Here is a 130,253-nt window from a genome sequence, read left to right as displayed (position 1 = left end):
GGGTCCGGGGGGGGGAGAGCGGGATAGAGCAAACCCCGGGGTCCGGGGGGGGGGAGCGGGAGGGATAGAGCGGACGCCGGGGGGGGGGGGTGGACAGCGGGATAGAGCGGACGTCGGGGTCCGGTGGGGGGGGAGAGCGGGATAGAGCGGACGCCGGGGTCTGGGTGGGGGGGGGAGAGCGGGATAGAGCGGACGCCGGGTCCGCGGGAGGGGGGGGGAGAGCGGACAGAGCGGCGGACGCCGGGGGGGAAGGGGAGAGAGCGGACGCCGGGTCCGCGGGGGGGGGGGGAGTTGGATAGAGCGGACGCCGGGGTCCGGGGGGGGGAGAGCGGGATAGAGCAAACCCCGGGGTCCGGGGGGGGGGGAGCGGGAGGGATAGAGCGGACGCCGGGGGGGGGGGTGGACAGCGGGATAGAGCGGACGTCGGGGTCCGGTGGGGGGGGAGAGCGGGATAGAGCGGACGCCGGGGTCTGGGTGGGGGGGGGAGAGCGGGATAGAGCGGACGCCGGGTCCGCGGGAGGGGGGGGGAGAGCGGACAGAGCGGCGGACGCCGGGGGGGAAGGGGAGAGAGCGGACGCCGGGTCCGCGGGGGGGGGGGGAGTTGGATAGAGCGGACGCCGGGGTCCGGGGGGGGGGGGAGAGCGGGATAGAGCGAACCCCGGGGTCCGGGGGGGGGGGAGCGGGAGGGATAGAGCGGACGCCGGGGGGGGGGGTGGACAGCGGGATAGAGCGGACGCCGGGGTCCGGTGGGGGGGGAGAGCGGGATAGAGCGGACGCCGGGGTCTGGGTGGGGGGGGGGGAGCGGGATAGAGCGGACGCCGGGTCCGCGGGAGGGGGGGGGAGAGCGGACAGAGCGGCGGACGCCGGGGGGGAAGGGGAGAGAGCGGACGCCGGGTCCGCGGGGGGGGGGGGGAGTTGGATAGAGCGGACGCCGGGGTCCGGGGGGGGGGGGAGAGCGGGATAGAGCGAACCCCGGGGGGGGGGGAGCGGGAGGGATAGAGCGGACGCCGGGGGGGGGGGGTGGACAGCGGGATAGAGCGGACGCCGGGGTCCGGTGGGGGGGGGGGGGGATCTGGTGGATGCCGGGTCCGGGGGGGAGAGCGGGATAGAGCGGACGTAGGGTCCGGGGGAAGAGCGGATCTGGTGAACGCCGACTCCTGGGTTCAGTAACACTTTTAGCAGTTTTTGTACTTGTAAAAGCTGTGCCATTTGCACCATATTGATATATTTAGGTATTTGTTGCTGTGAGGACATGTTGGAATGTTTAACCCACCCATTTGCCTGTAACTGCTGTAATGTGTTTTCTTGTGTTGTGGGGGTGCGTGGCAGATGTTCTGTCATGATCTTCTACTTTGGGGGATGTCTTTTTCTCGCTGGGAACCCTGATATCTGTCATGAATAAATACGTTTATATCCAATTGCGGGGGAGGGGGAGGAGGCACAGTGACTCTTATGCTCGTTTGAAGTTTGACTTTAAGCTGTTGCCATCATGCGACTCTAATTATTGTTACAGGAAAGCGGAGGAACTTCTGCGCCTGTCGCAGTTAAAGTGCTCAGGACTCTCGGCCGTGTCTACAGCGACAAGTAGTGCGGTCATGTGTCTCCAGCTCGCAGCTGCGTCACTGAATCACCCTGTGGACAAGGTGAGAGCTCAGTATGCCAAACTTCAGGCTGCCCGATTGCCAGCAGATGTCCAGTGTGATTTAGTCATTTTCCATACATGGGGAAGTTGTGCAAGTTTTCAGGATTTCCTTTCCCTGCACAGGTCCTTTAAATTCCCAAGACTTGGTCTATTGGGTGTGTACTTGAGGGTTGAGTTTGGGAACCACTACTGTATGGGCATGGTCTACCGGGAGCAACACCTACCAAGGCCTTTTGTGGTAGATGCTTAGGCCTCCAATTCTGTCCACCTTGGGTTTTACCCCCGGGACTGTGGCTGGCTTGGAGTAGTGGAATTGGATATCCTGGACGATTTAGGAATCCTACCCCCCTCCATTTTTCTCTCTGTTGTCTTTACTACCCTGAAGTTTTCTTCCTTCTCAACCTTAGGAAGGACAACCATGCCCACAAGTTTAGTAGGACTGTTCCGTCTTGTATGACATGGCCAGTTTGCTCTTGCTTGGGTGTGACTTCGTAGACCAGTAGAAGAGATGGCTCACTGTGCTACGGTCCATTCATTAGGTCCATTGGGGGGGGGGGTCTGGTGGTGGCGGCTCTATCCATGTATGAGGACTGAGCTTCACCTGGTTTACTTTTCATACGATTGTTCTGGTTTGTCTGTTATGTTCTACTGTATGCCTTCAGTTCCTTAATATTAATTGAGCAGGGAGTCTGAGCGTGTTCTTCATGGTCTGTGAGTCTTGCGTTCTTCTGGGGTTTGGGGCCCACACTCGTGCTATCATGGAGGTTTTCTGAAAATTGTTACCATTTAACGAAATCGTTCTTTTCCAAAGAAATTTCCTAAAAATTGTATGAAATAGTATGACCATTTTAGATGGTAATATCAGTGGGGCATAATGAAGTAAATATAGCAGTTGGGGGTTTAAGTATTTAACCATCAGTACATTGATTGTAAGAGATCTATATAGATAGATATATAAATATCATGGTTTGTGGACTCTACAACTTTCCTGCAGACTAAATAACACATTAATTTGGGGTATTTGCACCAAAGAAGTGTAGCTGAGTAAATTTTGATCTAATATTATGAAATGTTATTTATTTTCAAAATTTTATAACAAATGAAGAAAAGCGTTTTTTTGTTTTTTTTTTTCAAAAGTTTCAAGAGGTTGAACTCCGTAGTGATTAAATCTCGCCAAAAGAAAGCTCTGTTTGTGTGAAAAAAATGATACAATTTTTTTTTATGGGTACGGTGTTGCATGACCGCACAATTGTCATTCAAAGTGCCACAGTGCTGAAAGCTGACAATTGGCCTGGACAGGAAGGGGGTAAAAGTGCCGGTATTGAAGGGGTTAAATTAAGCCTCATCCATAACAGACAATACACGTCTATTCCATGCTCTAGTTTCCTAAGCCATTCTATCAAGGGAGAAATATTAAGGAGATTATACATAGATTTCTGCTAATATGTATATCATATTAAAGTGAAATTCCACTCTCTCAATCAACGTTGATTTATATTGAATCCTTATGCTGCTAACATTAGTAGATAGATGGGAAAGTATAACTTATTTGTTTTACACTTTTTTTATATTTACTTCAGTTACTTCCTGGTTTCCATGCCTAGGCAAATGATGTCATACATCCTTGCTGTCTTTAGCAGGGGAGGGTTCTCAGCTCAGCCTATGCCTGAGCTTAAGGGCAGATGGATTTCATGAAGTAAGATACATTATTTGCCCTTACTCAAGATGGCCACTACCAGAAATGCCAGGGGGGTGTTTTTCAAAATGATTTCTCAGCAAAATAAAGCATGGAGACATGGATGGATGGGGGAGTTTTCATGGAATGTTAAAGAAATGAAACAATGGCATTTTTGGTTTGCGGTGCTCACAAGCAGTGCAGTTCCACCATTCTAAAGCCGTTCTAGAGCCAACCTTTTTCTCCTTAACTGTTACCATCCGCTTAGGATCTGCTGTTTAGTGTTTAGTATAAAACCCTTTTCGTTTTTCAGGACTATGTGGTGCGGCTGTCTGGACTCAACAAGAAGGTCTATCAGAACTGTCTCAAGTCCTTTGAGTGTTTGCTTGGTGTGGATAACAAAATGGGCATCAGAGACCTGGCCGTACAACATGGCTGCATGGAGGCGGTGAATGTGGCATCCAAAATACTCAACAGGTCAGAAGGAAATTGGATTTGTACTGTTGTGTCTGTGTAGCTTCAGGCCTCTGCAGACATCAGAACATTCACTCAAGCCGGCCATTTTTCTGGTTGGTGAGCATTGTCATGTTTATAGGCCCTTCCATGACTCTTGTTTAGTCTCCTCTGGAGGAACTTAATTGGCTGCATTTCTCCAGCCAGTCACATTAGTCCCCCCCCAAAACCGCTCCAGTGCTTCTCCTTTCTATTCTGTAGGCCAAACGGGTTAAAGTGGAATTCCAGACTAGAACTAACTACGCTTAAACCTGCTCCCACCCAACTTCTAACACTTATACCAGTGGTCTCCAAACTGTGGCCGTGGGGCCGGATGTGGCCCTTTGCTGGCCTGTATCCAACCCCGGGACCACATGCTGCCCTTTGCTGGCCCCTGTCCGGCCCCGGGGGGCGCAAGTGGCCCCCTTACTAGCCTTTATCCGGCCCTTGGGGCACTAATTCTCCCTCTGAGAAGACATTATTCTGCCAACTGATACCAACAAAATAGGTCACCATTTCTCCCACTGACACCAATACTGGGACAGTATTCCTCCCAATGATACCAGTGAGAGGGCACTAATACTCCCTCCAATACTGAATGTGATATTTACTACCACTGATGCCAGTAAAATATCCACTCTTGCTGGCCACAGTCCGGCCCCCCTAAAGTCTGAAAGACCATAAACGGGCCCTTTGTTTAAAAGCTTGGAGACCCCTGACCTATACAAACTATCCTGTAGAAGGAAGATATATATATTTACCTATCCTCAGGGTGCTCCAGTCCGGTCACGTGATCGGTTCCCTGTGGCTGGCTTCAAGGGGGGAGGAGTGTAAAGTGAGTGGCCCTGCACATACCTGCAGCCGCTCCTAGGCCTTGATCCATTAACCACTTGACTCCAACCTCACACAAATATATGTGGCCCACTGCACTGGGCTTTTGCCATGGAGCCACATATTTGCATATCGTTCATTGTGCCCGGAGCACGTTGCACCGCCAGCACAGAGACCTGGGGTCTTACCATGAGCCCTGAGTCCCATACTAACGATCGGAACCCAGAACGCCCGATTCTGGGTCACATGATGGCTGTGATGGCCTATGATTGGCTATCACAGTGAGCAGTCACTGTGAAGCCCGCCCCTGTGTTTTCTCTCTGAATTTACCCATCTTTTCACTTCACTCCATTTTCCTGATTGTAGTAATTGTTGTCCAAATTCTCACGTTAATTGGATTACATTTGCTCTGTTGTAGATATGAAGCCACGCTGCCCCAGGCTCAGCAAGGAGACCTCGATTTATCCAAACCTTTGTTTATCACTGCCGCTCTGTACTCTGCTTGCAGGTAGGAAGTTTTAGATGGGTAAGGGGGGGGGGCATTCTCGTTTCCTGAAATTTGTAGAATGTGTTTGAACTCTCGCAGTGAAAATATTTTGGGCAGACTTCAGGGAAGCCACCCTTTACCTATGGGGAAGCCACCCTTCTCCTGTGGGAGAATCGTTTGGGGAAGCCACCCTTCTCCTGTGGGAGAATCGTTTGGGGAAGCCACCCTTCTCCTGTAGGAGAATCGTTTGGGGAAGCCACCCTTCTCCTGTAGGAGAATCGTTTGGGGAAGCCACCCTTCTCCTGTAGGAGAATCGTTTGGGGAAGCCACCCTTCTCCTGTAGGAGAATCGTTTGGGGAAGCCACCCTTCTCCTGTAGGAGAATCGTTTGGGGAAGCCACCCTTCTCCTGTAGGAGAATCGTTTGGGGAAGCCACCCTTCTCCTGTAGGAGAATCGTTTGGGGAAGCCACCCTTCTCCTGTAGGAGAATCGTTTGGGGAAGCCACCCTTCTCCTGTAGGAGAATCGTTTGGGGAAGCCACCCTTCTCCTGTAGGAGAATCGTTTGGGGAAGCCACCCTTCTCCTGTAGGAGAATCGTTTGGGGAAGCCACCCTTCTCCTGTAGGAGAATCGTTTGGGGAAGCCACCCTTCTCCTGTAGGAGAATCGTTTGGGGAAGCCACCCTTCTCCTGTAGGAGAATCGTTTGGGGAAGCCACCCTTCTCCTGTAGGAGAATCGTTTGGGGAAGCCACCCTTCTCCTGTAGGAGAATCGTTTGGGGAAGCCACCCTTCTCCTGTAGGAGAATCGTTTGGGGAAGCCACCCTTCTCCTGTAGGAGAATCGTTTGGGGAAGCCACCCTTCTCCTGTAGGAGAATCGTTTGGGGAAGCCACCCTTCTCCTGTAGGAGAATCGTTTGGGGAAGCCACCCTTCTCCTGTAGGAGAATCGTTTGGGGAAGCCACCCTTCTCCTGTAGGAGAATCGTTTGGGGAAGCCACCCTTCTCCTGTAGGAGAATCGTTTGGGGAAGCCACCCTTCTCCTGTAGGAGAATCGTTTGGGGAAGCCACCCTTCTCCTGTAGGAGAATCGTTTGGGGAAGCCACCCTTCTCCTGTAGGAGAATCGTTTGGGGAAGCCACCCTTCTCCTGTAGGAGAATCGTTTGGGGAAGCCACCCTTCTCCTGTAGGAGAATCGTTTGGGGAAGCCACCCTTCTCCTGTAGGAGAATCGTTTGGGGAAGCCACCCTTCTCCTGTAGGAGAATCGTTTGGGGAAGCCACCCTTCTCCTGTAGGAGAATCGTTTGGGGAAGCCACCCTTCTCCTGTAGGAGAATCGTTTGGGGAAGCCACCCTTCTCCTGTAGGAGAATCGTTTGGGGAAGCCACCCTTCTCCTGTAGGAGAATCGTTTGGGGAAGCCACCCTTCTCCTGTAGGAGAATCGTTTGGGGAAGCCACCCTTCTCCTGTAGGAGAATCGTTTGGGGAAGCCACCCTTCTCCTGTAGGAGAATCGTTTGGGGAAGCCACCCTTCTCCTGTAGGAGAATCGTTTGGGGAAGCCACCCTTCTCCTGTAGGAGAATCGTTTGGGGAAGCCACCCTTCTCCTGTAGGAGAATCGTTTGGGGAAGCCACCCTTCTGTAGGAGAATCGTTTGGGGAAGCCACCCTTCTCCTGTAGGAGAATCGTTTGGGGAAGCCACCCTTCTCCTGTAGGAGAATCGTTTGGGGAAGCCACCCTTCTCCTGTAGGAGAATCGTTTGGGGAAGCCACCCTTCTCCTGTAGGAGAATCGTTTGGGGAAGCCACCCTTCTCCTGTAGGAGAATCGTTTGGGGAAGCCACCCTTCTCCTGTAGGAGAATCGTTTGGGGAAGCCACCCTTCTCCTGTAGGAGAATCGTTTGGGGAAGCCACCCTTCTCCTGTAGGAGAATCGTTTGGGGAAGCCACCCTTCTCCTGTAGGAGAATCGTTTGGGGAAGCCACCCTTCTCCTGTAGGAGAATCGTTTGGGGAAGCCACCCTTCTCCTGTAGGAGAATCGTTTGGGGAAGCCACCCTTCTCCTGTAGGAGAATCGTTTGGGGAAGCCACCCTTCTCCTGTAGGAGAATCGTTTGGGGAAGCCACCCTTCTCCTGTAGGAGAATCGTTTGGGGAAGCCACCCTTCTCCTGTAGGAGAATCGTTTGGGGAAGCCACCCTTCTCCTGTAGGAGAATCGTTTGGGGAAGCCACCCTTCTCCTGTAGGAGAATCGTTTGGGGAAGCCACCCTTCTCCTGTAGGAGAATCGTTTGGGGAAGCCACCCTTCTCCTGTAGGAGAATCGTTTGGGGAAGCCACCCTTCTCCTGTAGGAGAATCGTTTGGGGAAGCCACCCTTCTCCTGTAGGAGAATCGTTTGGGGAAGCCACCCTTCTCCTGTAGGAGAATCGTTTGGGGAAGCCACCCTTCTCCTGTAGGAGAATCGTTTGGGGAAGCCACCCTTCTCCTGTAGGAGAATCGTTTGGGGAAGCCACCCTTCTCCTGTAGGAGAATCGTTTGGGGAAGCCACCCTTCTCCTGTAGGAGAATCGTTTGGGGAAGCCACCCTTCTCCTGTAGGAGAATCGTTTGGGGAAGCCACCCTTCTCCTGTAGGAGAATCGTTTGGGGAAGCCACCCTTCTCCTGTAGGAGAATCGTTTGGGGAAGCCACCCTTCTCCTGTAGGAGAATCGTTTGGGGAAGCCACCCTTCTCCTGTAGGAGAATCGTTTGGGGAAGCCACCCTTCTCCTGTAGGAGAATCGTTTGGGGAAGCCACCCTTCTCCTGTAGGAGAATCGTTTGGGGAAGCCACCCTTCTCCTGTAGGAGAATCGTTTGGGGAAGCCACCCTTCTCCTGTAGGAGAATCGTTTGGGGAAGCCACCCTTCTCCTGTAGGAGAATCGTTTGGGGAAGCCACCCTTCTCCTGTAGGAGAATCGTTTGGGGAAGCCACCCTTCTCCTGTAGGAGAATCGTTTGGGGAAGCCACCCTTCTCCTGTAGGAGAATCGTTTGGGGAAGCCACCCTTCTCCTGTAGGAGAATCGTTTGGGGAAGCCACCCTTCTCCTGTAGGAGAATCGTTTGGGGAAGCCACCCTTCTCCTGTAGGAGAATCGTTTGGGGAAGCCACCCTTCTCCTGTAGGAGAATCGTTTGGGGAAGCCACCCTTCTCCTGTAGGAGAATCGTTTGGGGAAGCCACCCTTCTCCTGTAGGAGAATCGTTTGGGGAAGCCACCCTTCTCCTGTAGGAGAATCGTTTGGGGAAGCCACCCTTCTCCTGTAGGAGAATCGTTTGGGGAAGCCACCCTTCTCCTGTAGGAGAATCGTTTGGGGAAGCCACCCTTCTCCTGTAGGAGAATCGTTTGGGGAAGCCACCCTTCTCCTGTAGGAGAATCGTTTGGGGAAGCCACCCTTCTCCTGTAGGAGAATCGTTTGGGGAAGCCACCCTTCTCCTGTAGGAGAATCGTTTGGGGAAGCCACCCTTCTCCTGTAGGAGAATCGTTTGGGGAAGCCACCCTTCTCCTGTAGGAGAATCGTTTGGGGAAGCCACCCTTCTCCTGTAGGAGAATCGTTTGGGGAAGCCACCCTTCTCCTGTAGGAGAATCGTTTGGGGAAGCCACCCTTCTCCTGTAGGAGAATCGTTTGGGGAAGCCACCCTTCTCCTGTAGGAGAATCGTTTGGGGAAGCCACCCTTCTCCTGTAGGAGAATCGTTTGGGGAAGCCACCCTTCTCCTGTAGGAGAATCGTTTGGGGAAGCCACCCTTCTCCTGTAGGAGAATCGTTTGGGGAAGCCACCCTTCTCCTGTAGGAGAATCGTTTGGGGAAGCCACCCTTCTCCTGTAGGAGAATCGTTTGGGGAAGCCACCCTTCTCCTGTAGGAGAATCGTTTGGGGAAGCCACCCTTCTCCTGTAGGAGAATCGTTTGGGGAAGCCACCCTTCTCCTGTAGGAGAATCGTTTGGGGAAGCCACCCTTCTCCTGTAGGAGAATCGTTTGGGGAAGCCACCCTTCTCCTGTAGGAGAATCGTTTGGGGAAGCCACCCTTCTCCTGTAGGAGAATCGTTTGGGGAAGCCACCCTTCTCCTGTAGGAGAATCGTTTGGGGAAGCCACCCTTCTCCTGTAGGAGAATCGTTTGGGGAAGCCACCCTTCTCCTGTAGGAGAATCGTTTGGGGAAGCCACCCTTCTCCTGTAGGAGAATCGTTTGGGGAAGCCACCCTTCTCCTGTAGGAGAATCGTTTGGGGAAGCCACCCTTCTCCTGTAGGAGAATCGTTTGGGGAAGCCACCCTTCTCCTGTAGGAGAATCGTTTGGGGAAGCCACCCTTCTCCTGTAGGAGAATCGTTTGGGGAAGCCACCCTTCTCCTGTAGGAGAATCGTTTGGGGAAGCCACCCTTCTCCTGTAGGAGAATCGTTTGGGGAAGCCACCCTTCTCCTGTAGGAGAATCGTTTGGGGAAGCCACCCTTCTCCTGTAGGAGAATCGTTTGGGGAAGCCACCCTTCTCCTGTAGGAGAATCGTTTGGGGAAGCCACCCTTCTCCTGTAGGAGAATCGTTTGGGGAAGCCACCCTTCTCCTGTAGGAGAATCGTTTGGGGAAGCCACCCTTCTCCTGTAGGAGAATCGTTTGGGGAAGCCACCCTTCTCCTGTAGGAGAATCGTTTGGGGAAGCCACCCTTCTCCTGTAGGAGAATCGTTTGGGGAAGCCACCCTTCTCCTGTAGGAGAATCGTTTGGGGAAGCCACCCTTCTCCTGTAGGAGAATCGTTTGGGGAAGCCACCCTTCTCCTGTAGGAGAATCGTTTGGGGAAGCCACCCTTCTCCTGTAGGAGAATCGTTTGGGGAAGCCACCCTTCTCCTGTAGGAGAATCATTTTAAAGTAAGCTTTTTCCCCACTGAATGTTTTATAAAATACTGGCATTCCTTTTATTGCATGGTAAATTTTTGATGAACTAACCTTTTAAGGGCTCTCCAGTGGCTAAATGGTTAGCACTTCTGCCTGGCAATACTAGGTTTGTTGGTTCCAATCCCAGCCTCGGCACCACCTGCCTTGAGTTTGCATTTTCTCCCCGTGGCTGGGATTGGAACCAACGAACCTAGTACTGCCAGGCGGAAGTGCTAACCATTTAGCCACTGGAGAGCCCTTAAAGGGTTAGTTCATCCGGAGGAAACCCACGCAGGCACGTTATTAAAATTATCAGGCAAATGCATTGCACTTACGTTTAAAATCAATGTCCGCATATAACTCATCAAACCAGAAACTGCGCACCAGCGTGCGCTCCACCAACCGTAAGCGACATCACCACTGCTCAATTCTTTTGATGTGTTTTGCCCCTCCTACTGGGCGTCCTCAGAAGGAGTTGGAAAAAGTTGCAATAAAAAGCTGCGTTGATGAATTGAGAGCGGTGCATAGTCACTGTGCTAATCTCTTCCGGACTGCACCGCAGCGGATGGTGTGAACATACTCTTTAAGATTTGCAGCATGAGTGGACCTTTTGATTTATTTGTCATATCAATTGGGTACAGTCTTATTTACTGCCTTTTGCTTTATAACCTGAGGTGTCTGAAGTTAAAAGTGGAAAAGAACAAATTACTCGCTACCTCGGGTGTGAAGAAAGGAATATTTGAGCGTCTCTGCGTTCAGTTGGAGAAAATCGGATCACAGATCTGTCGTAAGTCCTCCACAGTAATTTAAAGAGTCTAAAGAAACTTAAAATGTGAAACTGATATCGTGAAACAGAATATTCTCCAAGGGATTGGCCCTAGTGCACTTACCGTTCCCCCCCCCCCCAATACAGTTTTATGTAGAAACCCACATCTAATCCAGCGAAGGGAAATGATTCCAGCTGCAATGCATTGTGACCGCTGCCTCCACAACTAAAGGTAGCAGTTGGGGGGGTGATAATGGCACAGATCTAGTTTTTAAATGTTGCCTCATTTGATGCTCATTAAATATCACAATCTCAATAAAAAGAATTTTAAAATGATTCTAAGGGAAAAATGTTTATTAAAAATAAAAATGGTATTGCACAGAGCAACTCCAATCCTTCTCTTCTCGGGTCCCCTTCTGGCGCTCTTGGCCCCTCAGGGTGCCCCCATAGCAAGCGGTTTGCTGTGGGGACACTTGTGTGTGCTCACTCCTGAGCCAGTTCTGTGTGTCCATTGACAGGGCATGGTTCAGCCCCCGCTCCTTCCTTACTGGCTGTGACTCCTGTCTTGAAGGAAGAGAGATTTGGCTCAGGTAAGTATAAGGAGGGTGCATTACATTATGGCGGAGAACCCTCTGCCTTTTTTAGAAGCACTAAAAAAAATAAAAATTGTTGAAATGGCTAAAAAAAAAATTGATTACGGGGTGAAGTTCACCTTTAGCCTCCTAGCACTACTTTATAATCTGTACATACTACAGCGGAGCTTTCAGAAAGCTTGAGCTTTATAAATACATCAAAGTGTTTCCCTTCAGTCTGTCCTTTAAGGTGACGGGTTGTCTTTTTTTTTTTTTGACCTATAAATGTCTCCAATCACATGATCTGTTTTTCTCCAATTCAGAGGAAACCACCGCCATCACACAGCAGCTGCGGAAAAAGCCGAAGACTCTTCTGGAATGTATAGAACAGAACCAGAGTAAGATTTATCTCCGAGGGCGGGTGAAACCTGGGCAATATTAGCAATTAAAGACAAATTGGGCATAAACTGTTGAATACATAAATGAAACGAATTTAGTGTTTAAAATGCCAAGGGACCCCTTTTTTTTTTTTTTTTTTTTTTTTTTTTTTTTTTTACTGGCAACTTTGTGATTTACAAACCTTTTTCACATTGCACAGCCAGACAGCTTACACTTTTAGCTCCTGATTAAAGATGAAGTTTAATCTGCTTATATATTGCCTGTACTTCTACTTCTTTCCTCCCTCATAAATGTGCTAATACTGTTTTTAAAGAAGTGTAGCCAAGGCTCTTCTGGCTGTACTTATGTGGATCACAGGAGTGCCGTTCGTTCTGCACTCCTGTGACCCATTTTCAGCTGACAGCGGGCTGAAGCCCATTGTCTGCTGCCGTCACTCAGCCGGACCAGGTTGGGGAAATATCCCGACTTCAAAGTCGGGATCCACCCCATATCTGGAGCAGCACCTGGCTCAGCCTCTCACCCCCAACCCACAGCCTAGCGCTCCAGTGAGTGCGGGGGAAGGCAGAGCAGACAGTGGTGACTGACAGTCACCATTCTCTGCTCAGAGCGGCTTTGAGAACTGGGCGGTCATGTGATCGCTGAGTTCTCTCCCTTAGAGCTGGCGAGGGGACAGATGTAGCACCGGACTGATGCTGCATCCACCTGGGTAAGTATAATGGGGGGGGGGGGGATTAAAATAGAAACCCATGCTTCTCTTTTCAATCCTTTCCATTTTCATTCCATGCTTTTAGACCTAGTGATGTCATCACTGGGTCTCTGCTTCTCTGCAATGCAGACGGATCATGACTGGTGGGAGGGTGCTGTACATAGTTTCCTGAAAACATCACAGCACCTTGCCTATCAAGAGTACTCATCCCTGATGCAAGCAGCGGGCTGACTCTTTAAGCAAATATCAACATGCCTTGGTGAGGGGGGGGGGGGTGGTATCAGTCTGGGGGAGTTGGTGTTCAGGCATTTTTTTTATTTTTTTTTAGAGGTCTGTACTGCATTTTACAGTGTGTCATTTGCATTCCTCTAGACAGTGAGGTATTTTTGGTGGATATGGTGATGTATGGGGCTTATCCATGAGAGGCTGACATTTAAGCCCGTGGATGAGTATTACATATCTGTAGCAAGATATATTATACCATCCAATTAGTTTTGTCCATGGGGTTCCTCCATTTCCTTTACAGATTATATATTCAAGCTGATAGGCTTATGATCAAACTACAGTGCCTCTGTATGCCGTCACTTCATCTAAAACGGTATGGTATTTGGTCGGGTGTTAACCAATTGGATGTAAGGTAAATAAATGCAATGGTATCCAGTCATATTGTTGTGCGCAGTACATTCCACTCCAGTAGGCGTTAATTAAAGCTGAGCATACATTTTATATATATATATTTGAATAAAAGTTATATTTTAGATTCATCAATTGGCCAATTCATCAATGGGGAAATGCACCCTCGTCCAGTATAGATTTTTTTTTTTTTTTTCCGAAAAGACCCTGGATGTCTCGCCTGTTATCAAGTGAAGCTTATGGCGCACAGATTGTACTGCATTTGTAAACTGACATTTTGCACGTCAATTTCGGGTCATTAACAGGACAGGGAGATCAGCGAACGTCCGTTCGCTGATCTCTCCTTTTCCCCTCTACCCAGCAGCACCCACCATACTAGTCCCAGATCTGCCGATGGACACGTGGAAAACGTGGTGTATGAAAGCGCTCCCGGGGTGGCTGCACTGCACAAACTGCTTCCATCTGACAGCCAATAGTAATCTTGGAAGATTTGCAGACAATCCCGGTGGTAGTAAATGGATGAAGCACAAGATATCCTCACTGTATCTTTAATTCCTGATAGTGTGACTATACGACTTCTTTCTCTGGATGACCTTCCCTTCATTTTCATAGCTTGCTTCTCTCTGCTTGTCTGCACAGATTCAGAGGAGGAAGAGGAGGAGATCCCACGCAAACAAGCACGCTCCGAGCCAGAAAACAAAGAGCGAGATTACGAGGAGTGGAAGAGGAAAATACTGCAAAATGCAGCAAAAGCGGCCAGTGGAGAATAACGCCAGGCAGATGGACGTTTTTGGGTTCATTCAGTAATACTGAGCAAAGAGCAGTGACACCCTGTCTAACCCATGACAGCCAATTGGCAGTCTTTTTAACAGGTTTTTTTTTTTTTTTATTAGCTACTGATTGGTTGCTTTGGGTCCCTTAGAAACATGTCACAAAGCATAATGTTCAAAATAAGCCACATGTGTTTTTAAAAAATCAAGTAGCCGTCTTCTCCGGAGGGATGGTCCTAGTGCCAAAGGAGGGGGCTTAAGCTGGCCATACACGTGTAGATTTTCAGGCGATGATATTCGTAAGAAAAGTCAATACACATTTGATGAATGAACGAATGTCGTTCGAAAATTTTCTTTTGCTTTTAAAATTCGATTTTAAAATGAATGTGATTTGTGAACGATAGCCACATACACTGGCCGAAAATTCGTCTGATAAGTTTTCCTTCCTGCCCCTTTAAATTCTTCCGTCACTGCTGCCGAAAACAAACATCGATTTGACCCCACTAAACTTTCTAACTCGCTAACTTCAGAGTGAAGTTAAAACTCCTGATCTGCGTTTTCAATTTAGACAATACTGAAATAACAAGTCTTGCATGACGACCAGGAAACTAGCATTTGGAGGAGGTGGGCAGCCCCCATGCTGCTGCTGCATAGGATTCCATTAAAGTGGTTGTAAAGGCTGAAGTTTTTGCATGAAGGTATAAAACCTTCTTTGTGCACCAGCCCCCCTAATACTCAAGCCCTCTCTCAATCCAGCACTCGACCTAGTAATGTGCACTGCAGTCTCGGGACTCCCTCTTCTTGGCTGAGACAGAAGCGGAAGCCATTGGCTCCCACTGCTGTCAATCACAGCCAATGAGAGAGGGGGCCGCGGTTCTGTGTATGAATGGACACACAGAGCAAGCGGGTACCCCCATAGCAAGCTGCTTGCTGTGGGGGGCACGCGGCAGGAGGGAGGGGCCAGGAGAGCCTGCTGGGGACCCGAAAAGAGGAGGTTCCAGGCTGCTCTGTGCAAAACAATTACATACAGCAGGTGACTATAACATGTTCTTCATTTTTTCTTAAAAAAAATTTAAAAAATCTTTTAAAAAGCCTTTAGAATCACTTAAGGTACAGGGACATTCATTTGTATTTGAACACTTTCTTCATATACATAATGTTAGCTATTAAAGGGTAAGTTCATTTACCTTTTTTAATTTTCGAGAAAAAGGTGAATTCTAAATATCCCGGGCACCTCTTTGGAGCCCGCTGGACCTAGTGGCTGTGATGCCCTGTGTTGGTGTAGCAGTTCATACATAGCTATACATAGCGTTTATCCATCATAGTGCACACAATGTCCATTGGTCATAGCTTCTCATTGGTCATTGTGGCCAAATTTACCAATGAGAAGCTATTCTGAGAAGCTATTCTGGGGACCCTTTACTGGGTGAAGCCTGAGATATGCTTTTTATTGGTCAGCACAGTCACGTGGCTGCCCTGACCAATGAGAGCTTGCCACTGCGAACATTGATATGTATTCTAAAGCTGCATATTGCAGAGTATGGTCCGGCAGCGCCAGGCATTACAGCTTCCATGTGCAGGGGTGGCTGGGATATTTGCAGTTCACCTTTTTTTTAATTTTTAAAAAAAATTAAAGATTAATTTGTCCTTTTTATATATAAAAAAAAAAGGCAGAGAGAGGAAAATGTATAATCTATTTCTTACCCTAAAGCATGTAGCATTTTTAATTGTTTTTATTTTTTCAGGAATCCTCATTTTGTAATACATTTAAAATAATTTGACTTGTCCCCCCTCCCCTACACCATATTTTTCTGAGCTTACACAGGACTCCCCACCACCATGTGACATCACTGAGCCAATCCTAAGACACCAGTGACATGCTATGGATGGATCAAAATTTGGCCGGTTCAACAGGGACTGCGTGACTTTTGATCCAGTATAGCCGTTCTTATTGCGAACGGGCTTGTTTGGAAAATTTGTGTTCTATCAGCGTATTCTGTCATTTTGAGGATTCCCCACTGTTGGTTACAATACCACAATGGGGAGGATTCCTCCATTCACTTCCCTTGTGTGGATGGGGGAATCTGTTCAGTTTTCTTTTTTTGATCAGTCTGCTGATTGATCGAGAGAAGCTGAGCCATGTACGACCAGCTCTACTCTGTACCTATATGTGATTAGGATCTCTCTGGTTCCAGCGGGGAAGCAAAGCATTTGGGGGAGATGAATTACCCTGCTGAGCAAAGCATAGGGTCTCTTATGAAGGTCAAAGCAGATGTTGCTAGGAATGGCTTTTTTTTTTTTTTTAAATCATTGCTGCTATTGTTTTAGTGTTGCGTTGTGTTTTACATAAATTTGTGTATATAAGAAATAAACATATTTAATTTGATTTTGAGTGGCACAGCTGTGTTATTGACCAATTTCAGCAGAACTCTAGGCAGGATGAATGCATTTTTTTTTTTGTTGTTTTTGTAGAATTATTGGCAATTTATCATTTTGGTTATAGTAAGGGAGGGTTATAACCGTCAGTTTTGTGTTTTTTTTTTTGTTTTTTTTTGTGTTTTTGGCATTTGCATCCCATTGTGGAGATTTACCTTCACTTGTCCCATAGCCAAACCGTAAGTGAAAGGAAATCCCTGGAAATTTTGGAATTCCTTGGGGCCCCCAAGTCACCAGAACTAGTTTCCCCATTGGAAGATTTCCCCTCTATTACTTTTCTGGGGACAACCCAAATTTTGGGGTTTTCTTTTACTTTCAGTTTGATGTTTATGGTAACCAGTAGAGTTGCATGGATGCAGTGTATTGTTGTTGTTTTTTTCTTTAATCAGCGCGTACAATCAGTAATACTTGTGCTTAAGTACTCGCTGATACCAACTACCGATACCTTTTCAGTGCAATATGAGCATGTGCAAAGTGAATGGCTTAAATCGCACTGCAATCTGCACCGCACTTGTGGGGAAACCTCAAATCACATGCAATTCTTTGCTGCGCGACTTGATCCCATACAAAATTAATGGATTTAAAGCGCACTGCAAAGGTACTGGATTCAAGAATTGGAGCGTTTGAAGGAGTACTTGTGCGCAATTGCTTAGTATCGGTAAACAGGACAAACTAAGAGGGTGAATCAGTCAGCGGTAAAAACCTAATAGGTGTTCTAGTCCCTATACATTCTATCCAAAACTTAAAAATAAAAAAAAAATGAAATTTTAGTTATACTTGAAGCATATTTTGATTGATGCGAAAGAAAAAATTAATTTAAACATGAAAACATGACCAGAAAGCTGGACTTGGCCTTTAGTGCTGGTGCACACTGGATGTGAAGCCAATTGATGCGATTTCACAGTGCGATTTTGTGTTTTGATGGGTGCTAATTGAATGCACTTTCTCAAGGGACTGGGCCTAGCTGAAGATATATAAAAAAAAAAAAATAAAAATTTACACCGCACCAGCACTGAACTCGCACAGGACCCTTTTTTTTTTTTTTAAACTAGATCAAAATCGCACTGCATAGATGTGAACGGCCTTCATAGAAAACAATGTATGGATAGATTTGAATCCATGGGGTAGGTTTACTAAGGGCAAATAGTCTGTGCAGGCCAAGTGCAGATTTTCTAGATCTGAGTGCAAGCAAAAAATGTTTTTATTTTCCTTGCATGTGATTGGGTATTCTTTGCAAAGTGAAGCTTTGCCTCATTTACTAAGCTCTGGAACAACTTCACAGTGTATGTGGGTGTGTGTGTATATATATATATATATATATATATAGAGAGAGAGAGAGAGGCAGCACAGTGGCTAAATGGTTAGCACTTCCGCCTAGCAGTACTAGAGTCGTTGGTTCGAATCCCAGCCACGGCACCACCTGCCTGGAGTTTGCATGTTCTCCCTGTGCCTGCGTGGATTTCCTCCAGGTACTCCGGTTTCCTCCCACACTCCAAAGACATGCTGGTAGGTTAATTGGATCCTGTCTAAATTGGACCTAGTATGAATGTAAAGTTAGGGACCTTAGATTGTACACCCCTTGAGGGTTAGGGACTGATGTGAATGTACAATATATATGTAAATTGGCGCTATATAAGTACCTGAAATATATATATATATAGAGAGAGAGATGGATAGAGATATCTCATACAGTGTCAGGTATCCTGAAACCTACAAGCAAGAAAGCATCTACTGCAAAGCATTTGCCAACTGTCTTGTGGTCACGTCACATTAAACACGGCTTAGCAAGACGAGAGACCCAGCGACAAGGAAAGTGCTGCCTGTAAAATGTCCCGCCTATTCTCATCCCAGGAAGCGTGCAAGTGCTTGACACAATGATCTGTTTTAAGAATCTCATTTCTCGCTTCGTATCACAGACCTTTCGCATGGTCTCGTCAGGGAAATTATCTATGACAGATAGCTCTGGTCAAACATTTTACTGAATCTCTTTTATTAAATTTACAAATGAAATCATTCAATCGCTAAAATCTGCCACAAAGTCACAATGCCCTGTTTATATTCATTGAGAAAGTTAAAAAAACACTGCAAAAAAGTCATAAAGAAATCACTAAATAGCTGTGATGGTTATAGCGGCTTAATGGCCGTGTCATGCCAATCGTTCATTTTTTAATAGAGCACTCATATCCTTCAAACATTGTGATCTGTGCGGTTGGAATTTATGATCTATAGTGGTTTAGTTGGTAACTTTTTTTTGATAGATATATTGCAAGATATTTTTTTTTGGTAGCAAATAGTTTTCCATAGGCAAGCAAAACCACTCCTTCAAACACTTTGGGGTCTATTTAATATATTTAATGTACCTGTACTAAAAGTAAAATGGAGTGTGAACACTTCGCATGATCGGATGGATAGTTACTGCATAAGGCTGTTAAGATTTTGACAGGCAACTCAATTTTGTGGTCGGGATCTTGTGGAATTAGGGGAAGGTGAGTGTATGTATACGTACACACGCACACTTATTTTTTTTAATATATATATATATATATATAGTGTGTGTGTGTGTGTGTGTATGTATATATGTGTGTATATATATATATATATATATACACACACACTATATATATATATATATATATATATATAAGATATGGGCCCTTCCACACTAATGTGTTCCCATTGACTCGAAATGGAAGGTGCCTTTTAGGTGTATATTGAAAAACTGCACCAAAGATACAGCATGCAGGACTTTTCCAAGCGCAGTACATCTCCAGTGTGAACAGTTACATATGATTTATTGGGGAATAGTTTTCATGCACTTTTGTTGCTTTGGAAAAACATGCAAAAGTGCACCAGTGGGAAAGAGGACTGAAACTTGCTGGGGGCAGCACAAATAGAAGTGTGACTATACCAGAGATTACACTTTAAAGCTATAAGCCAGCCATAGATGAGTAGAATTTCAAATGACAAATATTAGGAAACTTCTCAAAATATTCAAAAGATATTTTTTTTTTGCTTTTAACATTTGGTTTTGGAATGGATGGACTTTCATGGACATCCAAGTGAAAACCACATACACTGTTAGAAATTAAGTAGCTCAAATAATTTTCCATCCTGCTCCTTTGAATGTCCTTGTTACCACGCTTGAAAGCGAACATCGATTTGACCCACTGATTAGAAAAACAAACAAATTTTCTTAGAACATTCTTTTTCTAATATTTTTTGTTTGAAATTCTACCCATCTATGGCCAGCTTGACTCCAGGTTTCGTTTCACTTTCAATAGTTTCTTTGGGCAAGCTGGCCCAAATCTATATTTGCTTTTCTAATGTTCACTGGGATCAAATCAATGTTTATTTTGGACCGTAGCGGTAAGAAAATTTGAGGATGGAAATTTTTGTTGGGCTAAATTCTAATGCTGGATGTGGTTTGTTTTTGGGAGAATCATACCTATGGTAATGTGCCAGCTCTAGGCACAAAAGAAACCTGATTAATACACTTGGGATTCCATTCAACTAGCAGGTATGGATGAAAGTTTAAGGGCTTTAGAACAAAATACGTTAACTCAATGGGGGGGGGGGATTTACGAAACCTCAGAATCTGGTGCAGTTGTGCATAGTAACCAATCAGTTTCTAACTTCAGCTTGTTCAATTAAGGTTTGACAATAAAACCTGGAAGCTGATTGGTTACTATGTCCAGCTGCACCAGAGTCTGTACCAGTTTTAGTAAATCTCCCCCACTGATGGCAAGGGGGAATGCTCTGATCAACAATGTTTCAGAACTTCCGTACAATCGTTTAAAATTCTTTTGGTGCTTGGCCAGCTTTAGTCCATGCTACTTCCAAGATTCTTGTTTGGCTATGAGAGAGTGAAATGCCTTGAAATAACAGAGTATGGTGCAGAAATTACTGCTGCCTATTCACCAACCATCCAGTTCAACCTCAATAATAGAGCATGGATCAATTTTTATGTTCCAGGGATTGTGGGATCTTTGAGGAACAGCATGCAAACAAATTTTAAGAACAATACCAGACAAAGGGGGTAATCCTCTGTTACAATGTTTGTTTTTTTGGCTTTGGGTTTTTTTTTTTTTTTTGCTACAGCAATTTGCTCTCTGAAATGTAAGAAGTGTTCTGCAATTGTTGAGCTTCAAGATGCCTGCATAACCTTTATGCATTTGGGACCCCTATGGTGTTCCATGCACACATGGAACTAATCTAAAACTAAGCTCTAATAGGCCAGGCCTGCCTCACAGGTAAATGTTGGTTGGGGAGGTGCCATGTATCACCTTGAGAAAGTTGTAATAATCTGTTTTAGAGGGCAGGCAAGTGTTCAGACTTTATTTAATGGCTCCAGGCTGACTGGCACATAATTGAATTTCTTAGATTTGGGGCTTTTGAAAAAAACTAAAGCAAGCTCTTCTACTGATAAGTATTCTTGAAAGAGAACCTCTTGGAGGTTCTTGCCTCTTAAATGGCTCGCCTTAGAGCAGAGGTCTTTACTGTGACTCAAGATTCCCAAAACCTGAGGTGCAGGTCCTGGTTGCACTTTAGGACCGCCTCCTTCAACCGTGCACCAGAGCTGTTGCTCATTGCATTTGGTGGCCCATGGGTAGGTGCGAAAATAAATGGGCTAAAGTCATGACCAGGAAGCTATGGAAACTATTTCTGCCCTAAGCTTTGGGGATCCTGGAGGTGGCCGCTATAAGGATAAGGGGTGACCAATAGGCAGGGAAGGGAAAGTGGGCTAGAACCATGACTAGAAATTTGTGGACACTATTTCTGCCCTAAGTGTTGGGGATCCTGGAGGTGGTTGCTATAAGGATTAGCGGTCTTATGCTGGTGGACAATGAGAAGGTGGGCTAGAGCCATGACCTAGAAGCTGTGCACAATATATCTGCCCTACATTTTGGTGATCCTGGAGGTGGCTGCTATAAGGATTAGGGATCATGTGCTGGTGACCAACAGGCAGGGAAGCGAAGGTGGTCTAAAACCATGACCAGAAAGTTGTGGACACTATTTCTAACCTAACTTGTGGGAATATTAGAGACGGCTGCCCCAAAGATTAAGAGACATTTTTTGAAAATTTGGGGGGAGGGTGAGGGGGTAAGATCTCTACATAAAGTCCCTTGTAGCCTCCCTGGAGGTATTCCCGAGTGTAGCTCGGGGTAAAGTTTCACTACCAAAAGCGGTAACCCCCCCGAGCTACGCTTGGGCTTACCATGCAGTGCTGCTCCGGGATCTGTTCTTCACTTACCTTGTCCTGCGCTCCCACGAAGTCCCTCCTGCGGTGTCCCCGGCAATGTAATCCGGCGGGTGCCGGCTTCTGTCATCTAGGTTCCGTCCCCTGCGAGCGTCGGGATGTACGGGGGATGGAACTGGCGGGAAATTTGAAAATGACCAAAAATGGCATTCACTCAATACACTAAAATCACACAGTAATGTTTTACTATATCAAACCATTTCACATACATTTTGTCCCGAGTGCTTTGTCCGGCGCCCTGCCTGCTTTTTTACTGTTCTTTCTGCCTGGAAACTGAGAAACGTCCATGGCGTCCAAAAAGTGTCCCTTTAGGTCAAAAGCGGTTTTAGACCGGCTAGAGAACAGCGATAGTAAATCAGAACCACTTGCAGAATTGAGTGATAATGATTCGTGGGGGAAATTCCTCATCAGACACTGAAACCGATTTTGCGACTTTGCTCAGTGATGTGCAAACTTGGCGCTATATTTCACATTTCAGTGTTTTTGGTTTGATTATATTATTGAATTAAATTTATTATTATATTTTTTATGATTATTTATTAAATTATAATTTATGATTTCGTGTTTCAAATTTTATCATCCCCGGGATGTTTACTAGACTCTTGTTCGGACAGATTTCAGTGAGTTATTCCTAAAAATTACAGCCTACAATAAAAAAAATACATATTTCCATGCAAAAAAATGTACCGCTTTGAGCACAGAAATATGGACATAATCAGACCGCTAGGGAGGTTAAGAAGAGAGTGACAAGTGATAGAAGGTATACAGTACTTTTTAATTTAGCTTTCCACCAACTTTTATACAACTATTGAGCCCAAAAATAAAAACAATTTTTTTTTGTTAGGCATTTTATTTTTTTTCTTTATAGAAATACAGAATTCTCACTTTTACAACAATACCCCCCTTCTACCACCACCCCCCCCCCCCAGAAAAAAAAAAAACACACTAAACCAGCCTAGACACATGTTTAAAACCTGCTATCCTACAGTTTTAAGCATGCACCAAAATAAATGCACATTCCACCAAAAACCGATGCATAAAATTAGCCTCACTGCGTTTCATAAATTAAGACCTATTGTAACCCTGATTTTTGTGAATGATCTTGAGAGCAGTTGCAATGGTCTGTATGTAGTGATGATGCCTTGATAAGGAAGGGTTTTAGTTTCATAGCAAGCGCCTGTATTTGTGGTGCAAGATGGCTGCAGCTTTCACTGTTACCCAGTGTGCAGAGAGGGGCAGGGTGCCGCACAGTTATGCAATGTTAATTCCTTGGTGTCACCAGTGTGCGCCATTGTAAAAATATATATGAAAAAAAGTAATATGTCCAAAGGAGTTGCTTATAAAAATGCAGCTCATTTAATGCTCCAAGCAACTGTCTTTGCCTAGGCTTTGACAATGTCATTAGTCTGCTGCAGGCAGGAGAATGCATTTACCCAGTCTTCTCTCCCCAGTGATCAGACTGCAAGGGGTAAGGCTGCAGCAGAGGGGTGATCTGTGTTGGATGTTTATGAAAAATTACCATAGTTTCCGCTCCATAAGATGCACCTTACCATAAGACGCATCTAGGTTTTAGAGGAGGAAAAAAAAATATTCTGAAACAATGGACTGCAGATATAGTACAGGAGATGACCAGAGACTGCAGACGTTTGGGGAGTGGGTACCCGAATTTGACAGATACCCACTTCCGCTGCGATCGTTCTCCCCATAGTCTTCTTGGACACGTGACAGGCCCCAGAAGACTACGGGGCCATTCACAAAGTGCAGCGCCTCTCATGCATGCGCAGTGGGCACCCGGCTGTAAAGCCGCAAGCTGTCACAGCCGTGTGCCCACACTGAAGATGCCGGCGCCAGGGAGAGAAGATAGCTGGAGAAACCAGCGGTGATGAGGACACCGCTGGACTGAGGAATAGATAGGACCGAGAAGCCGATTCTGCTGCACAGAAGAGCCGAGCGGCCGGCCCAGTATTCTAACGCGACAGCAATGAGGGGAATACTGGGCTGGCTGCTCCATATGATACACAGACATTTCCCACCATTTTTTTTTGGGGGGGGGGGGGAGTGCGTCTTATGGAGCGAAAAATACAGTACATAGACAACAGACGTTATATGACTGTCATCTGAGCTGGAATCTCATTGCCCGTTCACATAAATGCGGATTGGATGTGGTCTGAACTGCATCCAATCCGCATGACATGTGAAATAACGTTGCTTCCACTGGTGCTTGTTCACATATGTCCGGCGTACCGGCGGTTTAGAAAGAGTCCTGTCTGATTTCTGAGCAGTGCGGTCAGGTTCAGGTGCGGATTACAGGCCATTGACTTCTATGGGAACTGTTTCTAAACCTGACGTGAACAGGATGAAATCTTGAGCTGATCCTGTATCAACTGGCTATGAAACTCAAGCTTCACTCTGCATCGGATATGCGTGAATCCACTCTTTGTCCTGGAAGTAGACCCTGTTGCTACCCAATCAAAGATGGCGAGCCAGAGAAAAACCAATAAAGCCATTTTCAGGAGGGATACTGTGATAAGCACATGCATCTACTTATCAAGTAAAAGTATATCTGATTCTAGGTCCACTTTATAGAAGGGAATAGCTCTATTTAATAATAAAGAAATATTACAATCAATGAATCACTAGTGGCAAATTATCTTTAAAGCCCAACTGCGTTCAAAATTGTATTTTAGTTTTGGACAGAGTTGGAAAGTGTTAGAGTTAACTGTACCCCTAATTGTGTGATAAAACATCTTTTATGCACAATGCCTTCTTCCCATTACATCTAGAGATAAGAATGTACCTTGTAAAATATAATAACACATTTCATCTACTGTAATTATCACTTCACTAAACCTGTAAAATGTTCATCGCAGTTGAGATATTCAATACGAGGTATGATGGTACGAATCTGAGGATCCAGAAGGCCGAAGGTGAAGATCTCTATCTACATTTGGTATAATATTTCCACAACCACCACATTCACACTGTGCCCCCAGGGAGTGGATATCGGTCATCATGTGACCCCTGTGTACATAGTGCAGTCCGTAGAGTTACTGGGCGGCCAGGCGGCTGTTGTGTACAGTCCGCGCACAAATGTAGTTCAGTCTTGTTCTAGGAGGGTTTGTGTGAATGCAGCTGGAACTTCCTGAGACGGTTGGCAGCCGTGACCACATAGAAATGTTTCTGCAGGGGAACATGGTGATAACGTTCATGATTTGTGAGTAGTAAGACTTGATGAACAAAATGCAACAAACATTGGTTGACTTATCTAATGAATCGGTCCACCCCAAAAGTATTCTTTGTACAAACTGGAACTTGGTGACCTGGGTAACTGTTGCCTAATGTCTCTTCAGAAATTTGGTATTGAAGCGATTCTAAAGGTTAATTTTTGGGGTGGGAAATAACAAACGTCTATACTGACCTACTGTGCGCAGTGGTTTTGCACAGAGCAGCCTGGATCCTCCTCTTCTTGGGTCCCCCGCAGGCTCTCCTGGCTCCTGCTGTCCGGTAGGTGCCCCCACAGCAAGCAGCTTGCTATGGGGGCACCCGCTGCTCCGTGTGTCCGTTTACACATGGAGCTGCGTCTTGGCCCTGCCCCTCTCATCAGCTGACTGGCTGTGATTGACAGCAGTGGGAGCCAATGGCTCCCGCTTGCTGTCTCAGCCAATGAGGCAGAGACCCGGGGCAACCAAGGCTGTCATTCACAATGCTAGATCGCAAAGAGACTCAAGAAAGTATTGAATATAGAATGCGTGAAGGTAAAAAACCTTCAGCCTTTACACCGCTTTGAGATCTCTCTGTTACAGTTCCTGGCTCTGGTTCCACCCATTCGCCATCAAATTCTGAATTTCCTCTTGCAATAACTTTCAATGTTAACCTAACCTGGCCTAAAAGTGTTGAAATGCAGATCCCTTGTGCTTGCAAGTACCTGTGCTAATTTTCAAATTGGTCCTAGTAGGACCCTATGCCTTCTCCCTGCCATTATGCTGTCAAGTGCTAGAGCTTCAGTGGGCAATAGAGGTTCTGGCATTTGGCAATGGATGGAGCTAAAACCCAAGAAATATATTTAGACTGTATGGCCAAAGAGGTGTAGACACCTGACCGTCATATGTCTATGTTGGACATCCCAGTACAATCTCGGCATTAATATGGAGTGCCCCTTCCCGTTGTGCCTACTGTAGCCTCTACTCTGCTAGGAAGGCTTTCCACAAATGTGCACATGGGAAGGTTTGCCCATTCACACAAAAAGGGAAGACCTAGCTCACAGCTGGTGTTCCAAGTGAGTTAGACCAAGGTTCAGTGTTCAGTGAGTTAGACCAAGGTTTGCACAGGCCACTTGAGCTCCTCCTCACCAAACTCCTCAAACCATGTCTTTATGGAGCTGCCATTGTGCACAAGAGCACCTTCATACTGGGGGCGTAATCCAAACTGTTCACATAAAGCAGGGGTGTTCAACCTTTTGACCTTCCTGGGGTGCAATGGAAGAAGAGGAATTGTCTTGGGTCACACATACAATACACTAAAAATATGGACAGCTGATAAACAGAAAGTCAGGTAGATCACAAGTTAATGATCACTGATATAGATAAATCACCCCTGTACCCAGCAATGCCAATGGCCCATCATCCACACCCATGACCTAGTATAGCTTATAGGATACACCTGTACCCAGCAATACCAATAACCCACCCCATGATCCTAGTATAGCCCACACATCACACCTGTACCCAAGTTAGCCCATATATCACCCCTATGTTTAGAAATGCCAATGGCCCATCACCCACACCAGTTATCCTAGTACAGCTCCTACATCAACCCCATGATCCTAGCACAGCCCACACGTCACCCCTGCACCTAGCAATGCCAAAGGCCCATCACCCAAACCTATGCTGCTAGTACAGCTCATACATTACCCAGCAACATGAATGGCCCATCCCAAGATCTTAGAGTACCCCCTAGATCTAGCCAGGTTTGTCCATGTTGGTTGCCACAGTGGCTATGCTTGGATGGCACCCCCAGGGTCACTCCAGACATGCCCAGGCCACACGCGTAACTCTTTTGGGCTGCATGTAGCCTGCAGCCCATGGGTTGGACACCCCTGCCATAACGTTTGAAAAGCACTATTGTCTAAAATGTCTTTGTATGCTGTAGTATTACCAGTACACTTCAGTGCAAACACCTGAACTCAATCATTTGAAGGAGTTTACACATACTGTTGGCCATAAAGGTAAGGTGTGATAGTCAGATGTGTACAAAGTGTGTCCATATGATCCATACAGTGTATACAATAGTGGAAAGTTGGACCATCAGATCTTCAATAAACACCTATGATCATTTCAGCCAAACCAGTAAGCTCGTGCAAATGCACACACCCCTCACTCCAGCCTTGTCTTGAAGAAATACCAGTAGGTTATCCATGAAATTTCCTTTTAAATAATATATTTCTCCCTCATCCAAAATCATTTGCTGTCTACAGAGATTATGGTGTGACCATAGATGTATAACTGTTACCTAAACCGATCAATATATCTGCAGGACTGGTTTTCAGTCATGTTTATGAGGTTCCTGTACTTGACAGGAAGATAAATTAGATACACGAGAGGTATGGAGGACTTACTTTCCATTTCTTTTGGGCCATGTATTTCTGAAGCATGATCTGTGACTTCAAGCGAACTTTGTATTTCTTGGCTTTTAGGGGCAAATTCGTAAGCCACTCATGCTTTAGGCATTGTCCGGCGCTCAGTCTACAGCTAGAGGTACAAAACAACAAAAACAACCAATAAAACATGAAGGTCAACAGTCACATGGTCTTGCTGTACACATTTGCTTCTTTATGCCCATGTTCCTTTCTCTGTACAGGAGAGTTCAACCTAAAAGTTCACTCACTAGCCACTGCGCTATTAACAAAAAAATGCAAAAAATTAAAAAAAAAAAGTTTCTTTGTTTCTATTATAACATTTTTCAAACAGGTAATTTTTCTTCTTCACTGATATGCTTTGATGAGGCAGCACTGATGGGCACTAATAGGCGGCACTGATAGGCAGCACTAATGGGAACTGATAGGCAGCACTGATAGGCAGCATTAATGAGGTGGCACTGATAGGCGGCACTAATGAGGTGTCACGGATAGGCGGCACTGATAGATAGCACTGATAGGTGGCACTGGCTGGCATCACTGCTGGGCACTGACTGGCATCACTGCTGGGCACTGACTGGCGGCACTGCTAGGCATTGACTGGCACAACTGCTGGGCACTGACTGGCACAACCGCTGGGCACTGACTGGCAGCACTGCTGGGCTGCACTGATGGGCACTCGTGGGTGGCACTTGTGGGCACAGGTGGGTGGCACTAGTGGGCACAGGTGGGTGGCACTAGTGGGCACAGGTGGGTGGGCACAGGTGGATGGCACTTCTGAGCACAGGTGTGTGGTATTGCTGGGCGGCACAGGTGGGCGCACTGCTGGGCACAGGTGGGCAGAACTGATGGGTGGCACTGCTGGGCACTGATCATCAGGGCACTGATGATCAGTGCCCTGATGATCGGCGCCAATCCCTGCTCTGACAACTGCCAGTTCTTGGCAGTACTTTCCTCATGCTCTGACAGCGTGAGGAAAGTGCAGCCGAGAACTGGCAATTGCATTTCCCGGTGATCAGCGTGTCATTGGACACGGCTGATCACGTGGTAAAAGGCCGCTGTGATTGGCCTTTTACCACATCACGTGATCAGCTGTGCCCGTAGGAAAGCGCATTCTGGGAGGATGTCATATGACGCCCTCCCAGAACTGGCCGGCCGCAGTGTAGCTGTCATTCGGCTATCTGCAGTCAGCAGGTGGTTAAAGAGACAATGGAGTGGATTTACTAAAACTGGAGCACTCAGAACCTGGTATTTGGTAGCCAATCAGCTTCTAGCTTCAGCTTGTTCAATTACACTATGACAATAAAACCTGGAATATGATTGGTTTCTATGCAGAACTGCAGCAAATTTTGTACCATGCAGTTTTAATAAATAAACCCCAAAGCCACTTTGCCCATATCTGCAGAGACCCAGTCTTCTAGGTATGAGAGAGCACATGTGATAATGCCCGGGCCTGAGCAACCCATCAGCAGGTCTGAACACTGCTGTGCGAATTGGGCGCATGATGTGACCCATGTCTAGATGCCAACACCAGAGCGGTGTAGAGGTAGTGCTGATCAGTAAGTATAGAAGCTTGCAGAGGTGGGCTATCTTGAGACACAATCACTTTGCCCGGATTGGACAGTGTCTTTCTAAAGTAAATCCTTGAAATAGCCTCAGGGGACCCCTGCTAAAAGTATTCCATCAAGGGTCTTTGGGAAGAAGGCCCCTTACATTGGTTGTCAGTGGAAAATTGCCCTCTTATAGGCGTGGTCAGAATGCCAACCTTACAGACAACTAAGGCCCCTTGCACATGGGGCCATCCAGCTGCTGTGTGTCCTTCCTGGTGTTTTAGTGAGCCTAGGAAAGACAGGTTCAGTGGCCAGCCCCACTGCCTGCAGGTTGTCAAAGTCTATGGCTGAATACAGGTCTTCTGTGTTCCATGCATTGGTCCCTGAATGCACAGGGCCCCAAACGCAGGTACCATTCAGTACAGCATTCAGCCCTGTTCAGCGGCTTTTGAGAAGCTACAGGCAGCAGGGCTAGACATTGCAAGTCATTATACACCAGATGTACATCAACTAGACACCGTGTGCAAGGTGCCTTAAAAGATCATGTCATGTAAAAGGAGTAACTTTGACAAGTGTCATTGGAGCCAGGATTATGCAGGAACCATCATATGGGAGCTCAATCATCTACAGCTCAAGGAACCCCTAGCTACCACTGGAGGAACCCATATGTTGCATGGAACCATGCTTGAGAATGGCTGCTCCAAAGCAACCCCATGACAGCCAGGGATGGTCATGTAATACAGCCATTTGGCTAAGAAGTTGATCATTTGAAATCTGCACTATACTGGAGTCCTACTGTAATGGAATCTCCTTCCTCCAGCTGTTATCTGTGGTAGGACATCCCTGCTTTGTAATGTCATTGAAGATGCTCTTTATATTTTATTACCTCTTTTCTTTGAGCAAAAGTCCTGAGATGAAGTCCTTGGCTTCTTCGGACACCTGATCGAATGCCTCCGAGTCAAAATCCCAGTTGCAGTTGACAATGTAGTTCATGGTCTCTGCGTCACTTTCTCCCAGAAATGGAGATAGACCGCTGAGCCTAACAAAGACAAAATTAGCAGAATTAAAGTAAAAACCTCTGCATCAGACAACCATGAGGTCTGCTGGAGAGAAACACAAAAGATTCATTTACCTACCACCCTCCCCACCTACACATACTCACCTTCCCTTTGCTGCTACAACATTCTTCGTTTGAAGGGATCAAGGGAGAAAGTCCTGGGTAAACCAAGTCAAGATTTAAAGCCAACATGGGGTAGAGACTGCTTTTCCTCCAACGTATGACATAAAAATATACCTAATGCATTAAGCACAGGTTCACTTTGGACTTCCATGGCCGAGCAGGTGCATCCAAGCCTTACATCACCAAGTGAAATGCAAATCATCATATGCCGTGGTGTAAAGCACGCCACCACTGGACTCTAGAGCAATGGAGATGTGTTCTCTGGAGTGACCAATCACACTTCTCTGTCTGGCAATCCGATAGACGTGCCTGCGTTTGGCAGTTGCCAGGAGAATGGTTTTTGCCTGACTGCATTGTGCCAAATGTAAAGTTTGGTGGAGGGGAGATTATGGTGTGGGGTTGTTTTCAGGGCTTAGGCTTGGCCCCCTAGTTCCAGTGAAGGGAACTCTTAAGGCCTCAGCATACCAAGACATTTTGGTCAATTTCATGCTCCCAACTTTGTGGGAAGAGTTTGAGGATGGCCCCTTCCTGTTCCAACATGACTGCGCACCGCACACACTGCACAAGTCAAGATTTAAAGCCAACACGGGGTAGAGACTGCCTTGCCACCAACGTATGACATAAATATATACCTAATGCTTTAAGCACAGGTTCACTTTGAACTTCATCCTTCGCATGATAAAACCCATTAACATGTTTGCATTGCAGCAACACATGAACATGCATTACCAAGTTGCAGTGCCATTCATTAAGAATGGCACCCCAGTGCTATAAGGCAACACACAGTTGTGTTAGAAAAAAAAGATCTCACATCCATTTTTTGGCACATTAGGGTGTGTTGGTAGTCCATTCATTTATATTATTATTATACAGGATTTATATAGCGCCAACAGTTTGCTCAGCACTTTACAATATAACGGGAGACAATACAGCAACAATACAAGAGGGATAGGAGGGCCCTGATCCTCAGAGCTTACATTTACATAGGCTGCCTTAATACAATGCATTTTCAGGACATAATGTGCCTTAATAATAATGTGCCATGGGCAGCACAGTGGCTAAATGGTTAGCACTTCCACCTGGCAGTACTAGGGTTGTTGGTTCGAATCCCAGCCACGGCACCTCTTGCCTGGAGTTTGCATGTTCTCCCTGTGCCTGCGTGGGTTTCCTCCGGGTACTCCAGTTTCCTCCCACACACAAAGACATGCTGGTAGGTTGGATCCTGTCTAAATTGGCCTTAGTATGTGTATGTATGAATGTGAGTTAGGGACCTTAGATTGTACGCCCCTTGAGGGTTAGGGACTGATGTGAATGTACTATATATATGTGAAGAGCTGCGTAAATTGACTGCGCTATATAAGTACCAGAAATAAATAATAAATAAATAATACACTACAGAGAAGTAAATAATCCCCTATTGTTTTAACCCTAACCCCTTATCAAAACCTTTAGGCCCCATTCACGTTAGGCGATTTGAAATCACAAGCAGAATCAATGCGATGCACATTTGGTCACCATTATATTAATGGCAGCCCAAACGAGGTGCAATTTTGCCATGAATCACGCAGGAAAACAAGCGGTTAAGAATCATACTAAGCTTGTTGCCCAAAAAGAAACAGGAACTACTTTTGGGCGACAATTGCACATAGGGCAGCCCATTGAAGTGGATGGGCTGCCCTATGTGAGACACGCATTTCGGCATGTCAATTCCGCTTGAAAAATAGTGAGCGGAACATTTGTTCCTGCTATGCGAGGTCTGAATGGGGCCTTGAACATATCCTTACTCTATAACCCTAAAGCTGATTGTTTTCACAGCAAAGATGTAACAGGATAAAAATTGTACTATCACACTGATAATGAATAAAAAACTTAGCAACAAACTTAGCAAAATAAGGAACTTATTCACTCATATCTGTAACTCCCTCCTCATTGGCCTACCTCATCGCAGGCTATCCCATCTTCAGTCTATCATGTATGCTGCTGCCAGACTCATCCACCTCAATAACCGTTCCGTATCCACCACCCCTCTCTGCCAATCCCTCCACTGGCTCCCAGTTGCCCAACAGATAAAATTCAAAACTCTGACAATGACATATAAAGCCATCCACAACACTGCCCCAACTTACATAACCGATCTTATCTCTAAATATCACCCAAACCGTACACTCCGCTCCTCGCAGGAACTCTTACTCTCTACCTCCCTTATCTCCTCCTCCTATGCTCGTCTCCAAGACTTCTCCAGGGCGTCTCCCATCCTCTGGAACTCCCTACCCCAATCTATCAGACTATCACCTACTCTACTTGCCTTTCGGCGATCACTGAAAACCTTTCTCTTCAGGGAAGCCTATCCCGCCCTCTGCTAATTCTGGAATCCTCTACTCTTCCAACCAGTCCATCCCCCACAGTGACTACCTACTGTACCATTCACCCCGCCCTCCTAGATTGTAAGCTCCAAGGAACAGGGCCCTCAAATCCCTCTTGTATTGAACTGTATTGTTACTGTATTGTCTCCCACTGTAATGTAAAGCGCTAAGAAAACCGTTGCCGCTATATAAATCCTATATACTAATAAAAATAATAATCAATGTAACAAATCTTCTGCACCTGGTTGCTCAGTAACAAATGTAGTGCAGCAAAAGCCCCAGATCCGCCGACCCACTGGGTAACTTACAGCATGTAGGTAATGACCCCCACACTCCACATATCGGTTGGGAAGGACACAAAGTCGTAATTCACCACTTCCGGGGCCAAAAACTCTGGTGTTCCAAAGTTCACCTTCAGCTTCTCTCTTGGCTTGTACCTGAAAAACCAGTGCAGGATATTAAAGTGACAAAAAATGATGTCCTTATCCTCCAAAAATAATCCATACACATCCACTACTTGTGCTCCATGCATACTAAAAATCCCATAGTCCATCTCAGGAGCAAACATGAGAGGGTGGCTACATCCCTACATACAGTGGGACATGGAGAACCAACACAGCCACTCTCTAACAGAAAGTCAGATCACAGTAGGGAAAAAAAAATTAAATTTGGAGATTAGTTGGAGGCTGAGAGCTATAGCATGAACTTTCTGAGTTAAGAATACATACCTGAATAGGAAAATAAATTAAGTGTGTAGAGTTTTTAGGAAAAAGACAACCAGCCAACATGTTTCCTTTTGTTTTGGATAAAAGGGGGAAGAAATATGTCTTACGTTTTTGTTGCTGTCAGTGCCCGTTAGGGAGCCCTCCCCTATCCTATAGAGACACAGAGTTGATATATATATGATGATTTCTGTAGGTCTTTAGCTGACACTCTGGGATTCTTCTTTACCTCATGCAGCATTCTGTGCTGTGCTCTTGCAGTCATTTTTACAGGACGTCCATGCCTAGGGAGAGTAGCAACAGTGCTAAACTTTCTCCATTTGTAGACAGTCTGTCTTACCGTGGACACGTGAACATCAAGGCTTTTGGAGATACTTTTGTAACCCTTTTCAGCTTCATGCAAGTCAACAATTCTTGATCGTGGGTCTTCTGAGAGCTCTTTTCTGCGAGGCATGGTTCACATCAGACAGTGATTCTTGAAACCAGTAAACCCAAAACAGGTATGTGTTTTTTAAGGGCAGGACAGCTGTCAGCAACACATCCAATATCATCACACTGATTGGAGTCAAGGTTGGCTCACTCCTGGCTCCAATTAGCTCTGGGAGAAGTCATTAAGCTAGGGCATCACATACTTTTTCCTCCCTGCACTGTGAATGTTTACATGTTATGTGCAATTAAACCATGGCAACATCTAATGTTTGTGTAGTATTATGTTCAGCAGACTGTGTTGTTCTATTGTTGTGACTTAGATGACGTTCAGAGCACATTTTATGCCCAAGTCATGCAAAACTGCACGTAATCCCAAGGGGTTCACATACTTTTTCTTGCAACTGTATACACACACACACACACACACACCGGCCACTTAATTAGGTACACCTTGCTAGTGCCAAGAAAATCTCCCCCAGACCATGACACCACCACCAGCCTGAACCGTTGATCCAAGGCAGGATGGATCCACGCTTTCATGTTGTTTGCACCAAATTCTGACCCTACCATCTGGATGTCGCAGAAACCAGTCTGCCCATTCTCCTCTGACATCAACAAGGCATTTTAGTCCACAAAACTGTTGCTCACTGGATATTTTCTCTTTTTCGGACCATTCTCTGTAAACCCTAGAGATGGTTGTACGTGAAAATCCAAGCAGATCAGCAGTTTTTGAAAAACTCAGACCAGCCCCTCTGGCACCAACAACCATGCTACATTCAAAGTCATTTAAACTTTGGAGGTATTTAAATATTGCTTTTGGGTTTTTTTTTGCTATTGTATTTGTTAATTTACCGGTACTACACATTTTATACATGGCCATGAAATTATACATTAGATGTATTAACTTATATAATTTTTAATTCTTTATAGCCCTCAGATTCATTTTATCTTTAGTTTTAGGGGTAAAGGTTACCTGAAATCTGAAATTTGCTGCCTTATCAACTGCTGGATTATGAGCGCTGTCTCCCAATTCCTGAGGCCACATAGCAGTCCAATAACAGATCAATATCTGGCGGTTTGCTTTCATTCAAAATTAAATATATGAAATCTCATCCTTGTCTCCTAGAACAGGAAGGTTCCTGGCGCATGATGAGTTGAGTATATAAAGAAGGGGTCAGAAAGTATAAGTAGCAGCGTCTATCTTTATATTAACTCCTTATATTCCTCTGCCCTGTGGACTGTAAAACATTCCCATATATCAGAGCTGTGCGTGTTTAAATCCCTGTTAACTATGATAAGAGACTGTTTACCTTCTTGCTAGTCCGAAATCAATAATCTTGATTTGGTTTCCAGTTCGACTGACGCACAAAATATTTTCAGGCTGAAAAAAAAAGGAATTTAGATTAATATCAACAATACATGTTACTTAGTTTTACCAAGTCTTTACTTTTTTTTTTTTTAATCAAAATAAGTCTTTAAAATGTAAAAGTCATAAAAAAAACTTCTTACAGAAAACATTTATTGGTGCGGATCTTGATTTAGAACTAAAGTCAAAAATTTTTTTTTCGTCATTTTGGATAGGGTTAGATTTTTTCGCCATTTGTGTCTGATTGGGGAGATTTAATCTCACTTCCTGTTCCATAGCCAAACAGGAAGTGAGAGGAAATCCCTCTAAAGTGAGAAGGTTCCGGTTGTCGCCAGAACTAGTGTCCGCTTTGGAAGATTTCCCCTCTGTTCCTGTTCTGGTGTAAACCAAAATTTGGGATTTTATTTCTCAATGATGATGGCAGAAAGCGGCACAGACAGCAATAAAAACTCGGCAGGGGGTCTTATCCCTCTCCATTCTATCCAAAGAGGAAGTCTTGTCTTTAGTTAGGACTCATGTACACTGCAGCTGATAAACTCACATTCAGGAGCTGTTCAGCAATTTTTTCAGCAGCCCCTGAACTCTCCCTAATGTTTTCCTATGTGTCCATTTAAACATCTTCGTTTACAGGCAGTTGAGTTTACAGTCATTTTTTTGAACACACCAAACTTGCGTTCAGCAGTCGATTTTATCAGCGTTTCAAATGCAAAACGCAGCAAATCGCGTTTATAAGCGTTTGCGTTTGAAATTGTTTTTTAATTCTTCCAGTTCCCGATGCTGTCCAGAGCCTTTTTTCGTCATGATAGGGAGAGAAGAAACGGCTCCAATAGTGTAAATCCAATAAAACATTTATTTAGAAGAAGGTAATAAACACCTTTGAGGGGCGGAGCCTGGCTATGGCGGCGTGAATGAGCACGGAGTGAGTGCTCTCTGCTACCCCTGCCTTACCTTGGATGCCTGAGGAGATGGAGACGCTGGGCCCGGGGATTTGCCCGCTGGTGACCGACGCTGGGCCGGGGATTTGCCCGCTGGTGAACCGGTCGGTGGGTGGCGATCCTGGCGGCATCGGAGAGGGAGTGAGCCGGGATGAGGAAGTTGGAGGTGGTGCGACCCAAGGAGAGAGGCTGCTGGGAGGACGAGGAGGAGGGTTGTGATCACACGACCTGCCGCAGAGGAGCTCTGGGAAGGGGAGAAAGCCGGCCGGCCGGGGCCCGAGGAAAGAGAGAGATGCCGATGCCTCTCCCCCCCAGTACTGTGTCTTAACCAGACAATGAGCCCCCAGCGCCCCTGGGAGAAGAAATATTAACCGATAGAGGACTGGGAAGCAAATTACAGGAGGAGAAGCCCACAGGAATCCCCCTGAAGAAAAAGAAGATCAAAGGCTTATGTCGGTGGCCCAAACTGACTCAAATAATCTCATTGGAGAGAACTACAAGGAGAGGGTGAGTGTGAACAGTTTGGAATGGTAAAGACTGTATAAAAATATATTGTCCATGGAAAGTTAAAGAGGATACGTAAAAGGGGGGGATTTCCTGGGAGAGTATGCAAGTGACTTAAATATGATAAGAAGATATAGAAAAGCCATAACTTGGAAAAACGGATAAAATAATAAAGAGGATTGAAATTTGACCACCAGGCCCAAGGTGTCTAGATTTTACTGTGGTTCCAGCTTTCGTAAGTGCGAATAAGGAGAAAAGGAGGAAAAGTAGAGCCTAGAAGATGAAAAATAAAAGCGTGAAATGTAGTGGGACAAAGGGGTCTCAGACAAGTACAATAAAAAAATATACGTCTCAAGGTAATATGACCCCAGAAAGGTCTCAAGTGATTGGGGAAAAAAGTGAACTGGAAATAAGCTTGGAAGATAGCCCTAAACCCTCAGTAGTAATACAACATAGCAACCAACAAACAAAGGAAAATTTGGAGATAAGAGAGTCAGATAAGGAGCTACAAGTCCCAAATAAGAAGGAGATGGCGGATATGTTTAAAAATTTAGAAAGAACGATAAAGCATGAACTGGTCAATATTCGGAGTGATTTGGGACAGATATTACTGAGGGTAGAGGAAACGGAGGAAAGAGTTAAAAACCACACCCATGACATTTCTGAATTGGAAAAGAGAACAATCGATATCAGGAAAGAACAAAAGAAACTACTCTATAAGATGGAGGTACAAGAAAATAGAGAGAGGAGAAACAATCTCAGAGTAAGAGGAGTGCCAGAGCTCATAAAGGGAGAAGAGATACGCAGCATAATATGTAGAATTATAAACTTTATATTGGATAAACCAGAAACAGAAGCGGTGAATCTTGAAGGTGCATATAGAGTAGGAAGAATGCAACAAAGAGGTGGAATAGAGAAATCAAGAGATATAATTGTCCAATTCCAGATAAGAGGTGATAGAGAAGAGATTTGGAAAAAGACAAAAGGAAAAGCAAATATTAAATATAAAGATATGGATATACAGATTTATGCGGATTTGACATCAGAGACAATATGGAGAAGGAGAACTTTGAAACCCCTATTAGAGCAAATGAGAAAGCAGAATGTGCACTATAGATGGGGTATACCAGAATCCTTAATCGGGTGGAAGAACGGAGTTACAGCTCACTTAAGATTCCCTGAAGACTTGAGAGACTTTTTTAAGAGACTCGATTTACAAATAGTGGAGATCCCAGGGTGGGAGGAGGAAAGGGGATTGTGAAGCTAGAAAAAAAAAAATAAAAGAAGAGTGGAATTTAGTTAGAAGGACATAAATAGGGGAGATTTGAAGGGTTTTTTTTTTTGGTTTTTTTTTTCTTCTCTCCCCCCCTCTCTCCTTCTCTTTATCAATATAGAAGGGTTTTTTTTTTTTTTTCTCCTTTCTTTTATAATATTCTTCTTCTGAGACTCTAGAACTTTGCTGGAACTTAATGAAATCTTAAAGATAGTCCAAGGGTATCCGGGGAGGGGGGGGGGAGGGCGCCGTGTATGGGTAGAGCTCAGCCCCTAGGTTTACATCTATGGAGGAGTGGGTCCCTCAAAAGATGAATAGGCAAATGGAAAGCCTAAATGGGGCGGGTTGGGAGGGTAGGAGGGAGGGGGGAGGGGTCGGGAGTTGGGTGGGAGGGAGGGAGGGGAGGAGGTATTGGGTCAATACTCTGCATGACAGAAGGGATAAAGAGGAAGAGGCAATCTGGAAGAGAGATGGAGTTAATTGGGAATGATGGAAGAAATACAGTTTATAACCTATAATGTGAATGGGCTGAGTTGTCCAGGGAAGAGATTTAGGTTGTTTAATGAGTTACATCATAGGGCGACGTCAGTGGTATTTTTACAGGAGATGCACTTTGAGATAGAGGCAAACGTGAAATTGAAATCCAAATACTACCCAACATGGTACTATGCAGATTCTCCAATTAAAAGAGCAAAAGGGGTTGCAATAGGTTTGGCAAAGAATATGACATTTGAGCTGGAGGATAGAAGAACCGACCCGGAGGGGAGGTTTTTATTCTTAAAAGGTAGACTTCAGGGGATTGAGTGTACTTTAGCCAATATATACTGCCCTAATAAAAACCCGGAGATGTATATGAAGGGTCTGTTGAAAAAATTAATGAAATTTAAAAAAGGGCGTTTGATAGTAGCTGGAGACCTAAATTTTTGTATGGACCCACAAAAGGATAATACCTCTTCTGTGCAAAGAGAGGGGAGTAGGTCTCTGAGAACTTTGAAAAAAGTGATGCATGAATATCAACTAGTGGACACCTGGAGAATAACGCATATGAAAGACAGAGACTATACCTTCTTCTCTAATGCACATGACATATACTCGAGATTAGATTACATCCTAATAGACCATCAACTTATAGATCATCTGGTTAAAATTGACATAGAGACAAGGACGTTCTCGGATCATGCTCCGGTCGTAATGAAAATGGGATGGGGAAGAAGGTGGACTGGAGGATTAGGGTGGAGGTTAAATGAGTTCTTCTTCTGGATGAGGAGGTAGTTCAGAAAATCGAGAAAGAGATTAAGGCATACTTTAAGGAGAACGAAACAGAGGAAGTATCGATAGCTACAGTCTGGGAAAGCCACAAGGTATTCATAAGAGGAATCTTGATTGCGGCAGGAGCAAGGAAGAAAAAGGAAAGAAGAGAGAGGGTCAGTGGGCTCTTAAAAGAAATATTGGACTTGGAGCAGATACATAAGAAGAAAATAACAAAAGATACGAGACAGAAGTTATTGGATAAAAAAGATGAGCTAGAGAGGTTGATGGATGAGGAGAAGAGAAGAGTATACAACAGGGTTTTGAACGAGAGATATAGATGGGGAGACAGACCAGGAAGATATCTAATGAGAGCTTTGAATAAAAAGAAAAATAGGAACTATATAGAAAAGATAAAAAGCTCAAAGGGGGAGTTGGTCCACTCAAATAAAGAGATTATTTAAGTGTTTACGGAGTACTATAAAAAGTTATATAATATTAGCCCACAAGGCCCTCTAAAAGAAGCTCAAGAGGGAATTAATGAAAAAAAGATGACATACTTAAAAAATGCGGGATTACCAAAACTAAGTGAAGCACAGTTGAACTCCCTAGACGCAGAAATTTCCCAGGAAGAAATTAAAATAGCATTAAAAAGCACAGGGGGGGGGGGAAGCCCAGGCCCGGATGGCTATACAGTTAAGTACTATAAGAAATTTAGTGAAGTACTGTTACCCAAGCTGGAGAAATATATGAATGCTCTGGGAGGTGGGATGGAAGTGAGGAGAGAATCCCTACAGGCCCATGTAGTACTTATTCACAAGGAGGGAAAAGATCCATCTCAGTGCTCCAGCTATAGACCTATCTCATTATTGAACACTGACACTAAACTGTATGCAAAGGTGTTAGCAAACAGGTTGAGGGATCTGATGCCTGAATGGATCCATGGAGACCAGGTGGGTTTTGTACCGGGGAGAGAAGGTAGAGATAACGGCTTGAGAACCCTGATGCTTATTCAGAAAAGTAGAAAAGGGAAAGCCCCGGTGGTGCTCTTGTCAATTGATGCAGAGAAGGCATTTGATAGAGTGGACTGGGGCTTTATGATGGACAACTTAAAAGTGCTGGGGATAGGTGATAGAATGCGAGAGTGGATAAGTAAATTATATAGGGAGCCTACTGCAATCATCACGGTAAATGGGGAGAGATCAGAACCCATTGGAATGTCTAATGGTACAAGACAGGGCTGTCCACTGTCCCCTCTGCTATATGTATTGTCACTCGAACCTCTGTTGTCAATAATAAGAAATAGTGGATCGGTAAAGGGAATTCAGATAGAATCCATAGAACATAGAGTAGCGGCCTTTGCGGACGACTTATTGTTCTATGTGGGGAATCCCCGAATAACTCTCCCAAATATAATGAAGATTCTGAAGGAGTACGGGGAACTATCAAATTTAAAAATTAATCCAACAAAAACAGAGATCCTGAATATTAATACATCAAAGAATGAAAAAGAAAAACTACAAAAAGAATTCCCCTTTATATGGAGAGAAAAAGAGATAAAATACCTAGGAATAAAACTCACTGCCTCATATAAGCATTTGTATAGATTAAACTATATCTCTTTGATAAATGAGATCAGGGAAGATCTAAAAAGACTAGAAGGAGGAAATCCATCCTGGATAGGACGTATAAACCTGGTCAAAATGGTAATTATGCCTAAAATACTGTATAGATTTCAAATGGTACCAATTAAAATTCCAGAAGCCTTCTTTAAGATAATGAAAAAAATGTTAACAAGATACATATGGAAGAATAAAAAACCTAGAATAGCATATGAAACATTGAGTAGGACTAAAGAGAAAGGGGGATTGGGTCTACCAGATGTCAAAAGATACTATAAAGCAGTGGTCTTAGCAAGCATATATGACTGGACATTTAACCATAAGGGGAAAAGTTGGGTAACAATTGAAAATGATCTTAGTGGTATTAGATTGAGTCAGATGATATGGGTTCCACCACAGTTCAGGGGAATTAAAGAAAGCACAAGTATTTACACTTTAAATGTTTTTAGGGTATGGGACAATTTACACAAAAACATGAAATGGGAATTTAATTCTATATTAATGCCTCTCACAAATACTGAGTACTTTCCCCCGGGAAAGAATAAGATATCAGGGATATGGTTTAGAAAGGAGGATACCCAACTGAGAGATGTTTTGGTGGAGGGGGAATTGAGAACACTTAAAGATTTAATAGAGAAGAAGGGAGATATTTTATTAGAATAGATGAGTGGAAATATCATCAATTGAAATGTTTTATTGGAAACCTACCGAAACCCCTGAGAATAAAACAGGAGTGGAATATGTTTGAAAGGTTGTTAGAGACACGAAGGGATGGGAAGCACGGTATTTCAAAAGTGTATAGAATACTCACCGAATTAGACACAAACACAAAGTTAATTTTTATTACAAAATGGGAAAGCGATATGGGAGTTGGGTTTGATGAAGATAGACAGAGAAAGATGTTTAGATTGATACACGACAATGTTAGTATGAGAGAGGTTGAGGTTAATTATAAGTGTGTGACACGATGGCACATCACACCGAGTGTAGAGCACAAGTTGAATGGGGAAAACTCAAATATGTGTTGGAGAGGATGTGGAGAGATAGGCACGGTGTTTCACATATGGTGGGAATGTCCGAAAATCCAGGCTTTTTGGAAGATAATAGTCAAATTGATTGAAGAAATAACTGAAATTGACATAGGGTTAGACCCAATGACGTGCCTCCTACACAATGTGGAGACACCTGTAAATAAATATAAAGATTCAGGTATTTGGTACTTCTTGAATGCGGCGAAAGGGTTGATACCCAAGTTTTGGAGGAAAGCTGAGGTACCGAAGGAGGAAGACTGGATTAATAGAGTAAACCAGATAGGTAGAATGGAAAGATCATACCATATGCAGGAAGATAGGATGAGAGTTTATTTTAGGAGATGGGAAAAGTGGGAAAGAGCAGGATTGAAAGAGAAATATAGGAAAATATGAACTAGGATGTTAGCAAAAAATTAATAAGCCTCAAGAGATTAGAATGGGCTAGAGTCTGCAGAGGGGGAGGAGGGGGGATGAGGGGCGGGAAGGGGGGATAGTGGGATGGGAAAGAAAAGAGTTTTTAGTAAGGGAAAGGTAGAAATGTTATAAATGTTTATTTGTATGAGAACTTTTTCCCCTTTTGGGGTTTTTGTATTAACATGAAAAATTTAATAAATATTTAAATAAAAAAAAAAATAGAAGAAGGTAATAAAAATTCACATAAAGATCTTGTATACAGGCATTCTAATGAAAGCGCCACCAAGCTCCGCTTTAACAAGGATTTCACCAAAAGCAGGAGCGCGCACGCGCAAGAACGTGACAGCTTCCAGCTTCATCCAACGCGTTTCGTCATAGATGACATTTCCAAGGGTACCCTTGAAAGAATCCAGGCCTTTTTCTGAGACTTCTTGTAACAAAGACCGCTCACTGCTGATCTCTCTCCTTGTACAGGGTGACTGGTCTTGTCTCCGCCCCCTCCTGTAGTTTTCTGTTTTGGGTGGCTATCTGCTGGGCACCTCCCACAACTCTGCTCTCTGCACAGGCTATGTACAGCACAACGATGATGTCACTGCAACTTTTACAAGGTTGTATTTGGGTTTGCAGAGCCATCTGGTGCAAGGATTTATGTCCTTCTTGGCTACTAAGGAATATATTTTATTGAAAGTTTTGAAAAATTTTAGGAGTTCAGCTTTAAAAATAAAAATGTATAAAATAAAACTGACAAAATTAAAAGTGGTTTGAAATCCCAGCTTTTTTTAAAAAAAGAAAGAAATCAAAGTCAAGGCAACAAAGAGGAATTAGGAATGTGTGAATTTTATACCATGTATTTCTATTTATGGATCCAAATGTTAAATTGCCAGATGGTGTCTATTTCTGAGAAAAAAAACAAAAATGCTGACAGAGGATGGGAGACAGCGATGATAATGGTGACAGCACATGAACAAAGTTTGTGAAGAGCTAAATTGCTGCCCAAAAGTTATGCCCTCACCTTCAGGTCTAGGTGGAGTATGTACTGCTGGTGCAAGTAATAAATCCCTTCGCAGATCTGTTTGGTGAACATTATGGCATCCAGTTCTGTCAGATGGTAGTTCTCATCTGTGATCCGGTCAAATAATTCTCCACCGTCCAAACTGAGAAAAACAAAATAAAATACAAATTAAAATTGTCAACATTTTTTCATCTTATTTATTCTTTGTTGCATCTTGGCCCCGCAAATCTCCTCCGCCCTCTTTGCAGCCACTTCATGTCTGCATGGCTACATAGCATTTCTAAGGGTGGGTTTCCTGATGGTGACAACAGTAAACCATGCCTAGGTAATGTGTTAAAGCGGAGCTCCACCCAAAATGGGAAGTTCCACTTTAAGCATTTGTCCGCAGCTCCCCATGAAGGATTGGCACCTTTGGGGATCGGGGGGAGCAGGTAGCTGAATTTGACAGGTACCCTCTCCCACTTCCGCTGCGATCGGAAGCGGAAGTTGTTCTCCCCCCCTCCCTCCTCAAAGTCTTCTGGGACACGTGACAGGTCCCAGAAAACTACGGGGCCATTCACAAAGTGCAGCGCTTCTCGTGCAGTGGGCACCCAACTGTGAAGCCGCAAACTGTCACAGCCGGGTGCCCACACTGAAGATGCCAACGCCTGGAATACAGGACGGCTGGTGAAAGCAGCCGTGGTGAGGATACTTCTGGACCGAGGGACAGGTAAGTGGCTGTATTTTAAAAGTCAGCAACTACAGTTTTTGTAGCTGCTGACTTTTTTTTTTTTTTTTCAGGTGGAACTCTGCTTTAAAATGGGCACTTGTATTCTCTATTACAAGCCCAAGTGACAACGCAGGAAAGCAACTTGGAGACAAGGGCACAGCATTGTCACCCTTTAACAGGAAGTGCCTGAACAAAGACCTTTATGGCTGGATCACCAGGGTTTATTTTATTGAAAGCTGCTGGTTTAAAAAGGTTAAAACTTACTTTTGAAATATTTTTAAAGCTTCTGTGAGATTATACAGAGAGGGTTTACAGCTACAGTGAAGGAAATGTGTATTTGCTCCCCGGCTGATTTTGAATGTTTGCCCACTCACAAAGAAATGATCAGTCTAAAAATCGAATGTTCGGTGTATTGTAACACTGAGAGACAGAATAGCAACAACAAATTCAAAAGAATTGCATGTCTAACAAATGATGACTGATTTGCATGTTCATGAGGGAAATAAGTATTTGATCCCCTATCATTCAGCAGGATTTCTGGCTCCCAGGTGTCTTTCATACAGGTAACAAGCTGAGATTAGAAGCAGTCTCTTAAAGGGAGTGCTGCTAATCTCATTGTGTTACCTGTATAAAAGACACCTGTCCACATGAGCAATCAAACCATCAGATTACAAACTCTCCACCATGGCAAAGACCAAAGAGCTGTCCAAGGAGGTCAGGGACAATATTGTAGACCTACACAAGGCTGGACTGGGCTACCAAACTATGGCCAAGCAGCTTGGTGAGAAGGTGACAACAGTTGGTGCAATCATTCGCAAATGGAAGAAACACAAAACAACTGTCAGTCTCCCTAGATCTGGTGCACCATGCAAGATCTCACCTCGTGGATTGTCAATGATCATGAGAACAGTGAAGAATCATCCCAGAACTACATGTGAGGATCTTGTCAATGATCTCCAGGCAGCTGGGACCACAGTCACCAAGAAAACAATTGGTAACACACTACACTGACAAGGACTGAAATCCTGCAGTGCCCGCAAGGTCCCTCTGCTCAAGAAAGCCCATGTCCAGGCCCGTCTGAAGTCTGCCACTGAACATCTGAATGATGCAGAGGAGGACTGGTTGAGTGTGTTGTGGTCAGATGAGACCAAAATCAATCTCTTTGGCATCAACTCAACTCGCCGTGTTTGGAGGAGGAGGAATGCTGCCTATGACCCCAAGAACACCATCCCAACTGTCAAACATGGTGGTGGACACATTGTGCTTTGGGAGTGTTTTTCTGCTAAGGGGACAGGACAACTGCACTTCATCAAAGGGACGATGAATGGGGCAATGTACTGTCAAATCTTGGGTGAGAACCTTCTTCCCTCAGCCAGGGCATTGAAAATGGGTCATGGATGGGTGTTCCAGCATGACAATGACCCAAAACACACGGCCAAGGCAACAAAGGAGTGGCTCAAGAATAAGCACATTAAGGTCCTGGAGTGGCCTAGCCAGTCTACAGACCATAATCCGATTGAAAATCTGTGGAGGGAGCTGAAAGTTCGAGTTGCCAAACGTCAGCCACCAGGGGGTGAAGGGCTCTCGGGGGCCTGGAGGTATTGAGAGGAGTTGAAGTGCACTGCAGGCCAATATGGGAGGTTGCGTGGCACTATGGGAGCTGGGAGCCACTGTGGGAGGTTAGAAGGTCAGCAGCTGGTTGAGGTCTGGAAGGAGGGAGATTGAGGGGCATTGTAGGGGCTGATGGCTTTCAGGGGACTAGGAGGCACTGCAGAGAGTTTAAGGGCACTGGGCACCAATATGAGAGGGTGCGTGGGACTATGGCAGTTGGGAGGCTGTGGGAGTTTAGGAGATCAGCAGTTGGCTGAAGGTCTGGAAATAGGAAGATTTAGGGGCATTGTGGGGGCTGAGGGCTCTCATGGGACCATGGGGTACTGAAGGGAGTTTAGGGGCACTGGGGGCAGAAGAGTGTTGTGGGTCATTGATAGGCCATGTGGGAGCAAAGGGCTCTCAGGGGCCTGGAGGTACTGTGGGGAGTTGAAGAGCACTGCAGGTCAATATGGGAGGGTGCATGGCACTATGGGAGCTGGGAGCCACTGTGGGAGGTTAGAAGGTCAGCAGCTGGTTGAGGTCTGGAAGGAGGGAGATTGAAGGGCATTGTGGGAGCTGATGGCTTTCAGGGGACTAGGAGGCACTGCAGAGAGTTTAGGAGCACTGGGGGCCAATATGACAGGGTACGTGGGACAATGGGAGTTGGGGGGCTGTGGAAGTTTAAGAGATCTACAGTTGGCTGAAGGTCTGGAAATAGGAAGGTTTAGGGGCATTGTGGGAGCTGAGGGCTCTCAGGAAACCTGAGGGCACAGTAGCGGGTTGCGTGGCACTGCAAGCCAATATAAGAGGTGTGGGTGACACTATGGGACCTGGGAGGCACTGTGGGAGGTAAGGGGATCAGTTGCTACTTGGAAGCCTCGGAGGAGGGAGACTCGGACCCAGCAGTGGGCCATGGCCGCCGGTTGAGAAAAACTGCTTTATCAAGACCTACAAAGAATGGGAGCTATCAGTCCTAATGCTGCAAAACGTGTCCAGACGCAGCAAAATGCAGCTAAACGCTAATGCGGAAAAACTCATGTTTTTAACACGACTTTATACAGCCAATGCTACTGGCGTTTTTAAAAGTGTGCATGAGGCCTGAATCTTGAAAAGTCTGTTGAGCCATGTTAGTAGACATGTGAACCCATACTGCTTGAAAAGTCCGCTTTACGATGTTTTGTGTCTGTTCATTGTGCTTTGTTAGAAATTGTATGAAAAATAAGAACCACTGGTGTAGGATGCATTCACACTTGAGCGTTTTGTAGCTTGAACCTCCAAGCTCCAAAAACACTCAAACTTAAAAAATCAATTGTTCCATAGGGTGCCTTTTCAGGTGATCAGGTGTGAACAGACACCATGGAGAACAATTGATTTTTTAAGTTCGAGTTTCAAGCTACAAAATGCTCAAGTGTGAATGCAACCTTAGGGTTCATGTATACTGAAGCTCCTAAACTGATGTTCAGGAGCTTTTCTGCGCTTTTTTCAGCAGCCCCTGAACTCTCCCTAATGTTTTCCTATGTGTCCATGTACACATCATCGTTTACAGTCATTTACAGGCAGTTGAGTTTACAGTAGTTTTTTTAAACGCACCAAACTTGCGTTCAGGAGTAGTTTTTATCAGCGTTTCAAGCACCAAATGCTTGTAAACGCAGTTGACTGTGTTTAGAAGCGTTTTTTAACTGTTCCATATCCAGATGCTGTCCAGAGCCTTTTTCCATCATCAGAAATGCATGCAAAGCATTTTCCATGTATTCAAATGGACCCGGTACACCAGCGCAGTCAGTTCCAGGTTTTGCGTGAAGGAAACAATGGTAGAACGCGCCGCATTATGCTCATGATGGGATCCATAGTGACTACAATCAGAAAAGACAGGTCATCTCCACACATACTTCTCTTTCTGCTTCTGCTCTCTCTATTTCTCACAAAATGTCTGAAATAGTTAAGTTTTTACTATTTTTCAGTGCATTCTGGGCATTTTGGAAGGTCTCCTGAAGTTATCTTTTAAAACGCTTCTGAATGCAAACGCGCATAAACTGATGTTTTTTGACCTACATTTTCCAGCAGTCAGTTTCCATCGTTCAGAAGAGTTTTCCAAACACCCCGTGTACATGAGCCCTAAAAGGATTTCCTATATGATGAATGGAAGCTTGCTTGGAGCATGAGAAGAACCCTCCACCGAGGTCTTGGGCAGCAACAATATATACACACCCTCCCCTCACCCAACACCATACATACTATTCCATGATCAAGGTCAAGTCATTTTTGCAGTCGAAGGCGTCATATAACTGGATCAGGTTCACATGGTTTAACTGGTTCATGACATTAATTTCATTCTTCACCTCGTCCTGGAAAGAAAAAAAGGGACAAATTACCATTTTATTGACATATCTATTCCCCCATACAAGGCGAGTAAATATACTGCTAATTATTCCCACTGCCTCACTAGACAACATCTCCATCCTGACAATTATGCGGGCCCGGTGCCCTTTTCTAGCCCTCCCATCTTGCCATCTAACAAGGATCTGACAGCGACTCCCACTGAGCGACTTATGAATATGCAGATTTACCCCACAGCCGTTTGACAGATCGGCCGCGCTGCGTCTCCACGCTAAAGGCCAGCTCTTCAGGAGGAGGCTGAGATCATACAGGACGGGTTCAAATATTGAAAACATATTAAAATATTGAAAACATATTAATGAGTTGTCTCGCCTCAGCCCAAGGCTACAGTAAAAATAACAATTCCTGTCCGTATTTTAAACCCATAAGTCGGTTCCTATACCAGAGCTGTTGTATAAAGAACTACGGCCTGTAGGGCCAAACCCAACCATGGAATTTTTATGTGAACTTTAACGTGTGAAAATCTTTTGAATTTGTTGTTCATTTCAAAATTTGTTTGCAATATTAGAATCTGTATTTTTCTTTAATATAGAAAAAAAATATTGTTGGGAGGGGAGTTGCAAGGGAAAATGTTGGGTGGGGATTAAACAGGGGCACCCTAGGGTTGGTGTCACCCGGTGCGGTAACACTTAGTGACACCCCCGCCAACGATCCCCGCAGAATGGTTCGGATCTGCGGATCAAGCATAACGGATTGGAGTCTGATCCATTATGCTCCCCAATCCGCAGATCCGATCCATCCTGCGGGGATCGTCGGCATGCCACCTATACGGGGTGACACCGGACCCGCTCCACAAAAAGGTAAGTTGTAAAGCAAGTCGACGATCTCCGCAGGATGGATCAGATCTGTGGACTGAGCATAATGGATCGGAGTCCGATTCATTATGCTCCCCAATCCGTAGATCCAATCCATCCTGCGGAGATCGTCGGCATGTAACCTATACAGGGTGACACCGGACCCGCTACACGAAAAGGTAAGTTGTAAAGCAAGCCAACGATCTCCGCAGGATGGATCGGATCTGCACATTGGGGAGCAGAATGGATCGGACTCTGATCCATCATGCTCAATCCGCAGATCCGATCCATCCAGCATGGATCGTCGGCTTGCTTTACAACTTACCTTTTCGTAGAGAGGGTCCGGTGTCACCCCATGCGGTAGGTGTCACCTGGTGAGGCCCGCACCTGCCTAGGGATGTCCCTGGAGTTAAATAAATAAGTGAAGCTCCAGGATGAGGGGGGGAAATTAAAATGGGAATTGGGCTTTAATGTATCTGGAACTGAATGTGGTAAAGGGATATTAAAAAACAAAAATTTTAAATATTGCACCTTATAAATCCTTACATGTGGTGGCTGCATTAGTTTTCTTTTTTTTTTTTTGCCAATATTTTTCCCCTGGTGATCTAGCCAGTAACACACTTCGTGACTTGGGGTGTCACCACTCAGGATGGAGGAACAACAGAGCCACCACTGGACAGCAGCATTGTCAGTCTGGGGAAAGGGTAGTGCTAGATGGACTAGCAGATTTAGATGCATTTGACTAACAAATTTCAGCTGAACTCCAGCTAACACTTTATAATCATTTACAGCAACTGTGTTTTTCTCCATTTGGGATGAAGATTTTACATAAATGAATAAAAGCTGACCATTGTAAGCAGGGCCATGGATAAGGGGGTATCACCAGTCCTCCTGTACGGAGCCCAGGCCAGCAGAGGAGCCCAGGTAACTAGGTGAATTTGATGCGGGCAGGGAAGATGATCAGCATGGGGGGGGGGGGGGGGCGATTACTGGAACCGATCCCCAGCAGCAGCTGAAGGCTGGTTTCTTCCGCTGTCCCTCCTGCTGGATTTCAGCTGCTGCAGAGAGAGCCATACAGGAGGATCAGTTCCAGTAATTGCCCCCTCCACCACCACACCCATCACCCTCCCTGTGCACCATACCTTTCCCCCCCACTGCCCAAGCCCTCCTGTGTGCACCCACCCCCGCATTGCTGCCAGCTTCCCTCCCACCGGCAGCTGCCAGCACACAACAGGATCCATCAGGATGGAGAGTGGGTGACGGGTACGGTAAATATGTCATATCTAACAGCCCCTTCCTTTCAATGAATGAATACAATGAGTGATCAGTACTGATCACTCACTGTGTTCATTCATAACTGAAGCATAGTAAACAGAGATTTTTTTTTGGGAGGGGGCCCTGTCAGGCTGGCTTTATGGGGCTCCATGGTTTCTAACAACAGCCCTGATTGTGAGCACAAAAAAGAGAGGAAGAGGCCCCTAAGTGCAGTATTGACAATTTATTAGTGAACAATAGATACATTGCACTTACAAGATACATATCTATTGTTCACTAATAAATTGTCAATACTGCACTTAGAGGCGCTTTCCTCTCTTTTTCATGTTTACTGCATTAGAGCCTTGCTTCCACTCTAAGAAGAGCTGCCTGAGTGTTACTGCTCCCATCCATCCATCCCTTATATCCATCTGGCACCTTTATCCTAAAGCCACAGAGGTGGGGCTCTAACAAGCGCCCTATATAATATACATCTCCTGATTGTAAGCACCACTGTCATTGGTAGATGGTTTGTCTCAACCCTCTAAGTGCCATTTTTGCCGGACAACTTGTCTTGTTAAAGGAAGTTGAAATTTAACAGACTTGCTGACTAGCTCACCAAGTGAAAATAAAGAAAAAAAAAACCTTAAAGCTATTCCCTATGGCGAATTTATTCCAGCCAGACGCAACTGCTCTACGGAATAGGCTTTTTGAGAGAGAATGTATTAACATCATATCACGTTTATCTGACAGGGGTTATGGTAGGGGTCTCATACAACCAGGGGCGTCCCTAGGGTTGGTGCCACCCGGTGCGGTAACACTTGGTGACACCCCCTCCAACGATCCCCGCAGAATGGATCGGATCTGTGGATTGAGCATAACAGATCGGACTCCGATCCATTATGCTCAATTCGCAGATCCGATCCATCCTGTGGGGATCGTCGCCTTGCTTTACAACTTACCTTTTCGTGGAGCAGGTCCGGTGTCAATAGAGTCATTAGAATCTATTGGTGAAGGCAAAAGACATTTTATGAAATATTAAATGTCGGGCAGCACAGTGGCTAAATGGTTAGCACTTCTACAGGGGCGGACTGACCATTTGGAAACTCAGGCACTGCTCGAGGGCCCGGGGTCAGTAGGGGGCCCTATGAGATGCCCCTGGTACCTTTTTCATAGGCTTTTTTGAGTTTGGGCAAGGACACAGGGGCCCCATGATCCCCTATTCCCATGAGTTGTCAGTCTGCCCCTGGTTGCATGCTCACGATCCCAGCAGGATGGATCGGATCTGCGGATTGAGCATAATGGATCAGAGGCCGATGCATTACGCTCCCCAATCCGTAAATCCGATCCATCCTGCTGGGATCGTCGGCTTTCTTTACAACTTACCTTTTTCTGGAGCGGGTCCAGTGTCACCCCGTATAGGTTGCATGTTGACGATCCCCGCAGGATGGATCGGATCTGCAGACTGGGGAGCATAATGGCTTGGACTCCGATCCATTATGCTCAATCTGCAGATCCGATCCATCCTGATCGTCAGCTTGCTTTACAACTTACCTTTTCGTGGAGCGGGTCCGGTGTCACCCCATGTGGAAGTTGTCACCCGGTGCGGCGCGCGCCCCCCGCACCTGCCTAGGGACACCACTGTATACAACGAGGCTTGAAGAGAGCTAGATCAAGGAATGGAAAAGGATCTTTTGATTGATATGGCAAAAGAAGAAATGTCATCGTGGTGAAAATGGTCCAGTTACTTTTGTCACCATTTTAGAATACCATCAAAATAATAAAAATGATTTATGAGAATCTACCTATCCTGTATGCAGATAGGTTTGTATACGGTGTTACAAAAAGATTGTCGTTTTTCGAGCCGACGAGTGCCTACTATTGGCACTCACCTGTCACCTAGTCTTTTTCTTTCTTCTCAACCCTCTAAGTGCCATTTTTGCCGGACAGCTTGTCTTGTTAAAGGAAGTTGAAAATTAACAGATTTACTGACTAGCTCACCAAGTGAAAATAAAGAAAAAAAGCTATTCCCTATGACCCCCTTTCCTTCGTCGGCTAGAAAAACGACAACCTTTTTGTAACACCATATACAAACTTATCTGCATACAGGATAGGTAGATTCTTTTAAATCATTTTTATTATTTTGATGGTATTCTTTGGAATAAGTGGTGACAAAAGTAACTGGACCATTATCATCACGATGACATTTCTGTTTTTGCCATATCAATCAAAAGATCCTTTCCATTCCTTGATCTAGCTCTCTTCAAGGCTCATTGTATGAGACCCCTACCATGACCCCTGTCAGATAAATGTGATATGATGAATACATTCTCTCTCAAAAGCCTGTTCCGTAGAGCAGTTGCGTCTGGCTGGAATAAATTCGCCATCAACCTACCTGGCTGACTTGCACGGGCAATTATCCTCGTAGTAAGAAAACTCGTAGATATTGCCATTTAAGTGTAGCAGGGAAATCCTTCTCTTCTTTGTCATCTGGGGAAGAGTTTCCCGTACAACAATATATAAACTGTGGCACAAGTTTTGTGATCAATTTAACCCCTTCAAGTCCGGACACTTTTACCCCCTTCCTATCCAGGCCAATTTTCAGCTTTCAGTGCTATTACACTTTGAATGACAATTGCGCGGTCATGCAACACTGTAACCATATGAACTTTTTAGCATTTTTTTTGAGACAGATAAAGCTTTATTTTGGTGGTATTTATTCACCACTGGGATTTTTATTTTTTTTTGCTATGTAAATGAAAATGTCCAAAAATGTTGAAAAAAAGTGTTTTTCTTATAAAATTTTGCAAATAAATAATATTTCATCATAAATCTTGGCCAAAATTTATTCCGTTACCTTTTTTTAAAAAAAACCCAAATTAGTTTATAACCAAAAAATATAATTGTTAAACTATTTTTTTTTAATTTAAATTTTTTTTTTATATTATTATTTAGGTTTTGTTTTTTTACATACTGTCACCCTAGCAGTACAGTGTCATCATGGTGACACTGTACTACTTGTGGGGGGTGATGAAGATTTTTTTTTTTTTTTTTTACACAGATTGCTTTTACACCCATGACACCATGTCTACGTTGTCCAATCCCCTCATGCCATTTCTCTTGGTAGGTTTACTAGTGTCCAAAAATATTCAAATCTGTCCAATTCAATATTAAATCGAATATATAGCAATCTTCCAGAAAAAAATGCTAAATTTTTCAAATCCATCCAGACCAACAAATATATGAAACGAATGCCGAAGATACGAAACAAAAATGAAAATGAGTCGGTTCTACATAATTAACATGATGAAACGAAAGTCTTCTATGAACAAATGCATCCGAAACAAAATGAAATGAACATTTCCAGCATGCACATGTCTAAATATGAAAAGTTCAATAGCTGTGCAGTAGTGTTACTGCTCTTGGAGACTGTCAAGAATAAAGAATATATGGACTTTTGAACTTATTGTTTGGCTCTTCTTCTGTTTCTTCTGTTCATGTATACTTTTTGTTCAATCTTTGTCCCCCAGTCCCTTCCTCCGTACCTGCAGGAACAGGTCTGGACACAGTCCCTTTTTCCAAGCCTGGAGAAGGCCAGTACTATGAAGACACTTACCTCTTTGGTGGACTGGCCTGGCCTGGTTTGGATCCTTCGGAGGTGTTGTGACATGTATAGCAAAGCATACAAACAACCCATATCTTGACCCAACCAACAATTCATGCTAAATTAAAGCTGGCCATACATCGGTAGAATTTTGTTGAAATGTCCAAAATTTTGAAAAATTTCATTTGACCTTGCCATCGTTGAGTCAACTAGTTTTGTTCAAAATCCCTTAAAATTTCATCCAGTGTTGCTGTTTGAATGGAATCTCAGGCGTATTAAGCAAATTTCTTTCTTTGAACATTACAACATGGTTGATTTTTCCTGAACAAAAAGTTGTTTCACAGTTAGAATTTCATTTGTGCAAGAGAACATTTCCATCCTGGTCCTTCAAATGTTCTTGTCCCTGCAGTTGATTTCAGGGCACTAACCATTAGAAAATCAAATAAACGTTCAGAAAACATTTTTTTTAAGGAAAGCCTACTAGTGTATGGCCAGCTTTACAGGGCCAATTTTTAGGATATCTCATTTGAAACCGTCATCCGTACATACCCTGTCCTTGGGAGCTTTGACTTTAATGATTTTGGCAGCCAGTCGTAGTCCGGAGGATATCTCTACACACTTGTGGACTTGACCAAAACGCCCCCTGTTAATAAATGTAAAGAGATATGAACATGACAGTATCTTTTAAGTATCTTTTAACTGAAACAAATCTATGTACAGGAGGCTTTGAAAGGCTACACCTTAAATTCAGGGGGAAAAATTAAAAGATTCCCATACACTGGTAGAGATGTCCTGTCCCTGGCCATTTACATAAAATATTTTCCTCAGTGTTGGTATGTTGTTGGTATTGTTTGACAGAGAAAGGTACTATGCGGAATATTTGGTTGTCCTACCCCTTGATCTTACCCTTCTGGACACAGGTCCTTCAGATATATGAACAGGTGACAAGCCTATCCATTAAGGGAACAGCAGAAATTGGCCTTTCTCTAAGCTCCCAGAGTTGGTCTCAAAGGCCAAGAAAGGCCTCCTCTGCTCTTTTTCCTATTGTGGCTAGAAAGGTAATACCAAGACAATCGAGCTCTACTAACCCGCCTTCTATCAAGGAATGGGTTACTGAACTCACCCACTCACAACGTATAGAGGGACTGACTGCTGGCCGTCTAGATACATTTGATAATTTTATCTCCACATGGGGCATTTGAATCTACTATAGGAGCACCGACTGCTTCAGGAACCAACTTTGACCTCATGTAGCCTTCACCCATGACCTAGATGTGACCAGGGGTGGACTGACCATTTGGAAACTCGGGCACTGCCTGAGGTCAGTAGGGGGCCCCATGAGATGCCCCTGGTACCTTTTTTATAGGCTTTTTTGAGTTTGGGCAAGGACACAGGGGCCCCATGATCCCCTATTGCCCGGGGGCCCCATGAGTTGTCAGTCTGCCCCTGGATGTGACAGTGGCTCCTGTCAGTTGTTACCCAACTCCTCCTTTTCTTTCTTTTACCCTATCCATCTATGTTTTCTTCTAATACCTTAGACCTTTTTTTTAGTGGAACTCTCACTAGATTTGGTGGCAGTATACCAAAACAAATAACGAAACCTGTATGTACTCGATGAACGTGTATTATTTTGCTCAGCTATGGACTATGTCTAATCTGCTGGCCTTCTAGATACATTTGATCATTATATCTCCACATGGGGCATTTGAGTCTACTATAGGAGCACCGACTGCTTCAGAAACCAACTATGACCTCATGCATCCTTCAACCATGACCTAGAGGTGACAGTGGCTCCTCTCAGTGGTTACCCAACTCCTCCTTTTCTTTCTTTTACCCTATCCATGTTTTCTTCTAATACCTTACACCTTTTTTTTAGTGGGAATCTCACTAGATTTGGTGGCAGTATACCAAAACAAATAACGAAGCTTGTATGTACTTGATGAACGTGTTATATTTTGATCAGCTACGGACTATGTCTAATCTGCTGGCCTTCTAGATACATTTGCTCATTATATCTTCACATGGGGCATTTGAATCTACCATAGGAGCACCGACTGCTTCAGGAACCAACTATGACCTTATGCATCCTTCACCCATGACCTAGATGTGACAGTGGCTCCTCTCAGTTGTTACCCAACTCCGACTTTTCTTTCTTTTACCCTATCCATGTATGTTTTCTTCTAATACCTCAGACCTTTTTTTAGTGGGAATCTCGCTAGATTTGGTGGCAGTATACCAAAACAAATAATGAAGCCTGTATATACTCGATGAACGTGTATTATTTTGATCAGCTACGGACTATGTCTAATCTCATTTTCTGCACTGTTTCTATAGTTTGTTTTGTATGAAAAATGTTCAGTACTTTTTTACTACCTAAAAAAAAAAAGCTACACCTCCTTACCTTACAAGGACATCATCAGAATAAAGTACATTTATGTAATTTACTGATTTTGTTGTGGAGTATTGAACATTTAAGTTTCTAAAACTTGTAGAAATATTGAATTAGAGAAAATGTTATCATTTGATCAATGCTTCTCTTGCTTTGAATTTAGTGTTTTGCAGCGGCTTTGATGAAGGAAGGAGCAGAGAGGAGCATGACAAAGGGTAGGCTCTGAAGACTCTCCATAGGAGATCATCATGCCTGTGGCTCTTGTTGTACGCTGCATTTATTAAGAGACCTGTAATGTCTTTCTTTTAGTACAATCCAATGCGTTTCAGGGGCTCCAGCTGGTGCTGGGACAACTTGCTGCATTCTAGTGCAAACAAACTTTTCCCGGTTCCAGTGTAATATTCGCTCAAATTAGCTGTTTCTAACCATTCAGGGTCCTCTTGATTATTTCTTTTTTTTCCATCATTCACCTAAGCCCAGAAAAAGAGTATTTTTTGAAACCCCTCAAAATGTGATGATTTCTATTATATACTGAAATATAATGCCATCTTAACATCTCTACCATTTGATAACAGTTCACAGATCCAGCCTTGTAACCTGAAGAATTAACACCTATGCAGACTTCCTGACATTAAGGTTGGGGTTGTATAACTAGAACAGGGTGGTTCCACAACTTTCACACAAGCAGGCTCGCTCTCATGCCGCTGCTCTGTATGTCCATTCGCACACAGAGCCGCGGCTCAGCCCTGCTGCCAATGGCTCCTGCTGCTATCTCAGCCAATGAGGAGGTAGAGTCTCCAGGGAAAAATATATTAGAAAACACCTGTTGTCATTCCCCGAGGTGGTGAGTGGTCAGTGAACTGGCTAGTAGTGTTTTCCTAGTGCCCGAGCAAACCTGGAAGCTGGCTGATCCATATGTGATAAAAAATAATACAGGGCTTACGCGTTTCGGCTATGACTAAGACTACACAACGAAACATGTAAGTCCTGTATTATTTTGTACCACATCTGGATTAATACACTCAAATGGTTAGCACTTCCGCCTGGCAGTACTAGAGTTGTTGGTTCGAATCCCAGCCACGGCACCATCTGCCTGGAGTTTGCATGTTCTCCCTGTGCCTCCGTGGGTTTCCTCCGGGTACTCCGGTTTCCTCCTACACTCCAAAGACATGCTGGTAGGTTGATTGGCTCCTGTCTAAATAGGACCTAGCATGTGTATGTATGAATGTGAGTTAGGGCCCTTAGATTGTATACCCCTTGAGGGTTAGGGACTGATGTGAATGTACAATATATATGTAAAGCGCTCCGTAAATTTATGGCGCTATATAAATACCTGAAATAAATAAATAATCATTGTGGAAGATCGAGCTGTTGGCTTCCTTTTATCAACAGTGGCCCCAGAGAGCTGAGGATCTCATGCGCATCGCTAAATCACAGTAAATATTAGGAGGGGCTGGGAGGGAGCTGCACAAAGTTTTTTGCCTTAATGCATAGAAAGGTGAAAAACCTTGAGCCTTTACAACCACTTTAAGGAGTCAATGCTACCTGTGTAGATATAAATATGGGGGTATGTTCCTACACTCATTGGAAATGAAGAAGTCTGTTGGGTACAGGGCGGACTGACAATTCATGGGGCCCCTGGGCAATAGGGGATCATGGAGCCCCTGCGTCCTTGCCCAAACTCAAAAAAGCCTATGAAAAAGGTACCAGGGGCATCTCATGGGGCCCCCTACTGACTCCGGGCCCTCGGGCAGTGCCCCAGTTTCCAAATGGTCAGTTCGCCACTGGTTGGGTAAGCTACAAAACGTCTTCAACATCACAGAACAAACCCAGTTGAATATAGCCAACTACTACTAGCTGAAACATGACCTGGATTAATGGTAATATATGATGAAACAAACCTGTTTAGACTGTCAACAAATATTGGGGTACCCCATTCCTCTTCTTTGTTGACTCAAGTTAAAGTGTCAGGCTAAAAGCAGGTAAAACTAAATAGGGGCCAAATACTTTTGTTCGTCTATACCCTTCAGATCCTTTTACAAAGACAATAAACAAGTAAGACAGGTTCTCTTTAAAGGGATCAGTGGGTGGAAAACCACTTTAACTCCAATCGTGACATTAAGAGCGGAGTTAACGGAAAAAGTTGCACAATCCACTTGTGGACAAAGGCCGCATTCCTGTGTATAAGGCAAGACCTCAGGGATGTTTTGGGATTTGGTCGAAGTGCTGTTGTTATCACGGATTATAAATAGCCTCTGCATGGTAAACATGGTCCCAAGGCCAGAGGCATCATTCTCATCTTACTCACGCTTTACAGAGGATTAGACCTTCACCCAGCTGTTGTGTGTTACAGAATGTTTCAGTCCTTTTATATGCCGCATGGGCACGCTCACAGTACAGACATGTAGGCCACATACTAACATTCTTACAGTAGCAGTAATGTAGCCTCCATTGCGAAAGTGGATTTGCAGGATTCATACATATAGAATACCAGTATGTTAGCTTATTGTCACATGATAGACCAGTGACATCACTGAGAATGCAGCCTATCCATTCACTAGAGATCGGTGACATCACTGAGAATGCAGCCTATCCATTCACTAGAGATCGGTGACATCACTGAGAATGCAGCCTATCCATTCACTAGAGATCGGTGACATCACTGAGAATGCAGCCTATCCATTCACTAGAGACCGGTGACATCACTGAGAATGCAGCCTATCCATTCACTAGAGACCGGTGACATCACTGAGAATGCAGCCTATCCATTCACTAGAGAGCGGTGACATCACTGAGAATGCAGCCTATCCATTCACTAGAGAGCGGTGACATCACTGAGAATGCAGCCTATCCATTCACTAGAGAGCGGTGACATCACTGAGAATGCAGCCTATCCATTCACTAGAGAGCGGTGACATCACTGAGAATGCAGCCTATCCATTCATTAGAGATCGGTGACATCACTGAGAATGCAGCCTATCCATTCACTAGAGAGCGGTGACATCACTGAGAATGCAGCCTATCCATTCACTAGAGAGTGGTGACATCACTGAGAATACAGCCTATCCATTCACTAGTGGCTTGTGACATCACTGGGAATACAGTCTATCCATTTACTAGAGACCAGTGACATCAATGAGAATACAGCCTATCCATTCACTAGAAATCAGTGACATCACTGAGAATGCAGCCTATCCATTCACTTGAGACTGGTGACATCACTGAGAATACTGCCTATCCAATCACTAGAGACCGGTGACATCAATGAGAATACAGCCTATCCATTCACTAGTGGCTTGTGACATCACTGAGAATACAGCCTATCCATTCACTAGTGGCTTGTGACATCACTGGGAATACAGTCTATCCATTTACTAGAGACCAGTGACATCACTGGAATGCAGTCTATCCATTCACTAGAAATTGGTGACATCATTGAGAATGCAGCCTATCCATTCACTCAAGACCGGTGACTTCACTGAGAATACAGCCTATCCATTCACTAGAGAGCGGTGACATCACTGAGAATGCAGCCTATCCATTCACTAGAGAGCGGTGACATCACTGAGAATGCAGCCTATCCATTCACTAGAGAGTGGTGACATCACTGAGAATACAGCCTATCCATTCACTAGAGAGCGATGACATCACTAAGAATACAGCCTATCCATTCTCTAGAGAGCGGTGACATCACTGAGAATACAGCCTATCCATTCACTAGAGAGCGGTGACATCACTGAGAATACAGCCTATCCATTCACTAGAGAGCGGTGACATCACTGAGAATACAGCCTATCCATTCACTAGAGAGCGGTGACATCACTGAGAATACAGCCTATCCATTCACTAGAGAGCGGTGACATCACTGAGAATACAGCCTATCCATTCACTAGAGAGCGGTGACATCACTGAGAATACAGCCTATCCATTCACTAGAGAGCGGTGACATCACTGAGAATACAGCTGACCCCTAGGACTGAGCAGTACACTTTGTTGCACTAATATTAGAAATGTGTGCGTGTTTTTAAATCAATGTAGAAATTGTGAGTTTTAGCCAACAGAGTCAATAATCACAGCCAGAGTTAAAGATTCTGTTTGCCTTGCAAGCTCTTGGGTGACATTTATAAAAGAGCCAAAACAAACATGATGTAGGAGTTTTAAACAGATTGTGTTCAGGATTAAATATCTTAAGGGGAAAGAATTCCCGTTTGCAATCTACATCTGGCTGCCAATGTCTAAAATGTAGTGTTTAATTAACGAGTTGTGCTCTGAGAACGCTTGGATTTATAATCGGGTTTATACAAACCTTTTCACCAAGCCATCCCGTCTGCCCTATATTTGGGTCTCTAAGTGCCCTGGTCATCCAGTTTGAATGGCCGAGCCAAGCAGTAACTTTTTAGATCAGAACAGTTTACTTTTTATATGTACATGTTAATGTAATAAGAAATCTTGTAAGCAAGTGTTAAAAAAATGTGACAAAAATAATATTACAGAAAAGGAAGCTGAACCTGCACATGTAATAAACACAATAAATATGCCTACAGAAAAGGAAACATAACCTGCATATGTAATAAACCAGGGGTGGACTGACAACTCATTGGGCCCCCTGGCAATAGGGGATCATGGAGCCCCTGTGTCCTTGCCCAAAATCAAAAAGGCCTATGAAAAAGGTACCAGGGGCATCTCATGGGGCCCTCTACTGACCCCGGGCCCTCGGGCAGTGCCCGAGTTTCCAAATGGTCAGTCCGCCCCTGTAATAAACACAATAAATAATAATTGTTTTCATCATAATCAGGACCAGATTTGCATAATCAAGGCCAGCTTTTAACACCCATAAGAACCCTCCTTCTTAAAAACCATTTTTTTAACACAAAACATTTTTGGGGGTCCACTGATCCTTATCCAGTTTAGAATTTTGTGACCGTGTAATAACCATTATAGGAGATTACTTTTTTTGATGGTGATATGTTGTCAATATCTGCACAGGAAAAAGATGCCCATTTGCCTGTGCCACCCATAGACCCAAGCCTGCTGTACTTTGATCATGATCACACATATACCTAAAAGACCATAGAACACTAATATTCCCTTTTCAAAGGTTCTCTTTATTCGAACAAGTTAAAGTTTTCAGAAAACTAAGCAAGGTTTAAAAATAGATAGCTGGATTTTAATATATTCTGTTAGTAAAGTAACACAAGCTCACAAGAGAAGGCGGGACCTCTTGATCTTATGGGTTCAAGAAGAGTTGTCCCTTCTGCTTGTAGGTCTCCTTTATGGCTGGTTGTTAAGCCAGTTCCTGTGCTGAGCCAATGGTAAAATTTTTAGAGATGGCATATCAGAGACCCTAACAACCATCTCTCTAGTTCACCATATCTCCAGGTTCCACACTCTGGCTGTAGGAAACATGCTTACATGGGGTCCTGATTAACACCCTGAGGCTTATGAGACATGGGGGCCCAGGTTACTACACGTGTGCATTAGAGGAGCCTTCCCTTCCACTTCCAAGTAGGTGGACCCTCCTCCATCAGGCTACCACTCATTACCAACCACAACTGGCTGTAATCCACACGCTCAAGATATTGGCCGTATCGTTAGATTCTTGGAAAATAAGGGAGACCTGTCCAGTTTTCTCATATTCTGAGCAGAACCTTTTCTTACAAAATGTGCATGGCAGGGACATGTTCTTCCATTAGTTGTCACAGAAAAGCATTTTAAAGGACACCTTAACAGTTCTCACCACAGTTCAGGATCTCTTATTTAGTCCAGCTTTTATTAGGGTAGCTTCTACGAGGGCTTAGCCCTTGGCACCAGAAGGAGAGATACAGCACCCACAAATTACTTATGCATAGTCCTTAGTGCATATGTTTGGTAGAAACTGCACAACTTCCTTTTCCTCTTGCTCTATTTAAGAGCATTTCCCTGTTACAAGGAAAAGTAATACACCATGTCACAACATTGTGGTTCGAAAGTTCAATACCCTTCTCAGGGAAATGGGTCCAGCACCATTACTCCTGTCTGCACTCCCTGTTATGTTACTCGCTATTCCGGGACTCCACCAAATGATTGGCTATATATCTCTGACCCAGCTAAAATCATGGACAGAAGGGCTCCCAAGCAACCTGTAGGTTGGGCTATATGATACAAGGAATTTGCACCCCAGTACTTGCATGCACTCCCTTTATTAATTCTATATTGCAGAGATACAGCATGATAACTCATCTTGAATAGTAATGCATCTGCATAGCTTCTACTGGACCATAATTAGTTGAGAATTGTCCAACTTACCCCCCAAGGACTTCATGCTGGCAGACTGTGTAACAAGACGACAATATGGCCTGCTTAATGCTGACTATCCTGTGGTTGAAAGGTGCAGGGGGTGGTGGGCAGTCATCTAGAACAGGACAATACACAATAAGATATGAGATTAGGGCAACTTCAGACAACAGCTATATGCACAGAAAAAAACATATAAAAGTGATTTAGCTGCTAAAACATTTATAAAGTAATGCACCCTTTCTTGTGATCCTCAGTACCTGTATAGCATTGGAAAAGTGACAAAACCTGTCAGAGAGGGGAGTTCTGAAGACCCCGGGACATTAACTCACCTATTTCTCCTGTCTGTGGAGCTACCAAGGTATTTCCACATTTTGTTCATCAGCCTACAGACCCTGGGACACTTGTTCACCTCCTGCCTGCTCACACCACCACACTGGGAAAGCCCACCTATCTCTCCTATTTGTGGAGCTACTAAGGTACTTCCCCATTTTGTCCATCAGCCTACAGACTCTGAGACACTTCTCCACCTCCTGTCTGCTTACACCACCACACAAACAAAGCTCACCTATTTACCTGTTTCTGGAGATACCAAAGTATTTCCCCATTTTGTCCATCAACCTACAGACTCTGGCTCACTTCTCCACTTCCTGCCTGCTCACACCACCACTCCAACAAAGCCCACCTATTTCTTCTGTCTGTGTAGCTACCAAGGATTTCCCCATTTTGTCCATCAACCTACAGACCCTGGACCACTTCTCCACCTCCTGCCTGCTCACACCACCACACTGGGAAAGCCTACCTGTCTCTCCTATCTGTAGAGCTACCACTGTATTTCCCCATTTTGTCTATCAGCCTACAGACCCTGGGCCACTTCTCCACCACCTGCCTGCTCACACCACCATACCGGGAAAACCCACCAATTTTCCAATCTGTAGACACCAAGGTACTTTGCCTTTTTTGCCCATCATCTCACAGAGCAAGTACTGCAAGCCTGATGTCAAAGTTTGGGTCTGGATGATCTGATTGAAAAATCAATAAAGAATAAAAAAAAAGAAATATTACAATGAGATTGTAACTTTCATGTGCACCCTTGCAGCACCAATCTGAACTGCTGAATGACTATTGAATATTTCAGACATAACTCCCCCACAAAGTAACCTGCCAGTGCTGCTATGTTAGCGGGCAAACATGGAGGTCCTCCTGACCAAAGCCTCTTTGATATTTGTAGACAGGTGCATGTTTTCTTCACTGTAGCTGGTGTTCGACCAGAGTGGTACCAAAGCCTGGACAGGAAGTCAGGAGAAACTTGGTTTCTTTATGGTTTCCCGGTCCCTGGCATTATGATTGGCTATGCTGCATCAGGTGACCTCTGGTGGCCATCTGGGGTCAGAAGAGTCATTATAAATCCCTTCCCCCAGGCTTTGGCACACATTTCTGCAAAGTGGCTAGAGTAAGGAAAGAGCACCCATCTGTCAGGGAAAGTGATAGACTCAGAGAAAGGCTATGGACGAGTATGGACAGGCTAGGGACTTCCAATCCTGCACAGAAGCCTCCCCTTTGGGACCGTACTGGCCAGGCCACATTCCGCCCTCTGAAAACAGATGCTGCCAATGCATCTTTACCCTCTGTATTAAACTGAACTGGGAGTGTTACCCGAAGCAGCACTTTCATGCTGGGGTTGTTTCAGGGGCGGACTGACAACTCATGGGGCCCCTGGGCAATAGGGGATCATGGGGCCCCTGTGTCCTTGCCCAAACTCAAAAAAACCTATGAAAAAGGTAACAGGGGCATCTCATGGGGCCCCCTACTTACCCCGGGCCCTCGGGCAGTGCCAGAGTTTCCAAATGGTCAGTCCGTCCCTGGGTTGTTTGTATTTGGCATTTTCTGCAATACTAGTTCTAAGTTTACCTTCAACTTTGACTCTGTGTCTTTACTGCTGCTGCACCACGCTGCACCACCCCACATACTTGACACTTGTAAATGAAGCTAAAACCCTTACAAGACTAACTTCTAGCAAATTTCAGTATTGTTTTATTTTTCACGTTAGGCCTTAGAATCAACTGGCCAAAAGTTTAATTAATCTCATTACCAATAACATGCAGGGACGAGTCCTCCAGAGCTTTCTCTGTGTCCGCTGGTGGTTTGGTGACAGAAGAGGAAGAGGGAGTTGGGACAGGACCACAGTCTTTTTTAACCAGTTCTGTTTGGCTGGGTTTTACAGCTCCCTTTACTCCCTTGTCAGTATTTTTGTCATGTTTTAAGTCCATGTGGCCTATCTCCTGAGTTGGAACAGGTTCTTCCCCAAGTACTGCTTGTTGAATCTCCTCAGTTTGGGTTGCAGAGGATGTTTTCTTGTCTTTACTCGTAACTTGTGTTTTGTGTGGTACTGGTGTATTCCCGCCAGACTTCTGTTCTTTTCCTGGTACAGATCTGGTTCTTGTGTTGCTTAGCTCCTCTGTCTGAACAAAAGTGCTTTTCCTAAAAAAAAAAAAACATAGATTATAAAATCTTACACACAATTATATACTCAAAACAATCACTTTTATGCTGTATACTCAACACAATGCTACCAACTGTCCCTCTTTGGAAGGGCAGTGCCTAGTCCAAGACCTCTTTTACAGCCAGCTGTGCCTCCTTTGGGGGTCTGTAACTGCTTTGTTTAATTTCAAGTAGTAGTAAAAAGGAAAAATAAACCTGGAATTTCACTACACAAGATGGTTTGTTGATATATAGGCATGACTAAGCAGTTAGACAAATCCACATTTGTGTCTGCTCTGTTGTTTACCAATGGCTGTTGAAGTGGTGCCACATCTTCCAGTCAGGCAGCATCACATGGATTGGACAGCTTGTGGTGTTGTACTAACCCATTTTGATGAAATGCGATGAAACATGCAAAAGACTTCCTGCCTTAAATAGGCATGAGACCACTGTCAGTTAAGGAATGGTGGTGCATAGATCAAGATAATGTTTCCATGGTGGAAGAGGAAATCAAGAAGTCAGGAAGAGAATATTTCTTCTGGATCAGTGGTCTCCAAACTGGTCCTTTGCTTGCCTGTATGTGGCCCTTTTGGCACTGTTCCTCCCACTGACACCAGCAATGAGTTACCATTCTTCACAGAGACACAAACGGTGGGGAACTATTCCTCCCACTGATATGAATGATCGGGCACCATTCCTTCGCCTGACACCAGTTATGTGGCACTATTCCTTCCACTGACACCAGCATGTAGCATAATTCCTCCCACTGATATCATTGATTAGGAACTACTCTTCTCACTGACACCAACAATGGGGCACTATTCCTCCCACTAATATCAATAGTCGAACACTGTTCCTTCTCTTACTGACCACAGGTGCTATGTATGACCACCAAGCCTTAGACATTGTCTACTGACATTGCTGCAGTCCAGCCCTCCTAAAATCTGAAGGAGAGTAAACTGGCCCTTTGTTTAGAAAGTTTGGAATTTAGTTAGCTACAGACATCTGCATCTGCATCTAAATTTTCTCCATTAGATTAGATTAGGCCAATTCTCAACATTTTCCTGCTGGGTACAATGCATTTCTAAAAAAATGTACAGTCTTAGAGTATACATAAACATTAGTCAATCTTCTGATATGGCTGGCTTGGGTATAGGAGACAATGTAACATCTATGAAGCACCAGTAGCCACAGCCAGTCAAGGTTTATCAGGGAGTTGGCTATAAAACAATTTAGACAACCTTGTCCATTGCTACTGTTTTTCCTTGATAAGCAGTGTATAGTGTACATCCCCTGCACTCTCCATAGCCTAAAAATGAATAGTTCCACTATACAACTGGTCATGTATGGGGCCAGTCCCATCTGACAAATTGTGCCTACATGCCTGACCACCATCTCATGTCTTTGGCTGCCTTTAGTCTACTCATATAAAGTATGGGGTTTACACATACATGGTACAAGAGCAATCACACAGGCAAACCCTGAAAGATTTCACGGTATCTATTAAGTTGGTAAAGTGAATAGAGTGAAACCAGCATTCCCCTTCAGTGGAATACGTCATGAAACACATAAAATAGCTAATATATATTTTGGGTGCATGAAGGATCATTTGTTCAGGTCTGATCTTTTCATTTGTCCTCATTTTGCCAGTTTTAGATTGGTAATAGATTCTGCAAACAATGTTGGTAAGATAATCAATTCAGATAACAAGAAATCATGAGGGCCTCTATACCTTTGGAGATGGTCTTCTGGAGCTGGTGAACATGTTGCAGAGAGCTTTTGAGTAAGGGGATCAGGATCTCCTCCAGGTTCCTCAACAATATGCTTAGGTTCTTCGATTTTGGAACTCTGGTCTGCTGCTGGGGTGAGGGAAGGTTGTGTATACTGTGCATCTGGATCTGTCTGGGAATTTTTTTCTCCTGGTAGTTCTCCTGCCACTTTCTGTGCCCATGGTTTGGCATTATGGGAACTGTCAGGTTGTTGAGGTATATCTAGAGTCTGGACATCAGTAGAGTCAACTTTAGCATGATGACTGGTACACTGAGATGTATTCTGGCTGAGTCTTCTGCCTTCGGAGCTGCTGCTCTTCTGTGGAGCTACAAAACAAACAATACCTAAATGTATGCACTTAAAAGTAATTGTATTATTGTATTTAACAGATATAATGGTCGTGCATACTGAGAATAGCTGTGTGTGTGGCAGCCATTTTGCCATGTCACAAGTCTCCTATGTCATTTTATCTTAAGAAGTCATAGCCCAGTGACCTTTTACCCCCTCCATCCTTCACATTATACAATACACAAACTGTTAACTGATGCCAGAACCTTGTTATCAATCCATTGACCAGATACACAGACCTTTCCATTACCCTATCCACAATTCCAGTCTGAAAACCCTAATAAAACTGTCACCCTGGCAAGCTTGAGCAATCCAAAGACCTAACAGATCTTGGGTCATGAATACCATACTGGAATACACATTTCTGATAGCCGGCTTATCAGCCAAGATTCTAAAACTTCAGCATATTTCATAACTCATGAAATCATTACAGCACAGCCAGAATATAGACATATAGTCATATATACTCCCTCAGTTATTGGGTAGCATTTTGAACCCAAGCATCTCTATGCTAAGAGGTATCGGAGTAGATCAGGTCCCCATACCCCTCCTATGAGAAATAGATATCCGAGACCTGATATAGTATATCTATATCCATTTTTAAGCTAATTTAATGATGGACAATAATCTGCATGGTAGCAGACTGTAAACGGTAGGTATTAAGAAATATGAATACTTATAAGAAACTGTATTTGGGACTTGGTCATAAATGTGGTGACCTCCCAGCGCCCGCCCCTTAAACCGGATGATTGGTCAGATAGTCTCTGTCAACACCCCTTTGAAACCACAGAAAAAAGGAAATGGCAGGACGTGTGGTTAAGCTCTCATTTTACCATCAATGGAGGAACATCTGTCAAGTTATGAGAGCCGATAACACCTTGCTTATTGACTGAACTTTGCTCAAACCAAGGACTTTGCAAGTATTCTTCATTTCAACTCCTTTTAAAGCTATGTTGCTTTATGGTTTCTCTATTTCTTCGTAACACCTTTTTTTTCTGTAAATATTTTATTTGCACCATTTTGACCTACTCATAATTAAACTCTATTTTGAAATTTATTAAAACTGTCCCTAAAGCTTTTAATGCAAACTAAAGAATCCCTGTCTCTTGAAGAGTGCTATTGTATATGACAAATCTCTGAATATATCTGTCTGTGGTGACAATGTGTGTACAGACATTAATTTTTCATACTTCTTGTCCCTCACAACAGATAGTTTTGTTTTGCATGAATTCAGGCAGATAGAATCATACACTGGCTTTCTCAGATTTCTCGGAGATCCAAGGTCTCAATGTTTAAACTGTAACCAGGCTATGGGCAGTCAAGAATTGACTCCTCCCAAGGCACACTGTTCTGTGTCTGTGCTGGGTCACTGCTAGGAAAGGGGAGCAGAGTGACCTGAGCTGTCAAGAAAACAGCTTGAAAGACTTCACTGTTATCACTTGTGAACTTTGAGGACTAATTGCTCCACAGCCTGCAGCTACAGGTATACGTGAGGGCTTGTTTCAAAGCTCACCTAGAGCTCCTTAAGAATATAAGCATTTTTTAATGTTCATGGCATAGCCACAGTTACACTTTAAATTCTTCACTTATTCTCTCACCACAGCTGTAAATACAGGGGCTTACTCTGTCTGTTGGTTTTTTCACTCTCTTGAGTTTTGGGTTGGCTTGGGTACTCAAAATGTCTGTGTCAGCCTTACTGAGTGGGAGGTGAAGACAACAGTTTGTTGACCTTAGTCAACATCTGTCGTCAACTGAGAGAAATAAATGTTCCTCTTTCGAAGAAATAAGGAAATGAACCCCGCAAAATTCATTCTTCCCTATAAGGCCAAAAGTTTCCAAAACTATGGACACTAATATCGAGTTTTCCTCCCCCCTCCAGCTCCTTCTGATGTTGGACAAAAGGTCCTGGCTCAAAAAAAGTATTCTGATTCATCTCAAAGGTGTTCAGCAGAGTTGAGGTCTATGCAGGCTGCTCCAGTTCCTCTACACCAAACTCATAACACCATGTCTTACTCAAGCTGGCATTCTGGAAGTCATGCTGTGTTAAAGAGGGGCCTTTCCCAAACTGCTGCTAAAAGGCTGGAAGGTCATATTTGTCTAAAATATTTTTGTATGCTGGAATTAACAGTACTCTTTAGTAGAAACATCTGAACTCAATGATTTGGAGGGGTGTCTACATACTTTTGGCCTTATGGGTAGGTGTGATGGTTAGGTTTCCACAAACGTTTTCCAAAAAATGTACCCCAAGCAAAAAAAGCAGTTATAATAACAAAAAAACAATACCCAAAGGAGGTAGCCTCTTTTGGACCTCAATAAATATTCCCATAAGTTCAGCAGGAACTGGTCTCAGTGGCTTGGTTTGCTAAATGGCCAAACTCTGAAAAAAGCTACTCCATAAAAAAAAGGAAACTGGATTATCCTCCATAGATTTCCACTTACTTGGTGGTGCTCTCTGCACGTCAATCTGTGATCCTCTGCTGGCAAGGACATGCTTTGCTTTGCTTTCTTTCTCTTCAGTGTCATCTTTGGCCTTCAAAACAAAAAAGTTGCAACCGTGAACAAGGACTGTTAAGAGAGGAGGGCATCCAGGAGATAACAGTTTGCCTGTTCATTGGAATCTGTTCAGGAGATTTTTTTACTTGTTTGCCATTCCATGTATTTATTGGGGCATTTAGTAGATGGAATTGTAGATGCTCCCTGTGTATGTTACCGGAAAAACGACCAAGGTGGTATAGTGTATTCAGTACAAAATCTGTAGGCAGATACAAAGCCATCTACAACATTGCCCCTAGCTACATCACCAACCTCATCCACAGATATCATCCAAATCACCCACTCTGCTCCTCCCAAGACATCTTGCTCTCTAGCTCCCTCCTCACCTCCTCCCACGCTCACCTCCAGGACTTATCCAGAGCCTCTCCCATGCTCTGGAACTCCCTACCACAGCATGTCTGGTCAGCCCCCATCCTGTCTGCCTTTAGGCAACCTTTGAAAACTCACATATTCAGGGAAGCCTACCCCACCTCCACCTAAGAACTGTACTTGAGCCACCTCCATCAGATCATCACCTACAGCTGTCACCTTTTGTACCACCTCCCCCTTCCTTTAGATTGTAAGCTCCACGAGCCAGGCCCTCCGATTCCTTCTTTACTGAAATGTATTGTAATTGTACTGTCTCCATTTATATTGTAAAGTGCTGCGCAAACTGTTGGCGATATATAAATCCTGTATAATAGTAACAGGCAAGTGCAGTCTGTATTCTCCACTGCAGGCGGCACTTGCCCACAGTGGCAATGCAGATGGGAGAGGAAGTTGAGAGTAACTGGGTTTCTCAATGACTTCCTTGGCCAAACGGGGCAGTGATCCAGTTGGTTGCTCAAGTTCTATGTGATGCTGGCAGCCATCTTGGGTCGGGCACAGTCTATTTAAGACTATGATCCTGGGTTTGGGAAAGCTTTCTGTGAGTGGCTAGCATAGGGACAGGTCCCCATCTGTCAGGGACAGCACTGGTGGTAGGGAAAAGTTCTGTTGGAGTAGGGAGAGAGCAGAAACTATGCCTACCTTCTCAAGAAGCTTCCTCTTTGGGCTGGTCCGGCCGAGCACACTCCGCTCCTTGGGGCAGACACTGTCAGCATCTCTGAGTCTTCAGACTGCTGTCTTTATGCTGCACTGATGTAAGTGGTCCCAGATGGGTGAGCCTCCCGCCAAGCCTGGTTGTACCGTTGAACTATTTTTATAATACTGGAAAATCAGGACTGTGTGTGCTTACTGCCCATCTAAACCATACTGCACCTACCCAACAAATCTATCAATAAAAGTGTAACCATGGACTGACAGATTAGCAGGAAACTGTGCTGCCGGGACAGGTTCGTCCAACACCCGGGGCGAGGATACAGGACTGCACCCCCTCCCCTGCTGCTAACACGACTTAGAATGTGAAGGCTACCTTGCGTCCATGGCCAATCATTTACTTTCTAACAGCTGGGAGGTGATTGTACACGATCAATGTGCTCTTTGTGTTGGCTATAGGTGGCTGGCATGTGACATCAGTAGATATGAAGCCACAGCCTACTAGTTGCCAGTCCCTTATCTGGCGCATGCATGCCGTATGTGCTGCTTGCCACATGGCACCTCCCCAGTATGACAGTGCTATGCCCCTACTGTCCCCCCTCCCTTTGTCCCATCATGTGTGTAAATTGAACTAATATGGCTGCCACAACTGGTTTTATTTATTTCAAACATACAGGCATACCTCGGTTTGCGTACGCCTCGGTTAATTATTTTTCGGTTTACGAATGAAAATCCATTGAAAATAATGCCTCGGTTTACAAATTTTTTTCGCAATACGAACGGATTAATTGGTTTTCAATGCATTTACAATTTTTTTTAATCATGTCCCTGTACAGTATTTATGCCTTTAAAGTGCACTTTATAAAGAGTTTTGAACAGATATGACTTGTTTTACTTTTTCTGTCCTCCGAAATGGATTAATTGGTTTTCAATGCATTTAGGAATTTTCTTTTTTTTAATCATGCCCCTTTATGCCTTTAAAGTGCACTTTACAAAGAGTTTTGAACAGATAAAACTTTTTTTTACTTTTTTCTGACCTCCGGAATAGATTAATTGGTTTTCAATGCATTTACGAATACATTTTTAATCATGTCCCTGTACAGTATTTATGCCTTCAAAGTGCACTTTATAAAGAGTTTTGAACAGATAAAAGACTTTTTTTTTACTTTTTTCTGACCACCGGAACAGATTAATTGGTTTTCAATGCATTCCTATCGGAAACCGCGTTTCAGTTTACGAATTTTTCGCAATACAAAAAGTCCCGCAGAACGAATTAAATTCGTAAACCGCGGTACGCCTGCGTCTATAAACTTGTAAAGCTACTAAAAGGTCATCTTTGAAAAGTAGTCCTTGAATTCCAGCTCAGTGATGTTGCCTAGGTTGAGATGAAGTCATCAGTCTTCTGCAGGCAAGGAAGTAGCATTTCCTCAGTCTCTTAAAAATAAAATATGTAATAAATCCCTGGAAGCATTACACTTACACATAACTTAGCATGCAAATATATATCTAATGCTGGGCCCCTGTACTGTGGTTCGGGGACCCAAGAGTGCTTAAGAGTGCCCCTTTAAAGTATGTCCAGCCAACTTGACCACTCTCTATCAAGCCAATGATTTTCTAATGACACTATCGCCTCAATAAATGTGGCTTTCTTGCCTTTGAGAATCTGAGTATCTACTTGCTGAATTAATTTTGTGTTCCTCCACAGACAGCAGGTGCTGCAAAATCAACAGGTCCATCTTTCTCCATTTCATTTTTCTTTTACAGTCACTGCCAGATGCTGTCCAGACTTCACAAGTCTGGTTATACCCCCTTGGCACCATACATATTCACAGTGATGGATCTGAACGCAATCCTTGCCTCCTACCAAGAGACTGAACTGCTCAGGGGTTAGACTCGCTATTTTATCTTCTGTCTACAAGACATTCTTTAAAATTCCCTTTTCAGTGTTGTCCTGTCGTGTCTACCAAGTATTTGATCTCACTTAATCATCTGTATTCCACGAGCTTTGTAAGATCTCTCCCTGGAACGTGATTTTTAAGGAATAAAATTCAGTTTAAGGAATCAAAGGATACAGACAGCAGCGGCAAAATAGATCATTCTATTCTATTTATTTTACTTAGTACAGAAGAACAACTGGTTGGATCAAAAAGAAAAATATTGCTACAGCATTGGAACTAGTTTGGATACCATTTATAGGTCTACCTTCAAAAAAATAAAATGTCTATTCAGTTTATATTCATTGGGAAGATCTTTGTGCTATTCGGTGGTTGATATATTATTATTATTTGAGACAGATCAAATTTGCAACAAAACCCGACTGTGTATGGCCAGCATTTGAGTAATATTTAATTTATAGGTATAGGCTGGTAGGCCATATCCCATACTGGGTTCCTGTATATTGTGGTCTTCCCAACTCCTATCCTTATCCTCCAATTCTCTGTCCTCCTGCTGCATAATGGAAATTAAGGAAAATTACAAAATGGGGTATGGACAGGGGCGTATTTACCGAAAGGCAAACAAGGTGTTTGCCTAGGGCGGCATTTTTCAGGGGGGGGCAGCTCAGAGCGGGATGTGAAGGATTCAGCATAGGAAGGCCACACCAGGCAGGAGGCCATCGGATCTGGTAGGTTGGAGGTGGCCCACCCGTCCCATATTTGTGGGCACTCCCTGGGTATGTGTTGGGGAGCACAAGCTGGGTTTTTGGGGCGTATTTACCGCAAGGCAAACCTAACTCTCGTGGCCGGGAATATCCGGAGCTGTGAAGGTGAGTTTCTTTCTCACACTCGTTGGGGAGGGGGTTGCGACAGGTGTATGGGGCAGGTGGTGGTAGTGGAAGGCTGTCATCGGCCAGGGAGAGGGGAGGGAGGTGGTGTTGGTTGGTGTCAGGTTCTCCCCTTTTGGGGGGGGGGTGGGTTGCTGGTTGGTGTTATGCTCTCTCTGAGCTTAGGGAGGGAGTGTTGGTCGGTGTCGGGCTCTCTTTTTTGAGGGGTTGTTGGTCAGTTTTATGATCTCTCCACGGTGGAGGGGTTCTGGTTGGTATCAGGCTCTCTCTGCAGGGGAGGTTGGGGTGGCTGATTTTTGTGTTGCTTAGGGCAGCACAAAACCTAAATATACCACTGGCTGGGATGATTCATGACAGACCAGATGATTGTCAGCCAGGGTGGAGGGTGAGCTGAGCAGGTAGGTGGGACATTTTCCTGCCAGAGCCTCATTGGTTGATCTCCCCTCTGATGATGGATGTAGTGCTGTATATATACAGCACTATGTCTCTCTCTCTCTTATTATGTTCCAATGCACCCTTCACCCCGTTCGCTCCAATGTTGATTTGGGGGGGTGGGGGTGTCCGATTTAATGTTGTTGTTTAGGGCAGCACAAAACCAAAATGCACCACTGGGTACCCCCCACATGCTGATCTCAGCTAGTGGGCGGAGTTGGGAACCCAACTGTTGCAGAGATCCAGTGGAACCCCATAGAGACACAAAACGAAGTCCCAATAAAATCAACAGATCAACAGAAGTCGCTTCTAGTATCTGAGATTGGAATCAATGTGTTGGCTGGATCAAGCCTTTTAAAGCTATAAAGTAGCAAAAGCCAAAATGTTATTTTTTTTCTTAGAAGGACTCCAGCCAAAAATAACAGAATAAAATGAACAGCCCATTAAAAGATAAAATAACAAAACCAGCTTTTGCTGCAAAGATTTCCCCCACAGTACTTTTTTTTTCTGCCACTCGAAATCCTCAGTTTGACATCCAGCCTTATTCGACCTACTTCCTCTGAGCCTAGGCTGTCATGGACCTGCCCCCAGCCTGAGACAGGACAGTAAATGTAGAAGCAGTGCAGTGGTAGGCTCATCACTCTGCTCTCTCCTCCTATCAGCATGTCTCTTGTCAGTACATAAACTGGATGGGTCTTTGTGCTGCTTCCTCAGCTCACGCTCCAGCCCAGCTGTACAAGGACTGCAAAGAAGCTGATATCAGGTCACCTTCAGGTACCTGTGCTGCTTGTATTTAAGAATACATTAAAATTGTATTAATGATAACTACAGATCTGAATTAATTAGTGTCTTTTATATCTACCCAGAGTTCCAGAGTTATGCTTTAAGCAGGGGCGCACTGACCATTTGGAAACTCGTGCACTGCCCGAGGGCCCGGGGCCAGTAGGGGGCCCCATGAGATGCCCCTGGTACCTTTTTCGTAGGCTTTTTTGAGTTTGTACAAGGACACAGGGGCCCCATGATCCTCTATTGCCCGGGGGCCCCATGAGTTGTCAGTCCACCCCTGGCTTTAAGTTTTGAACTTTGAGACTTGCAATCAATGTCATATATGACAGGTTTCCCTTTACTTCCCGTCCCATGGAAACAACTGGAAGTGAGAGAAAATATCTTCAAATCGAGGAAAGTTCTCTTATACACAGGGCTTTTTTTTCAGGTTCCAGCACTGAATGTATGTAATGACAGGGGCTGCTGGAGTGTGCTGAAGGGTCTATTGATGCTGGCTGCTGGGGATCTATTGTTGCTGGGGAGGGGTAATCTATTTTTGGGGGGGGTCTATTGTGCTGGGGAGGTCTATTGATGCTGGCTGCTGGGGATCTATTGTTGCTGGGGAGGGGGAATCTATTTTTTGGGGAGTCTATTGTGCTAGCGAGGTCTATTGATGCTAGTGGGGGATCTATTGTTTATGGGGATGGGTCTTGTATTGCTGTTGGGGGTTGGGGGGGGTCAATTGTTGATAGGATGGCTCTACTGTTGAGAGAAGGGTCTACTATTGCTGACTGCTGGGGAATCTCTTGCTGCCAGGGGGATATTTTGTTGCTGGGGGATCTAATGTTTCTGGAGGGGATCTATTGTTGCTGGCTGCAGGGGATCTATTTTACTGCTTTTCTGGTTATCATTAACAAATTCCATACAAATTACTTAGCAGCACAAAATGATACTTGGTTCTGTATTCTATAAAAGGACAGTACTGGGAGGGGGTGGAACCAAAGAACAGTGCTCAGAGATGGGTAGGGGGCAGGGGCGGACTGACCATTCAGGCACTTGGCCAGTGCCCAAGGGCCCAGGGTCAGTAGGGGGCCCCATGAGATGCCCCTAGTAACTTTCATAGGCTTTTTTTGGGTGTGGTTGGAGTGTGGGTGAGGACACAGGGGCCCCATGATCCCCTATTGCCTGGGAGCCCCATGAGTTGTCAGTCCGCCCCTGGTAGGGGGTAGAGACGAGGGGTGACATGGAGAGGGACAGTTCCCGCACCTATTGTCTGAGAAAAAAAGCCTTGATTATACAGATGTCACTACTAGAGGTGTCCCATTGGGAAGATTTCTTATCTTTTCCCATGACTCTGACAATTCAATGTTTTGTACCTTCCCTGACTTTCAGTCTTGTATACCCAGGACAGAGGGTAGGAACTCTTCTGGCCCTGGTCAAGCCCTTCACCTATCGTGTTTCCCATTGCCTGGAGTTCTAATCTCTCCGTCAGTTGTAGTTAAGTATTGTGCTGTATATACTGTGGTCTGCAGAGCTATATACTATACAAGCATTGGCATAACAATGGTCATACCAGCCCATGCTGCTGCTATGGGGCCTGGGGGTGGAAGGGAACCCAAGTAGGTTACTGTTGAGGAAATTTAAACATAGAACATTTGTGTGTATGGGAAGGTAAGACAAATATCTATCAATGTAATTTTAAGGATTGCAGAGGATACTGATCACACTGACCCTGTACCCCCTATGACATTTACAATCCAGAAAAGCAGATGTCCCTACTGCCCAACTTTCTGAGATGGGAACAAAGGACACCTATCAGCAAAAGTATGTAGGCATAGGACTGGCCCCCTGCCACGTCCACCTTAGAGGAGAATTACGCCAAAAAAAAAATGATTGGTTAAACCCACAAGTAGTTTTTTGACTGCTGCTATTCCTTTACATTGGCTTTGGAAATATCCAAATGCAGCAATTTAGAAATTGGATGAAAGGTTTAGCACTGGGAAATACTTTCTGATAAATAAATACTGTATTTCATATACAACTCTATCAGGGGTGGACTGACAACTCATGGGGCCCCCGGGCAATAGGGGATCATGGGGCCCCTGTGTCCTTGCCCAAACTCAAAAAAGCCTATGAAAAAGGTACCAGGGGCATCTCATGGGGCCCCAACTGACCCCGGGCCCTCGGGCAGTGCCCGAGTTTCCAAATGGTCAGTCCGCCCCTGAACTCTATAGATCAGCCCAAAATGACGGACAAATGAGGAGGAAAGAGGGACTTTGTTCCAAATGAGGGACAGTCCCTTGAAATCAGGGAAAGTTGGGAGCTATGGATGTCAGATGCACAGGGGAAGATTTCAGAATCTTTAGCTATAGATCCCCCTTTGCAGACTGTGTAGCAATGAGAATTTCTTTAACTGTCTTAGTAGTGTTGATTTACTGCTTCTAGTCATCCCGACCAGCACTGAAATTAACTCTTATTATTACTGACTACTACAACGCCTCTTTCAGCATTGCTTGCTGTGATGGTGGTGAAAAGGCTTGGAGGGCTTAGAATTTACCATCTGAGATGCTGAAAAAAAACTGAGGAGCTTCTGAGGATGGAGTAGCTAGTGGGAAAATATTGGTTAAAGGTAATTCTCTGCACTGATGCCCCTCCACCCTAAGACCGTCTGTCCACAGCACCAGTCCCTAATATTGCACTGACTCACTTGACAGCTCTCCTGCTACCTGCCCTTGATGTAATGTTAAGATCAGTGGCTCTAGGGAATTATATGGGGGGCCCCATTAAAAGTTTTCTATGGGGACCCTTGATCTGTAGTTACATCCCTGGGTACAGGCAAATTGAAGTTTATCCACAAACAATTGAAATTTATTCAAAGCAAATTTTTTTTTTTAGTTTTGAAAGGAGTTTGGAAGGATTAGAACCCTTTTCAAGTTTCTGTTGCTGTCTGTGTCCACATTGGAGAGATTCAACCTCTCCATTTGTTCTGGTGACCACTGTCACTAGGGAAAAAAAGGGAATTAAAAAATCAACATTTTAAAATTATTACCACATCAGGAATGGAGGAGAAATCTTCCAATGGAGACACCTTTCTGCCTGCCTAAGAAAGATTATCTCTGATTTCCTGTTGTATCTCCAAGAGAGAATGTCACAGGAAATTTCCCCAATGGGACACAGGTAACAAAAAGCCTTATGGGGTTTGAACCCTTCCCTACTGTATCCAAATGAATATAATAAAATTTGCCTTAAATATACTTGAATGTTAATGGAAAAGCACTTTTAATAAAATGCAGTATTTGGCTCCTCTAGTGGCACCCAATGCTGTTTGGGTATTAACTGGTTCTGTTCTGGAGTTAAATTTATCATACTACAACTATGTATCCCAACTGTAGTAAAATTCCTTAGATATACTCTAATAAAAATTAGTTTTTAAGCTCTTGTCTAGTGGAGTACGCTGAAATCAATCTCATTATAATGAAGTGGGCCCCAACCCTCCTTCAATCATTCAAGAGAGAAACTCACCACTGCCTGTAAGCCATTAAACCGTCTTTCTTTATTTTATAATTAATGAACACGGCTAGATGACTTATACATGAAAGAACGCATCCCGCAAAGAGTCACCAAAAGCATTTGAAAGCAGAGACATTACCCTACTAGTCTAGCTAATCACTGAAGCTGGCTCTAGAGCTTCAAAAGTGCACCTGACCCTTAAGAATGCTATGTGAGAATAATCACCAACCTCCTCCTTCTTCTTCCAAGGAACCGTACCCTTTAGAATAAAATCCATAATTTTAGAGTTTTTGAGAGTGTTCCCAACAAAGGCCACCACCTTATCCATCGTTGAAATCATCCTTTGAAGGCCATCTAGTTTCTCTTGGTGGATAATAGATTCTTCACGTAACATTTTAAGAAGTCGCATTAATTCTGAGAAACTACTTTGTTCCACAGTCCGCTCAATGTTCTCCTTTGGACTTTGTGGGTTAGGTCCCTGAGAGGCCGACAGTTTATCCATCCCTTTTTCCAGCAGGTCCACACCTTGAGAAACCATATCCAGTTTACCCATGACATCTTCCTGAAAATGCAACAGCTTGTCCATTTTTTCATTGAGAAGGTTCAGCTTGCTGTCCATGTTGTTGACCAACTTGGGAGACTTTGCTGGGGATTTTCCAGGCCCTGTACTATGGTCAAACTTACTCTCGTACATTTTGGCCAAGCAAGAGGTTATAGACTCCTGCTTACTCATATTTGTTATGCTATCCACACGCCTAATCTGCCTTTGTCCTGCTAATCCTTCTCCTAATTCTGCATCTGCAAGGCTTTATGGTTTTAGGGCAACCTCTTGGTGGTAATTGTAGAAGAGACAATGGGCATCGAGTTTCTTGTGTGCAAATAGATTTAACTCATGCTATCTGGCTTTTCATTGTGAGGCCTCTAAACAACTGACTAAACTTGGCATTGAGGCTTTTTTTGGGGGCCCGTTGACGTCACAGGGACATTTTAAATTCTTTCCTGAGAGCCTGGTGATGGATAAGCACGTCAAGAATTGACAGCATTAGCACAGTGACAGGAGGCGATGTACATTAGGTTCTAAGAAATGCATGTCAGGCTTGAATAAGACAGAAACTCATTAAATTGTGTATTGTACCAAGGGGAAGAGGAAGAGAAAAGTGCCACAAATAAGTTCTTATTAAAAGACGCCTTTATAAGAGCCACGCTGCGCATTTGGAATGACAAGGCTGGCCCGATTTGGCTGTCACTGGCATCTAAAAATAGCCGACAATGACAAGTATAGAAATCTAACACATAGCCGGCTCTTTGTAAACTCGATCTGACAATGCACTTAGACTGGCTCTCTCTAAAAACACTTAATGAAATAACAAAATGAGTTTGTTCCCCCTTTTTTTTTTTAGCCTTTGCTCTTGGAGTGTTTGGGAAAAATTAGAGTCTTGCTGCAAGCCGTGTCCCCAAAGTCTTTTCTTTCATCATTCTTTTTTTTCTTTAATTATCCGTTTGACTTGACATAATGCTGACACATTTTCTTACAGCTCTTTCAAGCTGAACAGCTAAGCCCGTCTAAGGATTTCTATCCATCCAATCCTAGGATATACACCGCTCTAGGGGCGGACTGACCATTTGGAAACTCGGGCACTTCCCGAGGACCCAGGGTCAGTAGGGGGCCCCATGAGATACCCCTGGTACCTTTTTCATAGGCTTTTTTGAGTTTGGGCAAGGATACAGGGGCCCCATGATCCCCTATTGCCTGGGGGCCCCATGAGTTGTCAGTCCGCTCCTGCACCGCTCTGCAAGACAATGGGACTAATTTGTTTTTTTTTATTATTTAAAAGTTTTATTCATTTTTCACATCACCATTTTAAATATACAAAAGCCAATTAAACAGACAAATTACATTCCACCTATCTATCATAACATTCCCCGCAAATTTCCTTAATCTTGGTGACCTTTTACCCCACCCCTTTGCTATCCCCCCCCCTCCCAACTACCCTATGATTATGCACTTTTAACTTCATTCTAAAAATCCTGTTCTTTGATTAATACTGATAGTATACTATACTATATTTATCCCCTTTTACTTCTTTTCCCTATTTCATATATTCTGGGTATGCATCTGACTTTTTAAATTGTACCCACTTTTCCCATCTTGTACGAAAGACCTCTATTTTATCTTCCTCCATATGGCAAAGTTCCTCAACTCTATAGGGGCTCATTTGTTGACCTGATTTTCCCATCTTGTACGAAAGACCTCCATTTTATCTTCCTCCATATGGCAAAGTTCCTCAACTTTGGGGCTAATTTGTTGACCTGGTTTTTTTTTGCCCTGGCAGTTAGGTGATAAAATTGGGTCACCTCCCAGCCCCCTCCCCAGCCTCTTCTTGTTCTGCTCTCTCCTCCAGTCAGCATGTTCCTTGTCTGCACGTATGCTTGATTAGGTGCTGGTGCTGCCTCTCCTGCCCTGTATATGTTAATATCAAAACAAATCCTGGCACTTACATAGTGCTATAAGAAAAAGATATATAATGAAGATATAACCGAGGCCTGGGACAAGGGCTGGGCAGAAGGGGCAGCCACCCAGAGCACAGCGGACAAACAGTGGCAGGCAACCAGCAGGCCACAGATTCATGTCTGATCTGACAGCTACTGATGTCTTCAACAATGCTCACTCTCAGCCACAGCTGCCACGGAAATCACACTGCACATGTGTGACTACCTTCCAGCTGCTAGAAAGCAATTGATTGGCCAAATATGTAGTGCACGGGTGTCAAACTGGTGGCCTTCCAGCTGTTGCCAAACTACAAGTCCCATGAGGCATTGCAAGATTGACAGTTACAAGCATAACTCCCAAAGGCAGAGGCATGATGGGACTTGTAGTTTTGCAACAGCTGAAGGGCCCCCTGGTGTAGTGAACACTCCATGCAAACCTGGTAACAGGGGGCAGAGAATGGGCACAGCACTGTTTACCCATTCTTTGGTACATATTAGGAGCAGGTGAGGGGCTCAGTTCTGAATCCTTGCCCTGGGAAAGCAATGAACCTGTCCCGGCACTGCACATAACTGCATTGAAGTTTCACTTTTCCGCCTCTTCCCGTTCCCCTCCTGTGGCTCTTTGCTTACTTGCCCTGCACTGACACCAACGATAGGGCACTATTCCTCCCACTGACACCAATGATGGGACACTGTTCCTCCCACTGATACCAATGATGGGACACTATTCCTCCCACTGACACCAATGATGGGACACTATTCCTCCCACTGACACCAATGATGGGACACTATTCCTCCCACTGATACCAATGATGGGACACTATTCCACCCACTGACATCAACGATAGGGCACTATTCCACCCACTGACACCAACGATGGGACACTATTCCTCCCACTGACACCAACGATGGGGCACTATTCCTCCCACTGATACCAACGATGGGGCACTATTCCTCCCACTGATACCAACGATGGGGCACTATTCCTCCCACTGATACCAATGATGGGACACTATTCCTCCCACTGACACCAATGATGGGGCACTATTCCACCAACTGACACCAATGATGGGGCACTATTCCTCCCACTGACACCAATGATGGGGCACTATTCCACCAACTGACACCAATGATGGGGCACTATTCTTTCAACTGATACTAATGAAGACACACTATTCCTCCCCCTAATACTAAAGATGGAACACTGCTTATTCCCACTAATGCCAGGATGTTTTCTACTTCCACTTGTCACAGTCCAGCCCCCATAAAGTCTAAGTGACAGTAAACTGGCCCCTTGTTTAGAAAGTTTGGAGACCCCTGGTCTAGGTGATCTGAGTGAAAGTTTGCCTCCCACCTCCCCCTTTGCGCACAACCTTTTGGAACATGTCACAAGTCCCAGGAGGCTGCAGGACCATTCTCATGCATGCACAGTGGGAAGCCAGCTGTGAAAATGCAAGGAGTCATAGCTGGCTTCCCAAAGGAAACATACAGTGAAGGAAATGCGTATTTGATCCCCTGATGATTTTGAATGTTTGCCCACTCACAAAGAAATGATCGGTTTAAACATCGAATGGTAGGTGCATTGTAACACTGAGAGACAAAATAGCAATGAAAAATTCAAAAGAAATGCATGTCTAACAAATGATGGCTGATTTGCATGTTCATGAGGGAAATAAGTATTTGATCCCCTTCATAAAACATGACTTCGTACTTGGTGGCAAATCCCTTGTTGGCAATCACAGAGGTCAGACGTTTCCTGTAGTTGGCCACCAGGTTTTCACACATCTCAGGCCCATGAGACTCCTCAGGGGTGGGCCCATTATGCCCTGCATTCCAGAGTGATGCTGGGCATCATATGATTCTGTTTACCTATTGTGATTCATGCACTTCTGTCTACATTAAATGCTTTTAGGGTTTGGGGGTTGGAGTTAAGCTTTAAAGTAGTTCTAATAGGATGACATACACTCACCGGCCACTTTATGAAGTCCACCTGTTTAACTGCTTGGTAACACAAATTGCTAATCAGCCAATCACATGGCAGTAACTCAATGCATTTAGGCATCTAGACGTGATGAAGACAACTTGCTGAAGTTCAAACCGAGCATCAGAATGGGGAAAAAGGGGATTTAAGTGACTTTGAATATGGCATAGTTGTTGTTACCAGATGGGCTGGTCTGAGTGTTTCACAAACTGCTGATCTCCTGGGATTTTCACACGCAACCATCTCTAAGGTTTACAGAGAATGGTCCGAAAAAGAAAAAATATCCAGTGAGTGGCAGTTGTGTGGAGGAAAATGCCTTGCTGATGTCAGAGAATAGGCAGACTGGTTGCTGCGACATTCAGATGGTAGGATCACAATTTGGTGTAAACAACATGAAAGCAGGGATCCATCCTGCCTTGTATCAACGGTTCTGGCTGTTGGTGGTGTCATGGTGTGGTGGATCCATCCTGCCTTGTATCAACGGTTCTGGCTGTTGGTGGTGTCATGGTGTGGTGGATCCATCCTGCCTTGTATCAATGGTTCCGGCCGGTGGTGGTGTCATGGTTGTGGTGGATCCATCCTGCCTTGTATCAATGGTTCCGGCCGGTGGTGGTGTCATGGTTGTGGTGGATCCATCCTGCCTTGTATCAATGGTTCCGGCCGGTGGTGGTGGTGTCATGGTGTGGTGGATCCATCCTGCTTTGTATCAATGGTTCAGGCTGGTGGTGTCATGGTGTGGTGGATCCATCCTGCCTTGTATCAATGGTTCCGGCTGGTGGTGGTGGTGTCATGGTGTGGTGGATCCATCCTGCCTTGTATCAATGGTTCCGGCTGGTGGTGGTGGTGTCATGGTGTGGTGGATCCATCCTGCCTTGTATCAATGGTTCCAGCCGGTGGTGGTGTCATGGTTGTGGTGGATCCATCCTGCCTTGTATCAATGGTTCCGGCCGGTGGTGGTGGTGTCATGGTGTGGTGGATCCATCCTGCTTTGTATCAATGGTTCAGGCTGGTGGTGTCATGGTGTGGTGGATCCATCCTGCTTTGTATCAATGGTTCAGGCTGGTGGTGTCATGGTGTGGTGGATCCATCCTGCCTTGTATCAATGGTTCCGGCTGGTGGTGGTTGTGTCATGGTGTGGTGGATCCATCCTGCCTTGTATCAATGGTTCCGGCTGGTGGGGGTGTCATGGTGTGGGGGAGATTTTCTTGGCACTGACACCTAGTAAAATGGCTAGTAAGTGTATATTCTGATCTGATCACTAAACAAGTACTATGTTAATAAAATCCTTGTTTTGACTTTTTTCCATCCTTTGTTGCATCTTCGTGCTGCGGATCTCCTGCCACCTCTTTCAGCCACTTCCTGTCTACATGCACTCACCCCAGCCCCTGCTGTACAGGATTGCTCTGGCCTGGACTCCTGATAGATTACAGTGAGCCCTCCAGGTCCAATTACACGTTTTGCTGGTTTTCTTGGTGACACAAAGTTAACAAAGCCTCTGCGGGGACTAAACCTGAGCGTGGCACGCTTCCAGAGACTTTAATACCCAATTACTGTTTATTCTTGGAATTTAACAGACTGTAAAAAACAAATGCAACTGTTTTCAAATAATTGGGCACCCCGTGTGCCACTGCTTACCAGCAATCCCTTGGGGGAAACCATGGCTTCTGAACCTTCCTTGCAGCCAGCTGTCAGTTTTTGTATTCTCTCCTTGGGAATTTTTTGCACGTTCTTTCCTTGGAGAACGTCTAAACTTGTTCAAATGACACTAGGAAAGCTGTATATGGGTAGACCTGGCCACGTCAGTACCAGCCTGTATATACCCCATCATTACCAGGCCATTTCCCAGTGCTGCGATAGTTTGATTGACAAGTACTCAGTCATGCAACACTGAATCCAAAATAATTATATTTTCTGTTTCCTTTCTTTGTCTTTGAAAATAATTATTGGTGGTTAGTGGCACTTTAACCCCATTCCCCCAATAAAACAGCCCCATCATTATTAGTGTCCAGTGGCATTTCAACTTCCCCTTCCATCTCTGAAAAAAACAATCCCGCAATCATTGGTGGTCAGTGGCACTTCAACCTCCCCCTGCACCTTTGAAAAAAACAATCCCACAAACATTGGTGGTCAGTGGCACTTCAACCTCCCCCTGCACCTTTGAAAAAAAAACAATCCCAGAATCATTGGTGGTCAGTGGCACTTCAACCTCCCCATCCACCTTTGAAAAAAAACAATCCAGAAATCATTGGTGGTCAGTGGCACTTCAACCTCCCCATCCACCTTTGAAAAAAAACAATCCCGAAATCATTGGTGGTCAGTGGCACTTCAACCCTCCCTCTACCTTTGAAAAAAAAACAATCCCGCAATCATTGGTGGTCAGTGGCACTTCAACCTCCCCCTCCATCTTTGAAAAAAAACAATCCCACAGTCATTGGTGGTCAGTGGCACTTCATCCTCCCCCTGCACCTTTGAAAAAAACAATCCCACAATCATTGGTGGTCAGTGGCACTTCAGCCTCCCCCTTTGAAAAAAACAATCCCACAATCATCGGTGGTCAGTGGCACTTCAGCCTCCCCCTCCACCTTTGAAAAAAACAATCCCACAATCATTGGTGGTCAGTGGCACTTCAACCTCCCCCTGCACCTTTGAAAAAAAAACAATCCCAGAATCATTGGTGGTCAGTGGCACTTCAACCTCCCCATCCACCTTTGAAAAAAAACAATCCCGAAATCATTGGTGGTCAGTGGCACTTCAACCCTCCCTCTACCTTTGAAAAAAAACAATCCCGCAATCATTGGTGGTCAGTGGCACTTCAACCTCCCCCTCCATCTTTGAAAAAAAACAATCCCACAGTCATTGGTGGTCAGTGGCACTTCATCCTCCCCCTCCACCTTTGAAAAAAACAATCCCACAATCATTGGTGGTCAGTGGCACTTCAGCCTCCCCCTCCACCTTTGAAAAAAACAATCCCACAATCATTGGTGGTCAGTGGCACTTCAACTTCCCCCTGCACCTTTGAAAAAAAACAATCCCACAATCATTGGTGGTCAGTAGCACTTCAACTTCCCCCTGCACCTTTGAAAAAAACAATCCCACAATCATTGGTGGTCAGTGGCACTTCAACTTCCCCCTGCACCTTTGAAAAAAACAATCCCACAATCATTGGTGGTCAGTGGCACTTCAACTTCCCCCTGCACCTTTGAAAAAAAACAATCCCACAATCATTGGTGGTCAGTAGCACTTCAGCCTCCCCCTTTGAAAAAAACAATCCCACAATCATCGGTGGTCAGTGGCACTTCAGCCTCCCTCTCCACCTTTGAAAAAAAACAATCCCACAATCATTGGTGGTCAGTGGCACTTCAACCCTCCCCCACTTTAAAACAATAATCCCTCTCATTGGTGTTTATTTTTAGCACTGATCACCATATTAGTGTCACTGGTTCCCAGAAAGTGTCATTGAGTGCCAGACTGTCCGCCGCAATATCGCAGTCTTGCTAAAAGGTCGCTGATCGCCGCCATTCCTAGTATAAAAATAAATACCTGTATATACAGTATACCGCCATTTGTACACATTATAATTTTTGCTCAAACCAATCAATATATACTTATTGGGATTTTTTTACCAAAAATATGTAGCAGCAGGGGCGGACTGACTATTTGGAAACTCGGGCACTGCCCGAGGGCCCGGGGTCAGTAGGGGGTCTCATGAGATGCCCCTGGTACCTTTTTCATAGGTTTTTGGAATTTGGGCAAGGACACAGGGGCCCCATGAGTTGTCAGTCCGCCCCTGTGTAGCAGAATACATTTTGGTCTAAATTTGTGAAGAAATTTGATTTTTTTCAAAACATTTTTACTGGATATGTTTTATAGCAAAAAAAAACAAAAAAAAATTATTATTTTTTTGTTTACAGCACAAAAAAAAATAAAAACACAGCGGTGATCGCATACCATCAAAAGAAAGCTCTATTTGTGGGAAAAAATGACATACATTTAATTTATGTACAGAGTTGCATGACTGCGCAATTGTCAGGTAAAGTAACGCAGTGCTGTAAAAAATGGCATTGTTAACCCCCCTCCCCCCTTCTCACCACCTTATAAAAATAACCAGCAACAATTGTGGGATTTATTTTTTTTAGTTAAAGTGCGATTGACCACCAATGATTGTGAGATTGTTTTTTTTTTGGGTGGGGGGTTGTTAAAGTGTCACTGAGCACCAATGATTGTTTGATTTTGTTTTGGTAGGAGGGAGGGCCACCAACGATTGTTGTATTTTTTCTCTGGGGGGGGTTAAAAGTGCCAATGACCGCAGTGTTTGCATGAGATTGCATGATTGTTTTTTTTTTTTTGGGGGGGGGGGGCAGGGTTGTTAAAGTGCCACAGGCCGCCAATGTTTGTGGTATTGTGTTTGGGTTGTTTGATTTTTTTTTTTTGGGGGGGGGGGGGTATTTGAAGTGCCACTGACCACCAATGATTGTGAGATTGATTTTTTTATTTTGGAGTGGTTGTTAAAGTGCCACTAAGCACCAATTATTGTTTGATCTTTTGGGGGAGGGGGGGGGGCACTGACTACCAATGATTGTTGGATGTTTTCTTTGTGGAAGTTAAGATTGCCAATGACCGCCAGTGATTGCAAGATAGTTTTTTTCTTTTTTTTTGGGGGGGGGGGGGCGAGGTTGTTAAAGTGCTACTGACCGCCAATGATTGTGGGATTGTGTTTGGCTTGTTTGATTTTTCTTTTGGGGGGGTAGTTAAAGTGTCACAGACCACCACTGATTATGATTTATTTATTTTTTTTGGGGGGGGGGGTGTTAAAGTGCCACTGAGCACCAATGATGGTTTGATTTTCTTGGGGGGAGGAGGCGCCAATGATTGTTTGATTTTTTTGGGGGGGGGAGGAGACGCCACTGACCACCAATGATTGTTGGATTTTTTGTTTTGGGGCTTAAAAGTGCCAATGACCACCGGTGATTGTGGTATTGTTTTTGGGTTTTTCAAACGGCCACTGATCACCAATAATTGTTTGTTTTTTTTGGGGGGGAGGGGGGCGCCACTGACCACCAATGATTGTTGGATATTTTTCTTTGGAGGTGTTAAAAGTGCCAGTGACCGCCGGTGATTGTGGGATTGTTTTTGGGGGGTTTAAAGGGCCACTGATCACCAATAATTGTTTGTTTTTTTTGGGGGGGAGGGGGGCGCCACTGACCACCAATGATTGTTGGATTTTTTTCTTTGGAGGTGTTAAAAGTGCCAGTGACCGCCGGTGATTGTGGGATTGTTTTTGGGGGGGTTTAAAGGGCCACTGATCACCAATAATTGCGGTTTTAATTTTTTTTTTCAAATTGCCACCAGCAGTGGTGATTGTATTCCGCTAATGGGGAAGGCTCCCCGCCGGCAGAACACAAAAGCGCTGCAGGATAGATTACCCCAACAACACTGTGCAGATGGGGAAATCCAGCAATTATTTTCTTCAACCCATGGTTGAAGGAAAGAAAATTGCATAATGTAAGGCCAGCCTTAATCTATAAAAGTGCAGAAAATATGACCGTGTCTCCCTGCGTAGGATGGCACTCAGCGGTATTGTCTGTGCTGGAACTGTTCAGCTTTATCTGCAATGGTTCAATGTTAACATATAGCAGTCATGGGACTCTTTCCAGCCTCAACACACCCCGGTGTTCACTCACCACACCAGAGGTGTCAAAGACACAATTAATTACCAACATTGTTTTTGAAAAAAAAAAACGCAAACGTGTGAAGCTAAGTGGTCTAGAAGAGTCAAAATATATTCTGTTGTGCCCAGAGAAAGCTTTTCATTGGAATAATTGTATTTTTCTAGTGATGCACTAAATACAAACTGGCAAGATCCACAGTTCTTATACAAACATACAGTAAAGCCGGCCATAGATGGATCGAATTTTGGCGGTTCAGCAAGGACCAGGGGCGGACTGACCATTTGGAAACTCGGACACTGCCCGAAGGCCCGGGGTCAGTAGGGGGCCCCATGAGATGCCCCTGGTACCTTTTTCATAGGCTTTTTTGAGTTTGGGCAAGGACACAGGGGCCCCATGATCCCCTATTGCCCGGGGGCCCCATGAGTTGTCAGTCCACCCCTGGCAGTGACCATCTGCTATTCGATCCATCTATGGGCAGGCTGGTTCTACCAGGGGCGGACTGACCATTTGGGAACTCGGGCACTGCCCGAGGACCCGGGGTCAGTAGGGGGCCCCATGAGATGCCCCTGGTACCTTTCATAGGCTTTTTTGGGTGTGGTTTGAGTGTGGTTGAGGACACAGGGGCCCCATGATCCCCTATTGCCCGGGGGCCCCATGAGTTGTCAGTCCGCCCCTGGGTTGTACTGAAGCTGATCTATCAATCAACTTCAGTACAACCAGTCTGTCACATGTTTTGCATGCGATCACTGCTGCAACTATATCCGCAAGAAACAAGCGTGCTGAAGAAAGGTTTAACCCCCGGTTCACATCTATGCGGCCGTACGGGCCGCGTTTTTTGCATGGGCACAAGAGCCCATTCATTTGAATAGACACCCGTACCCGTGACACGCAGAGAAAGTCGTCACTTTTGAAAACGCAGCCCGCATGGGAAAATGGGTTTCCAGTACGGTTACGTTTTCCAGCATGGTTGGCGTGCAATTAGAACTAATGGCACCTGCCCATGCGTCCGCAATTCTCTGTGCGGGTGGTGCAGCTGCATGGATTTTCTGCGGATCCACAGCAGCACCACCTGCATAGATGTGAACCTAGGGTAAAGGTCAAGTCCATTCAAAAATGGCTATTGTACTGGCAGGTTGGTTGACTCTCTTCTTACGTCTGTTGGGGCACTAGTTATGAAATCTCCCCACCAGAATTCACAACTCCGCCCATCAATGATGGTATCCACCAATGTATTCTTGATCATGGGGGATATAAAAAACAAAAAGTGGAAACCATTTGCAAGATAATAGCCCCTTCATTATGGCCTTGCAGAAGGGTCGAAGACATCACAATTGGGCTGACAGTATAAGAGGACAACAAGTGACTTAATGTAGGTCTACAGTAAAAATAATTGAAATATTGCCAGTAGAGTGCCCTTGCACAAGCATTTCCTGTTATGGGGTGACAACTGTACTATTGCATTGTTGCCTTTTTACATGGGCCTTTTGTGGGAGAATACAAGTGGCATACAACACACCATGCAGGCATGGCCCATCATATCCAGAGATTGCCTAATAGTCCAACACATTTTGTCCTGAGTGGACTTCTTCAGAGGGTTATAGGTGGTTTCCCTCTCCTCTTTATGTAACCGTTCTTCCTCCATTATATTAACCACTTGCCCACCAGAAGATTTACTCCCCTTCATGACCAGGCCATCTTTTTTGCAATACGGCTCTGCATTACTTTAACTGACAATTGTGCGGTCCTGAAAATAACATTTATATAATTTTTTTCACACAAATAGACCTTTAATTTTTTTTTTTTTATACTATAAGTGAAAAAAGACCGAAAATTGTAAAAACAATATTTTTTACTTTTTGCTGTAAAAGATATCTAATAAAAAAAAATAAAAAATTCTTCATAAATTTAGGTCAATCAATATTCTGCTACATGTCTTTGGTAAAAAAAAAAATCCCAATAAGTGTATATTGATTGGTTTGCATGAAAATTATAGCATCTACAAACAATGTCAAAGATACTGGAATTTTTCTTTTTTTTAGACTAGTAATGGCGGCGATCAGTGACTTATAGCGGGACTGTGATGGTACAACAGGCATTCTGACACCTACTGACACTGGGTGGGAACTGACTAACTAGTAATACTAATACAGTCATCAGTGCTAATAAAAAGCACTGTCACTGTACCAAAGGCACTAGGCAGGATGGGGTTAACATCTAGGGTGAGCAAAGGATTAACAGTCTATTATGGAATGTTATGGGTGTGCTCTTTTACTATAGGATGTGCTGGTTTTTATTCCCTGCGTTGCAGGGAGATAAAAACCGGCACATCTCCATTTACAGGTGAGATATCTGTGTTGATTACATTCACAGATCTCTTTCCTATCAGTTGTTCTGCCTATCACCGGGTCCCAACCATGAATCGCTTGCTGAGACCTGGTGACTGACAAGTAAGGGAGTCAATGACAGCACAGGTAGGTGGGCGGGCGTGTGCCTCCTACCCAGAAAAGCAGAATCACATATATACATGATTCTGCTCAGAGCAGCCACGTAGAAATAAAGTCGGTCGCCAAGTAGTTAACCTTTTTCATTGGGGAGAGGCACCCACATGCATCCTTTAGTTTAGTGGCTGGCAACTAGTGGGCCATGGCTCCATGTCTGCCCTGACAGCTACTGCTGTCACACTATACTCCAGCATGCCCACTCTCCACCCCATCAACCCACAGCTGAAATGACAAACACTGTGTGCATGCGTAGCTACCATCTAGCTCTCGAAAGCAAGCGATTGACCGTGCATGTGCAATGCACACCACCCATGGGCAGCCAGAGTAATGGAGCGGAGAATGGATGCAGGGCTGTACTCCTATTTTATGGCATGCATTAGCAGCGGAGGAGGGAGGCACAATTCTGCATCGTTGCTCTGGGAGCTAGACAAACCTGTTCTGGTACTGAAGAGAACTAGATGGCAAGTGGTTAATTCCTGAACCCTCAGTAGGGACATTCATAATCATTTTGTGGTTGGAAGAAAATGTTTATTGGTGACTGATAACGCGCTGATATCCAGCTGGACTAAAAGTGAGCTAATGCATGAGCGTGTTCACGTTTATTGGACGCCCTGCAATAAAAACCATATGGCTTCCACCTCTGTATCTTGGCCGTGACACAACAGTCTCCTGCTGGCAAGGCGAGGTGCCAGAGACCCACTGAAAGCCTTGAGACACAACTGAGTGATGTGTATTATATACAAAATAGCATGAAAATAATATTCCAACCACCCAACCCCCACGTTTTGTATTCTTTCTCCTCTTATCCTCTATTATATGTTATCTTTGTTTTCCTCTTCTTATTTCTCCCCATCCCTCCTCCCCTGTACTCCACTACCTACTGTAAATCATGTCCTACCATTCCAGAAGATGCCAAATTCCGAACCTAGGGGACACCAGTGACTATTCTGGCCTTTGTGACCAAGCTCAGCTCTTAACCACTTCAGTAGCAGCCTATGTATACCCCTTCATGACCGGGTCATTATTCCATTCCCATTGCTGTAGTAGTTTGACTGACTATTCCTCTGCCATGCTCCAAATTAAAGTACTTCTAAAGTCAAAAGGGTTTTTTTTTACCTTAGCAGAGAAGCATGGGCTTTCTACAAAATAAATGTATTCACCTAGGTGGATTCAGCATTGATCCGATGCTGCATCTGTCCTCCGCTGCCTCTACACTGAGAACTGAGCGATCAAACACCGCTGATCTCTCAGTTCTCCCCCTACGTACACTGTCAGTGACCAGCTCTCTGCTCTTTTTCACCAGTACCCACTGGAGTGCCGGGCTGTGAAGGGGGTGGTAGGGGCTTTAACCACTTGCCCTCCAGAGGATTTACCCCCCTTCCTGACCAGGCCATTTTTTTTTTGCAATATGGCTCTGCGTTACTTTAACTGACAATTGTGCGGTCATGGAAAAGCTGCACACCAAGTAATTTTTTGTCCTTTTTCCCCCACAAATAGAGATTTCTTTTGGTGGTATTTGATCGCCTGTTCAAAAAACTGAAGATTTTGAAGAAAAAAGTTTTTCTTAGTTGCTGTTATAAATTTTTGCATATAAGTAACTTTTCCCCTTCACCGATGTGCGCCGATGAGGCTGCACTGATGGGCACTGCTGAGGGGGCACTGCTGAGGCTGCACTGATAGACATCACTGATGGGCACTGCTGAGGCTGCACTGATAGACATCACTGATGGGCACTGATAGGCAGCACTGTTAGGCGTCACTGTTAGGCACTGATAAGCAACACTGATGGGCACTGATAGGTGGCACTGATGGGTATTGAAAGGCAGCACTGATGGGCAGCACTGATAGGCACTGCTTGCGCTACACTGATAATCAGTGTAAATGCCACATTCGCCAGTTACTGGCTTTCCTCTCTTCATGTCAGGGGTGGACTGGGGCCCCCCGGCAATACAGGATCATGGGGCTCCTGTGTCCTTGCCCACACTCAAAGCACACCCAAAAAAGCCTATAAAAAGGTACCAGGGACATTTCATGGGGCCCCCTATTGACCCCAGGCCCTCGGGCGGTGCCCGAGTGTCCAAATGGTCAGTCCACCCCTGCTTCATGCTGTGACAGCCTGAGGAAAGGACCGCTGATAACCAGCAGGTCTGTTTACAATGTGATCAGCTGTGATTGGACTCAGCTGATCACATGGTAAAGGGCAGCTGTGATTGGCCCTTTACCACAATCTTTGATCAGCTGTGTCCAAAAGACACAGCAATCACAGAGCACATCCAGGGGGCACAGTTCTGGGCTATAGCACGGTCAAGAACTGGTTATCCTCCCTAGCAGTCTGATTATGTCAGTATTTCTGTGCTCAAAGCGGTACATTATTTTCAATGGAAATATGTTTTTTTATTGTAGGCCTGTAATTCTTAGGAATAACTCACTGAAATCTGTCCGAACAAGAATCTAGTAAACATCCCGGGTATGATAAAACTTGGAACACGAAATCATAAATTATAATATAATAAATAATCATAAATAATAATAATAATAATACATTTAATTCAATAAAGTAATCAAACCAAAAACACTGAAATGTGAAATATAGCGCCAAGTTCGCACATCACTGAGCAAAGTCGCAGAATCGTTTTCAGTGTCCGATGATGAATTTCCCCCACGAATCATTATCACTCAATTCTGCAAGTGGTTCTGATTTACTATCGCTGTTCTCTAGCCGGTCTAAAACCGCTTTTGACCTAAAGGGACGCTTTTTGGACGCCATGGATGTTTCTCAGTTTCCAGGCAGAAAGAACAGTAAAAATGCAGGCAGGGCGCAGGACAAAGCACTCGGGACAAAATGTATGTGAAATGGTTTGATACAGGAATGTTACACTATGTGATTTTAGTGTATTTAGTGAATGTCACTTTTTGTCATTTTCAAATTTCCCGCCAGTTCCGTCCCCCGTACGTCCCGACGTCACAGGGAACGGAACCCGGAAGACAGATGCTGGCATTGGCCGGAGGACATGGCCGGGGACACTGCAGGGGGGACATCGTGGGAGCGCAGGACAAGGTAAGTGAAGAAGAGATCCCGGAGCAACGCTGCAGTGTATTCCTGAGTGTAGCTCAGGGTTACCGCTTGTGGTGCTGAAACTTTACCCCGAGCTACACTCGGGAATATGCCAGAGAGGGTTAAATGGAACCCTGATATAAGGGGAACTCTGATGGGGACCCTAATATAAGGGGACCTTTAATGGGGACCCTAATGTAAGGATGACTCTGATGGCGACCTGGATGTAGGTGGTGGAACTCTGATGGGCACCCTGATGTACAGGGAGACCCTGAAGGGGATGCTAATGTAGGGTGGACTCTGATGGAGACCCTGATGTAACGGGGGACTGATATTTTTCAACCCACAAATATTTGTAAAATATATAATGTGGCCCTTTGACTGAAAATATAGGGCCTCTTGCTGTATGTAAATAAAATATATTTAATATAAAATGTGTATTCACACAACTTCTTGGTACCTTGAAAAGTCCTGCTCATTGGATTCTGAAACATAATTGCCCAGTGGGAGACTTGGTACAAATACTGAACTAATCGGATGAATTGGCTCCAATGATTATTTTCTTTATGAAACATCTTCAATAAAAGACGACAACATTGAATCCCTCGTCCTAACAGTGTGGATGTGTGATGGCGGGTCGCTCTGTTACTTGGAGATTCTGATCATGCAGCCAATCCCGATACGCCATCTACAATACAATGGTACAATGTCTCACTTTGGGATTGATTCGTCACATTTTCTCGCCTTTTTCCTCCTTCAGAATTGACGAATTAAATATCGTATTTGCGGTTTCCTCCGAACCCCCTTGGTGGGAAATTGAGCCGTCATACTTCTATTTTCTTTCAAAACTCTTCAATTAAAACCTCCAAAGCCAAAAAGATTATATTCTTTATTTACCAAACAGAACTTCATTACATCGATTTACAGCGGCTCTAGTTGTATGAGGCTCGGATGTGACAGACAAAAGACGTCTCCTCGCCTCATCCTGCCTCAAGTGCTTTTTACAGGAACAGAAAAGTACATATCAAAATACATAAAACAGGAACCGTTATATCGAACAAATTGTAATTCTGTGTAAAGTCATATTAAACTCTCAGTGCTTTTAGGTTTACACATTAGGGGGAAAAAATAGACATTCCCCAGTAAACGTTTTGTTTAAAATTCTATTCACAGTTTATGATTTTCTATGCTCCTGATCTCTCAGTGCTGCTTCCCTGAACTTCAGAGAATAGTTAACAGAGGACAGTGCAGTCCAGAGCCAGTCTGTTAGCTTGTAGAAGGAAGGAGTGAGGAGAAGCGGAATGTCTTGCCATCCTAGGTTAGGGGGCTGTTCAGGGGTGGACTGACAACTCATGGGGCCCGCAGGCAATAGGAGATTATGGGGCCCCTGTGTCCTTGCGTACACTCAAACCACACCCAAAAAAGCCTACAAAAAGGTACCAGGGGCATCTCATGGGGCCCCCTACTGACCCCGGACAGTGCCCGAGTTCCCAAATGGTCAGTCCGCTCCTGGGGCTGTGTGTTTCTATGTAAAGGAAGATGCAACACCAGCTTAAACTGGAACATAGGCAAGGGTTAAAAGATAAAGAAGTTGCAAACTCAATAATGAACTTTAATGGCCCCCCAGTCTTAGTCCGTAGGGTTCAATATTGAGTTGGCCCCGCCCTTTGCAGCAATAACAGCTTCAACTCTTCTGGGAAGGCCGTCCACAAGGTTTAGGAGGGTGTCTATGGGAAGGTTGGACCATTCTTCCAGAAGCACATTTGTCAGGTCAGGCACTGATGTCGGGGGAGGAGGCCTGGCTCACAGTCTCCGCTCTAATTCATCCCAAAGGTGTTCTATGGGGTTGAGGTCAGGACTCTGCAGGCCAGTCAAGTTCCTCCACCCCAAACTGGCTCCTCCATGTCTTTATAGACCTTGCTTTGTGCACTGGTGCGCAGTCATGTTGGAACAGGAAGGGGCCATCCCCAAACTCTTCCCACAAAGTTGGGAGCATGAAATTGTCCAAAATGTCTTGGTATGCTGATGCCTTAAGAGTTCCCTTCACTGGAACTAGGGGGCCATATTTTTTAAATATATTCTTTTTTTATATTTATATTTATATATTTTTTAACATATAAAAAAGTAATTTTAACATAAATTTGTAAATACATTCCAAAAATGTAGATTTGTATTTTTAAAGACGTACAGTATATTTGAAATGTTAGATATATAGGCAAAAGAATAGTAATGATATAACTACCAATATATCCAAGAGCCTATAACATCGCTCCTCTAACATCGTGAATGTGATAATCTAGATAAATATTTCAATTAGAGCTGCTATTTTCAACTTAGTTAAACAATATATAAAAAGTGAAATAGAAAATCCCACAAAACAGCGCTCTCAACCTTCTCATATACCAAAATTAGTAAAACCAATATATATGTGAATATCAATGACATATATAAAAAATTATAACATTATAAACAATAAATTAAATAAAAATAAAACTGCCACCAAATAAAGTGCAAATATGTGCCAAAAAAAAAAAATATACCAAATAAATATATATATATTTAAACCAAACAAGAAGTCCACTAAGTAAAGTCCAAATTACATATATAATATTTTTATCACCAGTATCTGGTGAGTTAGCTCTTTGATGGGGTGTTGAGCACTGAAATATTCACATTTGTGGAGAAAATATTTCTATTGGAGAAAGAATCCATATCTTCATTGAAGAAAGATTATATATATAACTTTACTTAGTGGACTTCTTGTTTGATTTAAATTTTATATATATTTTATTTTATATTTTTTTGAAACATATTTCCACTTTATTTGGTGGCAGTTTATTTTTATTTAATTTTTATTTATTTCATTTATTATTTTATAATTTTTTATATATGTCATTTATATTCACATATATGTTGGTTTTATTAGTTTTGGTATATGAGAAGGTTGAGTGAGAGCGCGGTTTTGTGGGATTTTACTTTTTTATATTTGAAATGTATTTTTAAAAATACTTGTCATATATTTTGTAATAAAAACACATTTCAAAATGCAGTGTATACATACATATACATATATATATATATACACATATATATATATTTATTTTTTTTATTGAAATATATTGAATATGGCCAAAAGTGTAGTATTTCAAATGTATGGCAATATATTTGGGAAGAATATTTTTAAAATATATTTCAAATATATTTTTCTGCCACGTGGGAGAGGTGACCAAACTGTATTGCATTACTACAGCAGAGATAGCTCAGGTCACCAATCAGATGATGTTGTCATAGCTGGACGAATCCAAGGACTGGATGGATAGAAATACAACTTGTTTGGCAAGTAAAGCAAATCCCTTTGGTATATATCAACCTCAGATTTAGATGTTAGCCTTGAGCTCAGGTTTAACGATCGGTCTAGTATTTTTTATTTTTTTTACTGACTTCAATCAAAAGGTTCCTGTTTCTGTCTTCTTTGAAGTCCGTACTGTCTAAGACAGAGATAATTACTCGTCAGACTGTGAATTACAACAAGTCGTCTTTCATACTCTCTCCATTCTCTGTGGATCTTGTTCTGTAATTATATGACGCCCATTATGCGCTCTCTATATAAACACAATGCCCAGGACTGCGGACAATACGAGCGATGCCATGTGAAGCTCGATCTGGGAGCGCACAGGTCCCGCTTGTACGCCACTTTGATGTTTCGGTAATGAACGCCCTGAATGGCTTTTGGAAAACATTGAATTAAATTAACCCCCCCCCCCCCATCCTCCTTTACAGCAAAGGGTGCCTATTTGTCCTGCATGTTGTCTGCATGCCACCCGCCTTCATAAGAGTCATTTCCATTCAGTGTGTTCTGTTTTTTGTTGTGGAGCTAATTGCCAACTAACAAAAGGTGAAATAGTGTATTATGATGGCAGGAAAATCACTTGTATCTTGCTGCAATTTCACATATGTATAGGAGCAAGGTGTATGCAAACCCAAAATATATATTTCTGTATATTAGGTACAATGTATCACTCTATACAGTTTTCTTAAGAAAATCAGGTCAAAGTGCAGGGGTCAGTGGTATGTAATGTACAGAATGCAGGGGTCAGGAGTATGCAATGTACAGAATGCAGGGGACAGGAGTATGCAATGTACAGAGAGTACAGGAGTATGTAATGTACAGAATGCAGGGGTCAGGAGTATGTAATATACAGAATGCAGGGGTCAGGAGTATGTAATATACAGAATGCAGGGGTCAGGAGTATGCAATTTACAGAGAGTACAGGAGTCAGGAGTATGTACTATGCAGAATGCAGGGGTCAGGAGTATGCAATGTACAGAGAGGTCAGGAGTCAGGAGTATGTAATGTACAGAATGCAGTGGTCAGAAATATGCAATGTACAAAGAGTACAGGAGTATGTAATGTTCAGAGTACAACTGATGGAAATGTAACTGATTTGGTGTCACTGACATCCCCAGTGACACCAATACGTGTAAATTAATTGGTGTACGTGAAAGTTATAGTGTTTACAAATGGCGGAATAGATATTGGAAGTTTATTTTTATACTAGTAATGGCGGCGATCAGCGACTTATAGCGGGCCTGCAGCGGGCATTCTGACACAGGGAGGAACTGACTTGGTGTCACTGACATCCCCAGTGACACCAATACAGTGATCAGTGCTAATAAAAAGAGGGGTGATCAAAGGGTTAACTGTGTGCTGGGAGTGTTTTATACTGCTATGCAGAGCCATACAAAGCAGTGTGCAGGAGATGACAGGGAGGGGAGAGGTCTGTACTGTTTACATACAGGTCTCTCCCCTGTCAGTGGTACTCGGTGATTGCCAGGTGCTGCCGGGGAATCACCCGCTGGGACCTGGTGATCGACAGCCGAGGCCACCAATGGCAGTGGGGGTAGAGCTCACGCATGCCCCCTGCCCGGAGATGCAAAATCACACACAGTGTGTGTGTGTGTGTGTGTGTGTGTGTGTGTGTGTGTGTGTGTGTGTGCGTGCGTGCGTGCGTGCGTGCGTGCGTGCGTGCGTGCGTGCGTGCGTGCGTGCGTTTTTGCACAGCCCTGCCGTCCTGTAGCAGTATATCTGCTATAGGATGGTGGGAAAGCAGTTAAAGTAGAACTAAAAGACTCTCCTTTCATTTTGGATGAAGAAGGGTAATAACCCCTGTCAGTTTTTTTTTCTCTGTCCCACTGGAGAGATTTATATTTACTTCCTATCCCTTATCTAAAACAGGAAGTGAGAGGAAATCCTTCCACAGTGAGGGAATCCCCAGTTGTCACCAGAACGAGTGTCCCCATTGGAAGATTTCCCCCCTATTCCTGCTCTGGTGACAACCCAACATTTTGGATTTTCTCTCCGTGATAGTAAACAGGAGCAGCAGAGAGGGTGAATCTCCCTAACTGGGGCACAGACAGCAAAAACATCCTGACAGGGGGTCTAATCCCTCATCACCCTATCTATACAGGCCAGTACACCCATATTTTATGTTATACAGCCCAATGCACCCATATTTTATGTTATACAGCCCAATACACCCATATTTTATGGTATACAGCCCAGTACATCCATATTTTATGGTATACAGCCCAGTACATCCATATTTTATGTTATATAGCCCAATATATCCATATTTTATGTTATACAGCCCAGCACACCCATAATTTATGTTATACAGCCCAGTACACCCATAATTTATGTTATATAGCACAATACACCTATCATTTGTGTTATGCAGCCCTGTATGCCCATATTTTAATCTATACAGCCCAACATGCCCATATTTTACATTATATGGCCCAATACACCCATAGTTTGTGTTATACAGCCCAGTATGCCCATACTTTACACTATATAGCCCTATGCACCAATATTTTACGTTCTACAGCCCAATACACCCACATTTTGCGTTATGCAACCCAGTATGCCCATATTTTCCATAATACGGCCCAATACACCCATATTTTAAGTAATGCAGCCCAATACATCCATAATGTGTGTTAAACAGCCCAATATGCTCATATTTTACATTAGTTGGCCCTATACAGCCACTATTTTACATTTGATGATCTAATACAACCATATTTTAGTTATACCGTCCAATATACCCATATTTTAAATTATACAGCCCAATATGCCCAATTTTTAGGTTATATTGCCCGGTGCTCCCACATTTTACATTACATGACCCAATGTGACCATAAAGTATGTTATATAGCACAATACACCCATCATTTTTGTTATGCAGCCCAGTATGCCCATATTTTATTTTATACAGCCCAATATGCCCATATTTTACATTATACAGCCCGATACACCTGCATTTTGCAAAATTGCGGCCCAATATACCCATGGTTTGTGTTATACAGCCCAGTATGCCCATATTTTACACTATATAGCCCTATGCACCCATATTTACATTATACAGTTAATATTTTACATCATACAGCCCAAAACAACTATGTTTTGCATTATACAGCCCAACATGCCCATATTTTACATTATACGGCCCAATACACCTGCATTTTGCATAATGCGGCCCAATACACCCATGGTTTGTGTTATACAGCCCGGTATGCCCATGTTTTACAATATATAGCCCTATGCACCCATATTTACATTATACAGCCAATATTTTATATTAGACAGCCCAAAACAACCATGTTTTGCATTATACAGCCCAACATACCCATATTTTACTATATAGCCCCATGCATCCATATTTACATTATACAACCACATGTTGCATTATACAGCCCCATAAGCCCATATTTTATGTTCTATGGTCCAATATATTGTACGTTATACAGTCCAATAGTCCATATTTTAAGTTACACTGCCCAGTGCTTCCACATTTTACATTGTAACATCAAATGTGCCCATGTTTTGGTCATACAGCCCAGTATGCCCACATTATACTGCCCAATATGTCTTTGTATTACATTATATGGCTGTGTGCAGAATCAGTGGTACATTAGGCTCTCTCTACATAACTCCAAGCTGTGGTTTAGCCAATATTTTGTTCTTTATCTCATGAATCTCATTCATCCCATCATTTCCTTTATGATTCAAAACAACCTTTACAAAAAAAACCAAAAAAAACACATTTTTAAAAATACCAACAACCTTGAAAGTAAAAATACATTTTAAAAAATATTTTGCTACAAAATAATAAGTGAACAAAAATTCCATAAACAAGGACAAATTCCAGGAGCCAAGCAGGTGACACAGCTGCGAAATGACATGGGCCTCTCATTTTTGAGCCAGTAATTTAATGTTGCCCAGCTATTCAGAAGCACTTGCTGCCTCTTAAAGCGCCCACAGACCGAAGACAACCACAGATTCACACATCCATGTGTTCGATTGGGCACGCCAAGACATTAGTCAATGGGCTGGGTTGGAATTTGTTGGTCAGCTGCTAAAATAAGCCCCTTAAAGAAAAGTTGAGAGATTGAGGGGCCCTACAAATGTTTCTCTGGTTGAAAATGGCTCCTCAGATACTTAGACCCTGCAAAAAAAAAAAAAAGTTGCTTTTATGGAGACCCAATTCCAACTGCCACTTCATGTCAACTGACTGGATCCTAGATTTTTTTGTCCGCCCCTCTATAAAGGTTGACCCAAAAAATTCAAACATGGGAAGTCATTACCGCAAATTTTTTGATGTAATCCGAGACGCTAAACCCTCCCGTTGCCAGGCGAATCGATCGGTGGAGAGGCGACTCTTGATATAACGTTCCCATTTTCTCACTGTAACAACCTACCATCTAGCCAAATCCCTTCTGTCCAACTTTAGGAAAAAAAAAAAACTCTCCCAGCCGTGTTTGGATCTTGTAAGTATTGTGTTCGGGAGATAATGGAGGAATGTGTTTATCGGGCTTCGCTCCAAGCATCCAAACCCGTCATGGCCTTATCTCCTACCGAGTGGAATATAGCTTCCGGAGATACGGCTGCTAAAGACATCACCGGACAAGGGGAGGCTGGCTGAGGGCCAAACCAATGGTGCCTTTTCTACGAAAAAAAAAAAGTTTGATCCTTCCAGATTTCCAAAACATTTTTGAGAGAGAACATATCTCACATTCATTGGTTTCTAGGCTCTGATATCATTATAGAAAGTCTACCGCGTATGGTGAGGTTATGTAGATTGTAAGCTCCCAGGATCAGAGCCCTCCTTTCCCTCTTGTATTGAACTGTATTGTCTCCCGTTATATTGTAAAGCGCTGAGCAAACTGTTGGCGCCATATAAATCCTGTATAATAGCAATAATATATAAATCCTGTATAATAATAATATATAAATCCTGTATAATAACAATAATATATAAATCCTGTATAATAATAATATATAAATCCTGTATAATAACAATAATGTACAGCTTGATGTGCTTTATATATTTATTTCAGGTACTTATATAGCGCTGTCAATTTACGCAGCGCTTTATATATATATATATATATATATATATATATATATATATATATATATATTATACATTCACATCAGTCCCTAACCCTCTAGGGGTGTACAATCTAAGGTCCCTAACTCACATTCATACATACACATACTAGGGACAATTTAGACAGGAGCCAATTCACCTACCAGCATGTTTTTGGAGTGTGGGAGGAAACTAGAGTACCCAGAGGAAACCAACGCAGGCACAGGAAGAACATGCAAACTCCAGACAGGTGGTGCCGTGGTTGGGATTTGAATCAACGACCCGAGTACTGCCAGGTGGAAGTGCTAACCATTTAGCCACTGTGCTGCCCATATATACAGATTTCACAACTGGAAAGTATTGACCTTACCCCCCTAATATATCAGGCCTCATTCACATTGAGTCCTCATACACACTGGATGTTTTTACAGCGGCTGTTTTTGCCTTTTTACGTTTTTTTTTTTCTACAGCCAGCATGTTATCCTATGTGTCCATACACACATAGACTGTAATCAACGTTTTTTGCTGGGACGTTTTTTTGGCTGGAAAAAAACACAGGACTAGTGGGTTTGTAGTAGAGTTTTTAAAAAACGCTCTAACGCTGAAAAAAATATATTGGAATAGTGAAGATCTTCTCTATAATATATTGGGATAGTGAAGATCTTCTCTATAATATATTGGGATAGCAGAGAATCCCTCTATGATATAATATATTGGGATAGTGAAGATCTTCTCTATAATATATTGGGATAGCAGAGAATCCCTCTATGATATAATATATTGGGATAGTGAAGATCTTCTCTATAATATATTGGGATAGCAGAGAATCCCTCTATGATATAATATATTGGGATAGTGAAGATCTTCTCTATAATATATTGGGATAGCAGAGAATCCCTCTATGATATAATATATTGGGATAGTGAAGATCTTCTCTATAATATATTGGAATGGAAGAGAACTCCTCTATATAGTAATGTATAGAACGTCTGTATAATAAAATATAATGGGAGTAGAGAACTCTTCTTTAATATAATATATTGGGACAGTAGAGAACTCATTTATAATATATTGGGATAGAAGAGAACTCCTCTACAAGATATACAGTATTAGTATAGTAGAGAACTCTTTTATAATAAAATATAGTTGGGTAATAGAAAACTCCACTATAATATAATGTATTGGGACAGAAGATAAATCCTGTATATTATAGAATATTAGGATAGTAGAGAACTCTGCTGTAATATAATATATTTGTATATTAGAGAATGCCTCTTTAAAATGACAAATTAGATGTTAGAGAACTGTTCTATAATATATTTTATATTTGGATCATAGCAGACGAAAGTACATTTGGAGTGTAGTCAAGTCCTGTAAGATATAGATTATATGTTAGACGGTAGCAGCATTCCTATAAGAATGATCAATAGCTTGCTTGAGAGAAAGAGTGTTGGGAACACCTTTGTACAGATTATATATATATATATATATATATATATATATATATATGTGTATGTATATGTTTTTTGGGTTTTTTTTATATATAGATTGAATATATTTTGGTAACTACCTAAAAAACATATATATATATATGATACAGTCTTTTGAGAGCGAGAGAGTGCTATCTTATAAAATATAAATGATATTTGAAAAGCAAAGATGTCACAAATGCAAGATATAACAAATCTATAATGCCTCTCCTATTAAATAATAACATGTACTGTAGTAAAGTTTAGGGAGCAGAGGGGCTGTTCTTGTACAACAATGGTGAGCACATTGATATTTGGCTCTGATCTATCTGTATGAATAGCACGTAGTAATAATCTGATTTGTGGTAATATTTTCCTGAAGGGTTCTTTTAAAATCATTATAATGTGGACAACAAAAGGTATAATACATCCCACACCATGGTAACAAGTCCTGGCTCCCACTCAGCTTATAAACTGCTGCTGAATTACAGGGAACACTGAATAAATATAAAGCAGAGGAGAGATGCATATAATAGACGGCTATGTGGATTTCACATGGAACTACTCAGGTTATAAAACCTCTATTTATCGCTTGAAGAGCTAAAAAAAATTTTTTACATATAGCGAGAGAGAGCTTGAATATGCTTGGTGAATATGTTTTGGTAAATACCTGAAAAAAACTAAAATTGTGCCTGTGCCCAAATATATATGGACCTAACAGTATATGTATAGAGAGAGAGAGTGAGTGCTGGGAACGCCTTTGTACTGAATATATATATATATATATATATATATATATATCTCTATCTATCTATCTATCTATCTATCTATCTAGATAGATATATAGAGAGAGAGTTTTTTCAGGTATTTACCAAAACATATTCAAGCTATAGTTATATAACGGATATGAGCTGATAGTGCACACTCTCAGGTTTAATTTGATGGTATGTACATCCAAATTGGAGGAAGGGTTTAGGAATTACAGCTCTTAAGATTAACCATCCCCCTTTTTCAAGGTACCAAAAATAGTTGGACAATGGAATTAAAAGCGGTTTCATGGCCAGGTGTGGGCTACTCCTTCGTTATTTCTTCATCAATTAAGCAGGTAATTAAGCAAGGTCTGGAGTTGATTCTAAGTGCGGTATTTGCATTTGGAATCTATTGCTGTGAACCTACGTCATGCGTTCAAAGGCGCTGTCAATGAAAGTGAAACAGGCCATTGTAAGGCTTCGAAAACTAAATAAATCCATCAGAGAGATCGCAGCAACATTAGGAGTGGCCAAATCAACAGTTTGGTACATTCTGAGGAAAGAAGAATGTACTAGTGAGCTCAGCAACATAAAAAGGCATGGATGTCCACGGCAGAAAACAGTGGTGGATGATCGCAGGATCCTCTCTATGGTAAAGAAAAACCCATTCACAACATCCAGACAAGCGAAGGACACTCTCCAGAAGGTGGGCGTATCATTGTCAAAGTCTACAATCAAGAGAAGACTTCATGAGAGCAAATACAGAGGGTTCACCACAAGGTGCAAACCATTCATAAGCCTGAAGAATAGAAAAGCCAGATTAGACTTTGCCAAAAAAAATCTAAAAAAGCCAGACCAGTTCTGGAAAAGCATTCTTTGGACGGATGAAACTAAGATTAATCTGTACCAGAATGATGGGAAGAAAAAAGTGTGGAGAAGGCTTGGAGCAGCTCATGATCCAAAGCACACAGCTTCATCTGTAAAACTTGGTGGAGGCAGTGTGATGGCATGGGCATGCATGGCTTCCAGTGGCACTGGGTCATTGGTGTTTATTGATAATGTGACAGAAGGAGCCGGATGGATTCTGCAGTGTTTAGAGAGATACTGTCAGCCCAGATTCAGCCAAATGCAGCAAAGTTGATTGGACGGCACTTCACAGTACAGATGGACAATCATCCAAAACACACTGCAAAAGCAACCCAGGAGCTTTTGAAGGAAAAGAAGTGGAATATTCTGCAATGGCCGAGTCAATCACCTGATCTCAACCCAGTTGAGCATGCATTTCACTTGTTGAAGGTAAAACTAAAGGCAGAAAGACCCACAAACAAAACACAACTGAAGACAGCTGCAGGTAGAGCCTGGCAAACCATCAGAAAGGAGGAAACCCAGTCTTTGGTAATGTCCATGGGTTCCAGACTTCAGGCAGTCATTGCCAGTAAGTCTCCAAGATCCTCTCTGATGCCCGCCTCACCACCTGCCCCCTTGACCCTATCCCCTCACAACTCCTACGACCTCCCTCCCCCTCCATCCTACGCTCCCTCACTATCATCTTTAATCTCTCCCTCTCCTCCGGCACTTTCCCCTCCCCTCTGAAACATGCACACATCACCCCCATACTTAAAAAGCCCTCCCTGGACCCCCAATGACCCAAACAACCTCAGACCCATCTCCCTGCTCCCATTCACATCCAAACCCCTCGAGCGCCTAGTCTTCACCCGCCTAAGCTCTCACCTCAACGACAACAACCTCCTTGATCCCCTACAGTCCGGCTTCCGTCCCCTACACTCCACCGAAACTGCCTTATTTAAACTCTCCAACGACCTGCTAACCGCCAAAGCTAATGGCCACTATTCAGTGCTCCTACTCCTTGACCTCTCTGCAGCCTTTGACACAGTCCATCACCCCCTCCTCCTCAAAAAACGACACTCCCTCGGCCTCAGATTCTGCTCTCTCCTGGCTCTCATCCTACCTGTCACAACGCTCTTTCAGCGTTTCCTATAATGCTACCACCTCCCCCTCACTCCCCCTCTCTGTTGGGGTCCCTCAAGGCTCCGTCCTCAGGCCCCTTCTCTTCTCCATCTACACCTCCTCCCTTGGCCGACTCATACTCTCTCACGGCTTCAACTACCACCTCTATGCCGACGACACACAAATCTATCTCTCAACCCCCCACCTCAGTCGCCGCCAAATCACACACCTACTGAGCGACATATCAGACTGGATGTCGCTCCACTTCCTTAAACTGAACCTCTCCAAAACTGAGTTTCTTGTCTTCCCCCCAGCCCGGACACCACCCCCCATTGACTTCTCCATCACGTCCAACAACGCCACCATCAAACCCGCCCCGCAGACCAGAGTCCTTGGTATCATTCTGGACTCCAACCTATCCTTCCAGCCCCAAGTCCAATCTTTAACAAGCTCATGCAGACTCCACCTCCGCAACATCGCCAAAATCCGCACGTTCCTAACCCCAGAAACCACTAAACAGCTCATCCACTCCCTCATCATATCACGACTCGACTACTGCAACTCCCTCCTCACTGGCCTGCCTCACCACAGGCTATCCCCACTTCAGTCCATCCTGAATACGGCTGCCAGACTCATTCACCTTTCCAACCGCTCCATTTCCGCCACCCCCCTCTGCCAATCCCTCCACTAGCTTCCAATTGCGCAACGAATCAAATTTTAAATCCTAACACTGACATACAAAGCCATCCACCATACTGCCCCGAACTACTTCACCGACCTAATATCCAAGTACCACCCAACATGCATACTCCACTCCTCACAAGACCTCCTTCTCTCTAGTTCCCTGGTCTCCTCCTCCCATGCCCGCCTCCAGGACTTCTCCAGGGTGTCACCCATCCTCTGGAACTCCCTGCCCCAACCCATCAGATTATCACCTACTCTCCTCTCCTTTAGGCGCACCCTGAAAACCCACCTCTTCAGGGAAGCCTACCCCACCCCCTGCTAACTTGCCAACCTCCTCCACTCTTCCTACCACTCCATCCCCCACAGCTATCTCCTCCTGTACCACCATCCCCTCCCTCCTAGACTGTAAGCTGGAAAGAGCAGGGCCCTCGATCCCCTCATGTTTTGCATTGTATTGGTATTGTTCTGTCACATGTTCTGTCCCCCTTTGTAATGTACAGCGCTGAGCGAACTATTGGTGCTTTATAAATACTGTATAATAATAATAATAATAATAAAAAAGGATTCTCAACAAAATATTAAAAATGATTTATGATTATATTCATTTGTCCAATTACATTTGAGTCCTGAAAATGGAGGGACTGTGTATACAAATGGTTTTAGTTCCTAAAATGTATGCTTGATATTCATGTTCAACGCCTTGAATTAAAGCTGAAAGTCTGCATATCAGATTCATTTGGTTTGTTTCGTTTTAATTTATTCTGGTGGCATACAGAGCCAAACGTATGAAAATTGTGCCTGTGTCCAAATATATATGGACCTAACTGTAAGTACCTGTAATAAATGAAAGACAAAAATAAATAAATGAACTGCATCCTCAGATTCCTAAACCCATCCAGGCAGAAAAACTCAATTTGCTCCAACAAGCAACAGAATCCTTCCTGGTCCCCTAAGGTCATTGGATTCTCCCTGGATCAACAATCCCCGGAGTTACTCCTTATCAATATTAATAGGTAGTTTTATTTTGTACATTTTGAAAATGTTTTATTTATTTTATTTCAGGTACTTCTATAGCGCCGTCAATTTACGCAGCAATATACATATATATTGTACATTCCCATCAGTCCCTAACCCTCAAGGGGTGTACAATCTAAGGTCCCTAACTCACATTCATACATACACATACTAGGGCCAATGTAGACAGGAGCCAATTAACCTACCAGCATGTCTTTGGAGTGTGGGAGGCAACCGGAGTACCCGGAGGAAACCCACGCAGGCACAAGGAGAACATGCAAACTCCAGGCAGGTGGTGCCATGGTTGGGATTCAAACCAACGACCCTAGTACTGCCAGGTGGAAGTGTTAACCATTTATCCACTGTGCTGCCCATAAAGCATCCATCTTTTTTTAAACTATCTACATAGTAGGACAGAACAATCTCCCGTGGAAGTCTATTTCATGTTTTCACAGCTCTTTCTGTAAAGAAGCCTTTCCATAGGTGGAGGTTGAACCTTTTTTTTGTTGGGCTTTAATTTTTGATCCAAAAGTGTAATTTTTTTATCAGTTGACAACGCTCTCTCCCTGTCCCCCAACTGTTCTCCTGGGTTGTCACCCCATCCCACTGGCTTCCAGCGGAGACTACAAGTAGCCATTTCAACACACATTACACAGGGATGGTCCAAGTTTGTCATCATCAAGAAACCTTCCCTGAGACATGCCATGAAGCAGTACACATGACCAAAAAGTAGCTGCAAAGAGGCCGTAGGAGATCAGCAGAACTGATACATAGCAAAGGAAGGAAAAAAAAAAAAAGTGGAAAGCATTTTTGTTTTCTTTTTAATGGCCATTGTTTATGATACACAGTGCTTTAGCAGACTACATGTCATTCAGTCAGGGTCTACGAGCCAATAGTTACTCACGTTTCGTCTTTGGTACCATCCGTGTAAACATCTGGAGCTGGACACCAGCATAAAGTGACCGCAGCAGAGGAAAAGTGTGGTCTGGGGATACTGCAGGACAGAGAGGAGCAATGCTCGATCGGCCGGGGTGCCCCCAAGACTTGCCAAGACTGGAATGGACGGCGGTCATAAAAATAATCTGACGGGGACACTCGGGGGGGGGGGGGGGGCGCCCTCTGGCCATTATCTCTGTCTAGGTGCTGGCTGCCGCTACGTAGATTAATAGTAAAGGTCATTCCCAGCGAAGCCAAAAGGGACGCTGCGACTCGGAGTAAAAATAGAGCGACTCCCCGGTGTCATCTCGTTATTTCAGGTGCTTTGTTTTGTTGTATGACCGGCGCTGGGATGGCTGATCCTTTGCCTGGTGGACGGGCCAAGCTGGGGGGCCAAGGTCAGCATCAACCAAATTCATGTTTACAGCAGCAAGGGATCATGGGAAATAAGACCTATCAGCCATGATGGTTCAGCAGCTCTATCCTCCTGCAGGGGAGTCCTGTTATTATACATCGGGAGTCTCCAAACAATGGCCCGCAGGCCGCATCTGGCCCGCCACAAGATTTTATCTGGTCTGCAACTCAGGAACACAGATACAGGAGCCAGATCTGTTGGTCTCTGCTGATGGGGGACCCTGATGGTTACATAGATGTGAGGGGGCTCATATGAAGACCTGGATGTAAGGGGTGAGAAGACCCTGATAAAGACTCTGATGTAAGGAGTAAATCTGATATAAGGGGGAACTCTGGCGTAGACTCCCATGTAAGGGGGAACTCTGGCGTAGACTCCCATGTAAGGGGGAACTCTGGCGTAGACTCCCATGTAAGGGGGAACTCTGGCGTAGACTCCCATGTAAGGGGGAACTCTGGCGTAGACTCCCATGTAAGGGGGAACTCTGGCGTAGACTCCCATGTAAGGGGGAACTCTGGCGTAGACTCCCATGTAAGGGGGAACTCTGGCGTAGACTCCCATGTAAGGGGGAACTCTGGCGTAGACTCCCATGTAAGGGGGAACTCTGGCGTAGACTCCCATGTAAGGGGGAACTCTGGCGTAGACTCCCATGTAAGGGGGAACTCTGGCGTAGACTCCCATGTAAGGGGGAACTCTGGCGTAGACTCCCATGTAAGGGGGAACTCTGGCGTAGACTCCCATGTAAGGGGGAACTCTGGCGTAGACTCCCATGTAAGGGGGAACTCTGGCGTAGACTCCCATGTAAGGGGGAACTCTGGCGTAGACTCCCATGTAAGGGGGAACTCTGGCGTAGACTCCCATGTAAGGGGGAACTCTGGCGTAGACTCCCATGTAAGGGGGAACTCTGGCGTAGACTCCCATGTAAGGGGGAACTCTGGCGTAGACTCCCATGTAAGGGGGAACTCTGGCGTAGACTCCCATGTAAGGGGGAACTCTGGCGTAGACTCCCATGTAAGGGGGAACTCTGGCGTAGACTCCCATGTAAGGGGGAACTCTGGCGTAGACTCCCATGTAAGGGGGAACTCTGGCGTAGACTCCCATGTAAGGGGGAACTCTGGCGTAGACTCCCATGTAAGGGGGAACTCTGGCGTAGACTCCCATGTAAGGGGGAACTCTGGCGTAGACTCCCATGTAAGGGGGAACTCTGGCGTAGACTCCCATGTAAGGGGGAACTCTGGCGTAGACTCCCATGTAAGGGGGAACTCTGGCGTAGACTCCCATGTAAGGGGGAACTCTGGCGTAGACTCCCATGTAAGGGGGAACTCTGGCGTAGACTCCCATGTAAGGGGGAACTCTGGCGTAGACTCCCATGTAAGGGGGAACTCTGGCGTAGACTCCCATGTAAGGGGGAACTCTGGCGTAGACTCCCATGTAAGGGGGAACTCTGGCGTAGACTCCCATGTAAGGGGGAACTCTGGCGTAGACTCCCATGTAAGGGGGAACTCTGGCGTAGACTCCCATGTAAGGGGGAACTCTGGCGTAGACTCCCATGTAAGGGGGAACTCTGGCGTAGACTCCCATGTAAGGGGGAACTCTGGCGTAGACTCCCATGTAAGGGGGAACTCTGGCGTAGACTCCCATGTAAGGGGGAACTCTGGCGTAGACTCCCATGTAAGGGGGAACTCTGGCGTAGACTCCCAAGTAAGGGGGAACTCTGATGAAGACTCCCAAGTATAATCCCTTATGTATTATACATGGTGATCATATCCCCCCCTTATGTATTATACATGGTGATCATATCCCCCCTTATGTATTATACATGGAGATCATATCCCCCCTTATGTATTATACATGGTGATCATATCCCCCCTTATGTATTATACATGGAGATCATATCCCCCTTATGTATTATACATGGAGATCATATCCCCCCTTATGTATTATACATGGTGATCATATCCCCCTTATGTATTATACATGGAGATCATATCCCCCCTTATGTATTATACATGGAGATCATAGCCCCCCTTATGTATTATACATGGAGATCATATCCCCCCTTATGTATTATCAGGGCTTTCTTTCTGCCGGAACGCGGCGGTACTGCGTTCCGCCACCTTTTTCTTCTTGTCCCCGCTCACCGACTGCCTCTGCAGAGCTGACAAGCTATGCAGAGCAGCGAAAGTGACAGGTGCCGGACGCGGCTTGTTTATGTCATGCTTGCGCGTGCCCGGCACCTGTCACTGCCGCTGCTCACAGCCGGTGAGCGGGGACATGCACGCTTCACCCCCCCCCCCTCTACCGCCAGCGTGTAAACATCGGGGGCGCGCGGCCACCCCCATAGGAAAGGTGTATCTTAGTACACCCGGCGGTGCGCGCTGACGTCATCACGCCCTCTGCTCGTCGATCCTACCATAGCGCGGATCGTCAGCATCAGGTAAGGAGCGGCGATACAATTTTTCTCGCTTTTCTTGCTAATGTGGGGGGGGGCAGTGTTACTCGCTATTCTTACTAATGTGGGGGGGGGGGCGGTGTTAATTCCATACATTTACTTTTATAGCCCCTCCCAAATTTTACTTGCATTCCTGTTCTCTAAAGGGGTGGTCCTAGGGTTTGATGGGGGCGTGGCCAGGTTTGGGTGGGGGAGTTCCACCACCTTTCCTCTGAGAAAAAAAGCCCTGTGTATTATACATGGTGATCATATCCCCCCTATGTATTATACATGGTGATCATACCCCCCTTATGTATTATACATGGAGATCATATCCCCCCTTATGTATTATACATGGAGATCATATCCCCCTTATGTATTATACATGGAGATCATGTCCCCCCTTATGTATTATACATGGAGATCATATCCCCCCTTATGTATTATACATGGAGATCATATCCCCTCTTATGTATTATACATGGAGATCATATCCCCCTTAATCTCCTCTTCTCAAGAGACAATAAATTCAGTTCCTCTAATCTTTCCTCATAGCTGAGCTCCTCCATGCCTCTTATCAGTTTGCTTGCCCTTCTCTGTACTTTCTCCAGTTCCCCAATGTTCTTTTTGTGAATTGGAGCCCAAAACTGAACTGCATATTCCAGATGAGGATTTACTAATGATTTGTATGGGGGGGGGGGGGGGAATGATATCTCTCTGGAGTCTATAGCTCTCCTAATACAAGAGAGGATTTTGCTCGCTTTAGACTCTGCAGCTTGGCATTGCATGTCATTATTAAGCTTGTGATCTACCAGAACCCCCAGATCCTTCTCCACCATTGACCCTCCCCCCAGTTGGCCCCCCCTAGTATGTATGATGTATGCATATTCTTAGCCCCCAAGTGCAGAACCTTACATTTATCAACATTAAACCTCATTTGCCACATAGTTCCCAATTACACAGAGCATTGAGGTCGGCTTGTAAATTGGAGACATCCTGTAAGGACGTTATTCCCCGGCACAGCTTGGGGTCATCTGCAAAGACTGAGATGGGATTTATAATCTCAGATCCTACATCGTTTATAAATATATTACAAAGTAAGGGTCCCAACACTGAACCTTGGGGTACACCACTAATGACCCCAGGTTAGTAATGCCAGAGGAGACTGAAGGGGTGAGGTGAGGAGTAGCATAGAGATGGTACTTAAAGCCATGGGAGTTTATCATGTGACCAAGGGAGGAGATGTAGATGGAGAAGAGTAGAGGTCCAAGGACAGAACCTTGAGGGACCCCTACAAAAAGAGGGAGTGGATAGGAGGAGACAGAAGTTATAGGTAGAGATGAGCGAATCGAACTTGGCGAAGTGGAATTCGTTTCGAATATTAGGAAAAATTCGATTCGGATGCGCGAATCGAAATTTTTCCAAAAATGGCGGCGACATGTGCGGCGACGGAGAGGGGATCTCTGGGAAGGCGCGCAGACAAGGCGCGCTGACCCATAATGCATTCATTCATGACATGTGATCGCATTAGCCAATCAGCAGCCAGCCAGCCAGCACTGTGTAATGGTGGAGCTATAAATTGCGGCCATCTTACAATTCTCCATTTGCCTCCGGTCATTCAACAGAGACAGACCTGTCTGTATTAGGGACAGAGTTAGGGCCACAGATACTTTAGGGACACAGAATTGTTACTCAGGGACAGACACAGAATTGTTACTGAGGGACACAGAATTGTTACTCAGGGACAGACACAGAATTGTTACTGAGGGACACAGAATTGTTACTGAGGGACACAGAATTGTTACTGAGGGACACAGAATTGTTACTCAGGGACAGACACAGAATTGTTACTGAGGGACACAGAATTGTTACTCAGGGACAGACACAGAATTGTTACTCAGGGACAGACACAGAATTGTTACTCAGGGACAGACACAGAATTGTTACTCAGGGACAGACACAGAATTGTTACTCAGGGACAGACACAGAATTGTTACTCAGGGACACAGAATTGTTACTCAGGGACACAGAATTGTTACTCAGGGACACAGAATTGTTACTCAGGGACAGACACAGAATTGTTACTGAGGGACACAGAATTGTTACTGAGGGACACAGAATTGTTACTGAGGGACACAGAATTGTTACTGAGGGACACAGAATTGTTACTCAGGGACACAGAATTGTTACTCAGGGACAGACACAGAATTGTTACTGAGGGACAGACACAGAATTGTTACTGAGGGACAGACACAGAATTGTTACTGAGGGACAGACACAGAATTGTTACTGAGGGACACAGAATTGTTACTGAGGGACACAGAATTGTTACTCAGGGACAGACACAGAATTGTTACTGAGGGACACAGAATTGTTACTGAGGGACACAGAAGTGTTACTCAGGGACACAGAATTGTTACTCAGGGACACAGAATTGTTACTCAGGGACAGACACAGAATTGTTACTCAGGGACACATAATCGTTGAATTAAAGAGTATGTCAGACAACATGCAGAGGAGTGGCAGAGGAGGCAATGTTTTAGGAGCGAGCAGACGTGGCAGCAGAGGAAGGGGTCGAGGCAGCACTAGTCGCAGCCAGAGGCCATTGCTCCCGGTGTCATCCAGCGGTCGTGTCTCCACCGACAACCCTGCCGTCATCGATTGGTTGGCTCGGTCGTCTTCCTCTTCCCAGGTCACCTCTTGCACCTACAGCCAACGGTCGGTGGGTACGTCAGACACAACCGTTAGTTGGCATGGCCCGGGAGCAAGCCCACTGAAATCACGTGTCCTCTACCTGCCCCTGTCCTTTGGTGTTCCCTCACCAAGGGAAGTATCGCATGCTGTGGGCTCAGCCCCACTGTACAGTGAGGAAGAGCAAACAGAGGGCGGTCAGGAACGGGGGGAGACATCCGCCTCTTCAGCAGCCAGGCGAAGAAGTACTGGCGAGGAGAGTGGCTCGGTAGCCGGTGTAGAGACAGGTCTGTCTCCTGACCCACACGCAGCCGAGGGGGCTAGTAGTGAGGCGGAGACCCTAATTGATGATGATGAGGCTGACCGCACTTGGCAGCCTCGTCGTCATCAGGCTATTGCTTCCGCATCATCAGGAGAAGAGGGTGCCAGCTTGGCAGCGAGCAAAACAGTCAGTGGGTTGGCCAGGAGGCAGCAGGGTCGCAGCAGTGTCAGTGGAGGCAAACGGCCATGGAGTAGAGCACCAGCTCCACTGCAGCCTACCACCACGGCCAGTAGTGGTGCCGGTGTGCACGGAGGAAGCAGCAGTCAGCCAGTGAGGAGTATCGGGGGCAAAGTTTCCTACTCGGCGGTGTGGCAATTTTTTCGTCAAGCCGCCCGAGGAAGTAAACGTAGCCGTATGTCGACTATGTGGCCAGAAAGTCAAGCGTGGCCAGGGGGCCCATGTTGGGACTACAGCGTTGCGGCAGCATATGCAGCGTCGCCATTTGGTGGCCTGGGAAAACCGTGATAAAGATACGGCGGTTCTGCCTGCCCCAGCCCCCGCTCCATCACCCGCTCTGTTACTTGCTCCGTCACCCGACGTCAATCGCCCTCCATCAGCCAGTCAAGGCTCCAACACCTCTGCTGAGGGGAGTTGTCGCTCGTTGGCATCTTCCGCTCGTTCAGATGCTCCTTCTCCTGCTACTCCTCTTCACGGATTCCGTCAGCAGTCTTTCTTGGAATCCGTTTCCAAGAGACAACAGTTTGCGAGCACGCACCCGACGGTGCAGAAGCTGAACGTCCTCCTGTCCAAGTTGCTGGTGCTGCAGTCCCTCCCTTTCCAAGTGGTGGACTCAGCACCTTTCCGAGAAATGATGGCTTGTGCCGCGCCGCGGTGGAGAGTGCCAAGCCGTCATTTCTTCGCCAAAAAGGCAGTGCCAGCCCTGCATTCACATGTAGAAGAGATGGTGGGCCAGTCTTTGAGCATGTCGGTCTCTGCCAAAGTGCACGGCAGCGCCGACGTGTGGAGCTGTAACTACGGTCAGGGACAGTACATGTCATTTACGGCCCACTGGGTGAACGTGGTGCCGGCACAGCCGCACCAGCAACTTGGACAGGTCACGCCGCTTTTGCCTCCACGTTTGCACGTCCTTGGTCCGGCAAAGATGTCCGCCTCTACCACCTCTTCTTCCGCCGTGTCCTCAGCCGCCACCCCCGTGCCAAGTCCCATTACCCGACCGGCATATCACATGTGCAGGGCGCAACGGTGTCACGCTGTGCTGCACCTGGTATGCCTTGGCGAACGTAGTCACACAGGGGAGGAACTGAGTGTAATGAACAGAGAAATCGACAGATGGCTGTCTCCGCGCAAACTGAAAATCGGAACCATGTTGACCGACAACGGAAAGAACATGGTGTCTGCTCTGCGTCAAGGAAGGTTGTGCCATGCGCCATGCATGGCTCACGTGTTCAATCTGGTTGTCAAGCGGTTCCTAAAATCCACCATCCCACTGCAAGACATCCTTAAAATGTCACGTAAACTTTGCATGCATTTCAGCCATTCCTACACCGCAAAGCACACCCTCCTTGAGCTGCAGCGGCAGAACGGAATTCCACAGCATCGCCTGATCTGCGACGTTGCAACAAGGTGGAATTCAACCCTACACATGTTAGACCGCCTTTACGAACAGCAAAAGGCCATCACCGATTTCCTGATGTTACAAGCGGATAAAGGTACTCCCCTGTATAACTTAGATGTCAGCCATTGGCAGCTCATGCGTGACACCTGCCGCTTGCTCAGGCCCTTTGAGGAGGCCACGCTATTCGCGAGTCGGCAGGACTATGGGATGAACGACGTCATTCCTCTGTTGCACGTCCTGGAACAAATGCTGTTAACAATGGCTGGTCAGGGTGCGGTAGATGTGGCGCACAGATCTCAACGCCACATGACCCCTGTGGGGGCAGGACAGGAAGAAGAGGAGGAGGTAGAGGAGGACATTGGTGCTCAGGAATTATTGAGTGAAATGGGTGGTTTTTCCACTCAGCGGACAGGAGTGGAGGAGCAGGAGCATCTGGTAGAGGAGGAGGAGGAGGAGACAGAGGACCCAGACGCACCGTGGCAGTATGCTGTGGAGATGGAGGCAGGGAGTCCCTCGCATTCCTTGGCACAAATGGCCCATAGCATGCTCGGTTGCTTGCGTAGCGACAGCCGAATAATAACCATCAGACAGAGGGATGACTTTTGGCTGTCCACCTTGTTGGACCCTCGCTACCGTTCAAAAATGGTGGCCTTTTTCACACCTGCTGAGAGGGAGGCCAAAATAACGTACTATAAAAACCACCTATGTAGTCAGTTGGTCTCTGCCTTTCTGCGCCAACGTCCATCCTCAGACTCTGTGGGCCCTGTGCGCTCGCGTTCCGCTGCCATGGCAGCAGGGGAGGGGTGGGGTGGTAGGAGCAGTGGCAGCTCCACCAGCAGCGGCTGCCTCAGTCTGCAGTCAATGATGAGTAGCTTTCTTCACCAGCGCAGTGAGGAAACTACTAACCAGCCGCAGCAGCAGCAGCATCAGGTGGACCTGGAGCAGGACCTCAAACAACAGGCTTGGGCCTACTTGGACAGCACCCTGCCAACCGAGGTAGACAATCCCCTTGACAACTGGGCAACGAAACTTGACCTTTGGCCCCAACTAGCTGAATTTGCCCTTGAAAGGCTGTCATGCCCGGCCAGTAGCGTGGCATCGGAGCGCGTCTTTAGTGCGGCAGGAGGTATTGTAACTCCGCGGAGGACACGACTGTCCACCCAAAGTGTGGAGAGACTCACGTTTGTGAAAATGAATCAGGCGTGGATTAGTCTGGATTTCAAACCACCAGTTCCTGACACAACTGACTAAATCCGCCATGAATCATGCCCCAAACATGTGCCACTTTCAGGTCTCCTCACACTGCTGGTGGGTTCCATTTTGTCATAGGGTGCTGGCAGATTACGGGCCTCCCATTGCTGCTGCCATGCCTGTAATCTGCCATGGGCCCCTATACCGCCTCCTCATGCTGCTGCCAGGTCCACAGTGTCTAATGGGTCCCTGTACGGCCTCCCATTGCTGCTGTCTCCATCGCCACACTCTGCCATGTGCCACTTTCAGGTCTCCTCACACTGCTGGTGTGTTCCATTTTGTCATAGGGTGCTGGCAGATTTCGGGCCTCCCATTGCTGCTGCCAGGCCCGTAATCTGCCATGGGCCCCCGTACCGCCTCCTCATGCTGCTGCCAGGTCCAGAGTCTCTCATGGGTCCCTGTACGGCCTCCCATTGCTGCTGTCTCCATCGCCACACTCTGCCATGTGCCACTTTCAGGTCTCCTCACACTGCTGGTGTGTTCCATTTTGTCATAGGGTGCTGGCAGATTACGGGCCTCCCATTGCTGCTGCCAGGCCTGTAATCTGCCATGGGCCCCCGTACCGCCTCCTCATGCTGCTGCCAGGTCCAGAGTGTGTCATGGGTCCCTGTACGGCCTCCCATTGCTGCTGTCTCCATCGCCACACTCTGCCATGTGCCACTTTCAGGTCTCCTCACACTGCTGGTGTGTTCCATTTTGTCATAGGGTGCTGGCAGATTACGGGCCTCCCATTGCTGCTGCCAGGCCCGTAATCTGCCATGGGCCCCCGTACCGACTCCTCATGCTGTGACGTTGCAACAAGGTGGAATTCAACCCTACATATGTTAGACCGCCTTTACGAACAGCGAAAGGCCATCACCGATTTCCTGATGTTACAAGCGGATAAAGGTACTCCCCTGTGTAACTTAGATGTCAGCCATTGGCAGCTCATGCGTGACACCTGCCGCTTGCTCAGGCCCTTTGAGGAGGCCATGCTATTCGTGAGTCGGCAGGACTATGGGATGAACGACGTCATTCCTCTGTTGCACGTCCTGGAACAAATGCTGTTAACAATGGCTGGTCAGGGTGCGGTAGACGTGGCGCACAGATCTCAACGCCACATGACCCATGTGGGGGCAGGACAGGAAGAAGAGGAGGAGGTAGAGGAGGACATTGGTGCTCAGGAATTATTGAGTGAAATGGGTGGTTTTTCCACTCAGCGGACAGGAGTGGAGGAGCAGGAGCATCTGGTAGAGGAGGAGGAGGAGGAGACGGAGGACCCAGACGCACCCTGGCAGTATGCTGTGGAGATGGAGGCAGGGAGTCCCTCGCATTCCTTGGCACAAATGGCCCATAGCATGCTCGGTTGCTTGCGTAGCGACAGCCGAATAATAACCATCAGACAGAAGGATGACTTTTGGCTGTCCACCTTGTTGGACCCTCGCTACCATTCAAAAATGGTGGCCTTTTTCACACCTGCTGAGAGGGAGGCCAAAATAAAGTACTATAAGAACCACCTATGTAGTCAGTTGGTCTCTGCCTTTCTGCGCCAACGTCCATCCTCAGACACTGTGGGCCCTGTGCGCTCATGTTCCGCTGCCATGGCAGCAGGGGAGGGGTGGGGTGGTAGGAGAAGTGGCAGCTCCACCAGCAGCGGCTGCCTCAGTCTGCAGTCGATGATGAGTAGCTTTCTTCACCAGCGCAGTGAGGAAACTACTAACCAGCCGCAGCAGCAGCATCAGGTGGACCTGGAGCAGGACCTCAAACAACAGGCTTGGGCCTACTTGGACAGCACCCTGCCAACCGAGGTAGACAATCCCCTTGACTACTGGGCAACGAAACTTGACCTTTGGCCCCAACTAGCTGAATTTGCCCTTGAAAGGCTGTCATGCCCGGCCAGTAGCGTGGCATCGGAGCGCGTGTTTAGTGCGGCAGGAGGTATTGTAACTCCGCGGAGGACACGACTGTCCACCCAAAGTGTGGAGAGACTCACGTTTGTGAAAATGAATCAGGCGTGGATTGGTCTGGATTTCAAACCACCAGTTCCTGACACAACTGACTAAATCCGCCATGAATCATGCCCCAAACATGTGCCACTTTCAGGTCTCCTCACACTGCTGGTGGGTTCCATTTTGTCATAGGGTGCTGGCAGATTACGGGCCTCCCATTGCTGCTGCCAGGCCCGTAATCTGCCATGGGCCCCTGTACCGCCTCCTCATGCTGCTGCCAGGCCCGTAATCTGTCATGGGCCCCTGTACCGCCTCCTCATGCTGCTGCCAGGTCCAGAGTGTGTCATGGGTCCCTGTACGGCCTCCCATTGCTGCTGTCTCCATCGCCACACTCTGCCTTGTGCCACTTTCAGGTCTCCTCACACTGCTGGTGTGTTCCATTTTGTCATAGGGTGCTGGCAGATTACGGGCCTCCCATTGCTGCTGCCAGGCCTGTAATCTGCCATGGGCCCCTGTACCGCCTCCTCATGCTGCTGCCAGGTCCAGAGTGTGTCATGGGTCCCTGTACGGCCTCCCATTGCTGCCGTCTCCATCGCCACACTCTGCCATGTGCCACTTTCAGGTCTCCTCACACTGCTGGTGGGTTCCATTTTTGTCATAGGGTGCTGTATGGCCTCCCATTGCTGCTGCCTCCACCGCCACACTGTGGCTCCACACTCTGGTTTAGGCCCCGTGACTGCCCAAATGAGTGAAGTGTGCGGTGATTCTAAGATCGACGGCACTCATCTGCATGTCATACTGACTGACAGTATTATTTCTCTTCCCCAGCAGACTCCAAGGGCATTTAAATTAAAGGTACAGTGTTCTGCACTAATATAAAGGCTCTCTGACGCCTAGAAACACCCTTTTATAAGTTAAATTCGCAGCGAATATATTCGCCTCGAATCAAATTTATTCCTCGAATTCGCCGAATCAGCCGAATCGAATTTTTGAATACTTCGCTCATCTCTAGTTATCGGTAATGCTGAAGGAGTGTTGTGATATGTAGAAGAACCAGGAGAGAGCAGAATCTTGGAGGCCAAGACAGTGGTGTTTTTTTTGAGGAGGAGGGGATGGTCAACAATATCAAAAGCCACAGAGGTCAAGGAGTTCTTTCCATGCCTGTAGGACATTTGCACAAGCAGTGAAGCTGGACCCAAACACTCCTGGCAGTTTTCAAAGCTCTGTTCTGTTTTCCTTCTAGGATGGACCAGCACTTAGGCCAATAGCCCTTTGATCCAGAGAATATCTGATTGCCTCTCGGGGGATCAGGAAGGAATATTTCCCCTGCATGAGCAAAATTGGATCGTGCTTTGCTGGGTTTTTGCCTTCCTCTGGATCAACTGTGGGTGTAGGATTATAACTTTTTTTTTTTTTAATGGTTGAACTGGATGGACTTTTGTCTTTTTTCAGCAAGACTGACTATGTAGCACAGGATCAAGCAACACATCCTTCTCTGAAGTCCAGCACATGCAGTGCATTGGCCTCATCCGTGGTGACAGAACAGCACATGTGCATGTGTGAGGCTCAGCCAACAGGTCATGCTCACTCCAGGCTTCCCTACTTATGTAAATGGACTCTAGGTATAGAAGGCGCATAAATGTATATTTTTAATGTTCGATTAGTTTATGGTTTAAGTTTTTTTTTTTTTAAAAGGTGAACTAACCCGGTTAAAGCAGAACCAAGGAAAAATAAAGACTATCCCATTTAGGATCAAAATTTAAAAAAAGGAAGCGTTTTCTGCAATACTCATCTTCAATCCAGAGCTACCCCCACAGTAATTCTCTTTTCCACCATTAGATGTCTTCAAGCAGGCTGTCATGGACCCGCCCCCAGCCTGCGACTGGCCTGCATAGGAGAAGCAATAGAGAGGTTTCCTTTATATCCACCTACTGATCAGCTTTAATAATTTACACCAGCGGGAGCGAATGCTTTAAATGGGTCACGACACCCAAGGTTGGTAGGAGGGGCTTCCATTCCTGTGGCACTCTGATTAGCTGCATAGTGCTGACAACATTGGGAGCCCATCCTAACAGCTTCCGATCGTCAGTAGTTGACTGTGAGCTGCATGGGCACTGCAAGGTTTAAAAGCTGGTTTCTGTTCAGGGGATTAGGGAAAGCCCCGGTTCCCACTATTGCGACATATAAAGTTGCATGACAAACGGAAACATTTAATTGGGTGACGTCTTTATCAATGCGACTCAAGTCGCAGCTACGTAAAAAGAAGTTCCTGCACTGCTTTTCTGTGTCTTTGGTGTGACTTCAGTGCCATAGATTTCAATGATACAAAAAAAATTTAAAAAAATTGACAAAAGTCACAAAGATGGTCTTAATCTATAAAACTTTGGCTTTAATTAAAAACTCTCTTAACCACTTCCCATCCAGCCGTTGTATATAAACAGCCAGATGGTGGCAGTGCAGGGTCGGGTGGCCGTTTATAATCGTACGGGACCTCTGTGCAAGGTCCCGGTCATGTGATCACTGATTGGCCAATCAGTGATCACATGCAGAGTAGTAAGCAAGATGTCACTTGTGACATCTTTGCTTACTACGTGTGAAATCTGTGAATGATCAGAGGTCACATGGTACAAGGCTATTCACAACAGCCTTGTACCATGTGACAAGCTGTGACCAATCACAGCTCACATAGTAGTTCTCAATGGCTGCAGGAATGCAGCCAGAGAGAAGGAGAAATTATTGCTTTTACAGCCTTTATGGGTGTAAAAGCAATCAGTGTAAAAAAAAAAATCATTACCCCCCACAAGTAGTACAGTGTCATCATGGTGACACTGTACTGCTAGGGTGACAGTATGTAAAACGTTTTTTTTACTAAAAAGATAACAGAATAAATTTTGGCCAAGATTTATGATGAAATATTATTTGCAAAATTTTATAAGAAAAACACTTTAAAATTTTTGGACTTTTTCATTTACATAGCAAAAAAAAAAATCCCAGTGATGAATAAATACCACCAAAATAAAGCTGTCTCAAAAAATGCTAAAAAATTCATATGGATACAGTGTTGCATGACCGCGCAATTGTCATTCAAAGTGTGATAGCACTGAAAGCTGAAAATTGGCCTGGACAGGAAGAGGGCACAAGTGTCCGGGCTGGAAGTGGTTAAGTTGGATACTGTTGCATTAAAGTTGCATAGCATCAGTCACATTAAAGTTGCAAGCAAGTCATAATGCGAAGCCCTTCACCTTTCAAGCTGCAGCAGTGTGAACCGAGTCCTACCCAATCCTTCACTCCTGAAGACTTCTCCATGGTGCCAGACTGGCCCCCAAAGCCTCTTCTTCCCCATGGTTTGGCCGGCTAAGGTCCTCTGATATCAAAAAAGGCCAATGCAGGGACCATAGCCCTGCGGAAGCGTAGAATCAGGTAAGTAAAAGTGTTTTCCGTCCATCCCCCTATGAAGATAGAAGCAACTCTCGCCGTGTAAGCACTGCCACACTTTTTCCAGAGTTTGGCTTTTTAAAGTGTAAAAATGTCTCAGCGCTTGGTGAAAGTTTCATTTAAACCTGATGGAAAGCAGCTGACATGACATGAGAGGAGCTCCAGTTTGCAAGAAGAGCGGTCTGACCTTGGAAAGGGCTCATCTATGAAGTGTGAAGGTCCTCCTCACTTCCTTTAAACAACAGCACCATCTAGTGGCAGGAAGAGGAAATGTCACAAGTAAAAAATATTGCACTTCAGCTGAGCTATGTACAGATTGCACCGCTACGCAGGAGGGTCTTCCTTCACTAAATCCAAGGCTAGGCTGTGTTAGATCGTACAAGAAAAACCTATTTGGAAGTGTCTAACCAAAAGCAGAAATTCTGGTTGCAGTCGTCACCTTCCTCACTGTACTTTACTGGTCTTTTCACCAGTCTACTGGACAGGGGCTGTCTGATTGAAAACAAAAGACACACAAATTGCTCCTGGTAGCCGAAAGTCATGTGATCCTCACCCCCATGTTAGGTTACATGAACTGGGGAGCACCAATTTTATTGCAAGAAAGTACTAATTCTCCACCAATCCCATCCTTCTAAAGCATGCCGATGCTTGTCCTTGTAAAGTGTGAATTTAGTCTTCCACATATTTTCAAATGCAATTTAATATAAAACATCACTTGCCCTAAACAGCAGAAATTAGACTCTGGATGGGACTTCCAGCATCCTGTGCCAAAGCTGCATCAGACAATGCTTTTATTCCAACATGTTTCAGCTACTGGGATATGTAGGGGTAGGTGTTTAGGTAGCTTACAAGAGGAATGCAGCAGATTAATGACCTTGGCAATAGTTTGATGCATGGGGGAAAAAAAAAAGTGTCACCCTCTTCTGGTGATATAATGAATCACAAAAGCAGCATGATACATCATGCACAGTGGCAGGTAGAAATATGAGAGAGAGAGAGAGAGAGAGAGAGAATGAATCCTAATTTGTACTAGCTAAAAATGAGAGAGAGAAACAAAACACCAACCAGTACTTTGCATGTTCTCCCTGTGCCTGCGTGGGTTTCCCCTGGGTGCTCCGGTTTCCTCCCACACTCCAAAGACATGCTGGGAGGTGAATTGGCTGCTGTCTACATTGTCCCTAGTATGTGTATGTATGAATGTGAGTTAGGGACCTTAGATTGTACGCCCCTTGAGGGTTAGGGACTGATGTGAATGTACAATATATATGTAAAGCGCTGCGTAATTTGACAGCGCTATACAAGTAATATAATAAATGGATATAATGGCACCTATGAAAAGGGTATGAATGGATCACTATCTAATTTACCAGCTGCAAAATCCACCATATACTAATAAAGTGTGTAACAAAAAACAAAAATATTAATTTGCGCTAATAAGTAGATAAATACCCCCCAAAAAACAAATGTGACTGTGAACATAAATAAAAAATATATATAAATAAATATTCACATCAATATAAATAGTCACATCAAAGCCCTCCCTACGCGTTTCGTCGACGTCCTCACGGAGTGGACGCTCGGTAAGGACGTTGATGACGAAACACGTAGGGTGGGGCTTTGAATGATGTGACGTCATTATGTTTCCCAGCGATCGACTGCGCATGTGCCAAGTGGCTGGGTTCGTTCATTGTGTTTCTTACATGCTGTTAAGGCTGGTGTCGGCTGGGATATCTTTTGAGTTAAGTGTGATGAGTGCATAATAAATGAAGTTGTTTTAAAGGTACTGCACTATGAAGTTGTTGTTGTTTTTTCCGAGCGTCTGGCATAACACCCTTTGGATATGAATAAGGTATAAGGTGAAGTCTTGGAGAAGTGGATTTCCTTAGTGGTATATTTGATCACAGATCATTGCTTCTTTCACATTGGTTTGTTTGGAGCCGGTTTCTGCAGAATATCATTCCCTGAAGATCTATCCATGAGTGGCTCATTACCCTGCTAACCAATCACCCCCAGAGCAATATATGCTTCAGTTTCTTTTAGCTCTGGTGAGTTCATTTAGTACTTTTGGTGGTGGATTGTCACACATTTTTTGCATCTTTTTTGGACTTGATTTTTACACATCCCATTTGGACTTTCTTGGGACACTTATGTATTTATATATATTTTTTATTTATTTATGTTCACAGTCACATTTGTTTTTTTGGGGTATTTACTTACTAGCGCAAATTAATATTTTTGTTTTTTGGCGCTATACAAGTACCTGAATTAAATAATATGTTGATTATTAGATATCTTATACAAATGTGTGTATCTCTAGTGGCCACATGTGATATAATGGGGTGGGGTTTAAAATTTGCTCAAAGCAGATCTGGGCAACTTTGGCCCTTTGCCTATCCTCCCTACTGGTGGATGTGTGTTATAATAGGGTGGGGATTAGAATTTGCTCAAAACAGAACTTTGCACAATCTGGTCCCACTGTCACAATTTGCCAAAGGAGTGGCCAGGCTGTCAGTCACGCCTACACTCACAATGCAACGGCATTCAATAACATTCTGGCTTGTTCGGTAAAGGAGCGCAGAGGGAAAAATTTACTATAGTCTGGTCTCTAAAATATTGTTTCTGATTGGTTGCTGAGAGTTGGCACACTTTGCACAGTCTTCTTTAGTGCTTAATCACATGGGCCACCAGGGGGTGGAAAGTAAGTGGTTGAGCCATGGTTTTACCATCCTTGACCACCCACCTAAAAACAACTGAAACCTGTTGCATCCGGCGGGCAGTACTGCCATTGAACATGACCCATTAGAGTTAATGGGGCCAGGCTAAGTCCTTTAATCCAGGCCGTGAGAAGGTGATATATCACCTCTCAGCTGCCTGTCAACCAACCTCTGAAAAGCAATCAGATCACTTATTTGATGAGCAGCCAATGCTACCGCCTTTGAGGACAAGCACTCCTGAAGAAGCTGATTAGTATTTATCTCACAGGTGAGCCACCAGCTAAGCAACATCATGGACTTCTTCACCACCAGCCTGGCACTGGCAGGACTAGATCCTCCTGAGGACAGGCCTATAGATGGCATTGACCTATCGCCCGTCATGCTGGAAGGCAAAGTGACTGACAGGTGAGGTCTTTCATTGATATTCCCCAGTTCTTCATTGGCCATAGTCTGAGATGGAAGCCTGAGTTGATGCATTTATTTCTCATGGAGACTCACTTTTATTATTGGCCACACACAGAGATCTGCACGTCAAGTCAAAAACAAAATACCTGCATGAGAAGCCTCACGTGGAAGAAATCATTCTTTGACTCCTGGGCCAAAAGCTGGTTCCAAGAACTTGATGACACCGGTACCAGACTTAATAGCTTCACTAACTCAGAACAAGCATGTCCAGAAATCAGAGATTTACAGTTTTCTTTCAGATACTTCTCATAGGTTTCTTTAAAAGGGTTAGTTCACCTTTACGAAAAAAAAAAAATCTTTACAGGTAACGGGCACCTGTGGATAAATTGTGCAGCTCTGACCAAAGCTGAATAATGGTCTTGCAATAGGTATAGGCCATTTATGTACCTCCTGAAGCCTGGCCTAAACATTTCCAGAGATGGCGTTCTACCATCCTGCATTGCTGAAGGAAAGATTTGCACATATTCTCCATGGCACATGGATGGTGAGAATTGATGGTCTAGATCTGCCTGGGCTTCTCCTGGGATACAATTCAAATGTCCTTGGCTATGGATATAGGTGGAAATGGTTGCCTTCAGGACTTGAGCTTTAATTTAGCACTTCCTTGTAGAGCAGCCTTTCTCAACCTTTATGTTAAGAAGGAACCCTTGAAATAACTTTCCGGTCTCAGACAACCTCTAATAATAATTACTGTATCTACAACTGTATATTGCTAGGATGATAATGATCTCTACATTTGAGGTTAATGGGAAGAATCCCCCACTTACAGATTGCGAAAAAGATAATTGTGGTCAGTGGGAACTTATCTGAGAGGCAGAAGTTGCTTATTGTTCAAAGAACCCCTAGAAAAGTTTGGAGGAACCATAGGGTTCCATGGAACCTAGGTTGATATAGGCTGTTGTAGAGCATCTGGGTAGCATGCACATTTTACATAATTTTTGTTCTGTATACAAACTGTGTCCATTCCAATCCATAGAACTCCTTTACTCTAACTCAGCTTTCCTCAAGTAGGGTTTCATGGAACCTCCTCTGGAGAATTTTAGGGGTTCCTTGAGCAATAAGCAATTTCTGCCTCTCAGATAAGTTCCCACTGATGACAATGATATTTTTCGACATCTGTATGTGGGGGATTCTTCCCATTGACCTCAAGTGTAAGGATCATCCTTACCATTGCACATCTCATCATTGTACAGCTGTATATACAGTGATTATTATCAGGGGTTCCTGGAGACAGGAAAGTTATTTCAAGGGTTCCCCCATGTTAAAAGTTGAGAAAGAAGGCTGATCTAAATTTGATGGTCTATATCTGCCTGGGCTTCCTATGGGCTACAATCTAAATGTCTTAGGCCATGAGTATAGGTAGTAGTGGTTGCCTTCAGGCTTGTGCGCTTCTTTATAGGTGGTTCCTGAAGGTGGTTGCCTTCAAGACTTGTGCTCTTCCTTGTACAGCATTTGAGATGCATACACAACATTTTACAAAATTTTTGTTCTGCATACAAACTGTCTCCATTCCAAGTCACAAACCTCCTTTAGTCTAACTCGGCCTTCCTCAACCAGGTTTCCTCCAGAGGTTGGAAGAGGTTCCTTGAGCAATAAGCAATTTCTACCTCTCAAAAAAGATCACTGTGGTCAGTGGGAACTTATCTATTATCTGTTAATGGGGGATTCTTCCCATTGACCTCAAATGTAAGGACCATTCTTACTGTAGCACCCACCTAGTCAGCTAGGGGGAGCTAGGTAATTATTTTTCTTAGCCTGGGTGATAGTCAGAGGGTCAAATTTGAGTCAGGGCTAAGAGGCTCTGCAGACCAGTTCCCTGATACCTCCCCCTGATCTAGAGACTTGGAGAAGTCTCTAGAACTCAGTGGGCGAGGGTGAGGAGGAGCTGGTTTGCGCTCTTAAGGGATTCTGACCAATCCAAGTAGAAGGCTTGGTATGGGCTCAGAACAGCCCTTAAGGTGATAGAGCCTGTTCAGAGGCAGGGAGAGAACATGGAGTGAGCTGGAAGGGAGGATCTCTCATCCTCAATTGTCCCCTGTGAGAGGACAGCCTGGGAAGCCAAGAAGGAGCCAGCCCAGTGTAAGGTCTGAAGGCAGCCACCAACCGACATGCTTGCAGGGGAGGACTGAGTAATCCCACACTCCCTGGGCCGGATAAGGGGAGAGGGCATTATGGTGGGAAACCTGACTAGCCCCTATCTGGGACTGTTCTATATTGGCAGTTTCTGGGCCCCCTTGCCAAGGGATTCCCTCAGGCAACTGGGTGAAGAGATTTCATCTGGGGTCTGAGGTGGTACACCTGGAGGACTGGAGAGATCTTCCAACTATGTGACTTCACTGACTAAAGAATTTGTACATACGTAGTTGCTAAGGAGTTTTTTCACCGTTCCCTTGGGCATCCCATACACCCCTCAACCCCATCAAAGGTCATTTCCCCGAATAAAACTTAAAAAAAAAAGCAGCTCAAGGATTGTTTACTCTCTCCTGTATGCAAGCGGGAATGCAAGTCTGAAGAAAATGTGTGTTGCCTGGCTGTGCAGGACTAAAAGGTTGAAAAAAGGTTTAGAAAGGCTGCTCTAACTAAACATCTGCCATGGTTGGAACAGTGAATGTTCCTTTCATCTCAGTCATCTGTTGTGCTTCCTCCATCAGGCCGATATTTTTTTTATCGTGGCAGTGAGATGATGGCGGTCCGACTGGGGCTTTACAAGGCTCATTACTGGACTTGGACTAACTCATTGGAAGAGCTAGCTCAGGTATGTTGGAGAACGTCCAACCTATAAAGTGTCAGGACACGTCTGTGACTTGTTGGCCCCTTGTTAATCTCAGAGACATACAGCCCTGGCCAACAGTTTTGAGAATGACACAAATATTAATTTTCACAAAGTCTGCAGCTTCAGTGTTTTTAGATCCTTTTGTTAGATGTTACTAGGGTATACTGAAGTATAATTTACAACCATTTCATACGTGTCAGAGGCTTTTATTGACACTTACATTGAGTTTATGCAAAGAGTCAATATTTGCAGTGTTGACCCTTCTTTTTCAAGACCTCTGCGATTCGCCCTGGCATGCTGTCAATCAACTTCTTGGCCACATCCTGACTGATGGCAGGCCATTCTTGCATAATCAATGCTTGGATTTGGTCCGAATTTGTGGATTTTTTTGTTCCCCGCCTCTTGAGGATTGACTATAAGTTCTCAATGGGATGAAGGTCTGGGGAGTTTCCTGGCCATGGACCCAAAATTTCGATGTTTTGTTCCCCAAGCTGCTTAGTTATCACTTTTGCCTTATGGCAAGGTGCTCCATCACGGTGGAAAAGACATTGTTCATCACCAAACTGTTCTTGGATGGTTGGGAGAAGTTGCTCTCGGAGGATGTTTTTGAACCATTCTTTATTCCTGGCATGTTGTGAGTGAGTCCAACTCCCTTGGCTGAGAAGCAACCGCACACATGAATGATCTCAGGATGTTCTACTGTTAACATGACATAGGACTGATGGTGGCGTTCACCTTTTCTTCTCCGGACATGGTTGTTTCCAGATGCCCCAACAATCGGAAAGGGGATTCATCAGAGAAAATGACTTTACCCCAGTCAGCAGTCCAATCCTGTACCTTTTGCAGAATATCAGTCTGTCCTGGATGTTTTTCCCAGAGAGAAGTGGCTTCTTTGATGCCCTTCTTGACACCAGGCCATCCACCAAAAGTCTTCAACATACTGTGCGTGCCGATGCCCTCACACCTGCCTGCTGCCATTCCTGAGCAAGCTCTGCACTGGTGGATATCGCAGCTGAATCAAATTTAGGAGACAGTCCTGGTGCTTGCTGGACTTTCTTGGGCGCCTGAAGCCTTCTTCACAACAGTTGAACCTCTCTCCTTGAAGTTCTTGATGATCCGATAAATGGTTGATTTATGTAAAATCTTAGCAGCAGCAACATCCTTGCCTGTGAATCCCTTTTGTGCAAAGCAATGATGACCACACGTTTCCTTGCAGGTAAATTAATATTTGTGTCATTCTCGCCTTTGGCCAGGGCTGTAGGTGGTTAGGTGTTAGAAATTATATTGATTACAGAAATGTATTTGTGATTACTGTGTGTATTTGGATGCAGGGTATTAATTTCTGTCCGGGACAGAATATAACTGGAATTACAACCCATGACCAAGTCGAGCATGACCTCAATCCGCTCTTGTTCCACGTGGGAAGGGACCCTGGAGAGAAGTACCCCATAAGGTAAGGAGGTCACATGGCACCATCATGTCATGTTTTCACCAAATGACAAGTGTGAAGATTTCACATTTCCTGTTCTGACATTTATAAGGGCCATTATGAGGGGCTTGTTTGACGCATAATGACGGGTCAGACCGAACTTTTCCCTTTTAACCCGGGTAGATAAAATGGTACAAAGTCTTCCCACTCCTTGTTAACTCTTTGCCAGCACTTTTGTGTTGATCCAGTCAACTCCGCAATCATGTAAAACACACGCTGAATAAAGTGTAGTATGTACAACCAAAATATCCTTTATTTAAAATAATATATATCCACTCACATTAACCACTTCCAGTCCGGACACTTTCCCCCCCCCCACCTTCCAGT

At 44.7% G+C, this 130,253-nt stretch overlaps 2 protein-coding genes across 4 annotated transcripts; one reads left to right on the top strand and one right to left on the bottom strand.

Moving 5' to 3' along the window:
• Positions 1 to 1,513: 1,513 nt before the first annotated feature.
• On the top strand, positions 1,514 to 16,235 carry LOC149436800 (origin recognition complex subunit 6-like; the record flags this gene model as incomplete). The annotated part of the gene is made up of 6 exons (XM_089661449.1): positions 1,514 to 1,643; positions 3,631 to 3,794; positions 5,059 to 5,148; positions 10,678 to 10,790; positions 11,665 to 11,739; positions 13,719 to 16,235. Coding segments are annotated over 6 exons (703 nt in total), but the record flags the coding sequence as incomplete, so codon positions are not given.
• Positions 16,236 to 22,298: 6,063 nt separating this feature from the next.
• Positions 22,299 to 108,560, bottom strand: MYLK3 (myosin light chain kinase 3). Of its 3 annotated transcripts, none has more exons than XM_089661448.1 (13): positions 108,408 to 108,560; positions 68,872 to 68,962; positions 66,047 to 66,410; positions 63,926 to 64,314; positions 61,846 to 61,951; positions 53,721 to 53,814; positions 47,358 to 47,467; positions 42,824 to 42,965; positions 34,729 to 34,799; positions 32,576 to 32,704; positions 29,611 to 29,763; positions 27,157 to 27,289; positions 22,299 to 24,722 (listed from the first exon to the last, which is right to left on the bottom strand). In XM_089661448.1, the coding sequence occupies exons 1-13, from the start codon at positions 108,456 to 108,458 to the stop codon at positions 24,651 to 24,653; spliced, it is 1,905 nt and encodes a 634-aa protein (XP_089517574.1). In that variant the 5' UTR covers positions 108,459 to 108,560; the 3' UTR covers positions 22,299 to 24,650. The 3 variants fall into 3 exon arrangements, with proteins under 3 accessions (XP_089517574.1, XP_089517573.1, XP_089517572.1); XM_089661447.1 differs by lacking the exon at positions 108,408 to 108,560 and adding an exon at positions 100,835 to 100,969; XM_089661446.1 differs by lacking the exon at positions 108,408 to 108,560 and adding an exon at positions 77,721 to 78,327.
• Positions 108,561 to 130,253: the final 21,693 nt, after the last annotated feature.

The sequence above is a fragment of the Staurois parvus genome, unplaced genomic scaffold (assembly GCF_062004578.1).
Source record: "Staurois parvus isolate SC_StPar_1 unplaced genomic scaffold, SC_StPar_1.0 ptg001339l, whole genome shotgun sequence".
Classification (NCBI taxonomy): domain Eukaryota; kingdom Metazoa; phylum Chordata; class Amphibia; order Anura; family Ranidae; genus Staurois; species Staurois parvus.
This window is presented reverse-complemented; position numbering and strand designations above follow the sequence as displayed.

Coding starts and splice junctions, on each gene's coding strand:
- MYLK3 (XM_089661446.1), bottom strand. CDS start 78,224: ATGAGTAAGCAGGAGTCTATAACCTCTTGCTTGGCCAAAATGTACGAG. Junction 68,963..77,720: donor CTTGGAAGAAGAAGGAGGAG/GTTGGTGATTAT, acceptor TTTGTTTTGAAG/GCCAAAGATGACACTGAAGA. Junction 53,815..61,845: donor CAGCATGAAGTCCTTGGGGG/GTAAGTTGGACA, acceptor ATTTATTAACAG/GGGGCGTTTTGGTCAAGTCC.